At 45.6% G+C, this 144179-nt stretch overlaps 1 protein-coding gene across 3 annotated transcripts; it reads left to right on the forward strand.

Annotated features, from left to right (window-relative positions):
- Nucleotides 1-12382: 12382 nt before the first annotated feature.
- Nucleotides 12383-117124, forward strand: ERG (ETS transcription factor ERG). 3 transcript variants are annotated; one of them, XM_028095382.2, is made up of 10 exons: nucleotides 12383-12472; nucleotides 59146-59363; nucleotides 76900-77051; nucleotides 96013-96216; nucleotides 97063-97143; nucleotides 99063-99134; nucleotides 105676-105744; nucleotides 106411-106467; nucleotides 107152-107199; nucleotides 114300-117124. In XM_028095382.2, the coding sequence occupies exons 1-10, from the start codon at nucleotides 12455-12457 to the stop codon at nucleotides 114818-114820; spliced, it is 1440 nt and encodes a 479-aa protein (XP_027951183.1). In that variant the 5' UTR covers nucleotides 12383-12454; the 3' UTR covers nucleotides 114821-117124. The 3 variants fall into 3 exon arrangements, with proteins under 3 accessions (XP_027951183.1, XP_027951184.1, XP_027951185.1); XM_028095383.2 differs by lacking the exon at nucleotides 99063-99134; XM_028095384.1 differs by lacking the exons at nucleotides 12383-12472; nucleotides 59146-59363 and adding an exon at nucleotides 76378-76444.
- Nucleotides 117125-144179: the final 27055 nt, after the last annotated feature.

Raw genomic sequence — 144179 nt, forward strand, 5'->3', positions numbered from 1 at the left:
ACATCTCATCCCATAATACACTTTCCAGTTGGCTGACAGTCTGTCATTAATACACAGCCTAAATTATATTGCGAAGCTGATCAAATTGAATTGCTTTGCTCCAGTGTTTCTCAACTGGCGTGATTTTGACTCCATCCCTATGGACATTTAACAGTGTGTGAAGACGGGTTTGGTTGTTATAACTCGGGGTAGGGGAGGGGCTATTGGCAGCTAGCGGGCAGAGGCCAGGGATGCTAGCAAACATCCTTCAATGCACTGGACAGCAACCCCCCCGCAACAAAACAAAGAATTATCCAACCCAAAATATTGACAGTGCTGAGGCTGAGAACCCCTGTGGTCTGTTCTAAATAACATTTTAGTGCTTTCATGGTTTGCTCTTTCATAAGTAGACTCTATCTCATCTATTCTGAGGCACATGTTTATTTTAAAAAATTGGGATGTGTCTTACAACTGTTGGATAAGAAAGTATTGTGACTAATTTTGTTGGGCAGAATTATTTTTTCTTTCCTTGTGATGCCTTAGATCGTGCATGACATCTACCGTCCACAGTCTCCCATAGATGAAATGTGGTAATATAATTATGTCTTATTATTTTCCAGCTATATCTATGCATCAGTCTAATTTCAGTGGAAGATGAGGAAGTCCTGTGCCACATGACGATGTAATTGCTGTATTGATAGGTGTAAAAAAAATCAATGTCTAGCCTTACATCTATACTCATTCCACCTTGTGTCTGCTTTCAGGCAAAAAACAATATTCAGTGTCTGAAACAATTTTGTATTTGATTTTATGTTAAAAGAGTTCCTCTTGGATTTAGCAGATTAGACATAGTATCGATAGAATGTTCAAATTTAGTGCGGAATGATTGATTTCTTCATTTGGGGAGTTACGAATCATTTCTATATCTATTGATTTTTCTCCTTCGCATACATTTGTTGCTTTTAAATTTAGGAAGATGGTTGGAAATTAAAACGGTTTCCATGCTAAGGAAGCATTTCGGATGGCTGGATTTCCCTGTGAAACCTCTGTTTTCTTACTTACCAACAGTCTAATAATTCATTTAACTCTGCACTTCCTGGTGCTTGGGAAAAGGTAACAACAGGAACATCGAATTTTCAGCATAAATTCTCTCCTAGATGGTGCTTTGTTAAAGGCGATGAGAACCTAAGCTGGAACAGGCTCAGTTCACAGCTGCACAACTGAGTGGGGACAGCGTTTATTCCTGGCTCCTATCGGAGAAAATCTGTATGTGTTCAGAAGGAAATGGACTTTAATGCATACTGTCAATTCTTCTTTGCACTTGTAAGTGAGAAAAAAATTAGAAAGTTAAAGGGTGGCAGTTTTGAGTTATTAAGAATGGTCTGGATTAGCCTCAACTTCCATGGGTCAGCACAAGGTGGCCAATGATGCTTCCCATATGCTTTTGGTTTATAGTCACTAACAAAGAAGCACAAGGTATGTATAGCCTCATTGTTAGTGGTTTCCCTGCTCTTTTACAGACAAAGAACCCCCCACTCCGAAGGTACGGCAATACTTCTAACTCCAATTTACAGATTAGGCAAAAACCTCTCAGGTTAGGGGTCATTTCAGGCAGTTGAAAAATGTCTTTGTGAACTTCCCAGTTTTCTGGCTGTTAAAGAAAATAATACAATAAAAAGAGCTCCCCCGTGCAAGAATTCCATAAAACGGAGCGGCATGCGAGACACATTAATGGTTTCCATCCCTGATGGAACGTTCAAAACAGCTTTCAGTAACAGGGAATCCAATATCCCCGATCAGAAAGTCTCAGCGTCTGGGAGGTGAGGTCCGGGTACTCCGGCTTGCTGGGATCAGGAAAGGCGCTTCATCCGTAAGAATTCCTATGTGAGTTTAAAAGCAAGAGAACTTACCTTAATTCTTTTAAGAACTTACCTCATGGATGCTGGGGGAGAAATTCCACCAGGACGGCTGCTTTTGTCAGGCTCTTTCTGGGGGTAGGAGCACCCTGGACTGTGGTTCTGGGAGACGGAGCCCCACTGTGTGTCCCTGAGCATCTCACCCCTGCCCGTGTGGAGCTCTGGTGCAGTGGGTAGCCGGGCCCACTGTGCGGCCTTCCAGATGGCTCTCATTACGGTCAGAACTGACCGATGGGAGCCCCTGTGGCATCCTGGAAGCCTGAGAGACCGCACGGGGGACAGAGCCCCTGGTTTCCAGGAGCTAATGTTTCAAGGGAAATAATAACACCTTCCAAACACTGGGGCTTTTCTTTTTAGTAACTGGGGGTAATGAACCCTCTCCCTCTGCTTCTCATTTACCAGCCCCGTTTCTGTGGGAGTCACAGAGGGGAAATTAAAGCTTTCCCACGTCTCCTTGGGAAAGTAACCTAAGGTTGATGGGCAGAGATGCTTCCAGAAAATGGGAACAGGGCACCAGCAGGAAGAAGGCTGGGGCAGGGACCGAGGAGGCAAGTTACAGTGGGGCGGCGGGGGGCCTTACTCTGGGGGGCTCAGGTGACCCCAAGACACATGTATCTGTAATGAGCAGAGAGGAAGTGGGGGGCAGAGGGGAAGGAAGAGCTCCTGATGTTCGCCTCTTAGGTTCTTTCTCTTGAGTCCAATGTTGTTGTAATTTTGGCATCTTTCCCCTCCAACTAATATGTGCTCTTTGGTGTGTGTTTGGCTGAAGTCCACTTCTCTTCTTTCCCACATCTTCAGCGCCTGACACAACGCCGAGCGTAATGCCAGTAAAGATCGGATGAATGAGCACCATAGGAAGAAGATCTGTTGCTGTAACAGTGTTGCAGAAGTCTTTTTGAGTAAGGAAATGTCTCAGGGTGTCCCAGTCACCTTTCGCTGCATAACTAATCACTCTAGAACTTGGTAGCTTAAAATCACAATGACATTTTATTATTTATGTCCGTCATGGTACCAGGGCTTGACTGGGATGAGAGAGGCATTTTTCACTCAGGGTCTCTTAGATGGTTAAAGTCAAGGGGTGGCCGGGGGCTGGAGTCATCTGCAAGTTTGCCCCACTTGCACCCCTGGGGCCGGTGCTGGTTATTGGTGGGACTCAGGACTGGAATGCCTACAGACGGCCCCTCCATGTGCCTTGGGCTTTCTCTCTATATCGTGGCTGAGGTGTTTAAGAGTGGCTGTTGCCAAGAAAATCAGAAGGAAGCTGTATCGTCTTTAGAGGCAGCCTTGGAAGGCACATAGCTGAACTTACACTATAGTGACAGGTCTTCTCAGCTTCGAAGAGTGGGGACATGGACCCCCCCTTTTGATGGGAACAGTGTCAATGTCACCTTATTAGATGGGCACATATGATGGGAAATCTTGTTGGGCTATCTGGAAATACAGTCGCCATGGGTGATATGGCAAATGTTTAGAAATGGAATGGATCTGTCATTCTAATTGTTTTCAATAATTGCATGTGGGACCAACCCAATCCTGAAATAGCTTAGCTGGAAATAATTTTAGTCAGAGTTACTTTGGAAAATTGCAAGGGCTATATAGCATAAAAAAGGGAGCTATTATTTAACTTGAAATTCAGATAAGTTTGTTGTAAATACATCATGATGCGGGCAAAATAGAGGGCATATACTCCTTCATTTGCTTGTTTATTTACTCAGTATTTATTATTATTATTATTATTGAATATCCTCTCACTGCCCGGTAGAGTTAGTTCAATTATTGAGAAGGAAATCCCGTAACATACAGAGTTGGAAGGTCTCTTAGAGACCATTCGTCTTCTTCACTTCCCATGGCTTGATCTGGAGGAATTGCTCGAGAAAGTCACCCCTAAAGTTACCCAGGTCATGTGGTATGGACACTTGGGGGACGGGGCATGGTGGTGGGACAGATAGCCAGCCTCTCTGTCTCTCAGCACCTGTCACTCTCTTCATCATCATCTGTCTGCCTTACTCATTACCATTCCCTACTGCGTGCGTGCACGCACTTGTGCGTGTGTGCGCATGGTGGGGGAGGCACGGGTGGCTCACAAGTACCAACTTTCATCTTAATTTGGAATGACAATCTCCCCAGAAACTGGTCAGCAAGCAGTTAAAAACCAGATGCTGGGCACGTTCTGTTGAAGACGGAGGAAGGAGACTGTGGTGTGGCCACACCTGGCCTCGGCCACGCCTCATCAGGTGGGCCACGGATGGCCTGGGCCTGTCCCAAGGCCTCTCCCTGCGGGAAGTACGTCATTCATTCATCCCGGTGGAGTCTCAAGTTCAAGTCAGACTTTGGGCCTTTGAGGGCCTCTACGGGGCTGCCCACTGGCCAGTACTCTCCTTGGCGCCGGTGGGCTGTGTTGTCACGCTTCGTTCGCTCATTCACTCCGCAAATGCTTAGCCGGTGCCCTCACAGTGACAGAGCCCTCGGGGCCCCGGGGGGCGGGTTTGCTGCTCCTAGTCTGTGGGGAACCAAGCAGGGTGCTCAGTGCGTGCTCACTCCTCCCATGAACAAACCTGCAGAGTCACCAGTTGATCTGCCAATGGAAAGTTGGCACAGATGGAGTCCGTGGCTCCCTGACTCACTGAGCAGATGAGGATGAGGCCGGCCCCTGCGAGCAAGGCGTTACGCTGGACTCCTGCTCTCTGAGGGGTATCACCCAGCTTCCCCTCCACATTTGTGTCAGCCTCCCTCGGTGACCCCCATGTTCGCTGGGCACTTCCATTCCTCAGTTTCTACCTAAGCCGCTAACTGTGGGCAAGGAGTAGTGTGGATGCCGGCTCTGCTGAGCCTGGAGTTGCTCTGCTCTTCAGCCCATGCCTTTTATCTAGAGTGGCATCGCGGTGAAGCTGGGCAAGGGGCTCCCCGCTACCGTTTCCCACGCCTCGTCCCCTCCGCTCTGTGCCACGCATGCGGAAAGGTGAAGCTTGTTTCCCTTTAAAAATCTCAGACTAACACATAAAGAAAAAATGCTTTAATTATCCGTCCAGTTATCCATCCGTGGAGCGCACTGAAAATGAACCTCTGCTCTACTGGCAGACGCAGAGGTAAGTCCCTGGCCAACCACAGTTACTGTGGCCTCCTCTGAGGTCGGAGCCTTACCCCCACGCAGCCCTGCCCCCAGACAGCCCTGAACACAAACAAGTGTCACCCACTGACCTCGTTCTTCTTCAGTATAGGAACCAAAGTAGAAGGGGGGTGGAAAGGAAAAACCGCAGACATTTTAAAGCACAAGTGAGGGGGGCGCCTGGGTGGCTCAGTGGATTAAACGTCCGACACTTGGTTTCCGCTAGGTCATGATCTCAGGGTCGTGAGATCGAGCCCCACGTTGGGCTCCCTACTGGGCGTGGAGCTTGCTTGGGAGCCCCGCGTCCAGCTCTGCCCTCAGAGAGGAGTCTGCTCCTTTTCCCTCAGCTTCTCTGCCCCCCCTAAAAAAAACAAAATAAAGTACGAGTGAAAACAAAAAGAGGAAAGTTGCAAAATCAGTTAACTTTTTTGCAAACATTTCCAAGGCACTGTGTTTTGCATTAAGTGTTTAGTGTTTAGATGACCTAGAAGTCAGTGTAGTCACATTAATAGGATTATTTTCAAGAAAACCTCCTTATTTTAAAGTTTATTTAATATATATTTCTATGTATTTTAACATTGCATGTCATTTTTATAAGTGATGCCTTGTAAACCTATCCCCAAAATTATAATGAAAAAAAAATTGAAGCTACTATAAAGTATCGCTCACATATTATGGTATAATCCACATCCTTCCCACAGTTCTCATCTCTGGAAAGGATCTTATAACATCTGAGTTTAGGCAAGGTGCTAGGATGATACCAGCATTGATTACACAGAAAACAAATGCACTCAGAATTGACCTATTAACTTGATGGGACTTGCATGGGGGAACATAACGAACCATCTAGAATTATTGGGAAGTAGAATATTTTTTATGGTTTGGAATTACTGATAGTGGTGTAGAATAATTCTATAGTTTCCATGGCCAAATCTTACCCAGAAAAGTGATGCCTTTAGTCATAGGTGCATACCTGTATAGTTTAGCTTTGCTCCTTATCCAGGTATATTTCCTTAGGTTATACTGATGAACAGTATAAATTTTCCAAGAAAGTTTTCCACATTATGAATGTTGGATTTTAATATGAATGGATAAAAATGAGACGACTATGTAGGATAATGATACCAGTTCAAAAAGTGTCAAGTGAAGAATTAGTCATACCCATAGTCCCTCTAAGGGCCTTTTAAAGGGACATTTAGCACCCTCTAGTGACAACAGTTCAAGCAGTTGGAAGGAAAGTCCCTGCAAGCCTTCTGGTTTCTAGCTAGCAAGTAAACAAACCAGTGAAGTTCTTTGGCCAATAGGTGGTTGCTTCCTAAAATTCGTGAGGCAGGATTATTTTTGTGCCTGTAAGTAAAGGATAAAATAGCATCCACCAGGCAGACCCCAGCTTGTCTTCTGGCCTATCAATTGATATAGAAAGAACATTTCCATTTGTTCCCCCAATACTGTAGTTTTTCCCAAAATATGTGCTGAGATTTGCGTTGAGATCCAATGAAGACGATGAATTAACCTACATTATAGTTGGAGTCAGGGCGTTTAAACAGACTAAACACTTTTCTGCAAGGCTTAGCTGGAAAAGGACTGGCCTGCTTCCATTTGAAGTGCACACTTTACCCCCAAGAGGGAAAGAGCCTCCTCAACATCACTTTGCAGGGCAAGGACACAGTGCAGAGAGGGTAGGTACAGTGCATGGAGGGTAAATACAGGGGGGTAGGCGCAGTGCCCAGAGAATACAGTGTAACCACAGCCACACTGGCTCTTGCACACACCTGCCTTCAAGTGTAGGCATACAATTCCCTTAAGTCTGTAGGTTGCCTGCTTCAGGCTCTTGCAAATAAAATGCATTATTTATGACAAACGTTTTCTTCCTTGGCTTCATTTCTGATTCCATTTGTGATATAAATAAATTAGCAAATATGGAAACATAGTAAGTGATACAGAAAGAAAGGCCACGTGAATCTGACTCAAAACAGACTTTATAAAAGCAGGGAGAGCAATTGTCTAGTGCAGACACCTCTGTAAATTTGCATTATGCGGGGGGGGGATGGGGGACATTATCATGCAACTTCACTTTCTTTAAAAAGTAGTATATAGTTTCTTTACAAAATAATTTATGAAATATCAAGACAAAAATAAAGGCTGATATCTAGTATCTTATAAGTCAGACTGACAGATGTAAAAACCTTAAAAGTCTAACTAGATCAAAATCTAAGTTAATTTAGACAGCTCAAGATAACTTCTCAGGGTGGCCAGGGGTGATTGCTGAGGAAGTAATTGGGACACAGTACTCAAGATCTGAGGGCAGAGGAGCAGGACTGCTAGGTGGGATGGCCCCATGCCAGTTGTGTGTCCCCTCCAGTTGTGTGGCTTGGGTGCTAGACTGCCCTGTGGGTAGACCGTGCCTCATGGTGACCAGTGCAATCTGAAGACTGTGACATCTCTGCTTTCTCTGCCCAGTTATATGGATGAAGACCTTGAGATGCATTTAATGGTTCACACATTGTATATTGAATCATGATCACTGAAGTGGGAAATTTACAAGTTCCTTTAAATTATTGTGCAGAATTATTGTTCTTAGGGTTTTCTTTCTTTCTTTTTTTTCTTTTCTTTTTCGTCCCGAGTAATAAATGGACATATTTAGGGTTCCTAATACTGCTTTTAAGACTCCTGCATTTTTAGAGGCGTAGGGAATTAGGTAAGAGCAAAGTTGTCAAAATTTGAGGATATATGCGATGCTTATGAAATTGCGTTCATTGAAATCATTGCTCCATTGGAGCCCATAGAACAGAACTGACACATGCTTCAAAATTAAGGAAATTGCAACTTGGTGTTGAGAAGTTGAGGATTTAGTATGTGATAATAATTTCCTCGGTTTAGATGAGTTCAAATCAACCAAGATGCTGAAGAATATATTAACCACTTGGAGAAGGTGTTGAAACAATAGTTATTTAAATTGTAATTGGATTATATCTTAATGTGTTGCTGGAGGGCATCACAGACCCCCACACACACACTTACACACACACACAGTCTTACCCAATGGAGTGAAACTGTGCTCACCAACTATGCTTTGAATGGAAAAACGGTCCTTAACCGGCATATAATGAGTGACCTTGGTGGCCAAGAGCACCTTATGCTGTGTATGTTCTCAGGCAAATCCTCCAATTGACACAGACGGAAAAGTTGCACTGAGGGATGGAGTTTTCCATTGTGGGGGCAGCTCCAGATGCTGGATCCTTATCTATAATCTCAGGCATGTCCCTGGCAAGAATCCTTGGGACATCCTTCTTGCAGGGCTTTCATGAATAATCCAAACATTATACATTTTAAGATTCATGTGTCATTTTAGGGACAATATAGAGCACTTTGTCCTATTGTTTGACCCTTAAAAAGTTTGCATTTCATGGGTTGCTTCCAGGCTCTGCAGTTTTATGTGGGCGGAATTTAAGTAAACAAACACAGACTTCCTGAATGCTGGGACACTCAGTGGCTGGACAGAGCCCTGTCACCCTTGCTAGTTCCTAGAGCTGGCCAGAGCGCCTGGCATACACAAGGCACTTTATTAATCCTGACTGGATGGGTTAATGTTGGGGAGATGACTGTGACAAGACACATGAGTATCTTCTGGGTTTCGTCACTAGAATTAATTAAAAAAAAAAAGAACTGCACATTACATGTTACTCCTAGAACTTTTACATTAAAATTCAATTTCTATTTACTGTAAATGTTTGGAAATCTTGAGGAACCGAAGGAGGAGGAGGGAAAACAAACAAGAAAAGGAAGATTCTCTACCATTAGTATCAGAGTATATAGCCCCCTAGTGTTTCTGTCTTGCCTTTTTCCTTTTAGCAAAATGGGTCTGTGATAGAGTTCTCCTTTATCATCGGATTCTTAACTTACCAGGCTTAAGACCGTTAGAATTTTCCATATTGCTGAGTATTGATCTATATAATTTTCCTGCAATGTTTTCAATGATGATGAGCATCCCAATGTATGGATGTTCACTGCAGGGATCAATCATTCATGAGCAAACCTCCTTTTGTGTCTCCAATTAAAATTATGGTTCCTTATGTCTTTGCTGTGTGCATATACCACTTTTAGAACAGTAGTGCCTTCATCTAAGGGGTCTCAACTCTTGACCTTCCTCTGTGCAAACCACCCAGAGAAGTTAGTACCAGAACAAGGATGGGAATTTGTGGACCCTTTAGAAAATGGGAAGGCATGGTTTTAAGACCAATAATGACAGTGCCCCTTTTATCATGATAGTAAATGTATGGTTAGTTTTACATTATACCACCCCCCCTTTTTTTTTCATTTTCAAGATAGGAATAGGCTTACAAAGGGTTTTCATAAAGTTGTGGGTAATGGGTCCATGAAGGGTAAGTAAAAATAGAAATGCAGAATTTAGTCATGGGCTCTGATGTCCACAGACACCGGGGGGGGGGGTGGTGGCATACTAGTCCACAGACACAGGGGGGGCATACTAGTCCATACTAGGCCACATGGGGGGCATACTAGTCCACAGACACCGGTGGGGGTGGCATATTAGTCCACAGACACGGGGGGAGTGGCAAACGTGGTATTAACTGTGTTCCCGGGAGGGTGGAGAAGGACCCTGTCTGTCCTGCAGGCTTATGACAGGATGGCCCCCAGGCGGTGCCCCTCTTCCATATGGCCCCTGACATGAGTCTGTCTTGTTACCTGAAGGGTGTCTTCCCACCAGGAGGGCTGGTGCCTGGTCAGAAGGTGCCCAGTCCTTAGGCTGCTGAGTGATCTGGTGCTGAGGCCAGCTGCAGCTGTAGGCTTGGGGTAGGTGTGAAGGGAAGGATAAAGTGATATCTTTGTCTTTGGATGATTCCCCCAGGATAATGTTTAGGAAATGGTTGCTGTACCACTATATGCTAATTAATAGATATGCCTTATACTATCAATAGCCAATCAAAGTTAAAAAATAACTTTGCATTAAATATTCAGAGACTACGAGGCTTGGATTCTATGATGCGATTCCAGAGATCAGGAATTATTGTCTTTGAAGATGCTAAGAATCAGTTGAACACCTTGTCATTAGAAAGGAGGAAGATTTGACTTTCTAAAAATTCGTGGCGGGAATTACAACTCATAAATGATCTAATAAAGATCACTTTCTATATTTGTGTGCATTTTCAAAATTCGACACGATGAAAGATGGATAGAATCTTCAGGAAGTAGACCAAATAGTAGCATCTGGTTTTCTGTTCGTAAGTATCCAAGCAAAGAAATTAGTCTCTACTAAAACAATATTTTTATTAATTAAAGAATAAAGGACATATGTGAATATACACATATAGACATTATACATAAATATTAGAGAGAGGAAGAGAGAGAGAAAGCAAAGCAAATGATGTAAATTAACAGCAATTGGAATAACTGGGTGAAGGCTATTTAGGGTCCTTTATATTTTCTTGTTTCTGTACATTGGAAATTTATTTCCACATAAAGAGTTAAGAGGTTTCACTGTTTACAGAGCTGAATTAAGCAATTACCAAGGAATTAAAAGCAGAGGCTCTGGGAAGAATGAGGTCTCTGGAGGAAAACAAGGGGCGAGCTGGGTTAGGAACGAGGAGATGAGGGTGAGGGAGGACCAGGCAGCACTTTCTCCCCGGGCTCATCCTGTTTCAGGCTGCTCTTTGGGGAAGCCATAGGAGCACGGCTCACTGGGGTACTGGCGTTAACATTTAAAGTCGATGCTTCCCGGGAGAGCAGAACCGAGGAATCCCGGGGGAGCTGAGAGCATTTTTCTCAGCACTCCTGAATCCTTGTGGAAGCTGCCCAGATAAAACAACTCAGTGCTTTGAAATGTTCAGGGAAACAAGATTTTATAATCAGCCTGCCATCTTGTTCATTGTTCAGAGATGAAAAGAGGGGAAATCAACATCCCCTCCAACTGTAGATGCTGAGAACTTGAAGGTTCTGATTTTGACCCAGAACAGGATTTCTTTTATTTTCTCTTTTCCCTTTGTTGTCGTCCGTTGTTTCTTGGTTTGTCTCTTTCTCGCTCCTCTTCATCCTTCTACCCTAGCACAAGGGGGTGAGTCAGGGGACAATGGGAGATATGGGAACCCGGGCCAGCGTACAGAACTCGGACAGATGCCGGCCTGAAGTCCGAGTGCAGTCCGTTCCCCGGCCCGTCCAACCCCTGGACCCGAGCGTTGCTGAACGACTCGGGCTTTGGTCTCTCCTGTTCTGCGGGGTCCCCATGGAGACCACACCTCTTCCCCGCTCGGTCCCACTTTCGTGTAGCGAGATTCAAAGCAAAATGTTGTTTCTTCCAGAGAACAAGTAATTTCCTGAAAATGAGTAATTAAAGGCCTGAAATCCTCTAAGGAATGTTCAGGCCTCCATTAGCTGTATTTCCTTTGAGTGGAAAACAGACGTGGGGCCCTGAACTTGCAGCTGGGATTTTCAAACCCTTAACGAGGTCTTCACGTGGCATCTGTGCAGAGCCAAGCGTTCTCTCAGGGTCTGTGGTCTGCAACACTGACTTTTGTCAGAGCGGGATTGGCTTGCCCACCTTATAAACTGTTGGTAGTATGATTTTAGTTATTTGGGTTTTATTTATTTGTTTATCTACTTATTTATTTATTTTTAGTTCTTTGGATTTTAAATCAATATTTAAACACGAGGACTTGACAGGGTTACTTCTCCCTTTATTTGCCTCGCTTACCTTATTGGTTCTTGAGTCTTGGTGTTTGCAGCTGGTTTCTTGTGGAACAAATAAAAATCACATGTATTTGGAAAGGGAAAATGAAACTCTTCTGGAAAACTCACGTTTTAACTGCCGTTAAAAGTCCGCGAGCAAATGTATTATTATTCCATTAACGTGAAATAAGGTCCACCTGCAGAGTTTCCTTTTGGGAGAAAGGGACAGGGAGTGTGTGGGGAGGAGGGGCTCCAGTCCTGAGTCCCAGTCATGGGGCAGGTCCAGGGAGCCCGGCGGGGGGGGGCTCCGAAGGCCCGGCCCCCAGCTGTAGGGGGCCCTCCGTGCCTCGTTCCGAGGTGCCTGTGGCCCGTGTGAAGCCATGCGGAGTCCCACCACATCTGCATCCTGCCCCGGGGCAGCGTGTCACACGGCGGCGGCACACCAAGTCACACCTGCTGTGGCAGTCCTTGTCCCAAGCAACTGATGCCTTTTTTTTTTTAATTAAAAAAAAAAAAATCTCCTGGCTGCATATCATCAAGAAAAACAACATTGTTTTCAGGGTCCCTTATCTCTCCACTCCCAAATATCCTGTTTCTTCGGGCTGGGCCGCCAGGACCAATAGAAACCTCTTCCTGCCATTGGCTGACTTCATTTCCCAGACTTAGCACAATCTCATCCGCTCTAAACAACCTCATCAAAACTACTTTCTGGTCAGAGAGAAGCAATAATTATTATTAACATTTATTAACGATCAATAAACTTGATTGCATTATGGCCAGCACTATTAAGGTAAGGAAAGGGTTCCTTTTTGTTTGACAAAATCTTGTGCTTGTTACTCTTTTCTTTGGTTTCCTTTATCAAGGCAGATAAGTCAGGATTGGGCAACACCCCCACTGCCACAATAGAGGACAACAAGATTTCCTCTGCACTGCCTAGTAAATTTCCTTTTTCCTACTCCAACCATCCGCAAGGCTTAAAAACTTCAAACTCAGAAAAAAATTGGGGTTTCTAAATTCACTGTTGAGTGCTGTGGATGACTTTTGCAAAGGCTTTTTGGAGCGCGTCTGAATTTTCGTATTCTTTCACTATCCCTAGCGGTGCGTGGATGTGGGATCTGCTGGAAGGCAATGGACTCGGAGAGGTTGGAGGGCAGGGTCGGAGAAAAAGATGGGCTGGTAAATGTTGATCTTCTGGATGCTCTTGAATGACTCCTTAGCCTCAGGGGTGCCAGCCAGTCCCAGTGGAAACGAAGAGATACCTGGCAAGTGGCGGCTGGTCATGGGACATGGAAATGTTGACTTGGTTTTTGGATCCTTCATGCTGAGAGTGGAGTGGTCTCATAACTCAAATGGTGGTAATTCGGTTTGTTGGGTGACATAGTTATCTTTAATAAAATACTACTCCTCTGTGCGCTGTGAGTATATGTTCTTGCTCGTCATGGTTGGTTTGTGGGAATAGAAGAGCGGTGGCCGACCAGTGCTTTGGGGTATGTGGTCTGATGTGTTTTTCTTGCAAATGTCGCTAGTAGATAGCATAGAGAAATTGATGGGGAGGTGAATCCATGTGCCTGGGAACCTAAACCTGGCCTAATTCCCGTAAGCGAAGCCAGTCGGATGGTTAGTGCAAGGCCGTGGCATGGAGCCTGTGAAGTGTGGGCTGCTGAAATATTTTCAAGGCCTCCCTGCCTTGGTGACATTTGTAGAAATGAGAAAGATCAGCAGCGAACACATAACTGAAAGGAAGAGAAAGAAAGCTCTAGTAGTTGCGTGTCTTTCGTTTTGTTGCATATAGGCGGGAGGCATTTGGTTGTATTTTCATCCAGGGTCTTGGTTAATTTGAAAGCTCATGAATATGGAAGTTTGCCCAGAATTGAGCCAAAGCATTTTCAAAAACCGTCCTTGGTTTGGCATCTGAAATGTCTGTATTAGAGGGTATGATGAATACCCGCCATATGAACTGTGTCTTTAAAAGCTTTGTTCAGTTTTTACTTCTCAAGGTGTGTTTTATTTTTCATGGAATGTTCAGTAATATATATGAAAAAATCATGTATCAAAGACTAACCTTACAGAGGTTTTTCTTTCTTTGGCTTCAAGGATTGGAGTCTGCTGAAATGTAACTATCATGGGAAAGAATTTTAAAATTGGGGGTTTGATGTGCCCCTCTTTCAACTAGATGAGCAGAAATTATTTGATTTTAAAATGCAAAATGCTACCCTTCTTATTCCTATTTTCACTCCTAATTGCGTCCATGTTTCATAATAATTAAATCAAATATTCTTTGTGAATTTTGAATAGCTTGAGTACAATTGTGTTTCCAAAAAAAAAAAAAAATCAGTGTATTGAAGGACACTGAAATAACAGCCTGTCCTCTAGAATGTGGGGTATGTTTTGTGAAACATACAAATGTGTCATACTGTTTAATTCGAAGCATACATTTCTGGAGGTATGAAGGTATTCTGAAGCTTGGATGTTTTGTGATTCCAGAATAAATTTTGGGTCCTAGTTAACACTTGTCTAGGATGCTATGCTTCCTTTAACACAATTTGATGGCACTGGTTATATGTATATTGTATTTATCTCAGGTGAACTTTAAAATGACTCCAGGTAGATTCTTTTTAATCCTCTGTTCAAATAAAATAGCCCCTCTTTATAGGTAGCTTCCTTTAAAACATGTTCTGTTGGGCTTCCTGGGTAAAGTAATGAGATGATTTTACAGACTTGTTTATAGAGTAGAAAAAGCCGGCCCAAGTCGGCTGACAGCCGTTTTAATTATGTGAGTGCAAAGCTCAAATTAGCATAAGGAAAATTAAGGCTGTCCATTGGAATTAGGAAACAGTCTGTCATACAGGCAATTTCTAGTCTCAAACACACTCTGTTTTTTGTTGTTGTTGTTGTTGTTTCAGTAAATGAATCAGTTAGTCGATGAAGCATCAGATACACTCAATTTGGTACTCCCCATTGGAGTGGTCTTTTTTTATTTTTGCGTTAATATTTGTAAGACCTTGTGAGGCACTATGAAAAGTTAGATGTTTTTAATCCCGTCTTTGTGACTCTCGTCATCATTTTCTCTTGGTGTTTGGAACTGGGAATGGAACGTTTCCATTGGAAGAAGTAAAGGAATTTTGGGGGCTTATCTCAGAGTGCCCATTTATCTCTTAAGTGTTCATGGAGTTTAGGATCAGATTATAAGAGTTCTCATAAAAACATGTAAGCATCAAGGGTGATGTCCCCATAGGTAATTCATGGATCAGTTTTGGTACTTCCATCTGCTTTTTGCCATTTCCACCATCTGACAAAACTGAAGGGTGCTTAAACACCCCGTTTCCTTCCTTCTGCACGGAACAGCATGGTGTTGCTTCCAGACTCCAAGGAGCCGGTTGTTAGCCTTGGAACTTCGGTTGTGCTTTGGTTAGGACTTTTAATCCAATCTCCCAGAAACTTCCCTGACCCTTTCATTACGCTCTGGGTCACTTGGCAAGTCTAATGAAGTCTATAATCCTGTCTCAGGATAAATGCTTTTAAATGCATATAATGTGATACTTAGAATGATAAAGCAAGCAAATTCTGTCCAAGTACAGTTCAACTCTTGGACTCCTCTGGTGGCCCGTGAACCCCACGTTACAATCCCTGATCCTAGGGTTTCAAGATCCTTAATCTTTAGAATGGGAATGTGGGAATTTTCCGTTATCATGGAGATCTGACATTGAAGGACGAGGAGAGAGCAGTGCCAGTGAAAGCATCTTAGGAAACAGACAGGATGTGGAAAGTTACAAGGCTCCATGAGGGAGCACACTATTACTGTTTCATTTAGTTGTTTAAAGAAGTTACTTTGATTTAACAGAGGTTGGAGGGTTTGATGATGGTTGAAACATGGTGTTAATTTAAAAGCATATTGCTTATTTTATATGTTTCATGCTTTGCACATAGCAGGCACTCTGAATATTTGCCATCACGCATGAAGGAAAAGTTAGTAAAAAGCTCAGGGTTATCTGAAGAAAGTTCATCTCCTAGGGTTTTGGTGGATATGGTTAAGGAGTTGAATGGCTCTAGGCATGAGATTTTTCGTCAGCCCATTGGCTTATGCGGAATGAGAATGGTTTCAACCCTCCTTACTTTGGGGGGTGGGGGCTCATCCTCAGTGAAGGAATGTCAAATACAAATGTCATGTCCTCAGAGCAGGCCCTGATCTTCTGTCCTTGCCTGAAAGTGGAAGTCTAGGCCATTACCTTAAAGTGCTTGCTGCTTGCATTCGTGGGCAGTTCCCCAATACAATTTGCCCCCCCCTCCCCGGATGCAGCACATGTCTCCTTAGCTCCCTGAGTATGTGTGCACTTGTCCACTTGGGGCACTGACTCAGTGACCGTGGAAAGGAGATCAGGGAACAGTGAAATTTTTGCGTTCTTTCCCATTAAACACTCTGACTTGGGATTGTTCTGCGCTCAGAGACTGTTCTGAAAGCCTGAATCATTTCTGAATTATCTGCATTTTCTTTAAAGTGATTATCTCATTATTATCGTTATTTAGCAAAATAGACCTTTACTAAAAAAATCCCTACGCACTCATACTTATGCTTATTTAGGTTTCTTGAAAAAGCATACCTAAAAATAAAATAAATAAAACAACCATTGCCGATGCCTTCAGGAAAATATTACTTCTGTGTTTAGAGCTTTGGAGTGAGATTCCCTGTGTAGAAGTGTTGACCCACAGCAGAAAACTCCACTGTGGCATCCCAGTAACTTGGCAGATGTACTGACTTAATGGCTGATGCAGAAGAGACTTGCGATGCAGGAGGCTGTGGCAAAGCCAGGACGGAGTTTCTCTGAAGTCTCCGATCTTCTGAGAAGAGTGACAGAGACAGTGTCCAGGCCCTTCTCGTGTTTGGTGGCACACTGTGCTCTGGCAGGATCTTCGGGGCTAGGAAACACCTCAGATGCCCCAGGACCCACCTCCTCCTTCTGTTCCAACGGGAGAGAGGATAGCTGTTTTCTGCCCTGGGGATTCCATCGCACGGCCCCTGAGACTTAATTTCTTACATCAGGTGGCCGCTACAGACACACCTGCATTTGGATCCCGGCTAGTCACGTGACCCTGCGTGACTTCACCTGACCTCAGTTTCCTTACCTGTAAAATGGGATTCTAATGGCTATCCTGTTTTGTGTTGGTATGAGTTGAAGTCTATAGAGCCTCCGTCCCGTATGTGCTCCATACATGGCCGATGCCCTTGGACCATCCCAGTTGATTGAGCCTTTCCTTATCCTGCTTCGGTTTTGAAGCCCAGAGCCACACAGAACTCTGTTCCAGTGCTTTCAAAAAGAACAGGGTCACTTCTGCGTGTCAGTACCATGGTCTCCCACCGAGGGCAGGCCACACCTGGGTCTGGGAGGCACCAAGCTAGGAGAAATCAGGAGGAGGAGGAGCTTATGGGGGGTCCTTGGGTTGGTGTGCAGCAGGGCAGGTACCAAACACACAGGCAGGTAGAGCATGCACGGGGTCACTGAAAATGTGGCCGGTCAGAGGGTTGGCTTAGCTCTGCTCTGAGGGCAGAGACGCTTTGCTGTTTTGCTGAAGGAGGGCAGAGGTCTGCAGTGCATCTTGCTCCTGATTTAGGGCAAGAATAGGAATATTGGAATATCTCCACTGTTCTGTTTTCTCATTAATTTTGAAAAATACATCTTGTTGTTTTGCACAAACTATAGTAATAAAATGTGCTCACTGTAGAGAAAACGAAAAAGAAAATCATTACAAAGTCAATATAAATTGCTCCTGATCCCAACCAGCCAGAGAAGATTACTAACATTTGCTGTGTGTTTTCCTGCTGTATGTTGCTCTCTGTCCTTTTATGCACCTGACTATCCATCCGGGTTTTCTCAGTTAACATTATTTTAGATGAATTTCCCCATGCCGCTGAACATTTTCCATAAGCAGAACTTTTAGGCTTCATTATATCCCATCGAAAATAAGTATTATCATCTATATAACCAATATTCTATTAAAGCAAATAATATTGCTTTCAATTTTTCGATGTTTACATGGCAATATATTCTCTATTTTTTTTTAAATTCACTTTATTACTACTAGTGCTTACAAAAGGAATTGTTGGGCCAATGGGCATACGTATATTTATTTTATTTTATTTTTTTTAATTTTTTTAAGATTTTATTTATTTTTTCGACAGATAGAGAGCACAAGTAGGCAGAGTGACAGGCAGAGGGAGAGGGAGAAGCAGGCTCTCTACTGAGCAGGGAGCCGGACGTGGGGCTCGATCCCAGGACCCCAGGATCGTGACCTGAGCCGAAGGCAGCCATTTAAACGACTGAGCCACCCAGGCGCCCCTGGGCATACGTATTTTTAAACTCATATTTTTAACTGGCAATTTAAATGTTTGCCAATTTAAAAAAAAAATTGCCACTTGACTCTTCCGAAAGATTGTACCCGTTCCCACCCCTAGCCGCGGAGGAGGCCAGTTGCATGCACTCAACACAACTGTGCACATTTTACCCTCTGAATCTTAGCCATTCTGACAGGCAAAACTGGCATCTCACTTTTATTTGTTTCCTTACTTATAGTCTTTCATTACTTTTTTTTTTTTGCTGTGAACCTATTTCAACCGGTGGCCACTGTGACCTCTGGATCTATTTCTTATTCATGCCTTCATTCTGTTTGATCAAACTTATTTCCCACACATTCCCCTTATTGAACTTGGCTGAGGCATGTTTTCTAAAGTTTAAGATCATTCTTCATTCTGTCCGTTCTCTTACGCTTCATTGTCTCTTGTCAGCACACACTCCCACCTCTGTTTGTGTTTTCGAGTGCGAATACTCTGTGAGTACTTCACGTATACAGACCTGTGCGAGCCTTGGGACTCGTTCTTACTGACAGTCTGCGCACCTCTTTTTTTTGTCCTCAACAGCGACTGGCAAAGGATAAGGGGTTCAATGACTATTTGTGAAAATGAAAAGAAATTTTTTGTTAGTTTTTTTAAAAATTAAAATCCTTTGAAGTCATAAAGAGAAAATTAAGATGTCAGAGTAATTAATCATTATTGTAGGTTTTAAATGGAAGTTGTATTTCTTTAGAGATATTTCTCCTGGTTACATAAAAACTAATCACATAGAATTGAATTGGTGTTTAAAAGAGCTTTAGAGAAATGTTTTTAAGAGGTAGCTGTTGTATCTTGAATTCCTAACCCAAATTAACATTATCCTCATAACTGCATAAAGAAAGGCCAGGCTCTGTGCTAGGCGCTCACGTTATCTCCTGTGACATTCATGCCCCCGGTTGGTGTTGCTTTTTGTACACACAAGGGTTGAGGATTAGAGAGGCTGAGGAACTTGCTCAGGTAACACGAATCCATTTGTCTCCCCTCAATTTATCATCCTGTGATCTCTTTCTCCTGCTCTTTGCCCTCACCTCAAATATTAAATGGCTGTGTAGAAAACTGATGTATCAAATGACATAGTGATACCTTAAGTAACTGAATAATGAAAATTATTATAACTGGCTGATTTTGTTGCTACTCTTGTGTGAAAAACTCCAGAGGCAACAATTATTCTACTTTTGGTGACTAATCAAGATAAAATGCCAGAAAATTCGAGACCTAAAACTCCAGCACCCATCTGTATTTGCTTGGTGACACGAATTCTTTCCCATATTTGGCAATATCCAAGGGGCAGTGGTTCCAGGTTCCAAATCAGCTGCTGATTTAAATTTCCTCATCCCAAGTGTCCACTTCCTTGCTCTTGCCTTGGCATCAGCAACAAAAACGCAGCCCCGTTTTCCATCAGGCCTTACAAGTCTTTCAGCGGGGTGCTCATGGGATTCAACACTGGGAAGAACGGTAACCTTCTGTTGTGCACAGATAAGTGTTGAGACACGTAGAAAAGAAATGCCAAGGCCAAGCAGAATTATTTATTTTTAAAGCCACCTCATAATCCAGTCATAATATGGACATCAGGGCTGTTACTTCCCATGCTTTTGTCCAAGACAATGCATGTAAACTTCTGGAGAACGTAGTCAAGAATGTTTATAACGTATCAGGCAAAGAACCCGCGCTCTTGAATTTCACAGAGCCACTTTTAAAACATTCCACCTTGGTGACTGAACAGTGCTCTTCCCCTTATAAAATTACAGAAGAGCAGATTGATTTTTTTTTTTTTTCATGGATGCAGAGTCTGTCCTGGAGAGAAAACTCCCCCCTGCTCTCGTATGCACGTTCCCCCCAGGGCTGGTAGCAGGTGCATCATCCCATCCCCTTTGGGTCCCACTGGGCCTTTTACTGACTTTTATTTCTCAGACTTAACCATAGGCATGGGATGCTCACCTTTGAGGAAGAGGAAACTGTTGAAACAACACTTCAGAATTTGTCAACACAATTAGTTTGTGTCTCAATTTGAGGTAGATTTCCCAAGACGTTGCTCCAAGTTAAAAAAGAAAAAAAAAAGTGTGTGTGGTTTAATATTGCGAAGCGCTCCTTGGATCTGTGTTGAATGTATGTATTCCCTGATGTTCCAAAGAGCTACAGAAAAGCTGAAGGTGAAATAGAGCACTTGCAGCCTATGCCCAGGGGGACACTGATACCCTCCGTGTCTTCACAGCATCCTTAAAATAGCCTCTGCGGGGAGAGGACTGGTCTTATCTTGCTTGCAGGGGAAGGGAGGGGAGGAGGCAAAGGGCTGGCCTGGGAGACGGTGGCCGGAGCTTGATGCTGTGGGAGCCGGCAGATGAATTCACCTCTCCTGGGCCTTTGCACCTCTTTGGGGAAGATGGAAATGGTCTTGCCGGCCTTTCACCCTTGACAAGTACATAACCTCACAATATCTGGGTTTTTCCATCTGTGAGAGGGGAATAATAATAGTCCCTACCTCCCAGGATCCTGGTGAGATTAACTGAAAGTTACTGAGTGCATATGAAGTACTTAATAAACGTTAGCTAATTTTACTATTCATTCGAGTCAAATAAATTTTTCTTCTAGGACTAAAATCAGGAAATCCACAAAAGCTTTTTCTTTTCTCTTTTCATTTTCTGCAACAGTTCGTGAATTGAGGTGTTTTTTGTTTTTTTTTTTTCCAAGTAGCCAGTGTTCCTCTAATAGGTTCTTTTTCCTTTATTATGAAGTAAAAACTCTTACAGACAGCGAGTTCTCCATTACTCACAGCTCTTTATCTGCCCTGGAGGTGACTTGCAGCTGAGTCTATGCACAGCCGCTTTGGAGAAGACACCTGGGGCTTCATCACTCCCTGCTTCTCTGCGTACTTCTCACCTCCATGCTCCTTCCCTCCTCTTTCTCCCTCTTTGTGATAGCTCACAACTCAGTGGAGGGCTCAAAACCATAAGGGACAACAGTAATGAGGAGGAAGGACACTTCTGACCCTTGAAGATGCTCACATCACATTTCACATCGTGTTGGGTGTCCCGGATTCTCTGCGGCCTCTCTCCTCCAGGCACCTGGGACGAGACAGGCTCTTCAGTCTGTGATAAAGACGTACCGGGAAGACTGGACTCAGTGCCTGGTAAATGTCATCAAAACCCCTAGCCACACATCGACTTTCCAGTTCTTTTACTTCACCATATGTGAACTCTTAGAATTAGAAGTGCACTTGGAGTCACATGTAAAATAAGAATATTGTCCAAGGTCAAATACGCGTGACTGTGAATTATCTGGCTTGGGAATTATCCATCCCACCCATGTGAGTTCACACAATAGTCTTGTCGACTTGACCTTTTGAGCCAGAGACCAGGAGCTCTGTTAAGTCTGCGTGAAGCTTTAGAGGAGGAATAAAGTTTACTTCGCTAGAGAGGTGTCCCTGTGAAGAAAACCACTGTTTGTTTCTTGGGCTTTCCCGACAGAGTTACCTTCTGTCCTCCTTAAAAAGCCATTCCCATTGACTCACTTCTATGGGAAGCACAATCGTACTGCAAACAGTTTTGATAAGAGGCTGCTTATGAAATAAGCGCACATATATTTTGGTGAAGCCTTGTTCTTTGGGGATGGAAAACATCTTTTTTTAGATCACATGTTTACTGCTTTGGTAAACAGTAAAATGCTGCTGCAGCAATTGCCTTGAGGATAAAGGGTTTGTAGACAGATACTTCCTGCGCTCACTTCCTACGCAGATAGCCAGGCCAGCCAGAGGCACATGGTGGCAGGAAGGGCTCCCACTGGAAACTTCCCCGCGCATGTGTGGCTTGCCATTCGCTATCTCTTCTCCAAGGGGGCTAAACCTGTTGCTACAGATCTTCTGGCAGGATCCTCTGTCTCGAAGCAGTGGAAAATCCAGCGTCTCTAAAGTCATGGCTTTGGTCTCTCATTCCTATCCTTGCTCTTGTCTGCTTGCTGTTGTTGACGGAGATAAGTGTAACCAGACAGTCACGTCCGTGAGTAAGAGGTGTGTCGTGGAGGCACCTCAGTCTTCTGTGAATCACCGGGAATGATGAGTGAGTCTGCCTTGGTAGCTGGTGGAAAATAAGCCTTTTGGACATTCAAGTGCAGGTCCTCCCCACCCCCCAGCCCTGGGGTTATTTAGGGTAAAGGTCATTTTAGATTTTGCTTTCTTCAAGCAAGCAGAGATCGCCAGATTTGGGTACAAAAATCTCAGAACACAGATTGTTCTCTGTGCTGATTTTACACCAGCTGTTAAGTTCCAGTGAATGCATTGTTTAGGTCCTTTGAACCAAGGCACATAAAACCACAACACACAAACATTGAACAATGGGGCATCATCAATTATGCATCTACAGGATGTGTCCTTACCGACTGGCCCCTTTGTAAGGGAAAATAATATACCAAGTCAACAAACAGTAACACTGAACAATAAACTAAACAAAATAAACAGCACCTGAAAACCACTCAAGTCAAGTATGGGCAGAACTCCAAAGAGTGATGTTTACGTACTCCAAACACGGAAACCTCCACCTCCGCCCGCATCTCCTACAGGTCCTGAAAATAATCAGAAAACTGAGCTGCCTTTAATTGTTGGGTCACATCATGGTAAAGCACCTCCTTTGATGATCCAAAAGCGCCTGGGCACTTTGCTTTGCAATGTCAAGAGCACAGTGTCCGGGAGGGCTCCTCCCCCTGTACCTACTCCACAGGTGTTGATGACCGCCAGGTGGGGAGGCGGATTGTACTCGACCCCGAGAAGCTGCCAGACATGCTTAGATGTAGTCCTGTCTCATGAAGAGGCTAGTACATGAGTATACCCTAATGCTTTTATCTACACTCACTCAGTACACATATCTAGGTTGTGTTGACGTGGAATTGGCCAAAGAGATATTTTCATTTGTTGATACACTTTTGCTCATTTTGTTGGAAGACACTAAAACCTTAGGACCCTCCTGTTGGAGTGAAGACTGCTTTCCTCCTCTGCACTTCCTTGATTGTGCAGCTTTGTTAGCTTTTGCTGAAACTCCCTGAGGCGTCCCCCAACGTGCCTCCTTTCAGAGGCTACCTTCCACCACCTCTGCTTCTTTGCAAACTGACCTCTCTGCTCTTCTGAGTCTACATTGGTTCCAATGCCCCAGAAGCATGGTTTTATGATTCTGCTGCAGGGCTGTACAGCAGATAGACTTGACTTTGATGCAGGATGGAGCAGTACCTCTATTGGCATCCTCCCTGCAAATCCCCACTGCTTGTTGACTGGGGCTTGTGGCTGGTTTTGTTTCATCTTGTTTTCTTTAGCCTGAAGTGGATACACGTTCAGTATATCCATTGAATAACATATTGTTCAAACAACAAGAATAATAAAACCTTTGTTCTTTTTCCCCCATTTCAAAAACAATTACTGTAGGATTTAGAAAATAAGCATTTAGAAAAGGAAATGAAAATAATTAATTTTACACCATGAAGGGTCTGTGAAGACTTGGCACTTCTTTTATTTATTTTTTTTTGTCTTTTTTCCATGCACAGAGACATATTCTTTAGGAAGAATAATAACGTTTGAGAAATTAAGTTCATATTTAAGAGTCCTTTTCTACTCACTTCCTTTTTTTCCCAGAATGGAGAAGAAAAGAGGAGTAAGGGCTGAATTTCTTATGATCCCCCTTAGAGATTAAGGCTCCATATTCTGTTTTATGGAGCAGAACCAGCCTGCTGAGGCAGATCCTAGCTCCACAGTGCCCTGGCAAGGTGACTTCACTTTTCTGTGCCTCAGTTGATCATCTGTAGAACAGAGTGAGTATTGAGAATAGTGCCTGCATCTTGGTCCCGTGCGTTCAGGTGCAAACAAGGTTCGCTGTTAGGAGCTCTTTGGTTACTCACCCTAGTCTTGTTCCTAGTATTTAACTTACTCTCATACCTTATCTGCTTTTTTTGAAGTAATCCATTCTTAACTGTGTTTGTTTCAGTGTTCGACTTTTGAAAGGTATCCTCCAATATTTATCTAAAGAGACACTGATCTATTTCATCTAAGGAAATGAGAGTCTTTCCCTATATATTATTTGCTTCTTTCTCAGGCTATTTCTTTGAGGATGGTAGACACACCATAAAAGAGTCCCCACTGGGGGTTCATTCAATGGTTCAGGCAACATGTAACTTAAAGTTTTAGCCGCTGAACTCAGCTGCATTTTCACGAGCCCAGAAAACCAACAATTTTGAGGATCCATAGAAAAACCAAGATGGAGGACTGTGAGGTGTTCACTGTCACCTCCTTCATCTTTTCTGTGAATGAATGAATGCATGCCTGCAATGGGGAGCGACAGCTGGTCTCTGGAGGGGCCCTAGAGTAGAAGGAGTCAAATGCTAGCTTGAAACAGCTACTACAGCTGGTACATTCTTTACAGGAGGAGAGGAAGCATCTATCGAATTCTCATATTGCCAGCTAATGTCCATGATTAAGGACCTGTGGAACCTCCTTGAAGACCAGAAACTTTCAAAACACTGGTTGTTAGAGTTCAGGATTCTGTGCCTTAGGTTATATGGCTGTCATTATGTCATTTTTTATTTGTGATGAACATGCCTAGTAAGCAGCAGGCTTCTATTAGGTGTCTATTCAATAACAAATGACTATCTACGTGGGTGATAAATGCATGACTGAGTGCATTAATTAGTACGGTGACACTGCCCACGTGTTGTGGAGAATTCATTCATTTAATACAAAGAGCAATTATTGACTTCTTATTGTCTGCACAGCACTGTGTTAGTTGCCTCTACAGTTGATGAGGGAAGTTGTGCTTTTTGATCAGAAGACAGAATTATTTCTATGTCTTGGGACCAGTGTCTTCAACGCCCCTGTGTCAGCTGTGAATGCCTAACATAAGCATGTGTGTCCTAAAGAACCTGCCCATGTTAGGGAAGGGGAGATGATCCCGGGGCTGTCCAGAATCTGTGATTGGAACGTTTGTGAGCATGCGCCCGATAAGTGTATGCCTCTGCTGGGCCACGGTTGGAGATGCTTTCCACTTGAAAACTAAAAGCAGAAATATGGTTCTGGGAACCTGCGTTCTGTTACATAACACCTGTCCAGATGGGACAAAACCAAGCAGTGCTTTCACTTTTGCTAAGTGGCAATACCTACAACTGTTTATATGTCCAAGGTTTGCCTTGGCTCGTGCCCGTGTTCAACTGGTTCAATCCATTGTGTGGAAAGTCTTTCTGGGCACGCAGAAATGTAGTTGTGTTTAATGCATTAGGATGGGCACTATTTGTTTCTCTTTTTTTTTTGTTACTGCAGCCACTCGTTTGAAATTTCAGGGAAGTTCCAACTTAATTTCTTAAAACATACACTGGTATCCGATGTATTGGTTCACACAGAGGGCTCCCATAATCACCAGTGAATCAGGTGGCACTTACTCTACTGTAATTATTATATAAATGACATCTGCAGTGGGTATGACGTGGTAGGACATTTTCATAAATAGCTAAGTTCTTTGTATTCGATTGCAGGACAATCTGCTTTATAATAAAGATGAACTTTAATAGCAGTTAACACCCGACTTATCTAAGCCCGATAATAAAACTGGATTTCCTACTGAAATTTTAAGTTTAGCAAACATATTATTTACCTTAGGGAGCCTTACTGGTTCAGGAATTCTATATAAGCCAAAGAAAATGTGATCTTTCCTAAAACCTAATGTATTCTGTTATGTTGGTAATATTTTTTTTCTGTGAACTGTTTTTCAACATAATGATTTATGAATTTGGCTCACTGTTTGTCCTGTGCCTAGCACAGGCATGTAATGTGCTGCTCCAAAATGTTTGTTGAATGAACGAACACATGAACACATGACCAAATGTGTATCAAAATCTTTCCCTAAGTGGAACACGTCTTCAGCAGCATATGTGAATAAATCTGACTTTGTCCCGCTCCTAGCAAAAACTATGATCTAGTTTTTAAGGAGTCAAAGAAAAGGCCAAAAAAAAAAAAAAAACAAAACCAAAAAAACAGAACACTTTTATTTGGGAGTCCAAAAGTTAGAGGAAACTGGATTAGCCGTGGAGGGGTCCAGTGTTTCTCAACCCAATTATATTTCAGGTCCGTACACTCTTAATTGTTCTTAGGATAATTAGAAGGAATTCTTAAGAGAACTAAGATGTTGTTGGGGAGAGAATGCACATGAAACAATCATGATTTGCCTAATTTGCCCACAAATGTTGGTTGAAATTTTAATTTCCATTGGCTGTTGTTTTTTTAACTTCTAACATTATTTTCAAACAAATAAAATTTTGAGACATTTAAAGATCTTTGTGAAAACACCTCCCCACACGACGATGACTTTCATTAGAATGTGAACCAGACATTCATTCCCCCAGTGGTATAAGCAGAAAAGTTCCTAAACAGAAGAACCAGGGCATTGTAAGACAAAGGAGTTTACATGGAAAATTTGGCAAATTTAGCATTATTCTGAAAACTTCAGACTCTCTGGTTGCTGCAGCCAGGGATTTACCTAATTCTTGGCATAAACTCAAGCACTTTTGGAAAGTGTGCTAATTCTGTAAGGCAAACAGTGGGCCATACCATGCCCCCAAATGGCAAATATTTTGTTAAAAACAGTGTCCACAGGTAGCGTATTAGTTTCCTAGGGCCGTCATCACAAATAACCACAAACTGGGTGGCTTGCGAACAGAAATTTATTGTCTTGCGGTTTAGGAGGCCAGAAGTCCAAAATCAAGGTGTCAGCTGGGTCAGGTGCTTCTGGCAGCTGTGAGGGAGAGTGGGTCCCAGGCCTCTCCCAGCTTCAGATGGCTGCCTGCATTCCTTGGCTTGTCACCACATCCCCTGAACCCCACCGCTGTCCCCCATCGCCCTCTCAGCATATCTGGCTGCTCTGTCCTCTCTGGTCCCTTCCAGGGGTGCCCTTGTTGGATTTAGGGTGTGCCCTCCTCCAGGATGATCTTCCCCCAACCCTTGCCTTCATTACATCTGCAAAGACCCTATTTCCAAGTAAGCTCACATCCTGAGGTTCTAGGTGGATGTGGGTGGGGAGCACCATTCAGGCAGGAAGGAGACAAGGTCTCCAGGTTGGCAGCTTCTCTCGGACTTTGGAAGAGCGGGCGGTTGCTCCTCGATCATCCTCACAGCCGAGTGCTGATGCTGGGATTCCGGCGTGACGCTTGTGCGTAAGGACCGTTCAGAAATCTGTGAATGCTGTCAGTTTCCCGGAAAAGCACGTCGGGCTCTTTGGCATGCGTGTCAGCCATCACACTGTGACATCCAGTGTGATGATCGAAATCACAAATCTCTGTAAGGCAGCGTTCGCCCCACAGCTGTTTCAGTTTCACAAGATACTGGGTGTGATGCTGTGGTTTTTTTTCCTTATCTCATAGTTTTACTTGGTGGATGTCAAGAAGTGCAGCAAGGTTGGGGCCACCACAGGGCTCATCGGTGTCACGTGGGGGCCTGGCTACGCAGGCAGCCAATCACCCTCCCCATCGGCCCAGTGTAGACGCATGGATGAGTGTGCTGTTTACAACTTACTAAAAAAAAAAAAAAAAGTGATTCCTGTGGCTTTTTTCACTTAAGTCCTCAAGCTGAACCTCCACAGCCCTAAGACTAAGCTCATAAAATGGCATTATGTCCCGTGTTACTGTCAGGCACCATGATTTCATTTTTGTCTTCTGGCTTTGATATCTGCCGGTGTCATGTCTTGTGAAGTGGACCTGTCGCTAAACAAAGAAGTGAACTTCATCTTAGCCCTGACCACGAAGGCTCTGCAAGGTTTTCCTGGGAAAGACATGCAAATTTAAATCAAGGACCAGTCAGGAGCTCTTGTTGTTTGTGTGCGCCCTTGTCTACATGGAGGGCACTCAATGGTCCCCCCGGGATGAAAAGTTGACCAGCCCGTCTCCAACTTGCCTCTGGCTAAGACACAGGAAAGCTCCCATTGCTACTGGGAGAACTGGACCCAAGAAATGCTCTGCTTGCATCTCATGTAGCTACAAATGCAGAGGTGATGTAAAGCCCTGTGAGGCAGGGATGAGTCCCTCGGGGTGTCCTTCATGACTCCTGCCCAGGAGTGGCAGGAAGAGCACTGTGGATCACGCAGTGCATGGTCTCCCGGCTGTGTCCCCGGGAGTGTGTCCCCAGGGTAGTAATATGGCCCACAGGGTGCTTGCACTTCTCCCACAATCCTCTCTCATTGTGTCACTAGAAGCCGGTGTGAGTGAGACAGGCCTTGGAAGCTCAGCCCCGTCATGTACAAACCCATCCACGAGGCCTCGAATGTCACAACTTACCCACTGGAAAAAGAAACTGGTTTCAAGGGATAAGATGAGACTGAACATCAGCCTGGAGTATTTTGAGAGCTGTCTTTGGCCATCGTGAAGCCAGGACTAAAACCTTGGGAGAGAGAAATTTTAGAACATGCTAAGTGAATGTTCTCATTTCCCCCCTTTTATTATTTGTTTTTTTTAGAATCTGAGGGAAGGCCCACTAGCAGACAGGCTGGTTTTACAGAGCATCTGTCCTTCATATCACTTTGTACATGGACTCACGTATTCTTGTTCACATGCTCTGTGGGGTATATTATGTTCCCGCCTCGGTCAGTAGCCACCTCTAAGGCACAGGGGCCTTATTCTTTATCTGTCTGCTGTTAATACCATGTCCATAAACACAACCCAGTGGCCCCATATAAAAGAAGGCTCCGGGGCACCTGGGTGGCCCAGTCAGTTGAGCGTCTGACTCTTGGTTTCAGCTCAGGTCATGATCTCAGGGTCATGAGATCGAGCTCTGCTTCAGGCTCTGCATTTAGCAGGGAGTCTGCTTAAGACTGTCTCTCCCTCTCCTCCCCCTGGCTCATGCACTTTCTCTCTCTCTCTCTCTCTCTCAAATAAAGAAAAATCAATCTTTAAAGAATGCTCCAGAAAGCTATTGCCTGACTGGTAAGTTAAGTGACGTCAGAGGTTTCTCTTCAGTGTTGTGAAAGTTATTTTCACCAGAGGGTACCCTAACCAAGCGGTGTTGTACGTGGCCTACTTGGTTAGCCCAGTCGGTTACAGCATGTGCTGATAAAGGCAAGATCACAGGTTTGCTCTTCATGAAAGCTAATGACTTCTCAGAGATTAAAAAAAAAAAAAAATCCCCTTTCTGTGACCACAAGATGCATTTACTCATGCAGTACCCTGCGTGGTTGGAGGAGAGGAACCCAGTGCAAGGAAGGGGCCAGCTCCGTGCAAATGTCCCTACTGTTGGACAAAAGAAAAAGAAAAGGAAAAAAAAAACCCACTCAAGTCATGTTGCTATTAGCAGACATATGTTCCTGCATGAAAGCAACTAAACCCAACTGCCCTAGAGCTAGCGATTTTATCTAAAAATGCCCCCAAGCGACTTTTCACGCTAAGGACCTCCAGGGGCTCGAGCTGAGGTCCAGGTTACCCGAGTTCTGAGCAGAGCCGTGACCCACCTCTCCCCCGGCCTTTGTCATCGGTGCACATCTGCAGAAAGAGGCCGTTTACATGGAATTCAAATCTGGTTGTTTAGTCTACAAGGAGGAGGGGAGGATTCTGTCTCTTTAATGTTTATAACGGTTGGACAGAGCTTGTCGGGTGAAGGTTAATTGCTCTCCGGTTTAAGCAGTTGTGTGCCCAGATGGGTTATCAGAGCTGAACACTCGTTACAAGATTAATCTCATTTCCGACAAGACTTCCCTTTCCTTCAACTGATTTTCGCCCAACCATTGGAGCTGTCATCAGCCGTTAAAAGAAAGGCGGATTACTCTGGGATATGAATGTGGTATGCAGCGAAACAATGCAGAGCGCTGTCATATCTCAGGGAACATCTTTAGGAGAACACATTTCGGGGGTGTTACGAAGGCTCGGGCTCATAAACAGCCAGGACAATTGGGCCACTTAAACCCACACTCCCGTGAAAAGGCCCAAGGCAACAGCAATTGCCTCCCTCTGGCCAGGACCCTGCTCTTGTAATACAGAATGACATGTTATAGGCTTTGTTCCCTGTTGAAGATTTTTTTTAAAAATTGTCTTCTGATCAGATCTTCATTCTTAAGGCCCTCCACCTAAGTGGTGGGGGGTTTTGTTTGCTGCGTCCACACTGAATTTCTGTGGCAGTGGGTACCTGCAATGAGGCTCTTTCATTTAATTCCTGTGCCCATTTCAGACTTCGGTTTAATTTTGGAGAGCTCATCACTTACTTGCCTAAAGACAGCAGGCAGATTTTTCTTTATTTGATGACAGGCAGCTTCATGTCTATGGTGTGTCTCAGGTAATTCTTCCAGGAGCATGGCAGACGAGCAATACCACGTTATCTTTTTGGGATTTGGCATGTGGGAATCAACTCATTTATTTATTTACTAATGATGTGTTGGCCACGCACGGTGACCACTGGTGCGGGGGGAGGGGTGTGGGTGGGTACATGAAGCAGGACAGATGGACTCATGCAGTGGTCTCGATCCAGCGGGGATGGGAGGTGTGACAGACAAATAAGGCACAGTGGGACAGTGATGATAGAATCTATTAGCAGTAAAAAGTGTGGGGGACACACAGGGTGGCAGGGGGTACAGGGGCTCCAGTGTAGATAAGGTGACTGGGGAAGGCTGTCAGGCAAAGACAGAAAGGAAACGTGAGAACCGTGGTTGCATATCCCATGGGAGAGTGCTGGGCGCTGAGCGGAACAGCAAGGGCAAAGGCCCTGAGGCAGGGACAGGCTTGGAGGCTGAGAACAGTGAGGAGAGGTGCTGAATACACAAGAGGCATTGTGGCCTCTTGTGACCTAATTCCTCAGAGGCAGCAGTGCGATGAACCTCCTCGCTAACAAAGACCTCATCTGTGTCAGGTGGAGTCAGGTGCAGCCTTCCATTAGGTGTGACAAGACTGGCGAATGCCTTGGCCGTGGGGTACCAGTGAAAGGGGGAGGGGTGCCCTTTTCAGGGGCCCAGAGTTGAAAGCGTGGAGAAAAACGTCCATTACTTAGGTTGCCGTCCCTTCTTCTTCTAGCCCATGTCCTATACTTTGTCCCTTCTCATGGGCTGCGCTAGTTTCCAGCATTCTCCAGTTTCCTATGTCTCAAAACCATTTTACAGCTACTTCAGTCCCAGGCCATTTGGTGTGGTGTGCTCAGTGGTTAGACGCCCCCTTTGCATGCAGGCGATTGGGGTAGAATGCTGGGGCTTCCTGATGATGTGCTCTAGGCAACTTAGTCAATTTGCGAAGGCTCAGTTTCCCCATCCCTACAATGGGTGGGACAGTAGGCCCTCCTTTCCGAGGCTTGTGTGTGGGTTCCATGCATGAGTTCACACAAGCACTTAGGGATCCTGCAATGCTGTGATATGTTGTTCACAGAGGTTATTGTCACGAAGTCCTATCGTGTCTATAATGTTTCCTTTACCTGGACTCATCCCTCTCCCTGAGGATAAATTATCATTAAGCCTGGAGATAATTTTTTTGGTCAGATTATTACATGTCCTCCAAATAAAAATGAGGAAGCTAAGTTTTCCATTTCCCTGTCCTTCCGTTCCTGTCCTGCTCAGTGTAATTCTGCTGCCATGTGTCCCCACACCGTTACAGTACCATTGACCTTGTTCCCTCTGCTGCACCTCTCACCCTGTGACTTATTCACCCCATAGCTTGGAGCCTGCATCTCCCACCCTGCTTCACCCATTCTGCCCATCCCCTGCTCCTGCCCCTTTCACTCTGTTTCTTTATGCGGAAAAGAAGGGACAGTCACCACCTTCTACATGGGCGGGACTTTCTTGGTTTTTCTGTGGCCTTGTAAGAGGAGTTGTTTTATCTCGTGGCTTGATGAGATTTTTTTAAACCCTCAAGATGCCCATGGTTTTCAGGGCAAAAAGCTGAGGAGGAGAAGAGAGGCAGGATGAGGGATGGAATTGTTGGTGCGGAATCCGTCCTGAGCCTTGGATGGATGGTGGCATTGAGGGCAGAGCACAACCCCCACTTGGGGACCCAAAGGGGCTCTGCGACCCTAGAGCACCTGGGGCAAGAAGAAGAAGGCAAAGCCCAAGACGCTCAGCCAACATGCAGACGGTGGGACGTCTGAACACTTGGGAAGATGGCATCCAATGCGTTCCCATTTCTTGGCTTTCCCCTTGAGACATTTGCCGTTTCCCAGAGGTGTCCTTCTAAGGAATACACAAGCCATGAGTGTTTTGGGGACCACTGGGTTGAGAGAAGTGACAGGAAATTCTCAGGCATGACCATTTTTGTCAGTGGATTCCAGGACCAACAATGGGGCTTGCCTCTCACAATGACTCAGTTGGTGACTCACATCAGCAAGAATTGCCCTCCTACATTTCCCTGCTTATGGGAAGGAAACACTCCTTAAATACAGATTTGCTCATGAGGAGACTTCTAGCCATTCTTCTGTAGCCTAGCCCCACTATGATGCCATCCGAGAAAGCCATTAGGTTCATTTTCCCAACTTCCTTCTTTGGGGTTACATATCTATCTGTCTCTGTCTCTCATCTATCTGTTTTTAAAATTTATACCCATTTAGTTCCAAACCCACCCACTTAACCTAGGTAGAATTTAAGTAAACTTTAAAATGTTATCGATTTCATGCCTTTAAATACAGCTTCATTTCACAAAATGGCAGCATCCCCAAACTCCATCTTCCCCATGACCTCCCACCTGGACTGTTTTCTCTGTGGCCACGGAGTTGAAGGACATTTCCTGCAGGGTATTTGTAAGCATTTCTTGATTTCTGACACTCCCAAATTTGAGTCAGTTTCCCATACGTCAAGGCAGGATTAAGTTTGAATCATTCCTATTTCACCACTCACTGGTATCTAAAATAAATGTTTTCTTATTTAAAGTATTTTTCAAAAAGAGAGAGAGAGAGAATGGTTTTATATAGAGAATTGAATGTAGGATCATGTTAATATAAAAAAGGGGGGGGCTCAGCATCCCAAAGAACAATGGAAAGCTGAACAAGTGAGATGAAGGAGTTTATGCTAAAGATGAATTACTTCGTCGAGCCCTCACCTGCCTGGACTGAGTGTGGTTGACAGCAAAGCGGGGCTAGAGGGATTGGAAATCAGATTTAGGAGACTGCTCGTGGTTGCTCGGTTCAGTACAGAGTGTCCGTGCAGTGTCCGCGCTATGTCCTGAGTCACAAATTTACGTTCAAGAGGTAATTAGCAGGTCCCTACTCAACCCGAGCAGCCCGGGAGCACCAAAGGGAGATTCCTGGGTGTCAGGCTTCAGGTTCAGAAATGCCCCCAGAAATGCAATTAAAGCTTCCAGATCAGGACCTTGGTCCTTCTCCACTAAGAATACCCAGGCTCCACTCTCTTGCCCCAGCCGAGAGAACCAGCTGTATTCTCCTGGCCACGCGCCTGCTCCTGGAGCCTTGGGGTATGGACCCCACCAGATCTAGCCAGCTTGTGCTCTTGGTTCATGAGTATGATACTTCCCTTCTGTGGATCCACCTTCCACAAGCTTGGTGTGCCACTCCTCTGCAGGAAAACCTTTCCTGTCTCCCCATCATGTGTAACAAATGCCTAACTGCTCAGCGTGCAGGTGGGGCCGTCCGAGTCTCGGACCAGGGATGCTCTGCGACCCTGGCACCACATTGGCATTCTCCAGCATGGTGGGCACTTTCTGCTCTGCTCATGTGTGCCCACAAAGCCCGTCTCATGCCCTACGGCCTAGAGGCGCAGTCACTTCTCTGTGAGGCTGCTTGCTTTATACACTGAACTCCTGCCTGAGACTGTGCTGGGAGGAAGGGGTCTGTGACTGTAGGATGGTTTTAATGCCACCGTTACAGAAGAATGGGCATGTAGAGATAGGAACTGCAGCCCTGGTCATTCTACCCGCTGGTTATGGCTGAGCAGTGTTCACCTTTCTTGGGAAGGGTCTGGAATAGAAGATGGGGAGTACATTCGGTTTTGCTACTCTGGGTTCTTGAAAATGGCACATGACCTATGTTTTAGTGGGATCTGTTCAGCCATTTTTACAAGCAGAGGCACCATGAGGCCACTAGTGTCCAAAGGCACTCCTGTTAGCCCCCTTTGGGGACCCAATCTGAGGCTGAGACTCCCTCATACTCAGGAAACATGTCTTGCAATCTGTTCCCATGTTCATCTGCTGTAATGACCCTGACACCGCTCATTCTGTACAGAGAACACACAGAAAACATGGAACTGGCCGTGACCGTGGGATGTGATCCATGCATACGACTTGAATATAGTCACTGGGGGAATAAAGTTCAGAGTTGGGGTAACAAAGGCCATCCAAAAATGACACCCAACTCCCCCAATTATTTCTACTTCATTTCAAAACTTGTTTTTGGAAACAATTTTAAGTTTACGGAAGAGTTGTAAAGATAGCTCAGAGAGTACCCATTTCCCTTTACCTAGTTTCCCCTTGTGTTATTGTCTTTCATAACCAGGGTACCTTTGTCAAAACTGAGAAAGTGACGTTGATACAATGTTACTGTCCAGGAGTCAGGAAGCGGGGCTCACGCACTAAATCCAGCTCACGGCTTTTTCTTTGTATATAAGGTTTTATTGGAATTCAGCCACACCCATTGACTTAAATGTGTTGTCTTTGACCACTTTTGCACTGTAGTTTCAAAGGAGACCACATGGCCAACAAAGCCCAAAATATTTATCATTTGTTCTTTGTAGAAAACAACACTACCTCCTCCTTTTAAAGAAACTACACACTTTATCCAAATTCCCCCAGTTTTCCACTGATGTCCTTTTTCTGAAACAGGTTGCCGCATTGCATTAGCTTCTGCTTTGGGAGAGTGTCATGTTCTCCCTTGTCTTTCATGACCCCGATGGCTGTGAAGAACACTGCTCAGGCATGTTGTAGAATGTGCCTCCCTTGGGATTTGTCCCAAGTAGGCAGAGCTTGTAGGTGCTTTGGAAAAAAACACCTAGGAGGTGATGTGTCCATCTCATTGCCTTCGATCGGGTGGATACATGATGTCAGTCTGCCTGCCTGCTGGTGATGTTGACCTGAATCATTGGCGAAGGTGGTGTCTGCTGGTTTTCTCCACCAAAAAGTTACTGCTTTTCCTTTTGCTATACCTTATTCCTTGTCAGTTCAGTTAACTGAAATTAGGCACTAAGTGCAGCCCATACTCACGGGGGAGGGGAATTAAGCTCCAGAAGTATCAAAGATTTTGGGTACCTATATCAATATAACAATAGTAATCAATACACATTTTGCAGGAGATACCTGGCGGGTGTTCAGATACCCTGTTTCTCCTTAAAGTGCTGGCCGTTAATTATAGGACCTGTCCGTACACCTTGCCTGCAGCAGTTGGGGCTGTGGGCTTTTGATGCTGATTTTCTTTTTCCCTCATTCCTTCTACGTTTATCACTTGGGATTTTTCTCTAAAGAAGAGTTGTCTCTTCTCCCCCGTTTAGTTACTCGATTCCCTTATTTGTTCACACCAGGAGAGGTATTTGGATCTTTAGTTTGCACTGCAGGTTGTAATCCGATACTCCTGTGATTTATTTTGTGGTGCAGCTTGTTCCAACTCTGACCGCTGGGGCATAGGGAACTCTCTCTCAGGTTGGTTCCTGTGGGCTTTTGAGGAGTCTCTGACTCTTTGTTTCTTTCTTTGTTTCTTTCTTTCTTCTTTTTTTTTTTTTTTTGAGCACTTCCTCCGTCTCATTTTGAAGTACGTTTTTGTAGACCATGCTGTATTCTGAAAGTGCCCCACGCTTCAAAGCCCCAGCTCAGAAGGAAGTTGACCTCAAACAGGTCTGCAGGTCCTCGGCAGCCCGCCCTTCGCAGGCTCTGCTGGCCGGGAGCTGAGGGTCGGCCGGAGCAGCAGCGTTCAAGTGTGGAGACGGGGCTGCAAAACTCATATCCTTTGGGTCCTGCTGGGCCTCCTCGAAGGGGAAAACGGGACAGGTGAGCTCCGTGGACACCTAGACACGGCCGACAAGCTTAGCCTTGCACATCTGAGCTACTTCCTCCTAAGGTCATGAGAAAGAGAAGCTGCGTTAGTAGCTGAGACTTCTTTCCTCCCCCTGCCATTGCAATTTAGGAACGTCTTTGTTCAAAAGGCTTGCTTTCTTTCCTTTCCCTCCTGACTCTCAGAGCTCCATCTCCCACACCTTGGGCCTCGGGCTCTCTCTGAGGAGCCCCGCACCGGGTGCTTAGCTCCGTGTGGGCAGCAAACATGAGCCCCTTATGTGGAAGCCTCACCCAACTCACCCGGAACATAACGTGTCTCTCTGGGAGAGCCAGAGAGTTAGAAGTTACAAGCAACAGACTCACAAGTCAAGCTTTGGGAACACAACCCATGTCTTTATAAACCAGGCATCATAAAATCTATTTGATGTCTATACAGAGGGTGAAAGGATCATGTAAGATAGTAATCAAAAGGTGTTCATGAAATGGTCAAGTGCTCAACTCATAGTCCAGTAAATGACTTTGCATAATGGCTAATCTAACATCCATTTCATGGAGCGCCAGAACACGATCTCTTATATGAGGACTTAAGGCAGCCTGTCAGAGTGCGTCAGCTCAGCCACACGCCCATACCGCGCAGGACTGATGTACACTCGTAAGACTGGACTATGAGCTAGGGAAGGTCAAGGTGTCTCGGTGCCGTGGCAAGCCTGCGGGAGTAGACGCTGGATTTCTCCGTAGCCCGGGCACTGCATCACCTCAGCTCTCTGGTTTATAGATTCATTAGAGCTCATTTTGCCATCGTGGATGCCAGTGAGTGATACATAAACACTAGAGATTTTTTAAAAATTATGTTAATTTGTAGGAAGACCACAATGAGGTTATGGAGTTCAGTGATGAAATCAGGTACATAGTTCCATCGCTTGATTTAAACATTAAAGTAAGGAAAGATAGGGAAGCTGGGAGGGTAGTGACCACACTGTGGTTCTCAGATAGAGGCAGCTGCCTCTTGCCTCCCACGCGGGAGGGTGCCCGGGAACATGTGGGCGTTTGGGTGGCCATGACCATGGGTGGGGGCGGCTCTGGCCATCCACGGACAGAGCCAGGGATGCCTTAAGTGTACAAAGAAGACCATCGGCCCAGAATTCGGCCAGTTCCTCCTGCTGAGAACAGTGATGTCTATAGAGCTCATGAGGGAATGATGAATTGCTAGAATAATTAAAAAGACCGATGTCTCATTCTTCTGAACATATTCAGTGACACTGAACATTTATGTTCTATCCCAGCTCTGCTTCTCCAAAGAAATCTGCCACGCTTCATAGTGAACATCAAACCTAATTAAAGATCTCAGGCAGATAATAAAATTACTCAGTGGCCAAACTATAATTAGCTTTCTGCAAGTGAAAATTTAGCCTCCTTGCTTAATTCGATTTAATCCCCCTCTTTCCTGAATTGAACAATAAGATCAAAAGTCCGAGAATTTGGCCAAAAAATGTCAGCATGATTCAAAGCCCCATCTATTTGTTTTTTTTTTTTTTAAGATTTTATTTATTTTTTGACAGAGAGCGAGCGAGAGAGGGAACACAAGTGGGGGGTGGTGGGGGAGAAGCAGGCTTCCCACTGAGCAGAGAGCCTGATGCGGGGCTCCCTCCCAGGACCCTGGGATCATGACCTGAGCTGAAGGCAGACGCTTAACCGACTGAACCACCCAGGTGCCCCATCAAAGCCCCATCTATTTAATGATGGAGAGCAATTCCTCTTCTGACTGCGCTTAGAAATGTTAGTGTTCAATAAACCTGTTGTGGAAAATGAAGATCATCCCGGAAAAGGGAACCCCTTTCAGATTTTTCAGGGTCTCAAAGGCCCCTCAGAACTAACAGGCTCCTAACAGATCCTCCCTGGAAACCCAGTCCCTCCCGTCTTCTGTGGTGACCTCTTGTGAGTCCTTAACATGAACTCATCCAACACCGTGCTCAACTGAATCTTCTACTAATAGTACGGTAATTTTAACAGACTCTTAGAAATAGATATAAAGAATATAATGGTGCCAAAGTTGACTGTACTTCTGATTTTCCTCTTTCTGTGCTGAGAGCTGTCTCATTTTCACTTGGTTCCTGGTACAAGGTTGCATGGATGAAACAGTGTGACCGATGTAATTATAAAATGTAAAATGTTGAGGAGAAGAGATGCCACTGTACAGGGAGGCCAGGGTTCCTATTTCTGTCTCCTCAGCTCTGCAGTGTGTGAATGTCCAGTATGTATTTAGTAAGGTAAAGGCCGTCATGGCAAGAAAAGACATACAGGGAACCCTTTCAAGTAAATGATTTTTGAAATTGTATTAATGGAAATGATTTTGAAAAAAAAAAATCCTATGACTCTGTTTGGTAGTTTAGCTACAGCTGCAGACCAGGACACAGAATCCCTGATACTCCTTTCTTTCTGCCACATCGCCCTGTACAAGTTCGCTTACTTTCACGAACTTCAATTTTCTATAAAGAACAAGAATAGCCGCAGTACTCACGGTGAACACTTGAGTACTTACTCTATGCCCAACATTGTATTAATCGTTTTATAGATCAGAACAGGTAAGACAAATGGATGCAGTTGCGTCCCCATGTCACAGATAGCCTCTCTGCAGCTCCGTGTTGTTAAGTCACCAAGCAAGGCTGCACTAAATGAACACATTTAGTGACTGACAGGTGGGCCCTGAAGACACAGAAGTGAATCAGAGATGTCACTGCCCTCCAGGAGCTTACAGTTTAATGGCCTGAGACAGACAGAGAAACCATGAGGGGCAACAAAGTTATACATACATTGTAAACATCCGTATGCAACAGAAATGGTATTCTTACAAAGACAGATTCCGAGGGAGATCATTGTAACCTACTGCAGGTGTTAATACTTGTAGTGTATAAAGATTATATTAGATCCAAGTGAGATTGGGTGTGTAAACATACTCTAGGAGCAGCACCACAGGAGGGAAGATGAGGGGTTATAATTCCTACTCCAACATTACCTCATTAACGTTGACAAGAAGCCTGTACATTTATTTCCTTTCTCAAGTAAAAGCAAGTCATGCTTACAAGCTGCCTGGAAATTTAGTTTCATACTCCTCACTTTGTTCAAACATAAATATGAAAAGTCACTTTATTATATCATAAAACTCATTTCTTACAAATTAACATTGCCTAAAAGAAAAGGAAATATTTCACAATATTTCCTAAAAGGGCAGAAAGAAAATTGCTCAAAGCGATAAATACAATGATTCTAAGGGAAAACAGAATGCAGATAATTATATCCATATGTACTCAGTGACTTTTCTGAGAAAGCTGGATCTTCCTGAAGCTTTAGAGCCCAGCTCCCATAGATGACATTTATGAGCATTGGTGGCTGAATTTGTATGAAATGACATTCAGAGAGATGGGAATTTTTTTACAATAATGACATACGATTAGCAGGTAGATTGAACCCTCGGGTCTTCTTGCGAGAGGTCCTGAAGTTATGTCCCAGTGCATGGCCCAGACTCACGAGTCAATAAATGCTTGGCGGTGTAAGTGAATTAATGAGTTCATAAATGGATAGGCTTAATATTAAAAATAAGTGTGGCCAGAGTCTGAAGACAAGGTTGAACTTTGACACACATCTCTTGGCTTCTGTGACTGAAAGAAATCGTTCTTCTTAGAAATGCGTCTATGGTGGAAACTGGCAGGGGAGTCCCAGGGCCCCCTTCCGTTCCATGGGGGCTTCGGGTTTGCGTTCTGGTTTGACAAGGGGCTCCAGGCCTTGCCTTCTAGTCACATTCTCGGAGTGAGCATGCCGCTTTGGCTGACAGAGCATGTTTATTTGGGGTGGCTTCACGGGGTGTTAGCTGAACTGAAGACCCTCCCCCAAGACTCCCCTTGGGTGGCAGTTGACAAAGGGAAACTCAGAATATTCCATTCTTGCCTCTGTCATGACGTTCTTTTTTAGCATTATTAACTGCGCTCATTAGGGCATCCCGGAGCTCCAAAGTCATTCCAACGGTCCTTGTCAAGGAAAAGAGCTTTAAGAACTGAGGCTGGTGCTAAAGGAATTTGAGAAATCTCTGTTTGTCTCAAGTTTAATTTTTGTTGTTAGAAAACAATTTCACTCACAATGTCTATTCCACGTTAACCCCAGTTTCCCACTCCACATCCAGAGAAGTACACAATTTTCCCTTTGCGTCGAGCTGCACAGAAGCTCAGCAGGGCCCTATGGCAGCCCCTCGGGAGAGAGTAAGAAGCCAGGCAGGGTCATGCCAGTCGGGAGATAAGAATTATTGATTGACCGACCTTCTGGGTAATGAGGAAGGTGCAGATCTGCATGAACCACAAATCTCACTTCCCTGGCTCTCCACCACAGGCCTTTTCCTGGAAGCACTGATAAGTCACGACGTGGATTGAGTGGAGTTTCACCTTTTCCCCCCGTTGGCTGATGGCCAGTGAATGCTTTAAGAAGGCAGGAAGTTGGAGGGAGCAAGACAAAGGCTTGAGTGACTCCTAGAGTGGGTAACAAGCCATGGCCTGAATGACCCCAAGTTGGGTGTGCATGGAGCCCGTGTGCGTGGATGACACGTGGGTGACAGGTCTGTGTAGCCCTGCACAGATACATTGCTAGTGTGCTTGTGCATTTTGCTAATTTGGCTCACTTCTCCCTCCTATGCCAGAAAAGTATACATTTTGTTTTGGTATGCAGACTTTCCTTGGAATTAGCCAACTAATTGTGTGACTTGAACATGTCCTGCCTTTCTGTTGTTTGGGTGCTGAGATATAAGTATGAATTCTTAGAAACCCCCAAGTCAAGATGCAAATTAGCAGAGCCCTCTCTGGCCTCGGATCCAAGTCCTTTGGAATTGGCAATTTGATGAGAACACATTGGCAATTTCAAGACCCTTTATTGTGGGTCTGCCAGGTTTCCCACAGAATTCCTCCTGACCTCCCTCCTCATCTCCTCCTCCATCCCCACCAACACACTTGCCTCCACTGCTCCTAACTTGCTAGCATCATGCACTTGTTGCTTGAAAATGTGTTTCTGATTTCAGATTTTGGTGTCTGACTCCTTCTTGGGAAACCATATAATGTATAGAAGTCCTGGGGCCAGGGAGGAGGGAAGAGATTGGTTTAGGGGCAACAGGGCACACACCAGCTCGTTCCCTCTTCTGAACGAACATAATCCCTTGGAAACATTGACAGCACAAGCTTTGACATTGATGTGCTTCTTGCTTATGGCCTTTGTGGTGTGCTGGATCTCTCTCTGCAATTCAAGGTGGCACCTCATCCAGATAAGGAGCAGGGTCCTTAACTCCATGACTGGAATCCCAAGAACCAGATCCTGGTTTTCAGCAGCACACGCACATGTTTCTTGAATTAGTAGAAGGGGAGGCTCTTCCTGGAAAGTCAAATGATGTTGGCCATCCCTTGCCAAGTTAACCTGCCTCTTCCGGTTGATTAGGAATTACTTTCATTGCTCAGGTCGTTCGCAAGTGAATGCAAGTGTAGTCATTAAGAATAGCAAGCTCACAACCCCTCTTTGCAGCAGGAGTTAAGGGTTTCTGGGGGCCAGGAGACAATGGGAAGTTGGACTTTATTTGGGGGCCGTAGGATGACACAGTGTGATTATTATTCCTGTAAAGGAGCCCTGCTTTACAGTGTACACACGACCTCGCGATTTGTTGTGAGTTGTCCCACATTCGGAAGAGACCATAGTCCCAAACCAAAGAAGTGAACTGTCTGTGACGTTGGCTAATGCAAGTCGTGGCTCAGATATATGAGTTGATTCTCCATAGACCCTGTGCCTGTTTGGGTTGTCAGTGCCATTTTATCATATGGAGAATTGCCTGTCCTTAGAATTTTCCAAACTTGGCTTTCTTTGAATTTCTGACTTTTATTTCTGCTTCCAACATATATCCCTTCGCATCGGGCAGTGGGCCTTCCAGGATTGTGAGCCCATGAGAGGCCATCTTAGGAAATTAAACCGTTCCGGGCACCTGGGTGGCTCAGATGGTTAAGCGTCTGCCTTCGGCTCAGGTCATGATCCCAGGGTCCTGGGATCGAGTCCCGCATCGGGCTCCCTGCTCCTTGGGAGCCTGCTTCTCCCTCTGCTTCTCTCTCTCTCTCTCTCTCTCATGAATAAATAAATAAAATCTTTAAAAAAAAAAAAGGAAATTAAACCGTTCCTGCTAATGTGGAACAAACGAATTACATTCTAAAATTAATCTAAGTCATAATCAAGTGTGCGCCTCACCTAAATAGGAGGGATATAATCCCAAACTGGATGAGGTGATTAATATCATTGATGGAAAGGCTGTGACAGTGGTGACCAGGATGGAGAGAGGTTATGGGAACATGGAAGCAAGAGGGCTGTGTTTGTGCAGAATGAAAGACTCTGGACGGGGCATCCAGGGCCTTCAGAAATGAGGACCAGCCTGTGGATCCAATCTGAGCTTCCACAGCCTGCTCAGCCTCGTTTTTCTGGGCCTTCTCCGGCTCAAAGAGGATGGTCCTACTTCTGCGCCTTTTGTCACTGGTTCTGCACCTGAAAAGAGTCCTCGCCATCTCAACCTGTCCAGTCCCTCCATTCTTCAAGGTCCATGAACACCAACTCCTTCCTCCCTTTCTCCCGCCTCCCTCCCTCCTCCACCGTGAAAGAAATCCACAAACTAGCGCTACATTTAGAACCCATATACTAAGAATTTACATGACAGATAATCACCATGGGAGCACCATGTGTGGGCACTTTTCCAAGTCACCAAAGAAAGAAACCCCTGCTCTCAGGGAGCCTGCATTCCGCCAGTCCTGACGAATCTGAATCTGCTCTTCTATTCTCTGCGGGTATTTTGTCCCTCTATTCAAGTAATTAGAGTCTGTCTAGAATAATCGATTTTGAGGACAATCCAGCTTTCTGTCACTAGTACCACTGCCTACTGGGTTGTTTTGGTGGTTGTGGATGCCCAGCTACTGGTTATTTGAATTGAATGCCTTTGAGAATCTGTTTTTTTTTTTTAATTTTATTTTATTATTTTATTTTATTGAGAATCTGTTTTAAAATGAGACATGACATGCAATCTTCAGCAAGGAAATAAACAGGGAGAATCTTCCAATGTCTGAGTATTTAAGAGAGGAATTTAGAACTTAAAATATCCTGGTCATTAAAAAAAATAAATAAAAGAGTGGTCCTTAGCCTTAACTGGAGAGTGCCACTTCCCAATCCACAGATGCACCAAGTGCACCAAGTTGGACGTGCTAGGAGATGGGCAGGGCGTCTGTGCTGGGGTTCTGTAGCCCCATGGCCCCAGGACCACTTTCTCAAGTTGGCCGTGCCCCAAAACCACAGCCAGCTTGGCAGCGGGTAGGTGGTCTACAGCCTCTGCTCATTTCCTACTGGTCTGTGGTCCCTCAAAAGACCTCCTCCCATTTTGCCAAAAGACACAGTGCTTTCCAGAAGTCTCAGCTGGAAACAGATGTGGGTGGGTAGTTTGTAGCTAGGAGGGGATGGGCAGCCCGCTTCTTAAGTAGATTCTGTCCAGTGTTGGAGAGTCTGGGGGCCAGCACTCAGCCGTTGGGATACATGAAAATGCCAGTCTCCCCGACTCTTGGTTTTTGAAGTGTGTAAGTTCCAAACGTAACACATCACTAAGTGCTATCTTCAGAGACTCAAGATTGGCTTTTTTTTTTTTAAATAAAAATAAGAACTCCCTTTTGTTAACTTATGGGAATGGCCAACAGGTTTCATTTTTTTGTAGCATTTAACTACTAAAAATATTTTCTTCATAAAGTACATTATCGCTATAAGACTGTGGGTTACTTCAGAGAAGATGGACCATGTCCCAGCCAGTTTAAATCCCTGCAGCGGTGGTCCCCAAACTTGTGGCTTCAGGACTCCTTTACATCATTAAAAATGATTGACGTTGCTAAGAAGCCATTGTTTATAGGAATTATATCTCTTGACATTTACTGAATTAGAAACAAAAACTGAGATGTTTTGGACACAATTATTTATGAATTCATTTAAAAATAACAGTAATAGACTCATTATGTGTTAATGTAAAGAACACATTTCTGTGAAAAACAACTATATTTCCCCAAAACATATTTAGTGAGAAGAGCGGCATTGTTCTATACTTTTGCAAATCTCTTTAATGTCTGGCTTAATAGAAGACAGCTGGATTCTCGTATCTGCTTCTGTGTTCAGTCTCCTCTGCTGTCACATGTCCTGTAGCCTCTGGACAGCTTCACTGCACTCCTGTCAGAGGCTCAGAATGGAAACGGCAGATGACATCTTCGTATGTTACGAAAACAGGGCGGAGCAGCAGATTGCCTGGAAGGGTGCTGGGACCCCCAGGTGGTTCCTGGAACACACTTTGGGAGCCACTGATCTGTAGTGCTGAGTCTGGTACCTCACACTCTGCTGGGCAGGTGGGGACAGCAATGAACGAATTGGACACATTCTCTGCTCTCTGGGAACTTCTAGCCAGCGACAGGCTGAATGGTGCCCCCATATTCATGTGTTAGAGTCCTAAGCCCTTGGGACCTCAGAACGTGGCCTTATTCAGAGAGCCAGTCTTCGAAGTGGTTGTCCAGTGAAGATGACATCCTCAGGGTGGCTCTAATCCGATATGGCTGGTGTCCTTAGAAAGAGGGGAAACTTGTCCGAGACACGGACAGGGGTCCCCTCTGTGAAGCCGAGGGGAAAGACTGGGAGCAGATCCCTCCCTCATAGCCTTGGGAAGGAACCAACCCCTCTGGCACTGTGATTTTGGACTTCTAGCCTCCAGAGCTGTGAGGAATGAAATTTCTGTTGCTTAAAAATGCCCCCCCCCCCCAATCTGGGCTACTTTGTTTTAAAACCTTAGGAAACTAGTACCCAGATGATGCACTGAACCTGGACACTGGATTCAGATTCCTTAGCAAGAGGGACATCGCCCTTTATCAACGAGGAGGCACATTCCACTGATAAAGCTCTGAGAATTTGGGGTTCTCGATAGGCAAGCAGAGTAGAAACCGTTCTTCTGAACGCCTCTGTCCTAAAGCAGGTTTATCCTTTTGTTTAAAGAGGAAATAGCTGGTCACCTGAATCCCTTCTCTGGCTCTGAAGCTTTTGCTGGGGCATGAGGTGAGCCGAGTGGAAGTGAGACCTGCTGTCTGCAGCTTGCTCGCCATCTAGAGCTGTTAACACCTGCACACCTCACAGCATCTGCCCCCAGGGTTAAGCCCTGATTTGAGGACCGGGGAGCACTTCGGTGCTGTTGTTCATTTTGACTGCCCAGTGGTTGGTTTCCCCGAGGGCTACCCTTTATAGAAGGTGGCCAGGATGCGGGGAAGCCTCAACGAGGTATTTCCTGTATGTGCAGAGTTGCACAAAAATGGTCCTGGCCACGTACCGGCTGTCTGAATGAAAAGCACGCATCCTGAGTTCCCAGAGTTTCTGTGTGTGATGATGCCTGGAAGTTCCCATCGCACAGGAGGCAAAGGACGGCCATCATGTCTTATTAGGTGTGGCTCTTGGTATCCACACGGTATGCATAATGCATGCATTCTGTTCACATTTAGTTTTGAAAACAATACCACTTAAGAGATAGAAAGAATTTTCTTTGCAGAACCCTTATAGGGTTCTCAGGATTATTATACGTTATGTCTGTTGTATCTATTGTAATGCAATGTAATATAGATACATTGTGTCTATTATACATCTCAGGAAAGAAGACGTTCTCCTGGTTCCCCTTCACTCCCAGGACGCCAGGTCCTGCCCGCGGCTCTGCCCAACCTCAGCCTCTCCGGGATGCCCTCCTCAGCCAGTAGTCACACTCTCCCTCCCGCTGCACAGCACTTCCTCCCTGCTGCTGCTGATCCCGGTGTCCCACCTCAACCCCGGAGCCCTCCGCTGCCTCAGTGACCCGGGAGGCTCATGCCCCAGGAGTCCGTTGGATTGCTCCCTCATTTCCTTAAGTTTGCTCAGGCCTCGCCTTCCCCACGAGAACCTCGCTGACCACTCTATATTAAAAACAGCGGTCTGCCCCTCTCCTCCTGGCCCTCCTCACTCCGCTCTGCCTTCTCCTTCTTTTCAGACCCCTTACCACATTTTAACCCAGTTCCCAGAACTTCTTGTGCGTGCAGTTCACCTTAGTAATCTTATCCATCGGGATTTGGACTTCGTAGCTCTGGGGCAGGGTTTGGACTCTGTATATACAACAGGGTCCCAGGGGATGTGGATGCTGTCGGTCCCAGCATCTGACTTTGAACAGCAAGGTTCTAATGCACTCTACAAATACGTACTTATTTATTTTGAATTTTATTTTATTTTAAAGATTTTATTTATTTATTTGAGAGAGAGAGAGAGAGTGAACGAGAGAGAGAGAGCACAAGCTGAGGGGAGGGGCAGAGGCAGAGGGAGAAGCAGGCTCCCCGAGGAGCAGGGAGCCCGATGCGGGGCTCGATCCCAGGACCCCGGGATCACGACCTGAGCTGAAGGCAGACGCTTAACCGACTGACCCACCCAGGCGCCCCTTTATTTTGAATTCTAGAGTTTGTCTATTGCCTGTGCTTGAATAGGTAATGAAGGGAAAGCTGGACATATAGATTTGATGGCGCTACAGAGAACTCATTGCCTGGCAAGGCAAAGTCTGCCCCGACTGCAAGGTTGGAGGAGAATTCATTAAATACTTAAGTAGGGATGGCTGTGTTTTGTCACCTCCATCTGCCGAGAGGCACATGGACACACATATACTCTTTTGCTTGGAATCAAAAATGAAGGTTAGTGACGTTAACATGAGTGCAAATCCAGCGGACGTTAGTGAGACCCACGTGCAAGGATGACTTCTGTGGAAGTGCACTGTGATTGTGGGAATTCGGCACCAGCGTCAACTGCGTTAGGAGCAAGCCAGCCTCGGATGTCAGGGCCCATGGGAGCCTGTCTTGACCGGGACTTTAGAGGGGTGTTAGTCTGCTCACTTTTAGATTGGGAGCTCCCGGTATAAGATTCAACAGGGGCAGAAGTGGCTTCGTGACTTCCAGCTACATGGCGCTGCATACATCATTTTAATTTTTAAATTATTTTAAAGTGCACCTGTGCTTACAGTAGTGCTCAGTGCAAGTCTTCCGGTTAGAAGACTGGGAAGGCAAATCATCTTTTATTCTAAGTAAGTTGCCCTTTTTAAGTAGACAGAGCCACATGTGATATACACACAGGCTGGTTCTGCAAAATAGGTTTGTGAGTAACACAGAAAACCCCACCCATTTGACAGGAGCTAGCTCTGCATGGGCCACAGGGCTTGGCAGGCAGGTTCCCACCCCTCACCCACCTGGGAGGTATCTTTGTGCAGCGTGGGCCTGTACAACTGGAAACTTCCTCTCTCGCATGGAAAAGATGGGTACCCATGGACATCAGTGGTTCTGCTTTCTCCATGAGTGTTTGGTGCAATAAGTAAAGAGGTCCCAAATAAGGAGGCAATCCAAGAGCCGAGGTTTTGATCCTTGCGTAGGTCTCATGAAAATTTTTAGGCCACCTGCTGTTTTGCAGAGTTTTAAAGAGTGATTTTGACTTCCTAAGTAGACCAATTTACAGAAGGGCTCAAGCTAGACTCTAAGAGAGCACTGTTAGTTATGATATATGTAGGGGTCGTTTCAAATTGTGGGATGAGTTTACGATGAAGAATTCAAACATACTAGGTTTTGAGATCAATGCTCCCAGAGTCGTAAAATTCAAGTCTCATTGGCAACCAGCTTGTTGGTGCATGAAAGTGTTCCAGTGGCGGGGTACTCCCTGGTGCTCGATACTACATCATGGGAGAAGAATGAGCTCAGCCCAGAGAAGGGACAAAGGTGATGATACCCTGGCTACTTGGTCTCCTTCCTGGGCAGCAACAAGGGTAGATTTATGTCCTGGAAAATCTTTTGCAAAGCACAGGCTTTGCCTCCCGGCCCCAGGGAGGGCGGCATCATCGCTCACAGAGCCGAAGCAGAAGTTTGGCAGGAAGGGGACCCTCACAGTGGGTGAGCGCCTGGCTCCGTCCACAGTGGGAGTCGGTGTCTAAGAGAGAAAGTGTCCATGTTCGACTCTGCTTTATATGGTGTGCAGTCTGTGCCAACAATTATTTGGGGATCGGGATGGGGATGGAAACAAGGAGGTCTTTGGACCTTATGAGTCGTGGCGGGGGACTTCATACCTGTGCTCCCTCCCTCACCCGATCGTCCTGGCTTCTGCAGACTTTGGTCAGTAGGACCATACTTTGTTATTACTGCTGTGCTTTATGTGCGAAGCAGCCCCGGAGTTCTCACGCAGGAGATTAGGTCGTAACCACACCTAAACACATGAAGTGAGCTCTCAGGGTCTTGCCTACCTTCTCATGGTGAGCAAGGAAGAGGAAGTCCACAGGACATGGGAGATTACACTCTGGGACAACACGGACAGAGCCTATAGTTAACCTCTAAGCTGAACTTACAAAACCTTTTTGGCACCCGAAGCGCAGGGGGATGGATCCCCCGCCCCCCACCCCTCCCCCACGGCCACATCTCCGCATCTGCTCGGAGATAGAGAAAGTGGAGCTTGCAGTTTGGACCTGGCAGGAAGAGTATGTCACTAATTAAATAAAATAGATCTCATTTGGGAGCAAGAAGGGACTTTAGGAAACCTCAGAAGAGCAGAACCTCATTTTGGAGGTTAAGAGTCACGGCCCCAGGCCTGAGCTGTGCTGAGGGAGCAGATGCGTCTGGACCCGGCGACCCCGTGTTCTTACTGCTGTTTTTACACCCCAACGTGCCCCCTCCTGACACGTGCATGTCGGATCTGCCCTCATACACCCATTTGGGAGGAAGTGCCTCCATTTTGTTTTTAAAGTAAGGCTGCTGAACTGCTCCCTTTTGTAAGGAAATTTGGATTGGGAGTTTGAAGGCACGAGAGCGAAGCCCGATGAGAATGAGCTGAGCCAGCAGCGCTGTGGGCGGAGGCCGGGACATCTGCTGCTCCTAGCTTGTGCTTGCCCGGGTTTTCCATTGTGCCAGAACTTTCTCATGAATAAAATTCTTGGAATTTTATCGAAAACAATGAATCCATGTGTCAAAGATTCATGGATGAGACCAATTCCAGATGTGCAATGCACTGTATTTTTAGCATACGCATGTGTGTTTTGAAAAGGCCAAGCATAGCGCCGCCTGTTTTTCATGGAGCTCCTTCTGAAGATGAGAGGGATGATAGGCCGTCCCGCCCTTCGTGTTCAGAAATAGACTGTTCCAACAGAGGAAAAATGCAAAAGACCGTGGGTGGTGTTCTGAGGGTCCTGTGTGCCTCTTGAAAGCTGAACCATTCCAACCTGGCGAATGAGCTTCAAAAATGAGGATAGCATGGTCCCATGAGTTTCTTAGCCAAGCTGCTGTAGAAACACATCCTTGTACAAGTTTATTAAAAACCCATGAGGTTTTAGGGAAGGTTAAGATAGAAAGCATCAGGGATCCCACATGTTGGAAGAGAAGACATTTTGGGGAGTTAGAGGAACATCAACTGTGTGGCATGGGCTATTCTAGGGAAAGAATTAGGGATTATGTTATAAGAACATGGGGTCTCCATCCATCCAACCATCCGTCCATCTATCCATCCATCCATCTATCCATCCACCCATCTATCCATCCATCTGGCCGTCCATCCATCCATCATCCACCCATCCATCCATCCACTCATATAGACAATACCAACAGCATGCCAAGGGATGTACCAGTAGTTGAAGCTACAGTTTTGACCAGAGGATCCAGATACTTTATCACATGAAACTTATATTTAGTTGATATCAAACTAATGTAGAATTACAACCAAAGACCCTACAAGCACTGATCAGGAACCAAAAAGGTTGAATCACATGGGGCTAAAGTGACTCATGTCCTCTTTACAATAAAAGCAGAGGTGCTCGCTTATTCTCTGACCCATGTTAGATAAAGGTACCTGGCTTTTAAACGTAGTACTTACAAAGATAAGTGACTAATTGCACATAAGAGAATCATACTTTTCTGGCATCTGGCTTGCTAGAACAACATGACTAGAAATAGTCCAAACCACTGCTTGAACCATGTGGAGAATTCAGGTCAGGCACATCAACTTTCTGTAATGTGATAATAATTGAAATACAACATTAAAATTTTAAAAACCTTTTACATATGCTGGCTCATTTGGTCCATTTAACATCCCTGGTTGGGAGCTGGGCATCTGTTATCAACGCTGTCTTTGTAGTTGAAGAAATTGAGCCTCCATCAAGAGTGAGGCAGTTCTCTTTGCCCTTGAATATGCGAGTATGCAATATCCCCAGTGCACGTGGGATGTTATTACAGAGTGGACTCTGATTCAGCAGGGCTGGAGACCAGAGTCTGCATCTCCAACAAGCTCCCATCCTTGGAGCAGAGAGAGGTCCCCAAAGTTCCCAAGGTGGCACAGGGAGCAAGGGCAGAATCTGGCTTCAAACTCGGGTCTTCAGACTCCAGAACCAATGCCCCTATGCTCTACTGTGTTATTTCCTACATTGTGGTCATCTTCATGTTTGTCCTAAACTTGGTTTTAAAAAGTGAAAAGAGGGGCGCCTGGGTGGCTCAGTTGGTTAAGCATCTGACTTTTGATTTCAGCTTAGGTATGACCTCGTGGGTTGTGGGATCGAGCCTCACATCAGGTTCTGCACTCAATGGAGAGTCTGCTTCTCTCCTCTCTCTCTCTGCCCTTCTTCAATCTCTCGCTCAAACAAATAAATAAATCTTTAAAAATATCTTTAAAAAGAAAAGAAAATCTTTTCATCTCAAATGAATTACCTAAAAATAAAAACTGGATAAAAAGAAGATGAAGGCTTTTGATGAATAATCTCTGAGTGTTCTCTGATGGCGGTGATTTGGAAAACAAAACCAAACATGGAGCTCCAGCCCCACACAAAGCCAAGGGCACAGGAGGGTGTGTGTGTGGGGGGGAGACTGTGGTTGCATTGTTTGCGTTCACTCCAACCTAAAACTTACAAACAGGATGCTTCCACACATGTTTTCACACTTTTTATTCATCTCTAAAGAAGGAAAGAAACCTGTTGGGGGGAAAAGAAATACATTTCTTTGTAGGAGAACAAAGAAGCTATTAACATCACTTACATATTGTTCCTTTAGGTTTTTTTTTTTTTGACCTTTTTATTGAGGCTTGATTGACACACAAAAAGCCATATGTGTCTAATGTATACAACTTAATGAGTCTGAGATGAGTATCCACCCATGAAACCACCACCGCAATCCAGGCCATAAACAACATCCATCACCTCAACAAGTTTCCTTCCTCCCTCTTTATTTATTTATTTTTGTGTGTGTGATAAGAACACTTAACATAAGATGCACCCTCATAGCAAATGTTTTAAGTCGACACACAGTGTGGTTAACACCAGCCCAAGCTGCGTGGTGGGTCTCTGGGACACACTCATCTTGCACATCTGTAACTGTGCACCCTTTGATTGCTGGGAGAAATAGTCTCCTTTTGCTCTCCTTTCAAATATTCGAAAGGGCATCCTGCGCTTCACCGAGCAAGTGAACAGAAGTTGTTTTAAAATTATGTTTGCTGGCTTTCTAATTGCTCCAGGTTCATTGAAAGCTCATTTTCATTGTGTGAATTAGAACTACTCTTTCTTGGAAATTTTTCTGCAAAACTCCAGGCCCCAGTGAATGCTTTTTCCTTGCTTTGGAATTCTCATTTTCCAGGAAGCCTTATTTTATTTGTGTGTTCCTAGCTACATAGAGTCCCCAGTTTATGCCTACACAGATTTAAGGCAAGACCCTGTGCGGTCATGTGCTCCATGAGGGTGACTACGGACATATTACCAGTGACACAGCTTCTGGATTCCTGGTCACTGGCTGCAAAACCCAATGATCTCCTAAGCATGGATCTTTTGTTTTGATGTGATAGACGTTTTTGGATCCTACTTATTGCGTTATGCCGGGGCTGTAATGGGATTTCATGACTTTAATGGTTAATAGGAACATCAGCAAACACGGTGTTTTTCTGATGCTAGTAACACATGCAGAAAGGATCCTGCCCTGAAGGTGCTTATATTTTAATAAATGCAGGAGTTGGGGGAGAAGTATCTGAGCAAAGATAATTCCGGGGGCTGCCTCGGCCTGACCAGAGCCAAGGAGACACCCCATGAGTTCAGACCAGAGAAGTTGGACAGGAAGTCATCAGGGGGCCCATCTTCATCTCATTGTTTTCCAGAGGGATATACTGAGCAGAGGGAAAGGACGTTCTAGGATGAGACAGGAAGAAATGAGGAAAGATGGAGAGGAGAGAATTCAGGTTCTCTGCATCATCTAGGCAACATCTGTCCCAGTGAGTGTGGGAAATATGTGAAGGTCCTCTCAAGTGCTCTATGAGTAAATATGATGATGGATGGCTGGATGGATTGTAGACAGAGAGGTGGGTGTATATCAGTGTGTGTCAGTGTATCCGCACACCTGGATGTATCTCCTTATCCCTGTTCCAGTCCCGTGTCTCGTTCTAGTGCAGAGCTAGCACTGTGTGTTGTCATCTTGTCCGAGACCTAACAATACCATATTGGAGAAATACGCTCTTTAAATGGACTTCATTTGCCTACGTGCATTTTTTCCTTTGAGGTTACTCCAAGATTTTTTATATTTTTTGAAGGACTGAAATAGCAACGTGTTAAATGAGAAAAACATGACACAAAGCTAGATGCTGCATTTAATCTATGATTTTAATGTTTCCCGCACTGAAGAGTTAAAAGAAAAGAATACCAAGAAAGGGCAAGCGTGATTCACGCCCAGCTTGACAAGTCCTGTGTAACTTAATGTTTGGCTTTGTGTGTGTGTGTGTGTTGTAATGAAAGGATACACTGGTCAGATGAATTTTCTTATTACATGATATGTTGGCTGTATCTGAATACAAAAATGCAAAAACACACACGTTTAGAATAAAAACTCCTCTGAGCAGTTGGTGTGTGGTTTTTGGGTGAATGGTGGGGGGTAGGGGTCTCCCCTAGGTGCACTGTCTGTTCTGTTTGTGTTGCTTTTTTCTCTCCCAAATGTGAGTAGGAGGTGACTTTCCAAAAGCCTCCACTGCATGGGGTCTGCCTCGAAGAGAAGCTATAAACAATCAAGCTTGAGACAACCTAATAAATAGTTTTCCGATATCATTAGGTCTGCAGACATCCATTTAGGGCCACCAAGTGGCATTGGCTCTAGCATATTTATAAATGGTGTTCCCACCTGCCCTGTTTTTCCTGTGTATTATTCGCTGAGAGAAGTCAGGCATCCACCTGTGATGAACGCATTCCAATACGCAATCATCAGTTTGAGTCTGAATAATCTGATTGACCAAAGAAAAGAACAGCTGTTGATTATGTAATATGTTGATTACATATTTATATATGTAATATGTTGATTATGATTTGTTGATTATGTAAGAAATACTGAAACCTATCTGGGGCCTAATTGCTGCATAGCTTGTAAGTTCATGGGAGAGTCTGTTGGACTTAGAGGGTTCATTTCCATCTTCTGCTGATACTTCAGTTCCATCCTAAATCCTGGGATTCTGGGCATTTATGCCTCACTCTCTCCCACCTCTTCCTTGTACAGCCTCTCTTTCTAGATGGTTCCATCTCTTATCTATGATAACAGCTCTGCTCTTTCCATGGCCCTGACAAGACCGGGTCAGGAAGCCCTCTGCACGTGACCTCCATTAGCCTGACCTCTCCTTCCTTCCCATAAGGTCCAGGCAGTGTCGGGGGTGAAGCCTTACAGAGGGATGCCACACAGAGCTCTGGACCCTGCTTCTATCTAGTCCGCACGATTGACGTCACTCTTCTCCTCAATCACGCTTTCTCATCCAGGAATGACGACTGACTTTATGGGACTGTTGTCAGAACCGAGTGACCATATTTCATAGATTTAAGATGCCACTGGTTATAAAATGAACCGTTATTTCATCTGCCACCAAGGAGGAAGACGTGCTGCCCATAAAGTATGGCACACCATTGACTGTAAGATGCATCCAGATTTCAGAGCTGGGAAACTGAAAAATGGTGTATCTTAAAGTCAGTGACATAGGCTGGGTGCCTGGGTGGCTCAGTTGGTTAAGTGACTGCCTTCGGCTCAGGTCATGATCCTGGAGTCCCGGGATCAAGTGCCGCATCGGGCTCCCTGCTCAGCAGGGAGTCTGCTTCTCCCTCTGACTCTCTCCCCTCTCATGCTCTCTCTCTATCTCATTCTCTCTCAAATAAATAAATAAAATCTTAAAAAAAAAAGTCAGTGACATAGGCTTTAAAAAGAAATGCAGGCAAAGCACTTCATTAACAGGGAAACCTGGGTGTTCTGTGATGGATCAGCTGTTTGTGAGTCCAGAGAAAGTGGCTAAAAGATCTCTTACTCATGGCAGCGTGTGGAGTTATGTGATGCACCAAATTCTCCTTGGCTCTGCGTGGGAGAAGTTTAAGGAAGAGTTTTGTGTTGGGTGCTAATGTGCTGAGAAGCCCAGTGGAAGAGGCAGGCTCCTGATTTCAGATGACATGGGCTTCCTGGAGTGGACACTGTGTTGTGACAACGAGGACTTCTTTAAGAATGTTTTCTAAAGCATGGCCATCATCTTACTCAGCGTGCTTGTTCCATTTAGTTTTTCCACTTGTTTTCCTAACTATTGGAGGCGCGTGACACTTGAGGAAGCTGGAGATGGGTTTGGGAATCCAGTTCTGTAGACGTTGAGTTCTGGCTGTCTTCTGAATTTTTGAAAACCATGGAAGGACTGTGTCCCTCTGTGGGCTTCACTTGGCTCCAGCTGTGAAAGAGCTGAGCATTCTGAGACTTGCTTCCACATCAAGCCCGGTTTTCAGGGAAATCTAAGTACGTTGGGTTTTCTGGATTAGCAATATAGTACTTTTAACCATGGGGGATCACGAATTAGAAGCAAATAGGAGCCCAGACCCCATTTTTCTAATTCTTTTCCTGGAAATATAGGAGCCTCTCAAAAATATTCATCTGTTACAGAAAGGAATTCATCTGCATCAGGATCCCTGACATCTTTTGCCGAAAATGTCAGTGTGCTTACAAAGTGCATTCGACTTTTTATTACTATCTTTTTAATCTCAGCATTTGGATCCTCTGCTATACCCACAACTAGTTCCTTGAAAATAAATCAAATTTTTGTCTCACATTATGGAATACCATCCAGCTGAGAACTCCCCCACTTTCTGGAACTATCCGTCGACAGTTGTCCCATGACCAAGATCCAAAGGAATGGTCCTCGTCTGTTATTGGTGTATTCAGTATTCATATGAAATAATAAACACTCTAGCAGTAACACATCAGCACCTTTAGTTTGGGGGCAATTTGCTTAGAATTTACGTGTGTCTCATAAGTTCATAAAAAATGACATTGGTAGTCTGCCACTTGCCACATCGGACTATCCCAACTTTCCAGGAGCTACAGAAAAAAACATGCCCACACACTAGCACACACCAATCTAAAGTTCAGGTCTTTTTATAGTAACATAGAGGCAGGCATATTAAATTATGATGCCACATTCCTGCCAGGTTTTGACTTTTTTTTTTTTTTTTTTTTTTGAGTTCTCTGCTATAAAGCAACCAAAGCAGTTTCCCCAGTCCCGCGCCTGGCCGAAGGTTCTGAGAGCATAACCTATACATGTTAACTCAGGCATCAGCCAGCACCTTGGCAGGTAGGCAGGTAGGTAGGTGAGGTGGCCATGGATGAGGAGGGAAGCCAGGCGGCAGGCAGGGAAGTAGGGACAGTGTCAGTCAAGGCCAGAAGTCCCTTGCTGAGCTGGAGTTGAGGGATTCATGTGTTCCTGGTTACCAGCTTGCGTTCAGAGCTCCGTTCTGGTTTTAATCCTACTGGGCGAGATTCTCTCCCGCTTTGAAGTCCCAGAGCTGCCGGGGCGGGGGAATCCTATGCAGTAGGCTTTGTCATTCGTATCGAACCAAAGGGATGATGAAGCCCGCATCTCGTATTATAGCTAAGTCTAATGGATGAACAAAGAGATTCTGTTGCTCTGTGGCGTCTACTGCTTGCTTGCTTCTGAAGAGCAGCGGTTAATTCTAGTGGTTATCCTATTGAAGTAGGTCTCTGAAAATCACCCTCCCCTCTGGCTTCTTTTTATTCCCCGCACTGTTAAAATGGGCTACATGGGCACGTGCGCGTGTGTGCGCACGCGGATGTGTGTGTGTGTAGTGTGTGTGAGAGAGAGAGAGAGAGAGAGAGAGAGATTGATTGATTTTGTGTGTTTCCTTTTCCTGACCTGTACCTTAATTCTAGGTGTTCAGCATTCTTGGGTTAGTTATAATCACTTTGGGGCATGCTTTTTTTTTTTTTTTTTTAATTGCTCTATCTTTCCACAATGTGGATTATCTTTCACTCTTCTTGAGATGTTTATCCTGAAGCTCCCTCACTTTGTGGGCCCTTTCTCCTCTAGTGAACAAAAGCAACCTTTGATATTCTGAATCACATCACCTTTCTCATTTTTTATGCAGTGTTCCCTTTGAGGAGAATTTTAAGCTATGAAGAAAAGATGTGTGTCTCCCTTATCTTTAGCTTTGTACGTTTTTTTCCCCCTAAATCGATCTCAATTAACTTTGATTTCTTTCTTTAGAAAACCATGTGCTGAAATAATGCTTTGCCAGATGTGGGAATGGTTTCCTCACCCTCCAAACACATACTGGAGCCTTGTCTTAGTTCTACGATTTTGATCCCCTTTTTAAACCTCACGCTCCATTTGCTTGGTTCCTGGAAGGGTTTGCACGAATACCCGGCTTTACCTTGGGAGGTCTACTAATATTTTGACATCGTGACCCTTCCTGTTGTGAAAATCTTTTTCTTTTTTCACTTGTAATTTAAAACTGAGCCTGTCCCTCACACCTCCCCTGTTTCTTCCAAGTTCTGAGATCAATCGCACATTTATTCATGTTTCTCTTCACGGGCGAGCCGACGCTAACATGACGTAGTGTATTATCCCCCTCGGAGCTGGGCTGGGAGTCTGCGGGACCAGGTGGCAGTGGGGGGTGGCTGTCAGCCTTGTCTCCCGTTCTGAGCGTGCGAAACCTCTCTGTGCAGCGCTGCTATGGGAAGGGAGACTCTGTTCTGCAAGCATTATATAAGCAGCTTTGGTTTATGTCTTTATTAAAGAGCGCTCCTGCACTAAGTCCGTGCCGTGATGCCGATTTCACATTTACACCCACGTCTGGAAGTTTAGATTCCTCAGATTCCTTCCCTCCCCTTGTGCCCCGGGGAGAGAGCCATGTCTTCATGTTGTCCTGACGTCTCCCGTGCCCATTGCTACACACTGAGCTTCGGTGTTGCTCTCTGTGGTTGCTGTGTTTGGTTTTGCCCTGTATTCAAAGACGCCTTAGTTGTTTGTTTGTTTGTTTGTTTGTTTTTCCTTCCTCGCATCTGATTCTGGCTGGCTGGCTGGCACAGCCTGTCCTTTTGTATGTTTTGTGTTACCGTTTCAACCGCCAGCTCACTCTTGCCCCACGTGTCCCACGCTGTGATTCAAGGGATTTTTAAGAAGTTGGGGGTGGTGGGGTGTTACGTATGCACAGGCACCTGGCCACCACTCTGGGGGCCAGAGCCCTGTTTGTGCCTTGTGGTTCTTCCTACTCACTGATTCTCAGCGCAAGGCGTCTGGTAATGAAGTTCACGTACTTGTGAAGTTAGTCCTTGGGTAGGTGGGGGACCAAGTGACAGAGTACACACCGGGTTTGGAGGGGTCCTTTGTGAAATTGCATGTGTTCCCTAAGCATCCTGCTACTTCTGGGTAAGGAGGGAGGTCTGTATCTTAGAAAGACTGCTTCGTAAGGCTCTGTGACTAACGGGGAGCGCCCTTATTTATTTAAATATCAACCTGAAGAGGAAGAGGGGAGTGCTAATGTAACAATATCCCAAACCAAGAAATGTAAGAAAGGCATCTTCGTGGTCTGAGGGAGTGAGTGATAAAACACCAGTCCGACATGTCCCTAATTCCACAGCTCACTTTCAGGTGAGTCCTGGACCTTTCTGGAGCTCACATTTTCTCATTTGGGGATGAGAAGTTTGGACTGAAGTTCTCCACAGTACCCCCGCCCCAGCATCAAAATTTCCATTTTCTTTTAAAGTATGACCTGAGCAGCATTTGCTTCTCACCAGTTAGTAGCCATACTGAGGATGCCAAAGGGATAAAATAAAAATGATCTATCACACGGGTTTTTTTTTTTTTTTTTCTGTGATAGAAACCAAAATTGGATCGTCTTATAGTTCTTCTGCTACACTGGTATATCATTCAAGTTGTTGAAATTTACAAATCTAATTTTCCTTTGCTGATTTGGACATAGAATATGTAAGTGTAGCCATAGGCTAACCACTTGTGCGACTTAAAGCCCCAGAAGAATTGATGATACAACAATGAGGAATCTCTGTTTTCTTTTTCCCAAATCATGCAAAGGACCAAAGATATGAACAGAAAATAAAGGAGAAAAAGAGCTAGTCAGTGATCCAGATATTTTAAACATCCTGGTATTTGGAGGCATCTGGATAATTCACAGCTTTTTTTTTTGTTTTTTTCCTGGTTCATTTATCATCCAGATGTTCGCCATCATGGAAGTACCGCTCGAAACTCTATTTCAGCTAATAACTTCGAAGTGGAAAAATTCGTATCTTTGTACGTTTGTCCTCCGGGGCTCCACGTCCCCTTACTCTTCTTCTTCTAAGTGCGTCTTCTTTTAAATCTCCTGGGAATGTGGCTCTTTTGCCAGACTCTTAGGTGTTACCCATCCCATTTCTTTTTTTAATCTCCGTGACCATTCTGTACCTTGTCTGCTTGAATTATAGATTGCATTTGTCAAATAATGACACATGCAATTGGATGTCTTCTAAGACCTTTGAAATTCAACTTCCTTGAGTTGAGATTAAAGTGGGTATTATCTGCACTGCTGCAGTCAAGCCGGAGATGCTCGGAGACCCGCAGGAAAGTTTTTCTGGGCCGGCTGGTTCCAACTGTTAGAGTCTGGAGGGAAGAAAACCGGCTACTTTTTTCTCCTCAGACATAGAACTGGATATACCATGAAAGCTCCCTAAACTGTGGCCCCCAGTTAGAAATGACTCTAAAGTCAGCAGCTCTTTGAAACATGCCTGTCCTTCGGCGTGTCCTGAATGTGTGTTTCTTTGGGCATTCAGGAAGCGTTATCGGTTGTGAGCGAGGACCAGTCATTGTTTGAGTGTGCCTACGGGACGCCACACCTGGCCAAGACAGACATGACCGCGTCCTCCTCCGGCGACTATGGACAGACATCCAAGATGAGCCCACGCGTCCCTCAGCAGGACTGGCTGTCTCAACCCCCAGCCAGGGTCACCATCAAGATGGAATGTAACCCTAACCAGGTGAACGGTTCAAGGTAAGGAGACCCCTGACTCCTCTTCTCCGGGACTTCTGGTTTTCCTATCCCTTGGTCAGGCCAAATGGAAATGAGTCACGCTCCTCCAAGGAGTGTTTCAGAAAGCAAGGCCATAGAATGATAACATTGGGCGATGCTGAGAAAATGGGTTCTCCAGTGGTTTGCGTTGAGGATAGAGGTTGTAAAACCTCGGTTATATTTACCGAGAACTCTCTTTGAAGATGTGTTCGATTCTATTTCCCAGGCACAAGGGAGGGGGGCTGTGCCCACATATGGCAGAATTCATCCCTGAGGTTTTTATTGCCTGGAAAATAATGCTGTCTTATGTTTTTATGGAGGGAGAGTGTCAACTAGTGACCGGGCGATGCAGCATATGTCCAAGCCGTATGACTTGGCTAACGGGTCTACTTCATATGGCCTCCAACCCCCCCCAACTCCTCCCTCCTCTGTCCCCTTCTCTTAATGCACCACGCTGTTTCTTCTCGTCTTGACTTATGCTTACAACCCTGCTCTGAAGGCATGCCTAAGTATTAACTTTCCTGAGTTTGTCATGATATGCCGGTCACGACAGAATGTGTTATCAAATGCAGAATAGTCTCTGACACTCAAAAGCATTTCATCAGCTGTGGGTTTGAAAAGTAAAGTTGATTTTAATTATGATATAATACCCCAGATATATCCAGAAAGAATGTAAAATCTCAGGACAAAGAAAGGATAATTTCTTTCTTTTTAAAAAAATATATTTATTCATTTTAGAGAGAGAGAGAGAAAGCATGAGCAGGGGGAGGGGGAGGGGGAAAGGAGAAAGAGAATCTCAAGCAGACTCCCCGCTGAGCACAGAGCCCAAGGCGGGGCTTGGTCCCAGGACACTGAGATCATGACCTGAGCCGAAATCAAGAGTCGGACGCGTAAACAACTGAGCCACCCAGGCGCCCCAGGATAATGTCTTTTAAATGTTGCACAGTCTGACGTGGGATCATAAGAACAGCTCACACTTGCCAGTGCTGTATCATGTACAAAGCCCTTTTATATCTAGCGAGCTATCAGTCCTCCAAGGAGCCCTGTGAGGAATGCTCGTCCCCATTCGATGGAAGAGGAAACTGAGGCTCAAGCATTTTCTGGCTAAGTCAAGATCACAGCTTAAAGCAACTGGATTCAAACCAGGGGTGTTTGACTCCACACCCAGTGCATTTTCCACTCTGTTGCAACTATAATAGGCCCCTTTTGCTACACATATATCTAATGCTAAATGCGCTTTTTATAATTGTCATGTTTTATAAGCGCTGGAAACCATTGCGTCAACTTGTAGTTGATGAAGGTGCCAAGTCACAGTCCCTTAGCGGGAATGTTGAGGTGAGGTTGACGTGCCAAACAGGGAGACCGCAGATGTTAGAGCTTTCCCTGGCTCTGAGAAGTCCATGACCTCGGTGCCTCTGGCTGCTTCTGGAAAATGGGAACGGTAACTCTGGTGTTGAATCTTGCTATGAGGCCGGTCCTTTAAATGGATTTCAAGCCAAGGCAGGCCCAGCAAGGCGGTAATTCCTAGAGTCCCGAGAGGACGGAAGGACCTTGGTAGAAAATGCTATCAAAGGGTCCAGGATAGCCACGTCCCAGCCAGTGGATGGTTACATGTCCATATTTCACAGGTAAACCTATCCATCCGATAGAATGTTTCCACGGCTCGTTAACTGGTCGTCGTGCTGTGAGCACTGAGAGTACTTAGCACTTCTTCCAAGGCTAGCTGCCCAGAATACATCAGCGCACGTGTGCGCGGGCGTGTGTGTGTGTGTGTGTGTATGTGTATTAGAGAGACCTTGCGTGTGGGAGAGAGTGGGAGAGAAGACCTCAGACAAAGGGCACTGAGGTGATTTCCAGCCAGCCATGAGCAGAGTGAGCCGTGCCCTGGCCCTTGTTTCTGGAGCCTGGTCTAAGACCAGCTCCAGGAATTGCCAGCCTGGATTTAGCAGCCTCAGAAGGAGACAGAGCAAGGAGGTGAGGCTGGTGTCACAGAAACAAAACCTTCCCTTGTTTCCGTGGTGCTCTCCCTGCATGTAAATAGGAGAAGCCTGCTGTCTTGCAGGAGAAGTGGGCACCATTGCTTTTCCCATCAGTAGCCGGAGTCCACTTGCCACCTGGATGGGGCCGTGAGCCAGCCTTTCCAGCCTGAGGAGGTCCCCACAGGGATTCGGGACAGGAACGCCGAGCCTGGCCAAGGGGCTGGGTCCCCAAGAAGGACAGGGCTCCCAGGAAGCTTCTCCCACATTCCTCAGCCCGGCTGCTGGGGACAGGCCCTTTGGCCATTCCTCTTTAGTGCAAAAGTGGGTCACTTTTCTGGGAAATGCAATTGTTTTCGGAGGAACTGATCAGTTTTCTTGTGAGGGAACAATGGACACCTTACTACCTTCCTTTCTTAGGCCCTCACAGAATTCTAGGATTGCTCCAAATGTTCCCATCACAGGAGTTTCAAAAGCAGTTCCAGCTTTTGAAGCAAACTGTGACGTGTTTTGGTGGTGGACGCCGAGGGAAGTCAGTCTCCTAATCTTTGTCTTCCTCTCGGATCCACGGTGGTATGTTTGGCAGGTGCTGTCCGTGAAGAGAGCACAGCCTACTCCATCTACCTTTGATCAAGGGCCATATGCTTCCTTGATGGAAAATGGCAGACCTGGTATCAAATGGGGGGGAGGGGCCTCAGGAACCTCCGAGGCTTTGTGGAGTTGAGCTCTGAGGCAGATGTCAGCTGGTAACCAAGTGTCATCGTTACCCACCCCCAAGAGACAGGAGGGTGACATGCATGGATCCTCTCTGTAGTAGAGACAGAGACAGGGCTCCTGCCCTCCCTTGCCAGAACTCGGCTGTCTGCCGGAGTTGAGTGGGGCCGGCCGGGTGTGTCCATTGAGTTCTCCAGAGAAACACCCGATAGGCTAGACACTTATTTTAAGGAATTGGCTCTGGCAGTTGTGTGGGCTGTCAAGTCTGAGGTCTGCAGGGCAAGCTGGCAGGCTGAAAACTCAGGTAGGAGTTGAGGCTGCAGTCTTTCTCTTCCTTAGGGAGGGCTCAGTGTTTGCTCTTTGGACCTTCACCGGATTAGATGAGGCCCACCCACAGTATTAAGGATGATTGCCTTTATTTAATGTCAATGGATGATAGATGTTAACAGCATCTGTGCAAAGTCCTCACAGCAACACCTTGATTAGTGTTGGGTTAAGTCGCTGGGTGTGATGCCTTGGCCAGATGGACACAGGAAACTTGGCCATACCTGGTGCTCCCAGACCCTGTGCTGCTCAGTGGTTGGTGGAGCCATTCCTTTTGGACCTCCAAACCGAGGTTCCCCTGGGGTGGTCAGTTCCTTGTCACTAAGGGGCTCGGCCTGGCTAGATGGGAAGTGGTAGAGGGGATGGTACACCAGATCCGTAGTTCACTGGGACCTAGCAGAGTACTGAGAGGTGGGTGGCCAGGCAGAGTCTGCTCTTCAGAGCATGGCAAAGCTGCCTGAACGGGTGTGGAGGAAGGGGATGCTCAAAATCCATCAGCGTAGCTAAGGCTTATTTCATCTAGAGGCCCGACCAGCAGATAGAAGATGGCTGAGGATCGGACCTGCCGGGTTTGCTGACTCACTGAGTGTTACTTACACACGTCAGTTCCAGCTCAATACAAGAGGACCTGACTCTTGCATTCACTCTGCTTTCATTCTGGAGACCTTGAATGGGCACCTGGCTGTACCAGCCCTACCTGAGATGTCAGGGGAAGGGGCAGAGTTGTGGAGACAGGGGTCCTGCCCTCCAGGTTTCATGGCAGAGACACTGTAGAGGAAGGCGTGAGCACCAGGGACGGGGGTGTAGCTCCTGAACACTCCATCTCCCAGCAGCTTTCCAGAGGCAGCCACCACCTCCCCACCAGCTCCCCCGAGCCAGAAGCCTCAGGCCGGTGTGCCAGGGAGTTAGAGACAGAAGCGAGAAAAGAAGTGTACCTCCTGGCCCCCAGCTCAGCAGTCTCTTCTAATTGTCATAGCTCTGAGCTTTCATGTGGTGGACTTTTATGCGGCACACGCACCTCTTGAAGTCAAGTTCAAGGAGAATTTACCTCAGTCAAAAACTGGACTTTGGCTGCAACATGCGTGCTGTTCCCTTTGCGGCCCCTCATTGCTCTTCAGCAGAGACCCCCAAGGACAGGGGCACTCTGTAGCTTGGGTCTTGCCTGAATCTGACCCAGCTCCTTCTGCATAGAATACCGTCTTGCCCCTATCCATCCATTACCCGTAGGAGGAAAAGACCAAGTGCTTTGGGAGGAGGGAGGAACTCCGTTCCTCACCAAACAATGGAATTCTACAAAACCTCAGCCCTTATGTGCTCACAAGCTCCTGAAATGAAATACAAGTGGTGAAATGAGATCTGTTGCCATTATAATAGTGCTCTATAAAAAATAATAAAAGGAAAACAGGAGAGAAAGGAACCACTGCTTTGTGAGCCAACGGGGAAGTAATTGTGGGTTTGGCTTGGCTGCTACTATATCAGAGGGTACGGTGCATGCAGATACTAATCTCACTGCATGCCGTGTAGACGCAGGACATCATTTCTCAGCCTCAGTAGTCCACGACCACCCTGCCTTCTCCCTTTCTTCACTCCAGCCTGATGCACGAGAAACCCCCACGTGTTCACACAGTGGAGAAGCGTCTGTGCACACTCAAAGCTGAACCAGCTGTTTGCGGGCGCATACACACGGAGCCCCTGCGGGTGGGGAGAGGGGGGCGCGCTGCTCGCCTGGCCTCTAAGCAAGCCCCCTGCTGATGGCCTTAATTGGCTGTGAGGTTGCTAAGGCTGAAGCCACTACAGACAGGCCAAGACACACACGCACACGCACACACACTCACAAGTGCACGCGCACACATACGGCCACAACAAAATTGCCTTCCACAAGTAGGCAGGCAGTCCTGTGTGCAGAGCAGCATCTAAGTATCTCTGACTCAGAGAGCCAGCCAGATCTCAGGCGTGTTGCATTGCACATCTCCTGCATCCTTCCACAGGCGAGGAAAATCCCACGTAGGCCCACCTGGAAGCTCATTGCAGCGGGAACATACTGAATTTGTGTGCCACGCTGTGAATCCTGCCCCAGCTCTGTCCCCAGACCACCTGGGGTCATTAACTTCTCGAGTGAGTCAGTTAGATGCAGGTTCCCTGGTGTGGTGATTCTCAGGGTCAAGCCCCAAGATCAGCAGCATCAGCACCAGCTGGGAGCTGGTTGGACAGGCAGATTCTTGGGCCCACCCCGCACCTCCTGAATCAGACAAGACTCTGGGATGGAGCCCAGCACTCTGTGGTTTAATGAGCCCCCTGGGGATTCCCATGCTCACTGGTCTGAGAACCACTGCTCTGTTGCAGGATCCAGGGAGATGAAAACTGAGTGGCCTGCAGAGTGAAGGTTCTGGGAGAATACAACGTGTGGACGTTGGCCTGCTCCCGGGAGGTCTGTCTGCCGGGGCCGAGGAGCGCCTCCCTCCCCTCACACCATAGTGGGGTTTTGCCTGGCTGAGCCTGTGTGGGGGAGCCTGGGTCTTGCCTCTCTATGTGGTCTGGGAAGAAGATTTGTTGGGTGGATAAATCCAGCCTAGCGTCTGATAGCAAGGACTTTTGACATAACATGTAATGAGCATACAACCTGCAGTGTAATGCAGATGACAGAAAATGGAGTTGCCTGATTGGTCCATCTTGGCATCAGACATACTGATTATGCATGCAGCCATTCGTTCATCCAACAAGTATTTATTGAGGGCCTACTGTGTACAGTCATTGTTCTAGGTACTTAACAATACAGTCATAAAACACACAAAAATTCTGCCCTGTTATATTCATTTTCTCATGGGGAAGATGGCCACTGAATCAGAAAACTAATTAAAATATATAGCCAGTTAGATCATGGTAAATGTTAAGAATAAAATAAAGCAGGAAAGGGGGTGGCCATTCTAGGTAGGGTAGCCTGAGAGCATTACCTCTAAGAAAGTGACACTTGAATAAAGTCCCAAAGGTAGCGAGGGAGAACGCCCTCTGGTTAAACAGCAGAATATTGCAGGAAAAGGGAGTGCTAAGTGCAAAGGCCCCGAGGTCAGCCTGAAGTGTTAGAGGATAATTGTGACTGACATTTAGTGACCCAAGCCACAAACAGGCAATGAGGTCAAGTGATTGTGGGCTTTACTCTGAGTGAGCTAGGAGACCATTGGGGTGCTGTAGGCAAAGGGGAGGGGTGTGATGTTACTCAGATGTAGCAGGATCTCCCTGGCTCCTGTGTTGAAGCCAAGACCCACCAGGAGGCCCCTGCAGGAGTTAGGGTAAGGGATGCTGGGGCCTGGGTGAGAATGGTAGGGGTGGAGGGTGGGGAAGAGGTGATGGCATTCTGGACGTATTTTGAAGGTAGAACTGATATGCTTTGCTGATGGATCGGACCTACAGAGTAAGAAAGAAGGAAGTGGGGATGAACCCAGGGTTTGGGGATATACTCCAAACAAAGTGTAGACAAACCACACTGGGAATCCTCCTGAGATTAGGGCCTGAGCCCCTCCAAGTACCAGCTCAGATGTTGGGGCTACGCATTTAGTGCTCATAAACACCAGGCAGAGGGGGAGGGGCTCTTACCTCCTTGCCCAAGTTCAGTGGATCTTAATTCATGAACCCAGCAGTTGTTAACCACAGTGATTGTGCCTCAGGGGACATTTGGCAATGTCTGCAGACATTATTGATTGTCACAACTGGAGGGTGTTCCTGGCATCTAGTGGCTGGAGGCCAGAGATGTTGTTCAACATCCTATAATATACCAGAGAGGACTCCCCTCCTTCCACCTCTAAAAGAATGTCTGGCCCCCAGTGTCAATAGTGTAAAACTGAGAAAACCTGCCCTAAATTAACATTTAGTTGGTGTTTCCATCATGCACCGTGTTGGCTGCCATGAAGATGGATGAAGAGAAGCTCATGGCCCATCAAAGGTGAAGAAACTTCTGTGGGATCCCGGGACGAGTACAGAACAGAGGGATGTTCAGGGCCCAGCCATAGCAGGCATGAGGGTGTGACCCAGTCCTCGGGGCAGGAAAGAAAGCGTCCAGAATGAGCAACATTCATCAGTAACTTCATAGCACACTGTGATTTATTCATAGATTTCAATACACAATATTCCTTCCAATTTCTTCACTAAATTTATGAAATGGCATTATGATTCTACCCCTTTTTTCCCAGATGAAAACCATTGAGTTTCCAAACGTTCTCATAACTTGCTCACATCCACCTGTCATGGGCCCATGGACTCCAGGCCTGGACTCCTCTCTACTCCCTCAGGCTGCTTCCTTTAGCCAGACAACGGAGCTTCTTCCACGGGACAGGCGAGCTAACTGTTCTATCTCTTGTCTCAGAGGCATTACATCCAAACCCTGACCATTTTGATTTCTTGCAGATAGTACACATTTGAAAACCATTTACTTGCATCTCATTTGAATTTATTACAGCAGGTCAATTTACCTGCACTCGCCTTCACATTACCTTCATCAGATGTCTCCAAACAAAACCACATGTTAAAAACTGTAAGCATGGGGGCACCTGGGTGGCTCAGTTGGTTGGGCATCTGCCTTCGGCTCGGGTCATGATCCCAGGGTCCTGGGATAGAGCCCCACGTTGGGCTCCCTGTTCAGCCAGGAGCCTGCTTTTCTCTCTGCCCCTCTTCCCCGCTCATGCTCTCTCTCTCTCTCTCTCTCTCTCTCTCTCTCTCTCTCCCTCTGTCTGTCTGGAATAAATGACTAAAATCTTTAAAAAAAAATGTAAGCTTGCCATCCAAGTACATTGGTGGCTCTCAGTAAATACTTGCTGGGGTGACATTAAAAATAAAAAAAGTTCTCAGTATTAGGATGGTGACGGTTCATGGACCCTGATGTCATTTGTGTTGAGCTGTGCCCAGCAACCACCTACAGAATGGAATCTCAGCTGAAGGTCTTTTAATGCCACTTTCCCTCATTTTATGTGCAACACTCAACATTTGGTACTTGAAAGTTGTTTGCTGGGACTGCTCTCTCTCCATGCCTCTCCACTTATACTCATTGAGATTTGACTCAATGTGTATTTTCCTGCAATTTCTATAAGACTTCATGTGTTATGTTAGGACAGTGAAATCCGCAACAGCAATCTCATATGCTCCTTTCTGCCTCAGGGTTCTGAATCGGGTTGGCCTGCAAGATGCCTCCTAATTAAGCTCGGCCGTCTTCCAAGGTGTGGGTGGCACAGTGTTGGAGACTTGCAAGCTGGTGAATTTTCCGAACGGTGATAGTGAGGTCGGTTAGTCGTAGCTTGTCCTGCTTGCAAGGGTCCTTGAGTCAGTTCACTGGGCTGCAAAAATGAGACGTGGACCGAGAGAGCCCCACTCAGGGAAAAGTCAGGAAGGAGACAAAGGCTCTGCTACTGCCTCTCGGTCTGGAGCAGACCTCTCCTCATCCCCTCTCCTCGGCAGCCACTCACTGCTGTCTTTGCCATCTCTTGGGATGTCAAGTGGATGGGCGCCATTTTGTAGCGGAAGAAGGCCTAGGAGTCTTGCTCCCCATTATGGCGCACGGGAATCCCATCGGGTCACTGTGGGTATTGGCAAAGGGACGGGGGACCGCTTTGGCATTTTCTATCTTGAAAGTGAAATAACTTTGGTTAACCAGAATTTGTGTAGCCTATTGTGAAAATAAAAACCTGAAGCGCCTTGGTGGCTACTGGGCTTAATTCTCTCCTCTCTGACAAATGAAAGTATTTCAAGAGGAAAAAAGAAAAAAAAAAGACAACTCCCAAGGTAGAAGATATGCCACATCTCATCCTGAGCATGTAACTATTTATAGAGATCCTATTCTGTAGAATATTTTATTTCCAAATGATGAATCCCAAAAGGATGCCATTCTCCCCAGATTTCAAGATCTCGCTGATATCCATTCTCAGCGGTAAAGAGAAGTGAAAACTTCAATAATGAAACTCAGGGAACCTTCAAACAAACCCCTTTCAGGGACAAAGAACTAACTGTTGGTGAGTTGGTGGTGACTTTTTAATTAACTGAGTCTTCAGCTGCTCTGGAGAGGGGGAAGGGGGCGGGCTGGAGGGAAGAGACTGGGATTCCAGGTGTAAGAGAGCGTATTTAGTAAAAGGGTAAAAATAACACACAGCTGTGAAGACAAACATCTACAGTTTCAGTTTGAGCGGAGAGCTCTCCATGAATCACTGCCGAGCTCCACCCGCTGCTCGGGCCATGGGGTCTGAAGCAGCTTTTCCACTGCCTCTGATTCAGAAATAAAACAGACCCACAAATTACCCCGGCGCTCTCCAGACAATCCCTTCCTTGTCTGGGGTCCTGAAAATACCTTTTGTGGTGACTTACCTCAATTCATGCTATGAAACTCGATTAGGAGTTTGTTCAGTCGATTAAGACTAAGTATGTGCTCTTAGGGTTCTTAGGAAGAAAACCACCTGAGAAGGGTTTTTTGGTATTCAGGTCTGAGACAGGCCCAGAATGCATGCCTGGGCCAGCCTCCCACGGAGGGCCCTCTCTCGGAACTGACCTCTTTGGGCTTTTAGGGCAGAGCCACCAAGAAAGCCTTTGCATTTCTCTTACGTAGCTTCATCGCCCAATAAGCTAAAAAGAACATTCGGGAAGATAGTGACATTCTAGTAAACAGTGACGAGCTGAAGACTGCGTGAGAGTAACTTAAGCTTGCTTATCCACATAAGAGTCAGGGTGATAGAGAACGTGCTCTTCAAGGGCAAGGGTAGGTGGAGTCAGGGAGAGGGCTTTCTTCACTCAAATGCACACACCAAGAGAATAGGGACACCGGCGAATCCCTAGCACCTGGGACAGGGCCTGGCAGAGAGACTTGCTCCATAAATACTGGTTAAAGGGGCTGAATGAATTGAGAAGACCCAAGGCCAGGGTAAGATATAGGGAGTGTGGGTTTATCCAAAGGTGCTATGGCCCAGTGAAGGGCTTAGGTTGCACATACCCAACATGGGTTTGTTTTTGGGGAAGATCAGTCTGGAAGTAAAGCATGTGGTAGAGAGCAAGGCAGTGGAAGGTCTCTCTTAAGGGCAAGAGGAATTCAGGGGTAAGAAGAAGGAAGGGTCTTGAAAAAATAGGTAGATTTTCAAGAGGATTGTGGGTTTGTCTCTGCCCACTTCTAGAAGTATATGGATGTTCCAGATTGGATTTTGACTTGCTTTGGACTTTTTCTAAGGCCCTAGGGCCTCCGCTAACTGTTGTGAAGTGAGGGTGAATCAGAGATGTAATATGGCTAGTGAGCTCAGGGTTGTCGCCTGGGGCTGTGTTCCACGACCTTCTTGGATAAATGAGGTCCATTCACACAGCACAGACCACAGCGCAGGGCTGAGGCTCCATTCTTGTCAAGCTAATGGTCACGTCTGTGCCATTCACTGTGGGCTCTTTCCATGATGGAATCTCTCCTGCTGTAAGTAGTCTCTGATGTGAGAAAAGCAATGTCAGATGCCGAGTTTATTTTTCAAAAACAAAGCCCCAACTTTAATTTCTCAGTACATTTTCACAGGTGCGTTATCCCTTTTAAAAATAAGGTATTATGTATAGCAACAGCTAAATGAAGCTTTTGTCCCCGGCTGTGTTCCACTTGATCTTAAAACCTCAGACTGACTATTTTCCCAATGGTGCAGCTTCTGTCCTGGTCCTCAGTTCTTGGGCCCACATTGTGGATCAGATTCATTCCTGCTATGCCTCCTAGCGTGGGGACCTCTCCTTGGATTTCCTCCCATGCTCGCCAGTGTAAGCCATCATCTCTGCAGAGCGTGCTCAGTGCCGAGCACCTCAAGGAAGTCTTGTGGGGCGAGCATTTGATAGTCAACTGGAAATTGAGATGATCAAACTTTTTTTAAAAAAAACCTAGACTAATCAAAATTCATACGTATGTCCCCATCAACACGCCATCTTTGGCTTCTCCCTGGAGGACTTGTCTGCACGTGGCTACCCCTGCTCAGCTCACATCTGCAAACCTCTCCATGACTGCCTTCGGGGCCACTCCCAGGATATCCTTCTGAGAATACCCAACAGTAATGAAACAGAGTTTTCTGAGGGTCCATTCAGTTATGTTTCACGTCCATGAGAGTGACTGCTCATGTGGACTTCCCAGGTGAGGTCCTAGAATGTGGTGGCCAAGTGCTTGGACTCAGGACCCCAACAGCCTAGGTTCAAATCAAGTAAGGTCTGTAAATATTTGTTTGCCCACAATGCATTAGGCACTCCGAGAGGCGATTTTGAGTTTAAAGCACAGAAATAGACGATTGTGGAAACTGGAACATACAGCATTCCATCTCTCAAGATCTTTTTGCCTTTCCATTATTTCCATTATTTTTGATATCCCTTCCCTGATCTCTTAGGTTGGCTGATTCTTTCCAGAGTGTCAAGAAATGGCAAGTATGGGGGACTAGCTGAGCACGTGTAGTCTCTTGATTTTTCTGTAGCTGAAGCAGCTGAGACCTGTGTGCTTGGAGCACCCTGTTTTGTTAACCAGTCCCCTGGTGCTGTGTGGAATGCTTTGGACCTGTGATCAGATACTGGGAACTGCTTGCTGTACCACCCGTTCTCTTCAGGAGAAGCCACGAGAGAAACTTCTGCTTCCACTGAGTAGCTGGTTCATCTTTATGTTTCAGACCCTTTGAACTGTAACAGGATACACTTCCTTCTTTGCTTTGGCTAGTAGGAAGCTCAGAGATAAATAGGTGTCCTACCTCTAGCAGCTATAAAGAGTAAGCCAACTCAAAGTGCTGATATTATTTCATAATTAATTCCTTTTCTGCCTTAAATTCCATTCACTTCCATTCCTTTGATTATTCATGTTATCATTTTGTCTGGGATGCATTTTTCTATCTGCCTTATATCATGTTGTCTTGTATGCAATCTTGTAAACTACATGTAGTTTGAGGAAGGGTGGGGAAATAAAATATATTCAAAACCACCACACATCCACATAAATATAACTCTAAAGTTGCAGAGGAAAATGATGGAATCTCCTCTTTGGAAATATGTTCACATAAACTAAACATTTGTTGGTCTAAGTATCTTCTAGAGAGTCATGCCTGGGGGCTTGGGAATGGAGCTTCTTCCAGCCCCTTGATTCTGAAAGTCTATGAGAACCCAGTGGGGTTTGGGGACATGTCCGATTTCTCACCTGAATTTAAATTTAGTGCAGTTTCCAATTTATTTGATATTCTTTGCCATGTCCCTTCACCGTTAATTTGAAATACCAGTGTGTCATAAGAAGCATAAGAAGTCAGTGCTCATTATCGCGATTCACACACTCTTTACGAGTTGTTCGTTCAGTGAGGCTCAACAAGCCAACTTAATTGGGCATGAGTGCCCAGTTATCTGAAGAATACCAATGCCCATCTTTTTGATCACGAAGTTAGGAGGGCTTTTAGCACCATTCCCTGGTGTGACCACAAATATGCACACACACCAGGGAGATCTGAGAGGTTGCTGCTGAGACTCGACTTCTAAAGCTGTGCGGCCCCAAGGGGGAGGTGGGGGAATTGGAATTGGGAAGCGATACGGAGCCCCAGCTGTTCTCCAATGCCTTCACAAAACTCTTCCCTCCGCACCAGCCTCCCCCTCCCGACGTGACCTCAGCCCAATGTAGGTTTTCTCCTGCTGTAACAGAGCTGTCCTCCCAGCTCCTGTTCCCTCTACTGATGCCACATTTTCTAGGGGATTGTCAGGACTGGTGGTTTTCGGGTTACAAATAGAACCCAGATCTGAAAATGTGTATTTGAGAATGTGGTTAAGACATAGTAATCCTTTTTTTTTTTTTTAAGAGATTTTATTTATTTATTTGAGAGAGAGCAGGAGAGAGGAAGATGACAAGCAGGGTGGGGCAGAGGGAGAAGCAGACTCCCTGCTGAGCGGGGAACCCAACACAGGGCTTGATCCCAGGACCCCGAAATCATGACCTGAGCCGAAGGCAGACACTTTAACTGACTGAGGCATCCAGGTGCCTCAAGACACAGAAATTCATTTTATTGTGGTAAGAACACTTAACATGAGACTCGTTCTTTCAACAAATTTTGGGGTGTACATTATTGTTGACCAAAGGTAGAATATTGGAGAGCGGGTCTCAAGAGATTTTTCATCTCCCTTGACTGAAACTTGATGCTTGTTGATTAGGAACTCCCCATTTCTCCTCTCCCTAAGCTCCTGGAAACCACTTCAATTGCCTGAATTTGACCACGTTAGACACCTCATGTAAAGTGGAGTATTTGTCCGAAGTATTTGTCCTTCCGTGACTGGCTTATGTCACTCAGCATAACATCCTCAAGGCTCATGCCCTGTCAGAGTCTGCAGGATTTCCTTCTTTTAAAGGAGACTAGCATTCCACTATTGGATAAACCACATTTTCTTTGTCCTTTCACCCATGGGTGGCTAGTTAAGTTGTTTCCACACCTTGACCATTGTGACTAGTGCTATCATGAACATAGGAGTGCTAATATCTCTTTGAGATTCGGATTTCCATTCTTTCGGATAAATACGCATAAATGAGATTGCTGGGTCAAATGGTTGTCTTTTCTAAAGATTTTCAAAGAACCTCCATTCTCTGTTCCATTGCAACTGCACCATTTTGCATCCCCACCAACAGCGTGCAAGGGCTCCAATTTCTCTACATCCTAGCCAACGTTTATTATCTTTTGTTTTTTGTAGTAGCCATCTTGACAGGTAGGTGTGGGGTGATCTCTCATTGTGATTTTGATTTCCATAATAACTTCTGTGTGCCCCCAAAAGAAAGAATCATTGAAATATCTTGAGCAATGCCTATTTGCAATAAAGAAATTCATCCCCCAAACAGTAAGACAGAGACATTTCACATTCACCAAATGATTTTCCATTTAGCAAGCGTCTAATGAATTGCCTTAGAACTTTTACAGAAACCGCCGGAAAACACATATGCAAACACTAAGAATACAGTATTTAAAGGGATGCTCTTTGCTATGTGCATTTCAAAAGCAATGCATTGAACGTCCAAGTCCTTATCATGGTGGAATAGAGATCACGTGACCCTCTGTCTTAGGCAGGGCTTGATGCCAGTGGAATACCAAACTGTTCCTGGGAAGTTTCTCCCTGCTGACTTGCAAACGTCAGTATGCACAACATCTGTGGAGTTACAGTGCAGTAAGCCAGGAGACAAATTTCTGCAGCGTGGGGCTTTCCTTATCACACCTGGGCCACGAGGTGAACATGTATTTATTGGGAGACTTTCAAATAGACACTTCTCAGTTCTCTGAATCATGTTAAGATTCTCTTTTCCTTAAATAAAGTGGTGTCTAAATAGATGCCTCTGAAGAAAATTATCTACTCCAGGAACTGTCTATGTCTCTTGCTTAGGTTTTTTTTTTAAGACATGTCCTGGTTGGGTCCCACACCTGCTGTGCCAGGTAATGAACAGAGGCTACAGCGATGTCCTAGAATAGGAACTGTGCATGTGTGGCAATGCATGCCTTGACCAGAGTAACACATGGGCAGGGAGGTCTCAATGCCTTTCTGAAATTAAGGCCTATTTTACCTTGTAAGGACAGCATCTCCCCTTGCCTTGGTGGAGGCGTTCTGCCTGGGGACAGTGGGTGAGGCTGTCCAGCTTCAAGTCTTAGTTCGGACCCCTCCTGGCTCTGGAGCTTGAACAAGGCCATTCCCTTTTGTGTACTCAGTTTAAACCTCGGAAAAATAGAGATGGCGCCCACACCTGCTGCCCCAGGCTGTCGGAGGACCAATGATGATTAGGCTCACAGGAGAGGGCTCACCCCTATATATGCTGCTTTGGTGCTGTGAAAATTCCCGAGAGAATAAACAAGGGGAAATGACTGAGAAGTAAGAACAGCACACCTGCGGCCCCTGTGCCTTGATTACCTGCTTGAGTCCAGCATGTTGGAGGCCTGTGGTGGGACCCTCTCCCCTCTTTGGGGCTGCCGTTCCCCTAGAGTTTTTACAAAAACTATTTGACATGATCAAGAACACGGTTCCATTCTATCTTCCTCTGAAGCTAAAACAGAATGCAATGTTCTGAAGGTGCAGCTTTTGAAGATCAGGTCTGAGGGGCTCACGTGGCTGTTTTTTTTTACAATGGAAGCTGGATGGATGAACATAGGAGTGCTAATATCTCTTTGAGAAAGAGAAAGCTTACCTGTCTTGCAGGAGAAGAGAAGATTTAAGGTGCCTGGTATATAGCAGGCACTCAAAGTGGTCTAAACAGATGAGCAAATGAGTGAACCTGCAGTGCTCACCTAGACTTTATTGTTGTAGCTGGAATCACCTTCATCCGCTGAGCAACATCTAAAGCCTTTTCCCGAAAGAACCAAATCTTTTAGACTCTGTCCTCTAGTCCCTAGTAACTCCTCTCCTTGAGGCAAATAGAGCAAAACACACAGCCTCCGCTCAACTGATGGAATTTTCCAAAGGGATAGGAAACTAAGTCTCAAGTGAAGACATTCCATGTTGTGATATTAGGACGGGGCTTCTAGAGATAAGTGTTTGAAGCCAGGAAAAGTAGCATCAGCAGGAAATAATGCATGTGTAGGCAGCGGTGGAAATATAGAGAATCCGCACCATGGGAACTCAGACTGTTTTTGTTTTTAAATTTCCTTCATGTTAGCACAGCTGTGAGGATGCCATGAAGCAGGACCATGTATTTCCAGGCCTGTGGTAGGGCCCTAGTCCTCTGACCCTGACCATGATCTTTACCCATAGATGTACCTGCTCTTTCTTCACCATCAGCCCTAAGCTCCCTCCATCAGCACCAGGCATGTGTGCCAGTGATGCTGGGAAGCAACTTTGATTTTTCAGAGTTCTAAAGATGCTGAATGAACTCTTCCCAGGGCATTGCCCCTCAGTCTGCCCTTTCTGTCCACACCTCTGCCATGCCTTTGGCTCTTGAATGAACTTCTCCACCCCACCCCAGCCCTGTCCCACCCGGAGAGTGCCCTTCTGCCTCAGATGGTTTTGACCTTCTGAGACTTGAAGGTCAGGTCCATGCCAGGCCTGTAGTTCCATGATGCCACAAGTTGGCTACAGAGCTCCAAATAGTGAGGTGTGGAGAAGTTGAAGAAAAGCTCATTGGAGTGGAACCCACAACCTCAAGGCCTTAGACATGGGAGGGAAATCCGACATCCAGTGAAGATTTGGAGATTCCCAAGAGCACAAAAACCCTGTGTTGGGTAGAACCCGAGAGGCAATTGCTAGAAATCCACCTTAGAAGATGTAACCCAATTCTCAGGATCTTGAGTTAATGATTTGTGGGTTCACCTTCGAAAAGGCATCGGCATATTTTTCTGTTTCCTGGTTAAGCTGGATTTTCCATTTGGGGTTTCCCCATTAGATGTTTTACCATATCCTATAACCTTCAAATCTCACTGACTATATATATTTCCAGAAAAAAAGGCAGGTTTGTCTTGATCCAAATGACCGTGGCTGCCTTAGTAACAGTAGCTCTGTGAACGGTTACCTGGGCCCAGCTGCTGGGCCCTTTCTGCATCCTCAGAGCTGGCTTCACACCCCATCCCAGCCTCAGGGCTGCTCAGTGCTCTCTCCCACCGCCTCCCAGGGTACCAGGCCTGCCTCCGTCTCTGCCCTACCTGCCTGTACCTCCGCTGGGGACATGGTGAACCTTCAAAGCTCCACATCGAAAGATCGGCGGTAGGGATTTGGAACTGGACACCAGGATTTCATTCTGAGGTTTGGAAGAGGACTGTTGTTCTAGGATAAGCCTGGCAGAGTGCCTTCTGAGCTGGTGTCGCCTCCGAGCATCTGCGTACACAGCCCGTTGAGAGTCGCAGAGAGAGGACAATGGCAGCGCGCTCTTCCCTGCAAGTGTTTCCAAACAGCTGTCGCCAGGGGAGTTTTGACATGACAGTTTCAGAAGGACTTGGCTTAAGAAACAGAAGCCAGGTGGCAGCTCTGCTTCCCCCATGCCTGGCCTGTCTTTCAACTGAGCATGGCCACCGTATTAGCCCAGCTCCAGCAGCGGGGACAAAAGACCACAGCCTGGGGGGCTTACCTGACAGGAATGTATTAATCCATTTCTCACAGGTATGGAGGCTGGAAGTCCAAGACCAAGGTGCTGGCAGGGCTGGGGTCCGGGGAGGGCTCCCTCCATGGGCTGTGGATGGCCACCTTCTCGTATATCCTCAGAGGAGACAGAGAGGGAGAGGCCTCTGGTCTCTTCTGCTTCTTGTAGGGACGCTAATCCCATCATGGGGGCCCTCACCCTCATGACTTCATGGGGACCCCGATCGCCTTCCAAAGGCCCCACTTCCAAATACCATTACACTGGGTGTCAGGCCTTGAAGAAAGGAGTTTTGGGAGGACACGGTCATTCAGCCCAGAGCAGATACTGTATTTGCCCTTTGTTGCTTCTCTTCTCTCCTCCTTCATCAGCCTCCCCACCTTGCCCTTCTTTGGTTCTCTCTGTGTATCCAAGAAGACTGCGAGGCAGGCTTCTCAGTGGCAGCAATAATGGGAGGATTTATCTTCTTCCCCTTCAGGAACTCCCCGGATGAATGCAGCATGGCAAAAGGCGGGAAGATGGTGGGCAGCCCAGACACTGTGGGCATGAATTATGGCAGCTACATGGAGGAGAAGCACATGCCGCCCCCAAACATGACCACGAACGAACGCAGAGTCATCGTCCCGGCAGGTCAGATGCTCCTACTTTGCTCAGTCTGCAAACCGTGCTTTTCCAGAGCACCATTCCGCTTTCTCTTCCTGCTTCTGGCTTCCATCACCCTCACTGATCTAGAGGAACTATTGTACATGGAGGCCAGCAGGAGTCTGGCCACCTTTGGTGAAATGTCCACCAATCAGTGTATGTGTGTATGTGCGAGACAGAGAGAGAGAGAGAGAGAGAGAGAGAGAGAGAATGGAAATCCATGAAGTGACCTCTCAAGGGAAAAAATTGCCCTTTCTCTGAGATTATTTGGTGTTAGGTATTTTTTTTTTAATGAAATGTTACTCATACTAGATGGTAGGCTTTTGAAAAAAGAAATCTTATCTGGCAAAATAAAAAGCTGGGAGCTGTGTATTGCTTGTTCTCAAAGTAAAATTTCAGCTATCCCTACAATACAGATTCCGAGAACCAGAGTAATTCTTTGCCACAGAAGTAATTCTAAACTCAAACCAAAGCAATAGCTGTGAATTTGAGGAAAATGCCAGGGACTAACTTGTTGAGCAAAACTGAAGGGACTAGGAGAGGTGACTTACACACGGCTCCTCAGAGGAAACGTGGTGCATAAAACCCAAAATACCAGGGCCACAGTGATGATTTCGTGAGTCCTTCATCAATGTCAGGGTTTTTGGTGAGCAGTTTGGAGACACCGTCTCAGGAAATCTTGGGAAATAGGAATCCTTATCATGATTTCTCGGATGAGGAAAATGGAGCTCCCAGAGGTCAACTAACTTTTCCTCGGGCCTACAATTAATAAGAGGCTGAGTTGGAGTTCACATAGGCCTTCCTGCCCCTTCGTTCTCTTCCTGGAGGTGCTGGGTTCAGTCTCGGCTCCTGACACAGCCCCTGTGGGCTCTCCTCTGTCACTCCTTGAGGCCGGCCATCTGGTCGCCCTGTGGCTCTGCCTCAAGGGCCTGGACTTACTGTCACTTCAGCCTGAAACCCTTGATTCCAGGTAGCTCTGTCCTTCATCAGGGCTCAGTGCAAATGTCTCCTCAGAGAGGCCTTTCCTGAGGGCCCCCCACCTAGAGCCATTCCCGACTCCACCCACGGACCTCAGCCCCCGCCTGCCTTATTTGTCTTTACGGTGTTCACTCCTGTCTGTCATTATACTGCACATTCATGTGACCGTTTGCTTATTAGCTTCCTCCCTCCATACAGCCTCAGCCCCCCAAAGGCCCAACCTCTGTGGCCAAGCACAGTGCCTGGCATACACTAGGTGCTCAAGGAACATTAGCTGAGGGGAGAATGGATGAAAGGCTACCTGTGTGTGGGTGAGGTTCGCACAAACTTGATTCAGCCTTGCTCCAGCGGTCACCTAAATTCATCTCTGTGAAGTGTGATGGTGACTGGGCTCCAGTCCCCTCCGTGGTGTGATTCCCATCCTACTGCCCCTTAGTCTGTGTAAATCACTTTCATGGACTTCTGTCGCCTTCCACATAGACGGCGAAGCACAGCGGACCTGGCTGAACATCCAGCTTGGGCTTGTGGACTGAGCTTCACTTCAGGATTGTCACTGGCGGGGTGGGTGGTGGGGTGGTGGTGGCTTTCAGCAAACTGCATGAAGCTGCTTTGGTGTGGTTGATATGAAAGGCATTATTTTTCGGGGCCATCCCTCATCTTGAGGCATCTTGTGAGACTTTTCCTGGAGACAGTGGAGGTGGAGTCTCATGTGTACCTGATGACAGGAACAAAACTGTTTTTGATGTTGATTGAACGGCAGTTGACTTTTATAGGGGAAGCCCTGTATTCGGTTTGATCACGGGAGCTGAGCTACTTACCAGAAACCCGTGACTCGCTCCTGAGCTGGAGAACAGAAGGGGGGTTCCTGCTGATGGGGAAAAATACGGAGATGCAAGTGTCCAAGGCAGGCAACCTAAAAGAGGTTGAGAGCAAGGGTGTTCCTGGGGAGAAATGGAGGGCAGGGATACTGTTGCCTCAGATGCTGTCTGGATATGAACAGAATGAGGTAGGAACCCAAAGTGCACCCACCCACACCTGTCTCTCCCTTAGCCTTGTTTCTTAAGAGTGTCATTTCTTCAGTTCGGGCAAACAAAGTTTTTCATTCTCTAAGATGGGAGAACCATTCCGGGGAGAGATTCTTGTCTTGGTTCTTCATAGAATCACAGACCCAGGAGGTAATGTGTGGTGCCACTCACCCTGTTTACTCCTGGGGTCATATTTCTCTCATGGGGTCAATGTGCTTTGAAGTCATCAGTATCATTTCTAGCAGGGACAGAACTGAGGCTTTCTACCTTAAGGGAAATGATGAGAAAACAGGAGAGATGTTTATATAGGGGAAGAGGCAAAGAACCAATTTAATTGAATCAGAGCATCCACCATTCCTGATATTGTATAGTAGGTGCTCATTAAATGTCAGTTGGATGGGTGGAATGGCGGTCATGCAGATTGGCTCATATTTAAGGTTTTGTGTAAAGACTGGTTTCATCCCCTGAAGAAAGTCCTCTTTCAGCTGTTCCCTCCTTTGGTTGCTTCACACCAGTGCAGGCAGTTATTCAGTTAATAGTGTTTGTAAGAGAGCTAGTTGTGGCTGGTTTTGCAAGTTGTGAGTCTTTCAGTTATTGGCCAAGCTTCATGTGTGTGTGCTCATACACAGACACACAGATGAACACACCCACCACACACCCACACCCACACATCCACCCCCCCACACCCAACCACTCACCTCCACAACCCCCCCCCCCCCCCGCACACACACATGCAGCTGCATTGCACAATCCAGATAATTCCCCAATGTGGCCATGAGATTGCAGACCCTGGGGGCAGCTCTGTCAGCTGCTGCGTCTGTATCTTCAGCCCTAGCTCCAGGGCCCAGGATCCAGGCACCTCATGGCAGGCACATCTTGGCCATAGCGTGCTCTGCGCACATAGATGGAATTCTCCAAACCTAGTTCCACCTGGCACATAGAGTTCCTACTAGTTAAACCCATGAATGACACTCAGAAGTGCAAATCATAAAGATAGCTGAAAAAATTATGTATTTCTAAACATTGGCTTTTAAAACTCGAACTTTTAAATCTTGCACAGTTGCAAAAGGTGGGTGTCATTTGGTTCCAAGGTGTCCGCAGGCGGTGGAAGGGGATGCCTCAATTAGTACGTGATTAAGTGTTCATAGGATAAAAAGGAAAGTGGTGTGGGAAGGGTGGCCCAGCTGCTCATTCTGAGTCTAGAGAAAAATGTATTCCTTGGTTTGTCATAAGAGAGGAGCAGGGAAGTCATGAGAAAAACACTCAACCAGCGAGACCAGCAGACATTCCAGAAAGCCCTGGCTTATACCTGGTGTCCTGGAAAAATTGTAGATTGTGTCTCTCCCTCTCAAAGTACACCGGTTAGACAATAAATCACACTGGTACTTTTTTATCAACCTGTCCGTCTGTCTATTCGGTGTACATCTGTATGTCTAAGTCTACATCTCCTGGGGTTGGGCTGTTCCTGACATGGTTGTAGGTCATTCAGTGCAATTAGTCTTACGAGGAGCTAGACATGTGTGGCCTGGTGAAATGGCACTTTGTTGGTTGGCTCAGCTGGATTTGGACGTCAACTGGAAAATGTTTCTTCAAGTACGATCAAAACCACTTGCGTCAGGATTCCCTGGGAGACTTGTGATTTGAAAATGCACATTTCCAAGTTTCCTGAATCTGGATGTGGGGGAGGCTTGAGGATTCCACATTGTTGATGCACTTTCTGGGTGATTTCATGCATAATACGGTTTGAGAAGCTTTAATCTAAATGGAAGACACCGAATAAATTTTACTTAAATACACATTAACGGTTTTCAATAAAGGCAAGCCAGGTTACTTTTAGAAGAAGGAGTGGCCAGGAAGATAGGAAATAACCAACAATTTCACATTGATGTTCTAAACAGTTTAAAAAATGAAGAGTCACCCATTTGGTGGGAAGGAATTTTGTCTTCCTAATGCTTCTCCCTTAGGGATGTATTTTTGGGACCTATCGTTGGTGGCACGCTAATGTAACATTGTGTGACAAATATACTCAAATAAAAAATAAAATAAAATAAAATAAAATAAAATAAAATAAAATAAAATAAAATAAAATAAAATAAAATCTGCAAAGGCCACGTGTCAAAGTATCCACAGGAAAACCCAGGGTGGTTAAAGGTACAGAATATGGTGTGAGATGGATCCCTGGGCTCCAGTCTGACAAGCTGGACCAAGCACAGTATGAGGTCTGTAGGCATTGGGCTTCATTCCTATCAACAGCAAAGACGACTCGGGCACAGTGTAGGCATCTGACTTCCATGTGTTCCCACGTCTGCCTCGCCAAGTCTGTGAACATAGATCACCGTTGAGAAACAAATGAATCCCCACTGCACCGTGGAGCTGGTATTCTAAAGCACCTCAGTTTCAAGACCTCTCATGAAGCATCTGCCATCGGGGAGGCTGTCCCTCTGGGTACCAGCTGTAGCTCTGGCAGTCCCTGTAGCTTTTTCCATATTGACAATGCATTTGGCGATGTGCTAACCAACAAGGCTAACAAAGAGGAAGGCACAGTCTTCATCCACTTTTCTTTTAAAAGTTGCAAAATGCAACAGGACATCGGGTTTTAGCAGCTTACATCATTCTGAAAGATTTTTTTTTTCCTTTTCTCTGTTTTTATTCCCTAAAATGGGTGCAAAAGCATTGGACTTTTCAAACATTTCTACTTTTTTTCAGATTTAAATTCAGTTAATTAACATATAGTGTATTATTAGTTTCAGAGGTAATTGAGTGATTCCTCAGTCAAACATTTCTACTTTTATTTTCTAAATATCCGCCTTGAGCACGAGCACTCCTGGCAGTCAGAAGTCTCAGAGATAAAGAGTTGTCACATTCGCGTGTTTGCTTCATTCATTCATTCACTGAGCACTTACTGTGTTTCAGTCACCATGAATAAAAGCTCTTATATGATTTAAGATCCCCTATTCTTGCCCCCCAAACACCCATGGCTGGAACTCCTGGTATTTTGTCTTCTTCAGCCCCTCCATACAAGGTCCCTTCTCCTCAACTCATGAGGTGCTCAGTGAGGACTTGCTACTCTTAGGCCCGTCACAGAGGAAGTGGCCAGAGCCAGTCAGAAGTAGATCAGACCCATCCACATGAAGTCAGTGGTTCCTGACAGGAGAGTATGGGGTTAAGAGCTCAAATGACTGATTCAGACAAATGGTTCAAAACATCGGAGGAACGAGATGACAATAAACAGCTTCCTTGGTACTGTTCATGATACGATTCTTAAATGCCTTTGCAGGCTCCGCCATTTTTCTCTACCACATCCTGCCCCCCAGTCACGTGCTCTCCTCACACTCTGCATCACCATAACCGTGTTTCTCCATCCGTACTGTTCCCTCCGATGGAATGCCCTTCCTCCATTCTCTGCTCACAAGTCCTTCTTCAGGGCAACCCCCCCGTCTAGGAAGCCAACCTTAATCTTTTGGCAACTTACTTGCTTCTCATAAGACACCTGACCAATTCTTTTATTACCATGCTTTATTTTGTTCCACATTATATTCTAGAATGCATCTCATACTTACTTAAATACACATATACCATTTAGTACCCTGGAGGGTTTGAGATGCCTTGTGTACTAGGCTACTGATAAATACACGAACCAAACTACTGATCAAAAAGAAATTAAGAATCTGTCCTGAGGCAATTAAAAATATTAATGGAAAACCAAAATCACATGAAAGAAGAATGCAGCCATTTTGACCACATTTGACCATGAGCTTGGCCACAATATCGTATGGCTTTGAGCTTCCTGGCAGCCAAAATAAAAAGTCATGTGGGGACATAATCCCTGTTTTCACAAAGAAGTTTCATTTCACAGGAAAGGTGATGTTTTTCTCAATTCTGAATCCTACACGCAGGATCCCTGGACTTTCCCTTTGGGGTCCAACGAGACTGTAGAAATGACCATCATTCTGACATGATTGCAGTGCTCCATTTCACTGGCGTGTTTCTTGTGACATCCTTTATGAACAGAGTGAATTGCATTAGAGAACAGCTCCATGCGGAGGGAGAGCATATGCCCAGTGTGAGTCTTTGCTGGTCTGGCTTATTGTAAAGTCAAGATTTTGAGTTCTTGGAGTAGCAGAGGGCCCACACGGCTTTCACACGATTCCTCCTAAATATCTCCAAGCTGGGCTTTGAAAGCAGATGAATAACAAGTGATAGAAGAGTATACCCACTGACCGAGTTCAGACGGTAAACCCATTATGTTTGAACCTGTATTAGAGTTAGTTATTTATGAGCCTGTCTATTCTATTAGATTGCAAGTTGGGGAATATGTCTTTCGCATTCTTAACCGCCAGACAAAGCAGCAGCAAGCTCGTGGCCTGTGTGCAGAGGTCAGTAAATGTGCATTTATTGAGTTAATGGTAATCCAGATTCAGTTAGCAAGAATCATGGAGTCACAGGAGTTGGAGGTACAAGACTCTAGATGATCTTAGTTCAACTTGGTATTAGGGTTCTTCAGAGAAACAGAACCAATCTCTTTCTCTGTCTCTCTCCCCTTCCCCATTTATTTATTTATTATGAGGAATTAGCCCATGTGATTATGGAGGCTGAGAAGTCCCGCAGCCTACAATCTTCTGTCTGCAAACTGAGAGCCCAAGAGAGCCAATGGTGTAGATTTCAGTCTGAGTCTTATTTATTTTATTTTATTTTTTAAGATTTTATTTATTTGATAGAGAGAGACACAGTGAGAGAGGGAACACATGCAGGGGGAGTGGGAGAGGGAGAAGCAGGCTTCCCGCTGAGCAGGGAGCCCGACGTGGGGCCCGATCCCAGGACCCTGGGATCATGACCTGAGCCGAAGGCAGACGCTTAATGACTGAGCCACCCAGGAGCCCCTCAGTCTGAGTCTTAAAGCATGAAAGCCAGAGACCTAAATGCAGGAGATGGATGTTGCAGCTCAAAAGCCAGGCCAAGGGAGCAAATCCTTCCTCCCTTCCTCCACTTTTTGGTTCCATTCAGGTCCTTAGTGTGTTAATTGATGTCACCCACCCACACAGGGGAGGGCAGACTGCTTTACTCAGTCTTCCAATTCAAATGCTGATTTCTTCTGGAAACATCCTTACAGATACACCCAGAAATAATGTTTAACTAAATGTCTGGACGTCCTATGATCCAGTCAGGTTGACAGAGAAAACAATCACAAACTTCCTCCTTTACACATGAGAACATGGAGCCCCAGAGGGAAGGGATGCGCCACTCCCAGGGACACTCACACCGGTAGGTAAGACCAGAGCCCGTGCTCACGTCTAGCTACAGAACTTGTTGGTAAGACGACATGTCTTCATTTCACCTACCACTAAACGCTCCCAAGGATCTCTCCCACTACGTCTACATCATGGAGTGTGTTTCTATAAGCTGTTTAAATTGCTTCTGTGCACCAAGTCAAGCAACCAGACAACCAAACCAGCTAAAACTTAAATCCTAAAGTCAAAGTGAATTATATTCCTAGATGATAAGCTGGATAGTGATTGAGGAAACTGCCCTGGGGTTATATGTGTGGCCGAAATCATAAACGCAGAAATGGTACAGTTACCATCTATTGAGTGTTGTCAGGCGCTGGGCCATCCACTTTGTAGAAAAGATATTATCTCATTTAAATCCCATAAGCACCCTATGGTGTAGGTATTATTTTTCTTACTTTACAGGTAAAGAAACTAAAACTAGAGAAGCCAAGATCATGGCTCAGGATGTCCCAGGCAATAATTTGGAGAGCCAGGATTCAAACCCAGTTCTGTCTGACTCCGGAGTCTGAATCCTCATTCCTGTGCTGTCAGAATTACCCAGGGAGGAACACAAGGCATGGAATGGTGGGATGCATTTGTTAATTTGTTCAGAGATTCTGAAAGGGCCTTTTCAAAGGAGACTAAGGAAAGAAAGAAAGACTAGAGGAGATGTTCAAAAGAGTCAACTGTGTTACTCAGCACATAACCGCTACATTTCTGGGGTGGGATTGAAAATAGCTTAGATTTAGCATGAGTGGCTGGATGGATGTTAATGAATATGGAAAAAAATTGAAGATAGATGAATTGGTTCAGTTTATTTCACGTTCAAGTTACCCATGGGACACCCAACCACAAGGTAGTCTGGGGGCCACATAGAGCTTAGGGTTAAGAGTCATTTATCAGGGATTACCATACCTGGGTCCCCAAATCTGCCATTTGCTAGCTCTGGGATCTGGAAAGTCATTTAATTTTGGTGTTCTTTGGCCTGCAGCTGCACCAAAATATGGATGATGGTAATGCCTACTTTGTATGACACTGTATGGATGAAATAAGAAAATACATGTGAAGTGCATAAACAGTGCTGAAGATATAGTAAAACCTCCCAAAATTATAGCTTTTCTTTTCATATTCAGGTCAAGCATTTGGGAGAAATCCCTAGACTCAAGAGGGAGATCTGCCGACATATGCATATGGAGTGGGTTGAATTGTGGCCCCACAAAAAAGTATATTAAAGCCCTAACTCCTAGTGCCTGAAGACATGACCTTATTTGGAAATAGAGTATTTTTAGATTGCATCAAGTCAAGATGAGCTCATGAGGGTGCGTCTAATAAAATGACCAGTGTCCTTATAAAAAGGGAAACTTTGGACACAGACACACACAAAGGCAAGGTGATATGAAGACACACAGGGAGAAGGCCTTGTAATGACGGAGGCCGAGATTGAACTGGAGCAGCTGTAGGCCAAAGAGTACCAAGGATGGCCGACTGCCGCCAGAAGAGAGAGGGGGCAAGGGGAGGATTCTACTCAGAGTCCCAGAGGGGTCAGGGCCCTGCTGAACCTTGCTCTCAGACTGCTAGCCTCCACAAGCCTCAGACAACCTATTTCTGTTGTTTTAAGCCATTTAGCTTGTGGTAGTCTGTTATGGCAACCCTTGGAAAGAGAACCCAAGCAGGGAGAAACGTGAAAGTGGAACAGGTCATTGCATCTAAAACACCATGAGCGCAAGCTGTGTTGTTGTGGAATAACCAAGGAGACACAACACAGGGAAGAAATGAAGGAAAACAAAATCCAAAAACTAGATAACCCACTCAAGCAAAGTTGAGAATGACTGCCTCCAGTGAGATAGACTGGCATGTCAGAATGTCAAAAGGTATGTTTAGAGCCCAGCAAAAATAATTTAGTCATGTGTTTTTTGAATAAAATCATTAATGAAATTATTGAATCTCAAGCAGGCTGAGGCTAGGTGTATTTTCTTACAGTGTTTGACTCTTTTGTAGGGTATTGCATGATTAATATGTACAATGAAGTTTTTGGCAATCGATTAATGAATAAGTGCATGAAACAGCACAGCAGGAGCGAGGTTGACAGGTGCACTGGAAATGGAAAAGTTTTGAAGTAAATAGGTTAAAAATATGCTGAGAAGACTCTTGGTCCTAGTAAAATGTTGAGCTTAAAAAGAACTCAAGGTGTTCCTCTTGCAGAGCACCTGAAAATGTAGCATGGAGTCTGACACATTTTTATATGCCTAGCTGTGGGAAGAAAGTCAGTGAGTTCCTTAGCGACTCAAAGCAAGGAAGGAGGTGAGAACAGAGTATTCCACTCTCCTGTGTCACCTGGTTCTCGCAGTTGGCATGGATGGGGGTGGGATACCAGTGTCCATAATACAGAGATTTGGGTCTTAAAGGGGCAGGAGATGAGGTCTTTGTCTTCCACAAAGCAAGGAGTTCGACCTGATCTCTCTCTATGTACATATGCACATAACTGTGTTTCTCACAGCAACCCCAGGCTGAGAAATTAAGCATCAAAAAGTGGTCACGGGCTAAGGACAACCTCAGACACCTGGCAGAAGGACATAGGAGATCTTCTTGGAGAGACATGTCTTCAATCCAAACATTACAGGATTCCTGCAGATAAAGATTCACTGAAGATGACTCTGAAATTCCAAGTTACAAAAACAGGAAGAAACAATCTACCTAGACCAAGATTCAGCAGAAACAACAGACAACATAATTAAGCCCTCAAGAATGTTAGATAATTGAAGCATGGGACTGAGAATATAAAGTAAGTAGATTTAAAAGTGGTTAAACACACAATAGAAGAACCAGAAAGAGAGGAGCAAGACATTATGGAAAAGAACCGATAATTTTGAAGAAGAAGCAGGAGAACTGCTAGAAACACAAAAAAGGATTCAAAAGTATCAGAAACTCAATAGATGGGTTAAACAGTTGACTTGAAAAAGCCAGAGTGAATTAAGGAAAGTAGATTTGAAATTGTTTTCAGGGTGCAGGACAGTGACGAAGAGATGGAGTATGAACGAAGGTCAAGGGCAGGGAAAGGGCTCGTGATAATGTGCTGGGTAGATCTAATAGACGTTCCAGAAAAGAGGGAGTCAAGAGAATGGACAAGATGAAATATTTGAAGAGATAAAATCTGACTTCAAAATTGATGAACAAGACCATTTTCCAAATATAAGCATAAGACAGAGAAAAATAAATAAGAAGAACTCCACACTAATCACATTCTGGCAAGACCGCAGAACACCAAAGACAAAGTACTTAAAAACCAGCAAAGAAAAAAGACTCTCTGAAAACAATGACAGTTAGAAGGACAGCAAACTTCTCAACAATGACACAGAACACTGAGGGCAGTGGAAGAAAATCTTCAGTTAGTTCGGAGAAACTGACAAGATTCTAGCTCTCTTCTGGGCTCTTAACTTTTTTTTGTTTTTTTCCTACCACAGACTCATTTAGTAGCTTGGTGAAGCCAGTGTGCAATAAACTTCAGAGGAATGTAATGAAAAACTTCATTAAGAGTGCACTGTAATCCATTCTGTAAATTGTGGGGGAAATAAAGATACTTTCAAACAAAGGGTCAAAGTTTGTTGTTAGCAGACCTCACTTCAGGAAATAACAAGAGATTTAATAAACAAAGAAAATGGATCCTAGAAGAAAGGAGTGAGATAAGAAGGAAATGGGAGAAATGAAATTGGTTGATATAAGAATAGATCTAAAGAGAAATGGTTATAGAGTATCAACCACAGCATCCTAAGTAGGGAGCACGACAACGGGGTAGAATAAAAACATTGGATAATATCATCATATCAGACAAAGGACAGGTGATGAGAGCTCAAGATTTCTAAATTCGTTGCTTTCTTTGGGAAAAGGATCTATTTGGTGATTAAATGTGGATTTTGTTTAAAGAGTAACAAGTAAAGAAATAGAACTAGAATGTTAAACAGCCAAACCAATAGAGAAAGGAGAAAAAAGGGAATGAAGAAAGATAGATCGATTCAATAAGATACCTCGAAAGGAGGAATAAAGAACGTACAAAGCAAAGGTAAACAGAACACAATAAAGTGGCAGAAATCAGATCAGTAACAATACATGTAAGTAGGCCAAAGTTGCCATTAAAGACAGCGCGATAGACTAGATTTTATTTTATTTTATTTTTTTTATTTTTATTTTTTTATTATTTATTTATTTATTTATTTATTTATTTGGCAGAGAGATACAGAGAGAGCACAAGTAGGCAGAGAGGCAGGCAGAGGGAGAGGGAGAAGCAGGCTCCCCGCCAAGCAGGGAGCCCGATGCAGGGCTCGATCCCAGGACCCTGGGATCATAACCTTAGCCGAAGGCAGCCACTTAACCAACTGAGCCACCCAGGTGCCCCTAGACTAGATTTTAAAAATATACTCGAAAGTCAGTTAAGCACTGTTTACAAAAGCATTGTAAAGAATGAGAGCAAACAGATGGAATAAGAGGTACTAGTCAAATTCTAATCAAAACAAACCTGACAAAAGTGGAAAGAGAAAGCAGACAGCACTAGTGGAGATAATTGAGGGTTAATAAATAGAATAATAAATAGAAGAGGTTACATTCATGAAAACTATATGACAGTGATGAACTTGTGCATAATAACATAGCCTCAAAATATGTAAAGAATTGTAAAGGGAAAAGGACAAATCCACTTTAGGTGGGAGATTTTAATTTGCCTTTCTCAGTAGTTGATAGATCAATGACCTAAAAATTAGGTATATGTTACCAATTTTGATCCAATGATTATTTGTTAGAAACCTGCACTTAACAATTAGAGAATATGCATTCTTTTTAAACTCTCAAGGGGCATTTGCAGAAATTGACCAGACAGTAGGCCACCAAAAAAAGAACCACCAGGATAAAAGAAAAATCAGTGTCATATATACCTCATTCACTGGCGAATTCACTAATTCAAAAAAATTAGAAATCAGTAGCTGTCCAAATGATAACTGAACTTCATCTATAAATTAAGAAATTTAAAGGTTCTGAAACAGCCTTGAGTATAGGTTTTTTGAGTTCAAATTTCAGTCTATGGTAGAGTGAAGCCCAGAGTGAAGCCAGTTCTCGCTGTTGAACCTGCTTTGTAAATGTAAAGTCTTTCCTTACCAGGAGGCGAAATGTTAAATCTTATTTTTGCAGGCTTTTGAGCGTCTTGGACAGGAGATTGGCAGACTCGCCCAGGGCCTGGTTTTATAAACAAAGACTCCATAGGACTGTGATATGGCCTAGAGGTACATTTTCTGTTGGTATTTTTTTCTTAAACAAGGATGATTTTTCTATCTGGAAGCCAATATTTTACACGATATTATTCAAGAAAAATGACACTAGGGCTGCTATTCTCACCAGTCTGACTCTTGCTTAACCTGACTTTTATTCGTTCCTCTTGGGGGGGGGGTCTCTGAAACAGGATGTTTGCCTGCATGAGGTATTCTGTTTCGTGAAGATTCAGTCCATCTTCAGCAATGCAATATCCTCTTGCCTGATTTAAATACCTACTTAATATTTTCCTGGCAGCAGTGGAATGCTACTAGGTCAGAAAACAGTTTCAGGGAAATGTAAAAATAATTTCAACCCGCCACCCACGCACCGCTTGCCCCCCCACCCCCCAACAGTAATTTAAACGGGGCAACTCTTGAACTCTCATTTTTGCTTTTATTATTTTTCTTTTCATTTCAATGTACTGAAATAGCCTTCGTAAAACTTGTGGCTATTAACCATGGAATCGAAGATACAAATAAGAGGCTTCGGAGGCAGATGACTTCTTTTTTCCTTTTCCCTTGGACTCCACGGGTTTACCATTTTGATGTCCCTGAGATGTGGTCTGATGACACAGCTGTTTTCCAAACAATTGGCCTGGAGGCTGAAAACAAAACAACTTATCTTCAGCGGTTCATGATTCATCTGACAGAAGCACCTCCAAAAGCTTCTCAAAATAAAGCGTAAATCAGACTTTTTTGTTTAAAGGAAGAGGCTGGCCCTGCGATAGGAGATTGTTTAGTTCATCTCAGCAGAGTTTGCGATGTGAAATCCACTGTGTGGATGCATTATTTCTCTGCGATGTTATTGTTGGCAGAGTACTTTCACATACGTTATCTCATTTACTTTTCTATTCCCCTAACATTCACTTAATTACCCACAGAAAAAGAAAACAAGTTCCAGAAAGGTTAACGTTTACATGTAGTCAGTGGTTGAATCGGAACCCAAATATTGGTATTTTGGCTCCCAATAAAGCCTTTTATTTTACCACTGAGTTTGCCCTGCTTGATGTGATTGTAATTTGATTCCTCCGACATTTTCAGTGACTGAAATCCCTGGATCATAAAGTCCAGGCTTCTTAGCAAGATACTTAAGGCTTTGTTTGATGGGACCCCAAATTTCATCTCCGTCCTCCTGCACCTGGGTGCTCCCTCTCCAGTCCTCTACTCCAGCCACACCCCATTTCTCGCTGCTCCCTCAACACCTCAGGTGTTCCATGCCTCTGCGGGTCTGAAGCTGGGTTTTCGCTGTTCCCCTAAACTAAAGGGCTTCTCCCTGCTTGCCACCCGAATTCTGTCAAATGCTTTTCGTTAATGCAGGTTCGAGCCAAGCCCTTCTGGTGAAAACTACCTTTTTCCTTGGCATCTCTCCCTTCTCTGGCTGCCCTCTGAATCTCCCGTTGTACTTGTGTTTACAGTAAATACTCAGTAATTCTTACTAGAGTTCAATGAATCGCAGTCCTTCTCCTATGGGAGTCCTTCCTTAGGTCCTTGAATTCTGCATGTTGTTTTTAGAAGAGGAAAAGCAGGCTCCATCATGAGGTCAGGTGACAGGGCCCAAGCCGCGCTGCTCACTGGGGGCCGAAGATGTGGAACGGCATGCCTACTCCGCAGAACGCTACCTACAGCTACAGCATCCATGCCGGGTCCAGGTCCTGGGGAGGGTGGGGCTCACTGTGGGGCTGTCATTGGTGCAGCCCCAGAGGGTCATTATAAGTGCTTAGCTCTCAAGATCATCGAAGATAGATGCCCAAAGGTGGCGGTGAGCGAAGGAGAGGGGACAAGAAGGGGCTAGTCCAGGAAGCAATGGGTGGTGTTTGGGCACAGGCATGGGGCATTGGTTCAGGAGATGGCAGGCAGCTGTGTGTGGCTGTAGGATGGCGGAATGGGAGTGGTTGAGAATGAGACCTGTGAAGACAGTGGGGATCTGGCAAACTCAGGGTCCTGTGCTTCATGTGTGGGAGATTGGGCTTGTCTCTTGAAAAGTGTTCTCTGTTATGACACCTCCAGAGTAGGTCCAGAATAATGGCACTCCATGGACAGGTCAGAAAGGCCCGTCCTTCTTTACTCTATCATATGGCCATAGTTTGTTTTTCATATTCTTTGCTTGTAAACTTATAGGGCAGGGATTTGGAGATCCAGTCCCAAAAAGGTAACAGAAGTAACACAACTTTGTGTAACTTTATTCTTTTCTTTTTTTTTGAAAGATTTTATTTATTTATTTGAGAGAGAGAGAATGAGAGAGAGAGAGCACGAGAGGGAAGAGGGTCAGAGGGAGAAGCAGACTCCCTGCTGAGCAGGGAGCCCGATGTGGGACTCGATCCCGGGACTCCAGGATCATGACCTGAGCCGAAGGCAGTCGCTTAACCAGCTGAGCCACCCAGGCGCCCAACTTTATTCTTTTCAAGGGAAGCAATCCCCATTAGTAAACTGCATAAGACAGGGAGATTAAAATTTTATACCCTTGAAAGTTTTATAAAAACACTTTAACAAATATATATATATAATTTATTTAATTAGCCAACATATAGTACATCATTAGTTTCCGATGTAGTGTTCAGTAATTCATCAGTTGCGTATAACATCCAGTTCTCATCACCTCATGTGCCCTCTTTATATATATATATATATATATATACACATATATATATTAAAATATATAAAATATATATATTTCAAAATAGGTCCCAATATCTCTAAATGTATTGAAATCCTTCGTAAGATGTTGTTTTGACTTCAAAACAGAGAAGAATATATTTTTATAAACAATTTTTTAACCTAAGTACTATGTTTATTGGAGAGAAAAAGAGAAAATACAGTTTAGTGAAAAAGAAAAAAAAAAATCTAAAAATCTCCATCACCTTCTCCCCAGAGACAACCGTTGACCTCTTACTGCCAAGCCCTCCAAAATTCTTTCCATGGATATATTTACATTTCTTTGCAAAGTTTAATTATGCTTCAATAATGTTTTCAAACTTTTCAATTTAATCCACTTGGAGCATTTTTTCCTATCAAACTATTCGGCAGTATAATTTTAGTTTCCAAGTATCACAGGAACATCCTTACATGTGCCGCAACTTAACTAGTTCTCTTTGGTTGGACATTTAGGGTGTTTCCAATGTTATGCTATTATAAACACCACTACAAAGAACATCCTTGAAAATAAATTGTTGCGCACATCCTCTATTATTTCCTTACGGTAAATTTCTAGAAGTGGAACTTTCAGTTCAGAGACGATGCACATATATTTTTTTTTAAAGACGTTTCAAATGTATTGCCGAATTGTTCATTGGAAAGGTGGTAGTGATTTATAGTCATGCCAACAGTACAGGAGAATGGCCGTTTCACCAACCCAAAGCGAGAATGTTGGTAATAAGAACAATGCCGGTCGAGGAATTGGCCCCTGGGGTCTCGCCCATGAGTCCCTGAAAGGAAAATTGAATGAGCCATGACAGCCCTGGGCTTAGCAAGGGAAACCAATTAGCAGCACACCAAGGGACCACAGAGAGATTAGGCTTCCTTTTATTTTGGCTGTCTTCCTAAGATGTCATTTTACCATTTTAACATGAAGCCCGTGACTTTCGGGAAGATATTTATATATAATTTTTAGAATATCTAGTTAAACCATTAAGAGAAGAAAATGCATTCCCAGAATGAACTGATTTCTAGGAAATGGTTACCAGCACCGCCCCCCCCCCCCAAAATAGTCCTTCTAGGTTGTTAAAGGCAAAAATAAAACAAAACAAAACACAATTACGAAGGGTTTGGCTAATACCTGGTGGTGGGATTTAAGAAAAATGACCTGGGGAGATGGTGGACGGGAGGATCTTCTGTCTGAGAGGTCATGACTGTCCTCCACACAAAACCGAAGGGCACGAGGGCTTGAATTGGGGATTCTTAAATACGATCTGTATCAGTATAATGAGGAATTATGACAGGCCATGAGAAAAAGAAGAAAGAAGATCTTTTATAAAAATAGTCTGGAGTTGTGACCATTTTATCCCCCAAGGTCAAATCCTGACCCAATGGCAAAGAGCCATCTGAACTCAATGGTGGACAAGTTAACCTTCCATATACACACTCCATTTTCACGGACTAACAGAGCATTCCCGTGTGTTTGGATTACACAGGAATGCGCACACCTTCCTGTCAACACTGCCATTTCAGGTTTTGCAGATGGCACAGAACCAGAGTGCTCCCTGGTTTTCAGATTCTATGCACTGATTGCTGGTTGAGAGTGTGAGTATCACAAAATTGGTGGAAATCTCATCCTAACCGGAAAAATTAAACATTTACGTGCCCTACGCCCCAACAATTGCACATCTAGGTCCTCCCTTCAGGCCAGCATCTCCCCGTGCTTGCACATGGATCATCTGAGGATCTGATGAAAATGCAGGTCTGGAGCGGGACCTGAGATTCTGTGTTTTGAAGTAGGTCCCAAGTGATGTTGATGCTACAAGATCCCAGGACCACACTTTGAGCAGTGAGGCCCTGGAGGTGATGGTTTGAACCTTGCCTGCACATAAGAATTACTGGGGAACTTTTAATAGTTCTGATACCCCGGCTGCCCTCCAACAGAGTTGAGTTAGAGTCTCCTGGGATGAGACCAGGTTCAATGCTCCCCTCTCCCGGTGATTCCAGTGTAGAGCCAGGGCTGTGGACCAATGCAGATGCCTTCACATGTACCCGGGGAGGTGGACACTCAGATGTCCACTGGTCAGTAAATTGGGTCTATGCATGTGAGGGGGCCCAACAGCTGCTTACCTGATTGAATACCCCTAAATGGATTAACTTGGACACATCTTGAAAATATAATGGTGGGTGCCAAAAGCGAATCAGATATCATTCATGTTAAGTTTAAAAACACAAACAGTACATATAGTTGATATGGCAACAGTATTCACATATACATAGGGATGATGTGTGCATCAAGTTCAGATGGTGGCTGCTTCTGGAGTGTTCAGGAGGGGGAAGCGAAGGGGTGACTTCCATTGGATTTGAAGTAATTTCTTTCAATTAAAAAAGATATGAAACATTAGTGTGTGAAATGGGGGGAGGGGAGACGGAAAGCGAAGGAAAAAGGAAGAAGGGAGGAAGGCAGGGAGGGAAGAGGTGAGAACTCTGGTGGTGTGACTCTCTGGCTGTTTCTCACTGTAACTGCTATTTCCTTTTGTAGACTGGAAATCTCTTCCAACGTGTCCCACACTTGAGTAGCCCGAAACATCAGTAAGACCAAACAAGGTTCTAGAGCTATTAGCTACAAAGTGGTTCAAAAGGATGACTTATCCCTACACCGGATTCTCACTCATTATGATCAGAGCATCTCGGCATGCCCGACCTCTAAGGGCCTGTCCAGAGAACCAAGGTCAAGGTTCTCCTTTTACATGTAAGACAGATACAGAAAGGAGAAGCAGTCTCCAGGGCTTGCAGCAAGTTGAGAGACCCTAGGATTCGAACTCTGGGCTCCTGCTCTCTGCCTGGGTGTCTTCCATCTGCCAGTGTTTGGGGGCCCTAAATATCCCTCCTCCTGGGGTGTCCATTTGGGACAGTCCCAGCTGTATATCCATCAGGGATTGCCTGCTCCATCTCCCCAAGGCTGTGCCCTCTGGGATCCCACCCAGGTCCCCTCCCATTAGTAGCAGCAGAGGATGATGACATTGCCAGCATGCTGTTGGGTGTGAAAGTGCACCAGCCCATCCCCTACCCTGCAGGTGCCAGGTAGGTGCAAAACCGAATTCTCTGAGGGAAAAGCAAGGAACTGACAGCTCTCTCCCAGAAATACTTGCTCATTGGAGGTGCTGGGGTTTTGGTTTACCTACACTTTTATTTCCAATTTTGTGGTCAGTATTTTTCAGTATTATGTACAAATACATGTTTTGTGTGATGGTAATTAAAATCTTCCGGATTTGTGTCTTGAACTTTTTATTTTCATATAAAGATGCCCGTAGTTTAATAAGGAAAGAAAGTTGCCATGTTTTAAAAATTTTTAAATCAGTAAATAAAAGTGAAAGTAAGTGAAAAAAATGAATGATTAAAACAAAACAAAACAAAACAAAAATCATCCGCACATTAAACTTTAGATTTCCTAAGCAACCAGAGGGCAACGGTATGAATGATCCCAGACTTCCAGAACAATGCCCTTTAAAGGCAATGATCTCCGTGTGTGAGTCAGTTGGAGTTTTGTTTTTGTTTTTGTTTTTGTTTTTGTCTTTCCCCCAAGACACCTTCTTTTGACAGGTCACTGAGTCAGGCTGGAGGCTGTTCTTCTGGGACAGCAGGAAAAGGGGTCACTCTGGAAAGCTGCGCTGCTGGCATCCCACCCGGGAGGTGGCTCTGCCCTGGAAATGTGTCTTTGGGAGTTGATCGATTATGTTCCATTCCCTTCCAGATCCTACACTGTGGAGTACGGACCATGTCCGGCAGTGGCTGGAGTGGGCAGTGAAAGAATACGGCCTTCCGGACGTCGACGTCTTGCTGTTCCAGAACATCGACGGGAAGGAACTGTGCAAGATGACCAAGGACGACTTCCAGAGGCTCACCCCGAGCTACAACGCTGACATCCTTCTCTCGCACCTGCACTACCTCAGAGAGAGTAAGATGGTCCCCGCTTGGGGTGGAGATCACTGTTGTGCTGGTTCTGGCTAGCCTGAGCTGAGAGCGTTCACAATAGTCTGTGGACAGCTTCTTCCTGCCCTCACCTGTTCTCATTTAGGGTCTGAGAGAACCAGTGGTTTACCAGGCCATGATGTAGGTGAACATAATGAGAAGCAGCCAGTGCTTTTCCCAGAAGCCAAAAAGTCACGTTAGCCTTCAGCTGCCTCTGCCAGGGTCACCTCCACCAAGCAGATCACACGGCAAAGGGAACCAAAGCTTTATCTGGTCACACATGACTGAGTCTCCGTGGTGCCCCAAACTGAGAAAGAAACGGATGGAAAGGCTCCTACCAGATGGGAATTATGAGGTTTATCCTCCCTAACGCTAAACCAAGCCCCCTCCAGATCCCACCTGCACACGAAAGGAGGAAAGTTTCCATTTGGGATCATGAAATGTGGCTTCACCTGACAGAATGGGAATGGCATATTGGCGATCGGGGGCATGAATTCACCAAGTTTGCTGCATGCTTTTATTTGTCAGATGTCAAGCATGGTTAGCAGGGGACAGAAGTAGAGGGGCGGTGTGAACTCTGGTGTAAACGCTTTGCCTGGCATCCCGATCACTCACTCCCTGAATTAAACATGGGCCCACCTAGGGTTTAACACGCTAATGAGCAGCAGGGCCATGGAGAGATTTCCAAGCAGCCCAGGATACGAGGGTGGGAGTGGGGAGGTGTTTTTCTTCCTTCTTTCTTCTTTTTTTTTTTTTAGAGGAAGGTAATTCTCTCTCTCTCTCTCTCTCTTTTTTTTTTTCATTTTGATGTTCCTTCTGTTTTGTTTTGTAGCGCCTCTTCCACATTTGACTTCAGATGATGTTGATAAAGCCTTACAAAACTCTCCACGGTTAATGCATGCTAGAAACACAGGTAATGCTGGCCCTGCCCCTTGCCCACTGGACAAATGCAGGGTCTTGCCCACAGGTTGCATGCTTTAAAGGTGGCACGCGGGATGGGCAGCGAATCAGGAAGGCAGAACAGAGAGAGGATGATTGAGGGGTTCCGCACACGCGGGAGGCTCTTGCAGGAGGTACCAGAGCCTACAGGCAGGGGGCGCCCTTTGGTTTCCAAGCACTGCCCACTCCCTTTGACAATCAAAGGACTTTAACCCCGGTGATGTGCAGAATTAGCCTTTAGCCATAGCCTTAGCTCACGTTTGCTGGATTATAATCTGCTGCTATTAGTCCCCAAATATGCACCGTGCTGCTGACTGTAGAAAGTAAAAGCATCTTCGATGAAAAGGGGCCCTTATTATTCCTTTTTTTTTCCTTTTCATTCTTAAAGGAATGTGTACTAGGACAAGCAGGAGTTTTATTTTTCCCTTTTAGAAAACGTTTTAGGACATTTGACTTGTCTTGACTTCAGTCTTCTTGCACAGACTTTGGACATTGGCAAAAGGCAGTAGAAAGGAATGCTCGTTCGTTACTTTGTGTGAGCTTTTGTTGAAAGGGAAGCTATGTTATAATTTTGGAAGATATGAAATTAGTGGCTAACCCAATCCCTGCTATTCTGTCTCGAACCACAGATTCTGCATTCTCTTTATGTATTGCCTGAGCCTAGTAGAGTTTAACAGGATCCTTCGTCTCTGCTAACCTTCCCCCCCTCCCCTCATAGTAGAAGCTGGCTTTCTGCGGATGAATGTGCTCCTGGCTGGCCTCCGTTGTCTCCCTCCTGATAGAGACCATCATAGAAGCATGGCCACAGGCTGCTCACCCCACTGTATCAGCCTGCTGGGACCCTCTGCCACCACCCAGGCTAGGGGAAAAACCTTCATGTTCTGGCAAGGTGTGGGTAACCCGCTTATAAGCCAAGAAGCCTCACATGGAAGCACAACCGTGTTCCAGCCATTTGCCAGTTTACTTTAAAATGTGTCATGTGAGTGAGTCCAGGTCTGAGTGTTACAGTGAAATTGCTGCTTAATCTTAGTCCTCAATTTTCAGAATGTTGTGTTTTAATGTAAAGGAAGAAAAAAAAATGCTTCGAGTCAGTCGTGCACTTTTTCAGCGTAGGTTACACACATCAGGCTATTAATGACCTTGTGGCCAGAAATAACAAATAATTTAGACAAAGTAATTTCCTTCTCTTAGGAAACACCTTTGAGCTATACACATTTTCTGATAATTTCACAGTTGTTTTAAAAAAACGTATAACAGCAAGGGGAAGGTTTCGAGAAAGCTCTGTTTTCCTTACTTTCGTGACTGTGGAACGTTGAACAATCGAAGAAAAGGACGACCAATTCCAAATGGACCGAACTGCAGAAAGGGAATTTTTTTCTCCTAACGACAGGGGCGTTGATTGAGAGAGAGAGACCGGGAAACATGCATTTGAATAGAGATGTGGAGTCATTTTTAATAAGATCCATATAGTCTTTGGCAACATATTTGTAATTCTTTGGTACGACTTTCCAAGGGCTCTCTCAAATGTTTTATGGATTTTTATGCAATTTAAAAATGAAAATCGCACCATAGAATTTTTTTTTTTTTAATAAAATGAGATTGCTGGCAGGGAGATGGACACACAGATGGGCTTCAGCAAGAAACTGTAAGATCAAAACACAAGACACTTTATCACGAACAGGGCAGAGGACAGTTTGCCATCCACTTCCGTAGTCAGAATCGATTTCTGTCCCTTGTACCTGTCCGTCCCTTCCTCCCCAAAGTCTGGAGTGGCAGGCTCAAGGGGGGTGCCTCCCTTTGGTGTCACAGGGCAAAGTAGATTTGGCACTGTTGCTGAGATCAACCACCACAACAACAGACCTTCACATGTTTTGTCTTTCCTTTTGTCTGCAGGGGGTGCAGCTTTTATATTCCCAAATACTTCAGTATATCCTGAAGCTACGCAAAGAATTACAACTAGGCCAGGTACGAAAAGATCTGTTCCTTGAGAGACATCCCAGGATGTCCCGTGAGATCCGTGACCTAAGTCACGTGAGTCAGAGGGAAAGGATCCTGGGTCTTGAAGGGAGTCCTGAGCAGTCTCATTCTGCCTCTGTGGATTGGGAGCCTAAATTCGGTCAGACCATTTCATTCAAAGATCACACTAAAGGTCGCTGACTGCAGAATTCAAAGCAGACCAGCCCCTCGATGAACTCCTTTAAAAGACAGATGGGCAAGGATGGGCCCCGGATGCCTGGCAGTAAGGAATCCGTCTGCTTTTGAGGTCATGGAAGAACTTACACGAGGAATCCTCTTAGCGCTAGGGACGGATTCCCAGCATGTCACAAGAGCCAGTCCTTCAGGGCAGAAGCATGTAGTAGATAAAATTTATAACAGACTCTTACCTTATGTCTTTCCTGAGGATTTCTCTAGGTAATTGATTTACATATCATTCATGAAAAAATAAATGTTATCCAGGGTTTATTAGTGACAAGCACAATGTTACATTCTGGGAGCATGAGGATGAGCCAGACTTCAGAAAGCATCCTGTCTTCAGAGAGCTGGCCTCTTCATTCCACAGATGTCCAGGGAGTCCCTCCTGCGTGCCAGCCACGGAGGTACAACGCAACCAGCTCGTAGGAGCACATACACGCTTTGCCCAAAGGTCTCGATGTTTCGGTAGAGCCACCTAGAGCCGGAGACAGACTGACACACCTAAGTATTTAACCTGTTTTTTTCCATATCCGTTCATGGATCTGAGACTCATGTCTTCTAGACACAAGTTGTCACCCTTTGACCTCTGGCTCATGTCCAGGCTACACAAGACTCATTTTGAATTCGTCCAGGGGTGCCTAAGCTTGGCACCCCTGTTTCTTTGCAATGAGAAAGACTGGGGACCAGGGAGCTAAATAGCATGAGTGAGGAAGCTTCTCAAAACTGCTCCCGCTCTGACATTACCCTGTTACCGCCTTAGTACCTTCAGGCCAGTGATTATCCTCTTCTCTTACCTTGGAGGAAGGGTTTGCTGCCCGGCTCCTGGGGAACATGATGGAAAGGCTTAGCCAAAGTTCTTACTTACCTCTGTCCTGTGAGAGACTTTCCAGGCCATTTAACTGGGGACAAGACCCAGGGTCTGGAGTGAGCTAGACCACGAAGAACCCCACCCTTTACCTCTAATAAATGAATCCTTGGGAAAACAAACAGAAGTGTAGGAAAATCACAAAGGTTTTGTGAGCATGTAAAAAATAATTCCATCCATACTTTAAAAAAAAAAAAAACTATCTAAAATGGGGGTCCAGGGCTTGTTTGCTTCCTTGCTTGTTTGTTTATTTGAAGCTACCTCATAGGTGCCCCTGACTGAGTTGCAAAATCCAGGGATTGTGAGCTAGTGTTGGAGTTTTGTCAAAAGATCACAACATTGGCTAAATCCATTGGTACATCCCAATGGTCAGACCAGCTAGCTGGTTGCTTGTTGCTACATAGGGACAGTGAATCCTGGAACTGCTTCTTTTTCATATTTTAGGATACAGATTTGGAAGATATGGCCTCCCAGGTGTATGGAGAGGGAGAGCTGGGGGGTGATGTCTGGGACACCCCTCTGTGCTTCGGCCCTAGGAAAGACAGGTGGCCAGGTCAGATGCGCCTTGCATAGCTCTGATAAGGCTCTTCCTTGGGGCCGTCATCTGTGTGTGACCTGGAAGAGATCACACCTCCATATCTCCATACCAGTAAAGTATGTTTCTGAGACTCAGTTTGTATCAAAAATACCTATTTTGATAACTGCTACTGCGATTGTGAAGGGGGATACACACAAGTTAGGATATGAGCTATAAAGACTTTGAATCAGACCGAACAAGCCAGAACTATTTGCTGACAGCCAGATTCAGGGGTTTGACCTTGGAGAAGAGAGTTACTTCTCTACTTAGGTGGAGGCAGGGAGTGACCTTGAAGGAATGCACACACGGACATTTCACTGCTTTGTTCATACCTCTCCCTTCTCTTCCCAGGCTTGCTCCTATTTGCTTTGTCCAAATGTTCCTGATTCAAAATACACCCTCTTTCATGATCCCGTTGTTGAGTTAGCATTTAGATCCGTCTCTCCCCTACTCTTATAGCGCGTTAGTACATCGGCATATCATTTTACATTCTGTTTTTCGTGGTCATGGTTTTAGGGTGTCTCATGTGTTTTTTGGGTTGTATCACATTAGAACTACTAGAAGCTCTTTCTCCATCTCTCCTGTAAGTACCCTCCTTCCTTGCTGAACACATGCCTTTTGGAGCCATGGCCCCTTGAGGTCTCAGGTGACATGAAAGAGACAGGTCTGACTCATCGAAACTTGCATGCTGGTTTTTGACCTCATGATGTACTACCCCACCTGGCATCCTAGGGGCAGTTTATAGGAAAGCGCTGGTGTATGCCAACGGGGACATTCTGAAATCCTGTCTCTCCTCCTCCATCAGCATGCAATTCCCGGATCATGACACACATCTAGAATGTTCTCAAAAGAGACTGGAGGGTTGAGGCAGCAAATGCAGCCTTGACTTTCGCTTTGCTGCTGGTGATCTTCAGGGATTTCTCAGAATCTTAAGCAATTCCCCCGTTGTAGTTCACAACTTGGTGACACTGAGTGACAAGGCAATGCAGCTAATGCACATTCTCCTCCGTCAGGTGCTATGTAAAGCTATATCCCAGCTCATGGCTAAAAAGGCACTCTTTGCCCCGCCCCACCCGGCTAGACTCATCACAGCAATCTGCACAGCTAGGAGACAAAGGAATGCAAGATGTTCCCAGATTTCCATGTCTTTGATAGAGGATTTTGGAAGCCTGGAGAAAGGTCTGGAGGAAAATAGGGGAGAGTGACTTAATCACATTAGGGTTAACTCCAGAACTTCTTTCCATTGAGTAGGGGTTTATCGGTTGGTCCTAAGCAAGAGCTCTCAGTCTTTCTGCCTTTGCATCCGCATTCAGGTTCACTGACAGCAGGCAGATCTCGTCCTCTCCACCCGGCCCCCCGCCCCCAGCCCAGCCAGGGCCCTTCAGCTCAGCTTTGCAAATGTGGTGCAGATCCTGCAGAACAAGGATGAGCTTGCCTGTGGTCTAAGTTCTGGTCCATTAAAAAATAAAGTGGGCAGGTAGACATCCTGAGGGCTAGAGGATGTTCGTCTTTAAGCTTGATGAAAGCAGAATACAAAACTTGGTGGACTTAACCCTGCAGGAAGGAGAATAGAATGTACATGTTGTCTTGATTCACGGATGCCCAGGGAAGGGAGTGAGTGCGGGGGAGGAGTCTCATACAAAAACAGGAACCAGTCCCAGCTCCCAGGAGATAAATCAAGGTGTTAATGTGGAGGGACCCAACGCCAGTCCAAGTCCTTATTTTCAGTTTCGTGCTTCTTGGTCTGGATCATGGCATGAAACACACTTCTGTGGTGACCCTAAGCTGCCCCGAATGCCTTTTATGAATTTTGGTTTCTAAACACACAGCCTGTTACAGAAGAAATAGCAGACCCGATGCCAGAAAGCAGTTCTTCTCTGACACGGGACCTTCTGCCAAGTGTATGAGTTAATCACCTCGAAGATCACAGTCCAAGAGAGATGGAGAGCGTGTTGAACTGAGTGCCAAAAATGAAACATAAAATCTGTTCTTAGTAGAAGTTCTGTGTCCTACTGTTAGTAAGGGACACATAGCACATGTGCACAGAGTCAAAGTTTCTCAAGCAGCCCAGGAGGACAGCTGCTCTGCGCTAGCCATGCTGTGGGGTGCTGTGGTTGGAGGGGGCCCCGCCATGGCCTCCGGTCCTGGTGTGGCTTCATTCAGTCTTGCCCAGTGTCCTCTCCCACAGGAGGGAGGCTCAGTGCCCACAGCGCGTGAGCGGTAGCTGATAAGGAAGTATTGGACCAGAATTTCATGAACAAAAACAAAAGCCTACTTATCTTCCATGGCAATATGTTTATGAACATGTTAATCATCGTTCATATAAACATCTCAAATTCTTGGCTAAAAATCAGACTTGGTGTTGTTTAGGTCCTGACTTATTTTCAAGGGAGGATGGAACATGGTTATACATCCTAAGAAGGATTTATGAATAAAGGGTTTCAAAATATTTTTCTCTTAGTAGTTGGGTGTTTTTTTCCAGTCACATTTCATGAGTAATACTTTTATGTTTAAAGTGGGAGTGGACCAACCTGCTGACATTTGCTGTTCATTCTGTTAGCATTCTCTCTGGTAAAAAGGACCCAAATTAGAGCTCTTTGCACACTTTTATTCATTTGCACTGACACGCTCAGATAGTAGTTCTGAGATCGTTATCTGTAGGAACCCAGATTCCTGCCTAGAAATAAGTACTGGAAATTGTCTAGAACAGGCTTGCTCAAACACGGTTCAGTATGTTCCCAGGTCACCTGGGATCTGGTCAAAATGCACATTCTGATTCAGTAGCTCTGGACGGAGATTCTGCCTTTCTCACAAGCTCCCAGATGTTGCTAATATTGCTGGTCTGCAGACCACACTTTGAGATCTAGGATCTAGAACATAGTTCGGTATTGAATTGCTTTTTCATTCAGTCAACCGAAGCCCCTTGTCAAGATGTGCCTGTTGGCTCCTGAGTTCGGCTAGATGCTGTTACATTAGTCTTGCTAGTCCAGTTTTCCTTCTGAGACAATTTTCAAACTGAAACTCTGGCTGGCCATTTTTTTTTTTTTTTAAGACAAAATGCGACTAGATGAGTATCCGCGTGCAAAGGGCTCCCAGAGACTTAAGTTGAAATTCAGTTGTAAGTTGATAGCGGCTGCAGATTTAATTCCCATGTGCAATCCCAGCACCAGAAAAGTGAGAATCTGAGGAGCTGAGTGGGAAAATGGCTTATGGTCCAAACTGCAAAAATGCTGGTGGAGAAGGAGGGGTGAGCAATAGTGGAGTTTAAAAAGAAAAATTATCTTACTCAACCAAAGCTATAGAGGGTAGGATTTCAGAGACCACACTGATCGAGATGCATGTAGCCAAACAGACCAAATAAATTAAGGCAACTCTGGGTTGAATTTCACGTTGCATTTCAGTGGTATTCTCTTTGGGATCCGAAAATAGGAAGAGATGCATCTTGAGCAATGTAGTCAAACTTTCTGAAGATTGATCCACCAGAGTACCAGTCTAAAACAGGGTCAAATCATCTGTTTAAAGAGAGGCTTCAGACTCATTGTGTTGCCCTGCCCTTCGAGTGAGATTTTATAGCGATTTCTAGGTGTGCTGAAGTATCTGGCTGTGGCTTTCACTTGGCTCAGAATTACACATGGCATTGAACTGAGTCCCCATCAATCCAAGAAGACATAGTTTTGAAGTGGATCTGTAATGAGATTTTGTGTAGAAATCACTTTATGGTATGCACGGTTAGTAAGAGTATGCATGGTAATGCTCTGGAGTATATTTTTGGAAGAACCTTGAAACGACTTAGAGTCTTCATAATCGTTAATAGGACTTGTGTTGAGGATGCAGAAGTATAGTTAAGTTTGTACTGCAAAGTGCAATGAAGATTTACAAGACAAATGATAATGCATTGTAAATACAAGGAAATCATTGGCATATGCTTCAGCTCTTTTTTAAAAAAACATTTATTTGAGAGAGAGAGAGAGAGGGAGAGAAGGAGCGGGGTGAGGGACAGACCGAGAGGCAGACTCCCCACTGAGCAGGGAGCCCAATGCAGGGCTTGATCCCAGGACCCCAAGATCATGACCTGAGCTGAAGGCAGATGCTTAACCAACTGAACCACCCGGGTGCCCCTATGCTTCAGCTCCTAGGCTCATTGTTAACATGTTGAGTGGGCAATATTATTTCAGTCTTGTGATTGATTTCCTGCAGTTCTTTTAGAGAAATCCTAAATTCATTTAGAGAAAGAGAAAAAGTAGATACTTACATAGAAAAAGAACTGGACATTTAAGACCGATTTAATATAACTGGGTGAGATTATAAAGAGAAAATGAGGGGTCACGAAGAGAGGCAGCTGGCCGGTAAGGGAATAAGATGGCCATGCTCGTTTCCAAGGAAGAAAAAGAGAAAGGAACATAAGTGTCATTTGGTGGATTTAGGGGCAGACCTTGAGCAAGGATTGGTGGACTTACCAAATTTGTGAGCACTGTCCTGGATGAGTCATGAAGGTAACAAAGGGATGAATTTAGGTTGGTCGCAGGTAGAAACAGGTCAAAGTAGATTGTGAGAAACTCTTAATATGATCTTGACCTGTGATTGTAGGAAGTTTCCTTGGAAGACTCACCAAACTCTGCAAAAATCTGTCAGTGAGAGTTGTCAGCTCAATGGGTGAAAATGTTAGATCAATAGAATAAACAATACGGTAATTTCTAAGTAAAACCCAAATCTAATGGAATACAGATTGGGTATTTCTTTGGATTACTGGATTTCCACCCGCAATAGTTATTCTAATAAACACAAAAATTACAACAATCACAAAAAACAGAGATTATATCTATTATAAAATTACCTTATTGATCTTTCAGTTGATTCATTTGTCTTTGCAGATTTACCTTATGACCCACCCAGGAGATCAGCCTGGACTAGTCACGGCCACCCCACCCCCCAGTCGAAAGGTATAGTGTTGGCCCAGCTGCTTGAATCTGCATGTCACAAGGCAGTAGATAACTATTTATGGAACACATAACAATTTCTGCAGTGAATCTATGCTTTTTCAATGCATGAAGTGTTTGTTCCATTGGCAACAAAGTGCAACTGATCTTTAAAGGCAATGATTCTTTCTCTCCTGGGGTTATACCTACTTCCATACTTCCATAACAAAAAGAAACAAATGATGTAATGTATTTCAACAAGGACAAAGGCAAGTCTCAGGAGATGTCTGGGCACGGATTAAATACTGGGTGATTTCCTAACCTTGGCCATGTTTAAAAGTATCCGTAGCTTTATTTTATTTTCCTGGTGATTTCCCTTTTTCTGTTTCGTTTAGACTGTGATTCATTTTAATCTGTATCTCAAATTCTTTTTTTTTTTTTTTTTAGTTTTGGAAATAGTGCTTTATAAATTTTTAAAATAATTTAAAGTGCCCTCTTTTTTTTTGCTACAATGTCTACATTTGGTTTCATTAGAAAGGCAATTCTCTTGCCATTAAATGCAGCTTAGTATAAGAGTAAGACTGCTATGTTAATAACTAAGATAATCGACGGAATGGTAGTATAACAGCATCAAAGACCAATGGTCAAATAGAAGTCACAGCTAACTATCTTTTGCTTTTGGATTTCCAGCCGCTCAACCGTCTCCTTCCGCAGTGCCCAAAACTGAAGACCAGCGTCCTCAGCTAGGTATGTTTGAGGGAACATCTTGCTGGCCATCAAAAAAGAAGTAGATTTAGCAGCGTATTTCTGAAAATGTGTCACTTCCTAAATGAAATTAATGTGATTTTGTCTTCTTTATCATGTTTCCATATATAAAATGTGGACCAAATCATCAGTCTTTTCAATAGGGATAGCTTGAGAGTTTGCTAAAACGTTTCTGAAATCTATGCAGTAAATATGGAGAAAGCACTCTGTTGCACGCAGGCTGCTTCTTTTTGACAGATGAGATTTCATTTCACCTTCAAGCCATGTTCAGTGTGCCAGCATTTTGCCAGGTCCAATGTGGAGCGCAGTGGAGGGTGGATATTGCCAGTGTGCTGAGCAACACAGCCAACATGGCACCGGGGCCAAGAGGGGATGTACCACGTTTGCCCAATTTCTGTCCAGGTATGGAGAGAGCTGGGTGTCGGGAACCTCGAGCCAAATCTGCGTTTGGCCGCCAGCTAAGAGGCCTTTAGCAAGAAACTTCTCTCAGATTCCATGTGACATCTTATTCAGTACAGGAAGTGGTGCTAGGTGACTTCGGTGTGGGGGGTATGTGTTCAACCCTGAAATCTGGAAACACAAGTGGGTCAGCATTATGCCTCCAGTGACATCATACCAAATCATGAAGAGGTCTTTGGGATTTGACTTCTTTTCTTTTTCCTGTAGATCCTTATCAGATTCTCGGACCAACAAGTAGCCGCCTTGCAAACCCAGGTGAGATCATGCTGGTGATTTTGCTCCTAACAAAGTTACCCTTTTTGGGCCTGGCTATTTTGTAAGTTTAACTTGTATTGGTGAAGTGTAACTTGTATCGGTGAGAAATCACTTCAGCTGAACAAAGTTTAGATCTCATTGGATTATTTGCCTAGATGGAAAAAAAATGGGTCATATTATGAATTAAGACTTTAGCTTCAGCAAAGAGCAGTATCAACTAATCTAAGCTGTATCAGTTCCCTTGGGGGCTTCGACCACAGACGTTTATTGTCTCACAGTCTGGAGGCCAGAAGTCCAAAGTCAAAGTGTTAAGTGTCAGGCAGGGTTGGTTCCTTCCAAGGGCTGCGAAGGATGGATCTGTTCCAGACCTCTCTCCTTGGCTTGTAGATGGCTGTCTTCTCCCTGTGTCTCTTTACCTGTCTTCTATGTGTGTGTGTGTGTGTGTGTGTGTGTGTGTGTGTGTGTGTGTCTGTGTCCAAATTTCCTTTCATAAGGACACTAGTCATATTGGATTAGAACCTACCCTGACTTTGCTTTCACTTAATCACCTCTATAAAGACCCTATTGCCAAATAAGGTCACATTCTGAGATCCTGGAGGTTAGGATTCCAACATAGGCATTTGGGGGGGACACAGTTGAACCCATCACACAAGCCAATTAAATAATATCTTGAAAAGGAGAACCTTAATTTCCACCATAAGCCTTCAGATCTAGGATCATCGTCAATGAACGGTCTGTTTTTGAACTTGGAGGCTGGAAGAAAGTGCACGTTCTTAACTGGCGCACTTGTGACCTGTCCCTTGCCAAGGATCGTCACTTGTCATCACATTTCATTGCCCACCAAACTGTTTGATTTGTATTCCGATCAGAACCAGCTGTGCTGGCATCAGCCTCAGAAATTCACGGCATATGCTGCATATTCTCAACGGCACATTCAAACGCCAAGATGACACAGGCTTATTGCAAGGACGAGCTGGAATGTGTATTTCCTAAACACTGAGGCCAAAATCGGGCTGGAAACGGAAAAGTCTAGATTCGATCAGCATGCATCCCAACAAGGGAATCTATATTCTGAGAACATGAAATATCATCATTATTGGGTGTCTGCAGCGTTCACATTCAGTTTTAGGTAACGTTAACTAGTTCAGCAAACACCTTTTGGGCATCTGAGCAGTTAGAAGGGACTGTTCTGTTTCCTACTCTGCCCTGGAGACTGGACCAGGCGCTCGATAATTATTTGTTGAATAAATGAATGCAGGGAACAAGGAGACACCATCCTTGACCCTCAGGGACCTTACATTCTGGTGGAGAAATGAACGCAGGTGGTTCCAACCCTGTCCACTGTTCATGGAGCCACAGGCTCTGTTCTTTTCAGTGAGCATCCAACAGGCGGCCAAGGCTCCTGGGTCTCTGGTCCCCCTTCATCCCTGTGCTCACTTGTGAGTGCTCCAAAACTGTTCAAATAGAAATGATGCCCGTGTTTGGAGATGACTATTATCAGTCGTGCTTCAGGAAGACTGCTCTGGCAGCGGTATTCAGGATAGATTAGAACAAGGAAAAGGAACAGAAGCAGAAGGACTCTGGGGACGTTAGTACAATCATGTGAAATAACAAATAGCTCCCACCTTGTGTAATGCCTGGGCAGGTGCTCCTGTCTATGGTGCTGCCCCTTGAGAGCCCCGGCTGGTCATTATCTTCCTCCTACAGAAGAGGAATCAGAGGTCCAGAGACATTAGTTAACTTTCCCCGGGTCACACAGCCAATAAGAAGGGAGGCTGGATTTGAGCCCTGACTCTCTGTCGCCAAAGTCCGGTTTTATTTTCTTGCCCTAAGCTGCCCCTGAGTAAGCATGAGGGAGGAGGGAGGGCTTGGAGAATGGAGGCCAAGAGAATAGAAAGGAAGGATTTCCATTTAGTTCAAGGAGTGTTCAGGCACTGGGAAAATGTCTCGGTCCATGGCAGGTCAGCAGCTTCACACTGGGGGTGAAGACTGCACTTTGTATCACAAAGACCATCCGCCCTGGGCCTGGGGAAGGTGCCAACATCCCCCCCTGGGCCTGGGGAAGGTGCCAACATCCCCCCTGGGCCTGGGGAAGGTGCCAACATCCCCCTTCAGGGCTGGAGGATAAAGATTTGTTTTACTCCGTTTATAACGAATTAGGCCTTCTCCGTCTCTCCTTGGGTCGCATGTCAGTTGTGTTTGTGTGGCCTTCTCCCTCCAAGCCCGGAATGTCTTTTATCTTTCTGTGAATGAGAATGCCTCTTCCTGTTTGATTCAGTTTCCCCATTCTCTGATAAATAAATCCGTCATCACTTAAAATTCCTGCCTTCGCTCTTTGTACAGTGCAAAACTCGTCTTTATCATTTGAAGTGGAAAAGTGACATCATAGTGTATACATGCACAGAACAATAATGGCATCGCAGTGTCCCCATTCCAGATATTCATTCGATGTGCATTTGATGGGCTGTAGCTCTCCCGCTGAGAGCTGAGTCCCCGCACAATTATGTCATGGGTCACCTATAAGCCATGCAGCGGCTTTCTGTCCCATCAGAACGGCTGCACATTTAATGCAGCTTCTCTAACAGACGGAAAGCGTTTTCTCGGGTTGTGTCCAGTGGCTCCTTTGATGCTAACTGGAGACGCTTTAATGGTGGGTGTAAAACGTATCCAGCTTCACGCGCACCCAGAGACCCGTGTTACCGATGCCTTTGCCATTTGTTTGGAGCTGGGAGTGTCCAGTCTCACACTGGGAACCTCCCAAGCTCCAGGCCCAGGGAAGGGACACCCTGGAGAGGAGTTGGGAGTATGGAGGCGTGTGCAGAAACCCGGGCCTGGAAGCAACGGTTTGTGCTGTGATTTGGCACCCAGGCTTGGAGTCCAGGTTCCAGCCCTTGCTGACCTTGGGCAGGATAAGTCACTCTACCTCTCTGGGCTCTAATTTCCTCACCTCTACAATGGGCTGTCACATGATTGGGGAGGGGTTAAAAAAACACATGTAAAGTGTTCAGGACGGTGCCCGGCGCAGAGTAGGCTTTCAGTGGCCATCAGCCAGCCCTAAAAATACTGTCCGCAGTTCTTCACAGCCAACGGGCACGGGGTGCATGGGATGGGGTGGGGGGGCACTTGGCTTCCTATTGTCATCCTGTAGCTCTAGGTAAGGTGTGTGCCTCCCTTTAAACTCCGGTTTTCACCTCAAACAAATCATGATTTTCAGCCCAAACCTTCATGCACTGAGTCTATCCTCATAGTGACCCAGCGAGATAGTACTATTACCTTCACCCCCATTTTACAGAGGGGAGCACTGAGGCACAGAGAGCTGGGTGAGCTGCCCAAGGTCCCGTATGTGCCAGCGCCAGGACTCAGCAGAGCCCGCGATGTTTCCAAAGTGGTGCTTCCAGCCACTGTACTGCCCTGCGGTCTCCGGAGTCCTGTCTGGAGCTACACAGAGCCCGGGGCAAAGCTTTCCCCCTGGGACGCGCCTGCTGCCGGGAGCTTAACGTGATGGAGGGGCCAGGCTGTGTGCACGGGTTTCTCTGCAGCATGCCCCGCTACAGTAGAAAGTGGTCACAAAGGGCTGACACCCGTGGTGCTCACTGGGCCCCTCTCTACTTTCTTTACTGCTCTGGCCCTCTGTCAGGTGGCAGCCCAGGGGCCCCGCTCTGAGCCACAGCTGCTGAGTCATTCCCAGCTCTGCTTTTCTCTGTGCTTTACAAGCCTTTTGGATGTTTTGCCCTTTTCTGCTCAGTCGACCTTCTTTGCTACTGTTATTTCTCTTCTTTTAACTGCATTAAGAGACCACCTTTCTTCTAAAAATTAAAGGATTGCCTTCTATTTCAGGCTGCGCCCCTCCCCCCTTCATCCCTTTGGGCTCTCCTGTGGGTGGACAGCCGAGGTCTTTGTTTTTCCCACCAGTCCTGGCTTTTTGGTTAATTACCTTAGACAAAACCAGGGCAAAAGTCGAAAAGCCTTACTTATGTTTCAAAGCTGTTACCAAGAGAGGTCTAGAAAACAGATGTGAAGGGTTTTCCGGAAGGAAGGTGATGGACCAGGGGGAGGTGGTGGGGCTGCTGGAGGGCAGATCCCAAATGTAAGAGCTTCTCTTTCACTTGTTGGCTTGGCCAGTGAGCAACCCAGACCCCTCTTAGGCTTCCTAAACCTTAGGTATCCTTTTTTGGATTCCCTGTTGTATGTTCTAAAATGCATCTTTATCATGCAGTAAATGTTACTGTTTTTAACTGCTTTGAAATTTGTGGCCACAAGGATTTCAGTTAACATACCATTGGCCGAGTTCTCAGCAGCCATGGTGCATCCTTGACAATTCTTGCACAGTGAGAAAACCTGCCCTAGACTGCGAATACAACGGATTTTGTTATGAATATTAAATTTAACAGTGAATGAGCTTGACGTCATGTTGCATTTTGTAACATTTACTTAAACAGGAACTGATTTTCCATTTTTGCTTCTGTGCTTGGGTTTGGAAGCCGATGAATTTTGTTATAGATCTCTGATTCCCATAGACCCTTGAAATGCTCTGAGGCCTGAGCCCTGTGTCTTAAAGGCTGCTGGGTAAAATGGTCTGATAAGAAATTGCTCATCTTTGAATTTCCAGCCATGAATTTAGGTCCCTGACTTTCTTTTTTTTTTTTTTAAAGATTTTATTTATTTATTTGAGAGAGAGAGAGAGAATGAGAGCTAGAGAGCACGAGAGGGAAGAGGGTCAGAGGGAGAAGCAGACTCCCTGCCGAGCAGGGAGCCCGATGTGGGACTCGATCCCGGGACTCCAGGATCATGACCTGAGCCGAAGGCAGTCACTTAACCAACGGAGCCACCCAGGCGCCCAGGTCCCTGACTTTCTAGTTCTTTAGGAGCAGGAGAGATAGGAACCACTTTTGTCCATTGGTTCTCTCCTATACATGTTTACAAAGGAAATGGGCAAGGGACAGATTCTTAAGAGCAATGTTGAGGTCTGAATAAATACCAAGTATTTTTCTGGCTATTTAGGAAGGTCTGTGTATTTATGCAAAATCTGTAGAATTAATCTCTCTGTGGGAGGAGGTTGACAGTGAATATTTATTTTCGGACAACTGTATGTGTTTGTATTGAAACATACATTGGAATGTTAAATAAAAAATCCATGTTTTTCCCTATTCCCAGGTCCGATATGGAATTTTTTTCAAGTAGTAATCCTTTGGTTACAATATATATACTAAAACCATATGGTTTTCTCATACCATTCTTTGTATTTTTTTTAAATGCATATTAATGAGATGTTGGGGGCAATAGAACTTGATTGGGAACAGTTTGAATATGTGGTTCAGAAAAAGCATAGGCTTCCATTGAGATGAACGACAAGCTGTTAATATATTTCAAATGTGTTGCGAGACTGAAAATGATAATTTTCCATAACACATTCAGAAAAGGCTGACCTTTCTCATGATGCTGTTGTATGGATGAATTCACAAACATATCCATTTCCATGTAGCCAGTGTGGAAACAGGGACTTACGAGTTGGACAGTTTATATAGGGAGCTAGGGAGGAGGGAGGATTTAGGAAAAAAAACAAATTTATAATGGATTTTTACATGACATCAGTTCCCTGAAGGGTTGCCAGTTAAAGGTGCTCTAATCATTTTATCACATCTATTGATATTTACTGATCGTGTAATAAAAGTAATTCTTTTTGGTATAAGCCCGAGGTAATGCTGTAGCTGGAGTTTGGGAGGAAAGACGTGCCTCTTATTTGCTTGCAAAGCTTCTAAAATCTGTTCAGCACATCTTAGCTTCTCCTGGTGCTCAATACTGCTGTCGATATCTGCATGCTTCGCTCCTGTGGGGAGCCGTAAATCATCTTAAAGTAGTGTAACATGGTGGCTAGAATGACGTGCCTGGATTTTTCTCGGAATTTAATAAAACCTAAAAGCCACATCCACGCATCTCCAGTGCGATCAAAAAAAAAATTCTGACTGTGCACGCACGGCTAAATAAGATCTCAGACAAAGCTGGAGTCTCGTTGGTTCCCCAAAAATCCTTGCAGCCACACACCGTTCTTCTTCTGGAAACTCTTCTGAACACAATTGGCATTGCAATGTAGGGGCAACACGTGGATTTCCGTTACGATGCAGTTGCCTAAGTACTGGAAATAGGTGATCTGGTTTGAAAAAGAGCCAACTTTTTTCTAAACTTCCTCATTCTGAGTGGGTTAATTCTGTTCTAGGAAAAGTTTTGACAGAATTGCTTTCTGGGTGCCAGCAAAATGTTATGTTAGAAATAACGGTGTTTACTTCCATTCTCTATGTTTTTCCATAAACTTTTAGAAGTTCATTTCCTAAATCTGACTTTTATTATTTTACTTGACCTTGCCAATATAAATGGTATTAAGTCATTATTGCCATCAACATAATGGCACTTTCTGCCTCACAAAATAGGAAAAATAAACCCTTTCGCCCCTGAAACATAAAATGGACTTGGCTGGTCTTCTAAGGAAGTCAGAAATGGATGGGACCAACCTAAACGTGGCCCCATAGGAATTCTTTGCATTCCATAAAGGACTTGGATCTGTGGATCCACCTGATAGTCACCAAGGGTCCGCGCCTCGGGTCAGGTTCCCTAGACACAGAGCTTGCGGTAAGGATGTACCTGTGCAAAAACAATCAGTGAAGTATATGTTTCTGTGAGAGAGGCGGTGACGAAGCAGAAAAGGGCAGGGGTCAAGCTATGGGGGCTGGTGGCCTTAGCCGGAACCTTGCCATGGTCTGATCCTGCAAGGAGCTCCGGAGTAGGAACAGCATCACAGTATTGGCCCCTCCCTGGGGCAAGGAGATGAGCCTCTGGTCCACGGTGTCAGTCCCTCGGGCCGTGGGCTGCCTGGGGTGGGTGAAGCAGCTCCTCCTCATCCAAGGGCAGTTTTCTGAAGAAGAGGGAGGGGGGCTGCGGGACGAGAGCTGTGGTCACCCCCAGCAGCTGAGGGATGGGTGCACGGGCCGGGTTAAGGGGATTCACGTGGAACACCACTAGCATCCACTTCTGTCACTGAAGAAACAAAGCCTTTAGCGCAGAGCCTGTTCTCATGGGTGTCCCGTTTCCTTTTCCCGCCTCCCTAGGGAGTGGACAGATCCAGCTTTGGCAGTTTCTCCTGGAGCTCCTGTCAGATAGCTCAAACTCCAACTGCATCACCTGGGAAGGGACCAATGGGGAATTCAAGATGACCGATCCTGATGAGGTTGCCCGGCGCTGGGGAGAACGGAAAAGCAAACCCAATATGAACTACGATAAACTCAGCCGTGCCCTCCGTTACTATTATGACAAAAATATCATGACCAAAGTCCACGGGAAGCGCTATGCCTACAAGTTTGACTTCCACGGGATCGCCCAGGCCCTGCAGCCCCACCCTCCAGAATCATCTCTGTACAAGTACCCCTCGGACCTCCCTTACATGGGCTCCTATCACGCCCACCCACAGAAGATGAACTTTGTGGCCCCCCACCCTCCGGCCCTCCCTGTGACATCGTCCAGTTTTTTCGCCGCCCCAAACCCCTACTGGAATTCGCCAACTGGAGGTATATACCCCAACACTAGGCTTCCCGCCAGCCATATGCCTTCTCATCTGGGCACTTACTACTAGAGCCGGGAGGGAGGCCTTTCCCAACAGCATATGACCACCAAGAAATTGCTACAAACTCTATTGGAGAACGTGAATCAAAAGTGCCTCAAGAGGAATGAAATCGCCTGACTGGCTCTAGGGGGAGGAATCCAGGGGAGCAATCCAAAGACTCTTAGTGGGAGGGAATGACTAAAGTATTACTACAGGAATGAGGATGCTACAAATGTAATGTATATGGACATATCATGTAAAAGACATTGTAAGTAGAAGCATGACATCACAAGGACAAAGTGCCAAAGAAAGTGTTCTTAAGAAGGGTCCAAACTTCTGAGGAGAGTTCGGGGTCCTGCTAATGCCAAGGGGGGAGGAGAGTAAAGTGCTAGTGGTAACGCAGTCTTGACCTAACGTACCATCAAATGTCATTTTAAGGAAAACTACCTGTATTTAAAAATAGAAACATATCAAAAATTAAAAAAAAAAAAAGAGAGAGAGACTGCGGCCCATGGACCAACGGCCACGTGGAACTCAGCGGCACTTGCTGTTTTTGGGTGAAATCAGATTCTTTCCATTGAGTGGAGAGCCACCGGCTCTCACAGGCTGTGAAGACGACCCAAGGCTGCCAACTTACTCCTTGACAGTATTGTGGGAACTGTGAACCCGGCGGGGCGGTGGGGCTGAGAACGTGTGCGGACAGTGAGCGTGTGGGGGTAGGCGGAGGGCTGGGGGCGCTAGAAGAGCAGGGAGCACAGGCTGAGGGGACCGCGGGGCTGGGAGAGACCCTTGTCGAGCAGTAGAGACTGGACTGAGGACAGTACGGAGACTTGGGGAAACGAGCGGAGGAGACGTGTGGGTTAATCGGTCAGTGTTCTACCAAACACAGTGTTAAGAAGAAGAGCACCGCGCAGCGGAGAGAGGGGGAAGTAGGAGAATTCAGAAACAAAGATATGCATCTCTCTTTTTTGTTTGTTTGTTTGTTTGTCAAAAGAAAATTTTAACTGGAATTGTCTGATATTTAAAAGAAACATTCGGGACCTCGTGAGGTGGGGGCTCTGGTCCCCACAGGGTCAGGTGAGAGGTAGCCTTCTTGGTAGCTGCCATCCAAAACCACCTAGGCATTTGGGTTGAGCAGAGGCTCCGGTTTCCCTTCGAGTCGCGAACGCTGTGCGTTTGTCAGAATGAAGTATACAAGTCAATGTTTGTTTGTTTTTTTTCTTTTTATATAATAATTATATAACTTATGCATTTATACACTACGAGTTGATCTCGGCCAGCCAAAGATACACGACAAAAGAGACAATCAATGAGAGAATGTGGCCTTGAATTTTAACTCTGTATGCTTAATGTTTACAATATGAAGTTATTAGTTCTTAGGATGCAGAATGTATGTAATAAAACAAGCTTGGCCTAGCATGGCAAATCAGATTTACGCAGGAGTCTGCATTTGCACCTTTTTTTTTTTTTTTTTAGCGACTAAAGTTGCCCAACAGAAACGTGTGCTGAGCTTTTGGGTTTTGTGCTAGACTTTTGTTTTGTCCAGGAACTCATGCAAGTGAGAGCCAAGCAAATGGGGTATTTGGTGTCCAAATGGCGCTAGCCTCTCCAGGTCCTTCTTGCTCACTTTCTCTTATTCCTAGCTTCTTCTGGAGCAGAAGGACCAAAGGTTTCACACTGGAACCTCTGTATTTGTGCCCAGAATGGAAAGGGGCCTCTAAAGCCGAGGTTGTGACAAATTCCATATAAGCGCCTGGTCACAGAATCACCCTTAATTCCTGCTGTGATCATAATACATTTGTTGAACGGCAAACAAGCTCTTAATGCAAACTGTATTCTTGTTCGTGAATAAAGCGTCATGGAGAGCCACAATTTCTCACTCTAAAGAAACAAGGGACAGCTTCTAAATTTGCCATGTGCCTTCCCTTTCAGAGGACCTCGCCAGGTCTTCCCGCACCAGGATGACCTGGGTGTCGTGGTTGGGGACTTACCGGCCCTGAGCCTGACACGTCACCAGACACTGTGTCTATGATCTCAAGTCGATTTCCCTTGATATCTTTTCTCTTCCGTGTGTCACAAATGCCTCCAACCTTGGCCAAGGTGAAGGCAGTTTGAGCGGTGGGATACAAAGCAAGTGAGAGACAGCGACATCGAACAACTTCTTAGCCTGAGTCAGTTTCTGAATTGGCCCATTTCATAGCTGTTTTGGGGCTTGTTTTGCACTTTGTAATCCTTTTGCTATGATTAAATCAAGTTGCCAAACCTCTGTGCTATGGATATTTTGGCAGTGGTCTTTAAAGTCAGTATGATCCGATTACCAAAGCTTCAGACACTCTGCATTACTTGGATTAAAAGAAGTCCAACCATCAGTCATTTTGCAGCAGCTTGGGAAGGGTCCATAAAGTGCCTGTATCTCCTTAGGGAGAGAAGAAATAAAAGCATAAAAGTTGGCAGTTGGGGTGACCCAAACCTTTCTAATGGAAAAGATCAGTCATCTTTATTTTGGAATGCAAAGTCAAGGACACCTACATTCTGCATATAAATACGAGTTTACTGGGATAATCACTCAATTCCACTCGTCCAAGATTATATTATGAGCAAAATAATAAAAATAAGACCTGATTACCATATTCAACTTTAGCAGATGTTTTCAGTTAGGTTCTCCAACACGCCCCTCCCCAAACCAGATTATTAGCAAGCTTTATGACAAGCGTGAGCCACTGAGATAATTTTGGATAACATGATAATGCTCTGTTCTCACAAATAAGTAATGCTTAAATTACATCTCAAAATAACATTAGCTATCTGCTCCTGCCTTAATCTAACTCCAGAGCACACTTCAGTTCATATTCGTAATTGAATATGAACCTTTTCTCTCTCTGCTTCTCCCATCTCTTGGTTTGCCCTCACGTACACTCCCTGTCCCTGCATAGTATCGCTTACTCCTGGCGAGAGATCGGTCCACTCTTGTCTTCAGTGGTCTTTGGGGCTTTGTCATTAGTGGAATCCCCGCAATAGCTTTGTGGGCACTTTGTGGCATCCCTGCTCTTTTCATGTCTCAGGCAAGACTTCATTTTTGCTCCCGGTCTGATGCCTTTAACAAGTCTTGGAAGGTCCATGGTGAAGAAAGACGTCTGTCAGGACTGATGCGTTCAAGGAGTGGCTGCCCCTCCCAAGCACCTGTCTGTGTCGCTGCAGCACCTGTCACCTGGGAACAAGGGCCTAGAGGGGCCTTGCCTTGGATGGCGGGCGCAGCAGAGACTGCTGATGCTCTGGAGCTAGGAGCTGATAGCAAACAGGGAAAACACGGATGTCCCGCAGGCCCCCAAATGGACCTTTACCTGTGGACACAACATGACTTTATTTATCAGTGGTTCTCAAAGTGAGGTCCCAGGGCCAGCAGCATCAACCTCACTTGGGAACTTCTGTTAGACATGCAGATTCCCAGGCCCCGGCCCAGACCTCCTGAATCCGAAACTCTGTGCACGGGGCCCCGCCACGGGTTCTGGCAAGCCCTCCGGGTGATTCTGATGCATGCTGAGGTCTGAGAACCACTGCAACGGAGGGAAAGAGAATTTGTGTCTCCGTGTGTTGATGTTCAGTGGGAAATCTCAGTCCCAAATAGGTTTTCTTGTGGCTACATGAAAATCCACCATCGGGGAAGCCAGTTGACTCTGGACATGTCGTCCTGAGTTACGGGCCCTCTGAGCCTCTCTCCTCCCTACTGTTAACTCGTCCCCATGTGTATTAGTTGTCTATTGCCCAGGAACACAGGACCATGAACTCAGCAGTTGGAAGCAATGCACATCTATTATCTCACACCTTCTGTGGGTCAGGGGTCCAGGCATAAGGTAACTGGGCCCTCTGCTCAGGGTCTCACCAGGCTGAAACCTGGTGTTTCAGATAGGACGGTGTCAGATAGGAGTCAGGACGGTGATCTCATCTGAGGCTGGGGTCCTCTTCCTAGATCACTTGTCGTTGGCAGAACTCAGGTCCTTGCAATTATAGGACTGAGGTCCATTTCCTTACTGGCTGTCACTCTCAACTCTCCGAGACCATGGAGAGTCCTCGCCACATGGCCTTCTCCACAGCAAGGCAGTTTCTTCTTCAAGGCCAGCAGGAGACTCTCTTTCATGTTGAATCTCTCGGACAGTTTTTAAAGGTTCACCTGATTAGACCAGGCCCACCCAGAATAACCTCCTTTTTAAAATTAACCCAAACTTACTTCATTAGAGGCTTTAATTACATCTGAAACAGTCCTTTTGTCATAGAATATAACCTAATCGTCGGAGTGACAACCCATCATATTCACAGGTCCTGCTCACACTCCAGTAGGGAGGGTTAGGAAGGGCATGCACACAAGGGGATGGGAATCTTGGGGGCCAAATTAGAATTCTGCCTACACACCATGGATATATGACCTGTCTTTTAGCTTGTTCTAAGCACCTCTGGTCAATCAAACCTCCCTAAAATTGCCTCCCTAAAAACCACCCTAAAATTGCCCGGTAGATCAGCCACAACTCAGTAGCCTTGCCTATTTGAAGCCATGTACTCTGTTGCTCCCTTTCTCACTGGCGATGTGGCCTCTTTCAGCCTGTCTGATGGTCTTTATCTGACCAATCTGGAAAACTTTACGTTGAAACCGTAAGGGCTAATGCTAACTGCTCGACAATATTTACATATTCTTTTGATGCTATCTAAAAAGCAGCCCAAGTTATTTCTGCATAGAAGGAACTATGCATATTTTTCTAACCTGTCATTTTTATTTTAAACTAATTTTATACAGCAAAATAGCTTCATTCATTTTCTCATTAAAGTTTTTCACAAAGTAGTATTCTGTCGAGGCAAGCCATGGTATTATTTGATTCTGATTTGTGCCAGAACATGTTGAATTACAGACTTATGGAGGAAGCAAGTGAAATGTAAGGACTTTATGAAAAAAAGAACTAGAGGAGTTTTTCATGTTCCATAGACACAGCATTTTTCCTGAAGAAAATAATACCAAAATGGTAGCCAAATTTCATTCTGGGAGGACTTCATAAAATGATTTTGAGATTTTACAAGGTCATGACCGGCTGAATGAACATGGCCAAAGAATACTCATTAAAAGATCAACACTCATCTGGAAGCAAGTTTCCACAGACAGATTCCAGGCCTCTGCCCTTGACCTTACTTATCCACACCTTGCTAGGATGAGGACATCGAAGGTACACTGAAGACAAGCCCGATAGGTTTTTTGATAAATAGGTTACATGAGGACAATAGGTTATATGATGAATGCAGGATCCCAAATAGCAGGCTGAAGGAACAGAGCAAGTTTAACAAACTTGCGGGAACTCAATGATGTTAGGACCTGCACTGTGTCAAAAACACCTGGGATCAGAAGCACATGTCAAAAGAAGCGTACGGTTTTGTTGATACACAGAATAGCCAACATGTAATGAGCTAAGGGGCAGACACCATACGAAGTACTTCAGATGCATTATTTCAAGACTCCTTCCAATTGCCCTGGTGCTACAAATTAAAAGTAAAATTGCGGACACCCAGATTTGACAATTTGCTTTGCTTACCCAAGATAAGAGGAATGAACTGATACTTGTCCCTATACTACCTGACTCCCAAACCTCTACTCTTAATCTGTTTTTCCTCATGACTGCCTAAACTTAGGTCCATTTTCTAAAATGGATTATAAAAGAGGAGTTATTTATTCCATTTTGAACTGGTTCCAATATCATTTCTGGACATACACTTGACAAGGGACATAGGTCAGCTAGGGCAAGTCCAGTGGGGAGAACGAAGGGAATGAAGGGATGCAAGACTAGCCATGGAGGAATGACTGAAGGCACGGTTCAGTGGCTCTCATGGGAGTAGGGTTACATTTATGGTCCATCCATCCAGGACCCAGCATGGTGCATGGCGATATTAAGCTGCCAGTAAATGTCTTCAGCCATGTGCACAAGTGAACAGCCAGAAGGGTAATGTCTGGACTCAGCGGGGATGCCCATTGGCCAAACTCAAGGAAGAACTCTTGCACAGAGAAGCTGCATATGGAACAGCCAACCTTAGCCCAGGAATTCCTGGATGTGGATGTGCTTACTAGGGACCACGTGACTATTTACCAGATGTTCAGCAGCACTTGGTAAGTGGACCACTTGGCTGCTTAGGACTTTTTCACTTCTACGCAATTCGGGTTCTGCAAAATAATTAAATGTCATATATGCACGTATATAGATCAGAAAAGAGGGTCTGAGATGCAGGACAGCTTAGCAGCCTCACTCTTGAACAGTCTCAGTTCTAAGGTATGAGCACATTTGGGAATTAGACATCATATAGATATGAGAATCCTCCCAGATTCACTGGCAGTGTGGCTCTGTGTCTTCAGGTTGACTCGAGCCCACTCTGCTTGGAGGTTAAAACACATCCTATCTGTCGGGGACCGCAGGCTAGGGGAATGGCCAGAAGCGGCCCTTGGTGGGACTGCTGAACTCTCCCTCCACGTTTCCTCACTGGGAAGGAAGACCGGCCTCCTACAGCACTTTTTCATAAAGGCACGCACCGTGGTGGGGTTTGTTGGTCACAGCCTGCTCAGCATTAGACATGGCGCGGCTAAAAGCATGTCAGGCTGTCCCTGGGAGCTTCAACCCAGCTCCAGATGAACCGTTTCCACCTCCCAGCAGGCATCCGAGGCTGGCAGCCAAGGCTGGTTGCCTCTCAAGAGCCTAAGGAAGGGGTAGGGGCGGAAGTTAAACTGCGAGAAAGAATTCGGGGTAGAAGTTATGAAGCCATAAAGTCTCCGGACTGGAAGGCAAGGATCTTCCAAGAAATCAGTGGAAGGTAGGGAGGGGAGGAAATGACCGGCCTTCTTTAGAGAAGACACGCCAAGCAAGAAAAATCCACTTCTGGTCAGGGCAGGTCCTGCCTCTTCCTGTGGGAGAGAGCGGAAGGGCGGGGCAGAGCGAGAGTAAAGGAGGGCTCCGCTCCCCCGCCCACCGCCGGAAACATGTATAGTGGAGAATAATTGTTCCCGTTTAACAGTGGAACCATTCTCAGCTTGGTCAATAGGACAGTTCTCCTTAGAAGAAATCCCTGCTCTCCTCTAGGCTCCAGGCCCCCAACAAGGGGCTTGAACTCAGAACCCTGAGATCAAGATCTGAGGTGAGATTAAGAGTCGGAGGCTGAACTGACTGAGCCACCCAGGCGCCCCTCCTATTTTGTGACTTGACATTGGGTGCACGTCTGTGCTTCTCCTTTGTGCTCCTCTGGCCCAGAGCATCTGGAAGTGGGATTATGTAGCAATCCCTGGGTTTTAAACCAACGCTGTCCAGTCCATGCTTACAGCTAAAGTGCTCTATTCCGATGAAGAAGAAGACACTAATGCCTTCTATGGCATTTGCTCAGTTAAAGCTGAGCGCTTGTTAATATCTTTTATTCAGTTTCACATGGCTGTGAAGCAGGAGAAAGGGGATTTGAATGAGGGTCTGTCTGACTCAAGAGCTTCTGTGCTGAGCTGTTCTGCCTCTCAGAGAAAACTGAATTAAGAGGAAGACTCATAGGACGGACAGCCATCCTAGGATGGGCAGACAAATGATTATTCGTGCGACGGTGGGAAGGCAGGTGAAGGAGGGAAAAACTAGTAGGAGGGGAAGATAGGTGGAGGGAGGCCGAACCGTGAACATGTGACGTTCATGTGTGTGTGTGCTGCCGGGGGTGACCACGGCCAGCAGGAGACTGAGCTGTGATTATTGCTGGAGACTTCATGACAAACCCACACGAAAGGACCCTGTTCTTCCTATGGAGTGTCACACAAATCACGTAAGTAAGTGATGCAAAATCAAGCCAAATGAGTCCAGGCCTCTCGGGGGTGGGGAGGTTTTTGATGGTTACACTGTGTTCTAGGCAAGGAGATTTCCTGTCTTGAGCAAAGGCATGGAATTAGAAGAAAATGAATCTTCATGAAACAAACATACCAGTCATAGAGAAAATGAAACAGAGAAACCAAGGACCTTTTGATTTATAAAATAATGTAAAGTCAAATAGGATGTTCACTCTTGTACATAATGACCCCATCTGAAGTGTGAGACGGGGCATCTCCTGAACCTCTGTGGACCACATCTGAAGAGGCATGGTGCTTGTGGGTCTGACCTGCTGCGGTCTGTGGTGTGAAGGAGGGTTGGGGCACTAGAGAGTAAAAAATGGACTCTGCACACATCTTAAAATATAAGTCTTCAAATGATAAGCAGTTTGGGAAAACATCTCTAGGACTTTTTTCAAAGTGACCTCTGTCTCTTCCTTGGGCAGCGCTTATATTAAACAATTTCTGAAAAATACCAAAATACTGAGAGCTGACCTGAAGACTTGAGGTTGGGGTAAGTGCAAGGATATTTGAAGATATCTCACATTGCTGTGATATATAAGAGGAAAGTAATAACAATGCACTTTCCTGGAAGGACCGTCTCCATCTTGGAGATGGAAATTCGTTAGCTCATTCATTCAAAACAAAGGTCTGACCCACAAGAGCAGATACGAAGTTAGTTCCAGCGGACTCAAAAGTAAATGAAACACAAGCCCTGCCTTCATGGCCTTCGGTCTTGTGGAATTCATGTCCCCACTTGATGGTGAAAGAGACGCTAAGAAGTTAACACACTTCTTAATGCATGGAGTGGGGCGCCTGGGTGGCTTGGTTAGTTAAGCATCTGACTTCAGCTTAGGTCACGATCTCAGGTTCATGATCTCAGGTTCCTGGATTCAGCTTTGCGGGGCTCGCCCCCTCAGCGGGGAGTCTGCTTCTCTCTTTCCCTCTGACCCTTCCCCAGCTCATGCTTGCTCTCTCTCAAATGAGTAAATTAAAAAAAAAAGACAACTTAAAAAACAAACAAACAAACATGGGGCAAGTAAGAAGTAGAGCCTGACTGAGCCCAGGATTTTGATGCTTGCCAGGTGCACTTTCAACCACTCACTGCTGCCTCCTTGGTGGCACTGCAGGAACTCGATACAGAAACATTATGAAGCCAGGCAGCTGTTAGAATATTTACACAGGTGCTGACTTCTGTGTGGAATGATGGATCCCTATTTTTTTTTTGGCGGGGTGGGGGCGGGTACCTGTACCTGATCTTAACTCTCAGCATCTCATCCTTCCAACGCTAAGTCCGGGAGGGAGTAGCTTGAGTTGAGCTTCCAAAAGTTCTTGAGGGAGGAGTTATTGAGAACAACACGTAAGAGAGAAGAAGAGTCCGAAGACAGGAGGGAGGTTGGGAGGAGTTACCCAAAGAATGGGAGAAGAGTATGGTCTATAGTAGGCACAAGCAATGGGGACCTGCACCATCATGAACGTGTAGGTCCTGGAAAGCGACAGGAATGCGGAGATGAGGCTGAAGGGCGCCCCCTAGAGGTCGGGGTCCAGTCCCGGGAATTCCAGCTCCATCAAGGGCCTTGCTTGACACTGAAGCAAGAATCTCGACGATTTGGGGCAAAGAGTGTGCACTTAACACCAGAAAACTTTCAATTCCAAGACCTACAGATGGAGGAACCCATGAGGATGATGACCTTCAGAGATTCAAAGTTGTCACCAACTCTTGGTGGGGTCGATTTTATTTTGATTTTAAAACAATGCAATTTCTCACACTAGATTCATATTCATGAATATACTTATCTCAGTTACTGATAACACATGTGGAAAAAACAAGAAGATATAAGTTAGCAAACTTGCCCTAAGGAAGTTAGGGAACTATTCCCAACAACTGAAGAATAAACTTTGTTTTCAAACACATAGGAATCATTTCTAAAAATCACCATATGTAGGCTTATTAGGCAAACCTCAGCACACTTAAAAGATTATAATCATAAAGTACCTTCTCTGACCCTAAGTAATTATGCTACATGTCAATTAAAAAATTCAAGCAGAAAAATTATACTCGAGAAATATACTAACATTTTCAAAAAAGATACTATAATGGAAGCCAGAAAATATTTATGACATAATAAAATGAAAAAAAATATATATATATAAATTTGTGGAATGTAGCTAAAGCAACACATAGAAGCTTATAGTCTAAAATGTTCATATTGGAATAGAAAAATGGATAAAAACAGTCGACTAAACATCCATTTTTAAAAGTTAGTACAAGCACAGCAATACAAACAAACAAAAACAAAAAAAGTAGAAAGTGGGATATTATAAGCATGAGGGCATAGAGTGAAGATCAGAGTTAAAATATAGAGAATTAACAACAAAAGTTGTTTTTGGAGAGGATTAATAAAATTGGAAAATGTGTGGTAAAATTGCTTAAAGAAGAGAGAAAATTCAAATTAAATAACTAAAAATGACTAAGGGAGGGGCACCTGGGTGGCATGTGACTTCAGCTCAGGCCATGATCCCAGGGTCCTGGGATCGAGCCCCACATTGGGCTCCCTGCTCTGTGGGGACTCTGCTTCTCCCTCTCCCTCTGCTCCTCCTCTCTGCTCCTGCTCTCTCCTACTCTCTCCTGCTCTCTGGTGCTCTCTCTCTCAGTAAATAAATAAAATCTTAAAAAACATGACTAAGGGAATAAAACTATGGTTGTTAGGGACTTTTAAAAGATGAGAGGGTATTGCAAACCAATTTATGCCTTTTCATTTGAAAATTAGATTGAGTTGACAAATTCTTATATAAAAAAAGAAAGAAGAAGATAGCAGGAGGAGAAGAATGAAGGGGGGAAATCGGAGGGGGAGATGAACCATGAGAGACGATGGACTCTGAAAAACAAACTGAGGGTTCTGGAGTGGAGGGCGGTGGGGGGATGGGTTAGCCTGGTGATGGGTATTAAAGAGGGCACGTTCTGCATGGAGCACTGGGTGTTGCACGCAAACAATGAACCATGGAACACTATATCAAAAACTAATGACATAATGTATGGTGATTAACATAACAATAAAAATTTTTTTAAAAAATAAAACAGACCACATACGACACAAGAAGAAAGAGAAAGCCTGAATAGTCTTACAGCCATTAAAGAAATTGAATTGGTAGTCAAAGTCTTCCCACAAAAAAAACCTACAAGCCAATGGCTTCATCAGTGAAATCAACCAAAAATTCAATAATTGCAAATAGTTCAAAAATTGCCCAAAATATTATAAGGAATATAGAAAGAAGAAACAATCCTCAATATAATTTTTGATGCTAACACAACCTGGATACCAAAATCAACAGACAGTACAAAAAAAGCCAATCACACTTGTGAATGTGAGAAACAAAAACATTAAACAAAATATTAACCAACAGAATTCAGCCACATATAACAAATCAATACACTATAACCAAGTCGGGCTTACCAAATAATGCAAAGTTGGGTTATCATTGGAAAATCAATTAATGTAATCCCTACATGAGCATACCATAGGAGCAAAATATTATCATCCGATGGATACAGAAAATTATTTAATATAATAAAACTTCTGGGGCACCTGGGTGGCTCAGTTGGTTAAGCGTCTGCCTTAGGCTCAGGTCATGATCCCAGCATCCTGTGATTGAGCCCCACATCGGGCTCCATGCTCAGCAGGGAGCCTGCTTCTCCCTCTCCCTCTACGGGCCTGTCTGCCTACTTGTGATCTCTCTCTCTCTCTGTCAAATAAATACATAAAATCTTTTTAAAAAAACTTCTAAAAATATAATAAAACTTCAATATATTATTAACTATTAAACTGAGACTAGAATATGACGTCTTTAACTTAATAAAGGGTATCTATAGAAAACATAAAACAAATGTCAAACTTAAGGGTTTAAAATTGAAAGCATTTTCTTTGATTTCAAGAACAAGACAAAGATGCCTACTATTACCATTTCTAGTCAACATAATTTTGGAGGTTCTCACTGGAATACTAAGGCAAGAAAAAGAAAAATTTAAGTATTAGAAAGAAAGAAATGAATATTTCATTATTCACAGAAAATATGGCTGTGCATATAGAAAATCCAAATTAATCCTTAGGTTAATTTTTTTGAATTTGTAGGAGTTTTAGAAAAGTTGTTGAAATAAAAATTCAATTGCATTTCTACATGCTAACACATACATCTAGAAAATGAAGCTTAAAATGCATTATTTAAAATAGCATAAAATATGTAATATCTAAGAATAAATACAATAAATGTATGCAAGATCTCTATGGAAAAATAATAAAACTTTATTGAGAGACATCAAAGAAGATTTAAACAAAGGGATGAATCATGTTCATAGATTTGATGATTCAGTATTATAGAGATGTCTATTATTTGCAAAAATCACCTAGAAATTCACACAATTCCTGCCAAAAATTCCCCAAAGTGTTTTTTTAATTTTACAAGTTGATTCTAAAATTTAAGGAGAGCCAGATTAACCAAGATACCTTTGAAGAAGACACAGCCTACATTTTATGTTTTTTTGTCCTCCAAAATACTAAATCTTATAAAGTTATGGTAATTAAGAATCACAGTGTGAGACGGCTCAAAAAGAGACAAATAGGCCCAATAGCCAAGCTATGGAAAGAGCCAAGATGTCCATCAACAGAGGAATGGATGAAGAAGATGTGGTGTGTGTATATATATATATACACACACACACACACACACACACACAATGGAATATTATGCAGCCATCAAAAAATTAAATCTTACCATTTGCAACGATGTGCTTGGAACTAGAGGGTATTATGTTAAGCAAAATAAGTCAATCAGAGAAAGACGTGTCATATGATCTCACTGATATGAGGCATTCTTAATCTCAGGAAACAAACTGAGGGTTGCTGGAGTGGTGGGGGGTGGGAGGGATGGGGTGGCTGGGTGATAGACATTGGGGGAGGGTATGTGCTATGGTGAGCGCTGTGAATTGTGTAAGACTGTTGAATCACAGATCTGTACCTCTGAAACAAATAATACACTATATGTTAAAAAAAAAGAAGAAGATAGTAGGAAGGGAAAAATGAAGGGGGGGAAATCAGAGGGGGAGACGAACCCTGAGAGACTGTGGATTCTGAGAAACAAACTGAGGGTTCCAGAGGGGAGAGGGTGGGGCTTCTGAAATATCTTTGGCTGATTCTTAGCTCATTCCATTGACAAAGTATGTGTTGGCTCTCAGGTTTTCTGAGACTAAATAATATTGCTTAAAAAATATATTCTCTCCTCCACCCCAATGATAAAGGGACATTATAAGACTCTAGGACCTTGAAATTCTGAGTTTTGCAGATTGTAGTTGAAATAGTGTGGGCTTTCAAACCCTACAGGCAAGCACTGAGTCCTACCCTTTGCTGGTTGTTTGACCTTGGGTATAGCATTATCCCCTCAAAAGTTCTCTTTCTTCATCTGTTGGTCAAATAATCACTCAATAAATATATGTCATGTAGGATTCAGTTTGGCTATGAAAGAAAAAAAACAATGGCTTAATCAAGGTAGAATTTTGTGTCTCTTCCACATCAATCCAAATGTAGATGGTTTAGGGCTAGTACGGCATCCACGTTATCAAGAAACCCAGGATCTTTTCATCTTGTTGTTCCATCATGTTTAATTATTCTGGTCAAGGACAGATGCTCTAACTCTAAAATATTCACTGAAAAGCAGAAGTTGGACTTGGCCTATGTATCAGGGTTCTATCAGAGAAACAGAACCAATAGGGTATGTGTGTGTGTGTGTGTGTGTGTGTGTGTGTGTGTGTGTGTGTGTGTGTGTGTGTGTGTTTCAAGGAATTGGCTTCTGTAATTGTGAAATCCAGCTGGGCAGGTCTGAAATCTGGTGGGCTGGCCAGCTGGCTGGAAACACTTGGGAAGAATTTCTTCAGTTTTCCTCCTAAGGTCCTTCAACTGATTGGATGACACCCACCCAGATAGTAAGGATAATCTCAATTTCCTTAAAGTGACCTGATTATAGATTTTTTTTAAAAGATTTTATTTATTTGACAGAGAGAGAGACAGCGAGAGAGGGAACACAAGCAGGGGGAGTGGGAGAGGGAGAAGCAGGCTTCCCGCGGAGCAGGGAGCCCGATGTGGGGGCTCGATCCCAGGACCCCGGGATCATGACCTGAGGTGAAAGCGGACACTTAATGACTGAGCCACCCGGGCGCCCCCCTGGTTAGAGGTGTTAAACACACCTACAAAATACCTTCAGAGTGACACCTGGATTGGTGTTTGAATATCTGCCAAGAGTGACCACTGCAGGCTTCAAGTCTAGTTAAAATTGATTTCCCACCAGTTGGTCTCCTGCAGAGCTCCATGACAAACAGCTGAGTGCTCAAGGGGGCAAATCAGGTCCCCTCTGCCATATCACAGAAACTGCATCTACAAGGCCTGCACTGGGAGCCCTGTTTCGCCAGAGGAGGGACCAGAGCTCCCCAGCCGTGAATCTGAGCTGTTGGGACAGGACCGGAGAGGAAGTCCTGCCACTCCCACCATTGTTGGATCCTAACTCCTAGTCTTGCTGGGAGAGGCAAGCTTAAAACCCCTTAGGGGTCAGGGTTCCCCTCCTGCAGGCTGATGCAAGGCCCTACTCACCCTCCAGGCCCTGCCACAGAACAAGTCCAACAGGTGACCCATGAACCTGCTTCTGCTTCTGATTCCGTGAGTTTTCTCCAATTCTTACTTTCCAACAGGCCCAGTGCGTGTGATCGGGCCACGCGACCTCCGTTAAGTAGCATCTGCTGTCCAGACTGTGCTAATGAGGAAGGGATAAAGAGGCAGAGGGACACCCAGCACATGATGAATGTGCTTACTTCCCACTGATGCACCTTGCAGCAGGGGCTCTGAGAAATGCAGTCATCACTCTATTAATACCCAGAAAGAGCAAGAGAAGAGATCGGGCTTTTGCCAGCAGGGCCTCTACCAACACAAAGGGCTACTTGGTGCAAACTAAAGAAAAGGCACTTGCCCTGGGCAGACGAGCTCCCTGGGCCAACGGTTCACAACAACGTGGCCCTCCCGCCGGGCCATCCCTGAGCCAGGGTGCAAGGCTGGGTGACGGGAGCATGGGCTCTGAGCCGCCACTCACCCCTGGGGGTGCGCCTTTCTGCACTGCCCAGATGGTCCAACCCTGTGCAGCCGCGTCATCTGCCCCAGAGCCAGCTGCCCTCCCCGCAGGCCTAAGTGACTGTTGCTGAACATAAACACACCACGGTCCTTTCAGAAACTGGGACGGACATGGGAGTAAGTGCTGGAAATCCTCTGTCATGAGTGTATGTCCTGTGTTCCAGCCCAGGGATAGAACACCTGGTGAAGAATCCCGCATCTAGCCCGTTTGCAGGTCAGAAACCCTCTCTCTTGGTCAGCAGCCTGAATGGCAATCCTGCAGGGGTTCTGGACTTGAACTTCATGAAGATATGCAAAGGATTTGATGACATGATTGCAGACACGCTTTTTAAGGAAAGCCGGATACCGGGCACTGTATATTTCATATTTTCATATATAATGGGCTGTATGGGATACGGATGGAGGATGTTCGCTTTCCAGTTCCTTCTCACAAGGGACCTGCATGGGACTTTCAGTTCCGGAAGCTTCTTATCAGGCCAAGAGTACAACTCAACACTTCCCACCAGGTCTGCAAGGCTTTGCGTGATTTGTCCTGCTTCCCTAGTTTTGTGGCTCACCTGTGCCTCCCCGCCCTTCTTCCTGTGCCTCGTACCCGCGGCCTCTTCCAGGACTAGGCCCCCGAACTCCCCCCGGGCACTTGTCCTCCAGGTCTTCACAAAGAAGGCTCCTTGTCCTATTCACAGGGAGGCCTCCCCACACAGGCCCCCAGCCCCGGGGATGGTTCCCTGGGCCCTTAGCACTGGTGGTCCCTCTTACATACTGGTTTTCCATCATCATTACTGTTGTAACCTCCCTGAAGGAGAGTCCTGGCACTGGACAAGTGGACTGAGTAAGGATTTTTTTTACTTGTAGCTGATGCAGATTTGGAACGTTCAGGCAGAGCCTTCCGGGCAGAGGTGTGTCCAGGAGCTTCCTGACTTGGTCCTGCTCCATCTCTCCGTGGTAGTTCCTCTCCACCATGGGCTGGTTCATTTTATGTCAGCGTAAGAGAGTTGCCAAAACAGAACTCCAGGCTTCCAGAAGATCTCTCAGATCCAGTACCATTGATATATTGGGTCAAAAAATTTTTTGTTGTGGGGGCTGTCCTGTGCATTTTAGGATGGTCAGCAGCATCCTTGGCTTCCTCCCACTAGACGCCAGTAGCGCCCTCCTTGGCATGACAGCCAACAAGGTCTCTAGACATATTCCCAAAGAGCCCAGGAGAAACAGAGTCACCCCTGGTTGAGACTCCCTGGCTGACATCATGGCCTTACAATCACTCCAAAAGAAAAAGCACTTCTTTTTTTCCCAATATTTATAAGAGGAACAATTGGAATTGAGGCCCACTCCCTGACTTTGGTCACATGACCTCCCCTGAACTTGTCACTGCAGCCAAAGATAGGGGATGCACAGACTGGCCAGCCTGCGTCCTGTGCCCTAGAATTAGGGTTGGTTCGGTCACCCCCTGGTAGGTAGGGAGGAGATGTTTCCCAAAGGGGAGAGAGGGAACTGCAACCACAAGGGAAGAGTCCTCGCGGGGTCTGGAGGAAACCTCTTCCAGAGGCCACGTCCCTGTCCCCACACATACAGTGGTCCATGCTGGGCCTGCTTCATGCCCAGCGATGGTGGCCGCCACGCTCTAGCAAAGTGCAGATGACTTCAGTACTTTAATCCATAGAGTGCAGATCCTTAGCTGCGGCTGGGTACTCTCTACATTGCATGGCAAAATCCCTTTCATTTATTTTTCCTGGTAAGATGGTCCGTTTCTTCCATCAAATCCCTAAATTTACCATCACTCTGAAATATTAAAGGCCATTGTTTTAGAAACCGACCTCCCAGTTTCAAACCTTTCACTTAAAAAGATTATTTTTTTCAAAAGTCCCCAAAGTATTTATTCTATTTTTCCCAATTTACCAGATGAGAAAATTAACAAAAATCACCTATGTATTTTTGAACGGCTTTGCTGATATGAAATTTACAAACATAAAGGTTGTTTTTAAAAAATATTTGAAACTGCAGGATAGTTAACATACAGTGTCATATGACTTTCAGGTTTTACAATATACTGATTTACAGTATACTTACAATATACTGATTCTACAACTCTGCATTTCACAGCACTCATCAAGATAAGTTTCAAACCTTTTAATAGTAAATCAAGTACAGACCTAGGAAAAGTCATCATGCTTTACCAAATAGTGCTCTAAAAAAATACCTGCAATCTGTTGGTTTGGGCCCATAGTTCATTCATGGGAACCTGACTATGATAATAGTCAGTAGATAATAGAACGACTAGTTTAGATAAACCCAAACGTTCTCTGTGAATATATTATTCAAGGTTTTCAAACTTCTCTAATGAAGCCAAGAAATGTAAAGTAGGTGATCCTGAGCTTAATGTTTATGACTCTCTCCTCCCCAGGGGCTCCAGAAGATGTGATTTCAGGCAGAGCACACTGGTGAGGGAGGTAATGAGCACCTGCCAGCCTGCCTCTGTTCTGAAAGGCTACAGAAATCCAGGTAGTGAGTGATCATAGTGGTAGCTGGCACTAAATCAACAGAATTGTTTGTTTGTTTGTTTGATTCATTCGTTCATTTATGTGTTCATTTTAATTTTTTTATTTTTAATTTTTTTATTTTTTTTTAAAGATTTCATTTATTTATTTGACAGAAAGAGACATAGTGAGAGCAGGAACACAAGCAAGGGGAGTGGGAGAGGGAGAAGCAAGCTTCCCGCTGAGCAGGGAGCCCGACGTGGGGCTCGATCCCAGGACCCTGGGATCATGACCTGAGCCAAAGGCAGACGCTTAATGACTGAGCCACCCAGGTGCCCCCATTTTAATTTTTTTATATAGAGAAGCAGCCCTTTAGCACCTTCCATGAAATGGAAGTCATGGTAGGGTCAGATGCAAACATGCCACCTGTGTGCATTATGATTTGGAGCTCACGTGGTCCCTTGGTCCTGCTCTGTGATGTCTTTGGCTCCTCTTGGCAAGTGTTTTACACATGGACACAGTTGGCTCGAGGGAGACAGTATGAGTGGACTAGGGTAAAGCCAACGTGCACCCTTTATGCGGGCAGGACCCGTTCCGTGCCTCCTCCTCTGGGGAATGGCTCTGGCTATCTCTTTGCTGGGAAGAGCAGCTTTGCTGTGATTTTCACCAGAATCCCTGTGTACACCTGAGGACTTACACTAAAGAGAGTTTAATTAGTTTTCCCAAGACCTCTGTGACGTTGGCAGTCACGTCCCCGGAACACACGGTTCACACGGTTTTGTTCCTTCTTTCCTAGCCTCCCAACATAGCCCCTTGTCTTTTTTCTCCCTCCTTCTTCAATCCCCCACTCCATCCACTTCCTGGTTCCTCTTTCATCCCAGAAAAATTTCCAGGGAACAGGAGAATGTGGATATACAGAATTCCTCTCCTACCCGGTAACTGCAAGAACAACCAGACATGCTTTTCCTAATATTTCTGGAGTGTTTCTGACACCATGACGGTGATGGGGCACCGACAGACAGGAGGTGAGGTTGAAAGGAGCTCTGAGGGAGTTACTGGGTGGAAATGCAGAAGGGGAGGGCACGAGCAGCCACTTCTGTGCCTCAGAAGGATTGCTCTGATTTGGCCGAGAAGGATCTGGGTCGGGGGAGAAACTGGCTGCTGAGAGACTGGAGCAGCACAGGGTCTGCAGGCCGACTAACATCCTTGGAGTGCTGGACAAAAGTGGAGAGAACAGCTCCTGGGCCAGGACTTGCGGATGGACGCTCTGGCCAGCACCTTGGCACATAATGATGAACTCGAAGGCACGTAAGGTCGACACAGAGGTAGAGGAATCTTGGGCAAATCTCATGCATTTCACAATAAGATAAAACCTCTGAGGACAAAGAGCGGTCTCCTGCTTGGAGAAGTGGGGGTGAGGCTGGGCGGCATTGATCAAATTACGGGTGGACAAGATGAACCCACCTTTAGGTCGTAAGAGGGGAAAGTGACCAAGGCTAAGAGGTTGAGCCAGGACAGGGAAAGGCTGCCAGTCACAGCGGGGGGGAGACTTAAATCTTGGGGTACATGAGAACTAGTCCACCAAGCGAGATGTTTCCAACCAGGGCAGGGTGACAAAGAAGTGAGTGATGGGAGGGTCAGTCTTCTAGATAAGAAAGGGACAGAGCACTGGGGACAACCCTTCTGCCACCCACCTCCTCAAGGCCCCACGCTGTCTCTTCCTGCTCATCTTTGTGCGCATGCTCTCTCTCCCCGAATGCCCCGCCCACATAGCCGCCTGCTCAGGGCTCCTTCCTCACTCGAGGACCACCTCAGACCTCTGTCTTACAAGTGTTAAGGTGCCCAGGTTTCAGAAGGCTTCTCTTTCTACCCCACTCTGGATGAGCTCAGACAGTCCCATGACTTGAGGTGCTATCTGTATCTGTGTCTGCTTAGGGTGTAAGTGCAAATAGATGGCTCCCAAGGTGTACCTCTAGTTGACCCCTTCCGTGGGCTCCAGTCTCTGCTTGGATGTGCAATGACCACCTCACACTGGGCATGCCCCCAAGCCAAACCAAGCTCCCTATTAGGCCATGCATCAAATTCAAGTCCAATGTGTTCTATCGTCAGAAAGAGTATAAAATCAGTTCAGGTCACATCACCTCCACCAATACCTCTGTAGTGAAAGACCTCAACAGGCCCTGTAGCTGACAGCCTCGCTGACTAACAAACATCCCCAAACCACAGAGGCTTTTGACAGCCATCTAGCTCTCATTCATACTTCATGTCAGCAGCTGTGTTCAGTGCCTGGCCTTGCCCCTGTGTTTGCTACTTCTAGATCCTGGGTTGTAGGAGGGCCTCTCTCTCCCACTTTGGGACTTCGTTCTTGCAGAAAAAGAAAAAAAGAACCAACCAGGCAATGGCCCTTAAGACTCTTGTGACTCTGCTCATGCCTGTCGGGCCAAGGCACATTACATGGTCAAGGGCACAGTCAGCAGGGTTACCTTAATTTTTAAATAATTAACATGTTCTCGTGATTCAAAAACTTGGAAATATTTTTAAAAATTGGAAATATAAAAGAGCATATAGTGAAAACCTTTTTTTTTTCCCACCCTGTCCTCCATCCTCCCATGCCACCCTCAACGTTTAATGACAATTGTTCAATTCTTGTGTATCATTTTATATAGTTTTAGAATGAATATGCAAAAAAAATGAATATAAACTTTTATCTTCTTTCACCTTTTCTGTGAAAGTTAGCAGAATACGTGCCCCGTATACTGCTGTGTGTTTTGCTTTTCCACTTAAAAATGTGCCCCAGAGACATTCCACAATGGTTCCATGAAACTTGCCCGGTTTGTTTTCATGGCTGCATGATATTCCAGTGCTTGCATGTGCGATGTTTTATTTGACTTCTCCCCTATTAAAGGAATCTTTGGTTGTTGCCAGTCTCTTCATTATACAAATACCACTGCAATGAGTAATCTCAGACACATGGAGGAGAATGAGCAGAGGCCAGAAGTGGTAAATGGATTCATGTTTTGAAGGAGTACTTTAAAAAATATTTAGAGTAATGATTTCAACCCTAGATGGATATGAAATTACCTCGGAGCATCTAAAAACTAGTGATGCCCAGATCCAGCTTCCAGAAATTCCGATTTCACCCGTCTGGGGTAGGACCCCGGGGTTGGTCCTTTTGAGAGTTTTTGGGTGCATTGAATGGACAGCCAAGGCTGAGAGCCCCGAGTGTGAGGAGGATCGAGAACGCATGGAAAGGAAAGCATGGGGTGGGGGGCAGACATTGGAGAGGAAGGAGAGGTTTGGGACAGCCGCCTGCTGTGTGGACTTTGGCAAGAAAAGTGGGTAAAGGGTTTTTACAATTCCTATGTTGTACATTTAGTTGAGTTGTGTATTATGTGGCTCTGCCTCCCCCCCGCTTCAAGTGACAAGGAAAGGCCCACATTACTTTTCGAGCCCATGGATTTCACCCTGCATCTGTTCCATGTGGCGGCAAGGAAAGCCTGCCCTTCCTCAGGTAAACACATACTGCTGGCTCACTGTTAGGAGGCACACCCTACTAAAATCTTCGTTTTGTGGATAAAGCAGCTGAGACTCGGAGAGGTTAAGAGTCCCATCCAAGGTCTCACAGCTCAGAAGTCCGAGAGATTCACACCCCGGCCTGAGAGCTGAGGTCTCCTATCGGATGGGACCAATTTCCTCCCCTACAGCTGTCAGGATGTCTGTTTTCCTTTATCATTTCTAAATCCTGTCCTTCCCTGGCCTCTTGTAACTTACTTTACATCAGCTCCCCACAGGGTCAGCCAGTCTCTAGGAAGGGCAGGCCGTCCTCACTCGCCTGCAAGGGGACTTACCAGCCCCCGCCATCTCACAGCTTCATCAGGAAGCACTCTACAGCTTGGTGGGCCAGCAGCCTCCTGATAAGAACATGGGGGCTGACCTGTCCCCAGGACCTTCCGCCATGGTCCTGATAAGGGACCAGCAGGCAGAGAATGTGAATGCAAACCCTCAAACACCCTGGCTCAGGGCGGGAGAAGCCTAGGCTGTTCCATCGCTCCCTGTCCTGGGGACTGTCCACCCTCCTCTGTAGCTGAGGTTGGCAGAAGAGGAGACTCAGTTTTAAACCAGGGTAGGATCTCGATCAGGCAGCTTGGCCAGTAGGGCTCGTGGGTGTAATGTTTCTCCCCGACTCTAGAATAGAGCAAAATCAGGGCGGGGGGAGCGTGCTTCGTGCAGCCCCTTCCCCACCCCGGTGAGCCTGCACAGGGCCTGGAGAGAGATTTGGGATTCAGCCTGTGGACACACACTTTTCTCTTTTTGAATGTCTCGTGTGTATGTGTGTGTGTGTGTGTGTGTGCATCTGTGTGTGTTCCTGTGTCTCTGTGTGTGTCTGTGTGTGTCCCTGTGTATGTGTGTCTGTGTGTCTGTGTGTCCATGCGTGTTTTGTGTGCTACAGTGTCAGAGTTCTAATTCCTTTGAAACATGTTTTCAGTTCACATCGATGGGGAGAATTTGGAGTTGCTCTCCCTCTTTCCTGGAGAAGGCCCCCAGATTAGACTCCTACTAGAAGTATTTAGGCGCGGGGAGGCCCCTGGGCTCCAGAGCGCCAGACAAACCCCGTCCTGCCACCAGGGGGCGCTAGAGCCGCGCGCACCGCTACTTCTGTCGGGGAATCAAGGCCCGAGTCTTGCCTGGTTTGCCTTCCTAACCTGGAACGCTTTATTTTTAAGGCATTTCTCATCTCTCCAGAATATAGAGGCCACTTGTTCGGTCATCTCCTGGCACTCCCTAAGCACCAAAACTCCGTTTTATGGACGTTTCAACTGAGACCCAGCGGCACCGTATCTGGGGACAGAGGGAGCCTCAGTTCACTGTTTCAGATTATAAATGTAAATCGGATTTTGATCGCCTTGATGAAAGCACATTCTACGGTTCTTAGAAAAATTGTAATATTTGCCCTGATTTCCAAAGGTTGAATATTATGTGCCACTGGAAGTGGAGGGTGTAAGGTCGGGGGCTGTGCCCCTGTCGGGTGGGGGGTAGGCAGGAAATTGAACTTTATGTGGGCGCCAGTCACACAAACCCGGCTTAAAGCAGGGACACCGGAGTGAGACTGGGCAAAGGGCTTTCATGGGCTCTGCTTTACTGCAGCCATTCCCTTCCCCCCAGGCCTCACTCTTCCAGGAACCTGAGACCCGGCTCCCAGCAGAACCGGCCTCCTTGCCTGGCCAGTGCGTGCTCCCTCCTGCCTGCCTTGCTCTGGCTGTCCGCCTGGCCCAGCGCCCAGGACAGGTGCAGCTCCCGCAGCGCCGGGCCCAGCACTGCAGGTGGAGTCAGTGCAGGCCTGGATCAGGACCCCTCAGGAACGCCCTCAGGCACCCCTCTCAGAAGCCTACACTACAGGACCCAGCTCCATGGACCTAAGCCTCCTTGACTGCCTTCAAATATCCTTCCCCTGGCTTCCAGTACACAGCAGCTCTGGTCACCTGGCACGGCCACGTTCACGGTCAGCGTGTCTGTACCTATCTGCCCACAGCTTCCCTGTGAAGAGGGAGGCAACCGAGAGCCCTTGAATTCTTTCTTGTCCCCAAAGGTCCTGTGACAAACCCTGGGCTTCACAAGGATATAGGAAACATTTACAAAAGAATTCCTGTTCAAGCTCTTCCTTCCTTTACGGAGACTGTCTCTCTCCTTCTCCCCCGACCCCCCCCCCCCGCAATGCTCTCTCTGTTCATCCATCCTTATGTGAGGTGGGCAGAAGAGGAGGGCAGAACCTTGATCAGGGAGCTTGGCCATCAGGGCTCATCAGTGTGATGTTTCTCCCCCACTTTGGAGTATTCAAGATCTGGGAGGGGCCAGTGTGCTGCATGCAACCCCCCACTATGAGCCTGGGCAGTGCCTGGAGAAAGACTTGGGACTGAGCCTGTGGGCGCACACTTCTCTTTTTGAATATCCCTGTGTATGTGTGTTGTGTCTCCATGTGCCCAGGTGTGTGTTGTGAGTCTTTGTGTGTACCCGTGTGTGTGTGTGTGTGTGTGTGTGTGTGTTTGTGTTGAGTTTTTGTGTGTGCCTGTGTGTGTTGTGAGTCTGTGTGTAGCAGTGCCCGTGATGAGTCTCTGTGTGTGTGTGGTGTGGAGTGTCTGTGTGTATGTTGCAAGTCTCTGTGTGTGTCCGCGTGTGTGTGTTCACGTGTGTGTTCATGTGTGTGCATGGGGGGGCTGCCGTCCCAGAGCGTCACTTGGAACTGTCCTTTCAGTTCAGATTGATGGGGAGAATTTGGAGCAGGTCCCCCAGAGAAGAGTCAGCGCTGGGTGCTTTGGGTCAGCAGACTCCTCATGGCCCCTGGGGTCTGGGAATGTCAGGCATGGAAACCGGGAGCCTCCTACAGACCCTGCCCTGGCCGTGACTTCAGGACACAGGCTGGTCCCTTGTGGGTGCATTGAAATCCCTTCCTGCGGGTAGGCTGTGTGTTCTCCTTCATCACAGGATGGAGGTGTTAGGTGCCAAGAAAAGCCCTGGGTTATCGGCTGAGGGCTGCCGTCATGGTCATGTTCCCCAAGAAGAAACAGGGAAGGGTCTTCCTTGGTGGATCCTGGGTGAGAGCAGGCAAGCGTGGTCCCCTGTTGTAACTGCCCCAGCCGGTCACACAGGGGGTGCGTTAGGAATCCAGCACCAGCACGCTCTGTGAAGGGTAGTTTCCTGCCTCCCCCCAACTCAGACGTCCTTCAGTTTAAAGAACAAGTCCACGTGTGGCAGTTGATGCAACAGGGAGACATTCCTTTGTTGTAAAACATCATGAAATTCAGAGCCAGAATCCCCATCACCGTCGCCAATAAGCCGCTCCCATAGATTTGTGCTGTGAAAGACCCGTTTATTACTTCATCTCCTTTTCAGACAGAGTTCATGAAAACAGCTCAGCTCTAATAGGGAAAAATGTATGCACCTGTGTTCTTAATGGAGTAAAAAGAAGAGGAGAATGCTCAGATTGCCAAGTTGCCCTGAAATGTCCTGTTATTTTAACATAATGACCAGTCTGTCTGGCATTCGTTCATTCAAAAACCGTTTCTTTAGAGACGGAGGAGGAAACCAACGTGAGCGGAGCACTTCCTTCCAGGGGGCCGGGTGCTCCCTCTATGCAGGCATTGGGGGCTGGAAGGATAGGGCAGTCCGTGCCCCGGGGGGGTCCCAGGCGGAGCAGCTGTTCTAAAGATGAGGCTGCAGACCTCCCGTATCCCGATCACTGAGTCTGTGTGTTAACAATATGCATTCCCGAGTGTGGCCCTCGTCTGCTTTTACGGCACGCTCCGCAGAAACACAGGCCTGGTGGGTGACCCGACAAATTGAGTGAAATCTTATACCCGCGTGCTGAGTGCTGCCCGAGAGAAAAGTCACTGAAATCCGTTGATGGCATACACGTAGCTCTCCATCCACCACGGACCTCTTCTAAGTGCTTTACGGATTAACCCACCTAATGCTACAACAAGCATTTGAGGTGCTTTCCACCAGCAGCTTGTTTCCCAGGTCAGGAAACTGAGGCCCAGAGAGGTTAAGTAACTTGCACAAGGTCACACAGCGGGAGAGGGACCATGGCGTAGCCAGCCGGGCGGCAGAGTCCAGGATCCTAACTGCTATGCTACGTTACCCCTGCTAAGAGGCAAGAGGGAGAGCCCTTTGTGTTACAGGGCTAAACATAATCTTCTCAGAGAATTAGTCTTTGAAGGTTTGGACTGAGTTATAAATTTAGAAATTAGGATGGAAACTTGGAGATACTGATGGAAGACCCAGTGAACCTAAAGAGAAGGAATGGTTTGGGTAGAAGGGAAGGCAACAAAGGTATCTGAGACCCTTAGCAGGAAGTAGTTAAGAACACTTCTCTGGGAAGAAGCCCTGGGGTTCTTGGTTGAAAGCCCAGGTGAGAGGACCCCAGGGAGCAGCCGAACCAAGTCAGTACGGCTCTCCTCCAAGAGATGGTGCTGTGTTTCCTAAAAGGGAGGTGCCTGAGGGCTGCTCAGCCTCACTCCCAGGCTCCCCTGAAGTGCTTAGGCTCCTGTTTGTGTTGTTGCTTTAGAGCAGGAAAACCTTTCCTGGGATTCCCCCCAGCCTGGGCCCGGGGGGGGGGGGGGGTGGGGGGGGTTGGAAACACCCTCCTGCAGGTGTTAGCTGGGGGGAGGGGCACACATCAAATCTATCTTAGCAGAGCCAAGGTCTGGGTGTCAGGGCCAGCCCAGGGTCCCCTGCACCTCATGCAAACACAGTGATGTGGGAAATGAAGGCAAGAGAAACGTTAAATTTCCTTACTACCTACAGCTCACTGACAAATCCTTGAAATAGGCAGAGTCACCTTCGTCTAGGAACACAGCTGCCTCGATGTTAATACTTTGCTAAGGGCAAAAGACAATCTTAGCCCTACCCCCAGGATCCTGCAAGTCTACTTTAACATATCAAGATTCCTTTGCAAACTTCCTTAATCTCTACCCCCACCCCAAGATATGTGTTGGCAATCATCCTCCAAGCATATGATCCACCGATAGACCTCTGAAGGGTCTCATGGCTAAGGTTTTATTAGACAGTCATACATGACCTTTTCCCAACAATAGCTAGCCCCCTCGGGATCCTGGAAACCTTGCTTCCAAAATTCCTTAGACACTCACCCTATCCCTAACCCCCTCTCAACTTGAAAGTATATAATCTGTCACTCCTCAGGACCCCTGTGCCGCTCCTTCTGTCCATGGGTCCTGTCCCTGTGCTTTAATAAAACCACCATATGCACCAAAGACATCTCAAGAATTCTTTCTTGGTCATGGGCTCTGAACCCTAACATCTTTGCTACCTCAACAACTGTATGCAGGAGTTGAGAAAGGTACTCAGTCCTGTGGAGTGGCTACCAGGTGAGCAGCCCCACAAAGCCTTCATCTTCCCAACAACAGTGGTTCTACTGCATAGGTTATTATGTTTTGTTAATCCCCAGTGGAGGGGCCAAGAAATCAGGACTGCCAAGCTGACAAGGTCTGTGTGAGGCAGTTCAGGATGGAAACCCTGAGGCTGATGCCAAGTCCCTTCCTGCCACCCCACCCTGCCTTAGAGCCCCAGGGACATAGATGTCTGGGGCCCTGCCCCCAGCGGCGCTCTGAATGTTACAAAAAGAGGACCAATCCCAGGTGCTAATTTGTTTCTTCAGTATTTGCTTTTCCCTGACAGGTGGAAGCCAATCCGATTAATTAAGGGTTTCAATTAGCTGCGTGCAGACTCACTGTAGGGTCTGATGTACTTCCTGCTCCAAGTTGCTGGCTGACGAGTCACCCCTAATCCCCATAGCTTCTGTGTCTCTTACAGGAATGGTGAATAAAGCTTTCCTTTTTAGGAAGCGGAAGGCAAACAGAAGAGGTCTTTTGTTTCAAATTTCTTTAAAATTCCCCACCCTCTGGTCCCAGTTTGCATCATCAAAGCTTATGGGGGGGGGCGGGGGGGGAGAGAAAGAAGAAGAAACAGTGTGTCGTGCGATTTGCACATAAGAGAGTAGGTCTGGACATCCTGCATCCCCCTCTCTCCCCCTCCTCGATCCCCCCTGCTCCCCACCTACCCACGTCCTCCCTCACTTCCTTCCTCTTCCCTCCTCTTCCCTTCCCCCTCCCCTCCCCTCCCTTCCCTTCCTTCTTTACCCTGGGCATGGGGTGGGAGAGTGCCAGCCAGCCCTGGAGGCAGAGACCAGAGCGTCTCAAATTTTAATGTGCTCACAAAGAAATCCCTTCGGTCCTTGTTAAAGTCTCGGGTGAGCCTGAGATTCCGCATGTCCCGCAAGCTCCCAGCCACAGCTGCTGTGGGATGTTTTGAACAGAAAGGTGGGAGGAGGCATCAAGGATCAAGTGATGCACGTGGCCTAGCCATCTTGCTCTGGTGAGGGCGCAGCAGGGGCTGCTGACTGGATCCAACAGGCCTGGCCAGCTAGGGCAGCTGGTGGCACCAGGACAGCCGGCCCTGCGCCCCTCAGACCAGCTACTCTAAAAGCTGCAGCTCTGCATCTTGGCTCTTGGGGATCTTTTGAGCTCAACCAGCTCTCATCAGGTTCTGGGAGATGGATTGAGGCGAGTGGAAAGGGGGAGAAGAAAACCGATGTCCAACCTGTTGGGAGACCCTCATTAGATGGGGGCATGTGGGGAGGCACGAGGTACCCCTCTCGGGCTGGACACCAACTCAGCCCTGCCCGACTTCAAACTCCTTGGATCTGAGGGGCTTGGACAACACTCGGGAAGGGCAATGAGGGTTCCACCAAGTGTTGTGCAGGGACAAAGGCAGCCCCAGACTGCACCTGAATGTCCAGGGGCGGGTCCCGGATGCCCCATCTCTTGTCATACTGCCCTGGTGATTCCAACCTATGCTTGCCTCAGAGAGCCACCGTCTCCGAGGTCACGTCCAGCTCTGCAGGCTTCTCTTTCCAAACTGGTCAAGCTGTCTTCCCTACAGTGGTTCAGGATGCTTGCTGAAAGGGCTGTTGCACCTCCTCTGATTTCCCATGGTGCTATGGAGGCTGCCCTGTGGCTGGAAAGCTCTCTGAATTCAGGGGTAGGGTCAGGTTTGCTTTGCCAGACCCAAAGCCTGGCCCAGCACCAGGTGTCCTGCAGGTACCGAATGCGTGTGGATAGGCTGGTGGGACGGACACGTCACTGAGCAAGTACCGTGTAATGAACGACCCATCCTGACCATTGGAGCTTCAAGATTGCAGGGATTTAGGATCTTCCCCTGATTAGTGAAGATAGGCAAAACTTTTGAGGCTTTAACCCAAAATATAAAAGCAAATGTACCATGCCATCAGTTTTTCTTTCTCCAAATACATAGAGGGTAAGAGACACAGGACATCACACAGGTAACCACAAAGATCCACCAGAGAGAAAAGACTAATTCTGATGGTCAAACAACTAACATTATCTGCACTTTCCTGTCATTATGATTACTCCATGCATTGATCCAGAGTGACAGAAACCATTCATACCTTTATGGTACATATTATAACTACCTAGAACCATCTTGGAGTCAAACAGTTTGGTTGACATGTGATAGGCTGACCTTATTTAAAGAGCAGGAAAATAAGTCCGTTGAGGTTCATGGTGGGTAGACATCAGAGACCTGAGCTACGTTCTTCTCTAGGGAGCGTGGGCAACAAATCAGATGAAGTAGGCTCTCTTCTTTCATTTCAAAGTCTAGCCAGGCTCCAGAAGCCAGAACCTTCCCACCTCCCACTTAAGAATAACTAACTGCATGCTCCGGCTGTGGAATTATCCTGATCACTGACACAGAATGATGTTTCCTTGGCTCCAGCTGTCTCGCTCGGTTGTTCCCCTGCTCACGTTCCCCAGGTAATTTGAAAACACTGTTCCACTTTGCTTCCTGTAACTCTAGCCAGAGACCTGCAGGACAGTGAAGAGAGTCATTATTTCCATAACTGTCCACGAACAATTTTCTTACTTAAACCACATCTCTGACCCTCCCCCGGAAAACAACCCAAACTAAGAATATGTTTTCTTAGCAAACCTCAGTCAAATATCTTGGCCGGTTTGCCATTTTCTTTTAGCAGATTCCAGGAAACAGGGATGCAGGGGTGCCTTAGGAAGCCCCAGCTTGTGAGGTTCCAGACACAAACCTCTCATCCTGAGGAAGGGTATCAAGGGGTCAGGTGCATGTTTGTTTGTTTGTTTGTTTGTTTTTCCTTTTTCTTCTAGTACACACAGAAGTATAAGTTCAGTCTTTCTTTTCCCTTCTTTTCTCTTAAGAAAACGATTGTTGGGAAAAAAAAGAAAACTATTAAAAACTGTACTCACGTGAGTTCTTGCTCCCTCTTTGATGCAGATGGTGAGAATTACTGGGAAACTTAGCTACTTATTTCTAATGCAAACAGTGATAGAATCTTGAGG

This window comes from Eumetopias jubatus, unplaced genomic scaffold, assembly GCF_037043125.1.
Source record: "Eumetopias jubatus isolate StellerSeaLion01/CBP00866 unplaced genomic scaffold, mEumJub1_p1.0 scaffold_1, whole genome shotgun sequence".
Classification (NCBI taxonomy): domain Eukaryota; kingdom Metazoa; phylum Chordata; class Mammalia; order Carnivora; family Otariidae; genus Eumetopias; species Eumetopias jubatus.

What these genes read in the sequence shown, in the direction of transcription:
- ERG (XM_028095382.2), top strand. An exon ending in CAGAGTCATCGTCCCGGCAG is followed by an intron (nt 77,052 to 96,012) that starts GTCAGATGCTCC and finishes ATTCCCTTCCAG; the next exon opens with ATCCTACACTGTGGAGTACG. An exon ending in AATGCATGCTAGAAACACAG is followed by an intron (nt 97,144 to 99,062) that starts GTAATGCTGGCC and finishes TTTTGTCTGCAG; the next exon opens with GGGGTGCAGCTTTTATATTC.